The sequence below is a fragment of the Lutra lutra genome, chromosome 10 (assembly GCF_902655055.1).
Source record: "Lutra lutra chromosome 10, mLutLut1.2, whole genome shotgun sequence".
Lineage (NCBI taxonomy): Eukaryota > Metazoa > Chordata > Mammalia > Carnivora > Mustelidae > Lutra > Lutra lutra.
In genome coordinates this window covers 58,743,994-58,865,232 of record NC_062287.1, presented here as the reverse complement: position 1 = coordinate 58,865,232, position 121,239 = coordinate 58,743,994, and the positions used below count along the sequence as shown (strand labels likewise).

General features: G+C 40.8%; 6 protein-coding genes across 10 annotated transcripts; 2 read left to right on the top strand and 4 right to left on the bottom strand.

The window, feature by feature from the left end:
• The first annotated feature begins 3,898 nt into the window (after nt 1-3,898).
• Nucleotides 3,899-66,180, top strand: TRIM68 (tripartite motif containing 68). Of its 5 annotated transcripts, none has more exons than XM_047692031.1 (11): nt 3,900-3,967; nt 6,761-7,234; nt 8,857-8,952; nt 9,796-10,056; nt 10,445-10,467; nt 11,032-11,132; nt 11,330-11,522; nt 22,244-22,300; nt 41,947-41,969; nt 42,027-42,069; nt 65,368-66,180. In XM_047692031.1, exons 2-10 carry the CDS (start codon nt 6,809-6,811, stop codon nt 42,056-42,058), a joined length of 1,212 nt encoding a protein of 403 aa, XP_047547987.1. In that variant the 5' UTR covers nt 3,900-3,967; nt 6,761-6,808; the 3' UTR covers nt 42,059-42,069; nt 65,368-66,180. The 5 variants fall into 5 exon arrangements, with proteins under 5 accessions (XP_047547986.1, XP_047547987.1, XP_047547988.1 ...); XM_047692032.1 differs by lacking the exon at nt 65,368-66,180 and adding an exon at nt 61,570-62,167; XM_047692030.1 differs by lacking the exons at nt 41,947-41,969; nt 42,027-42,069; nt 65,368-66,180 and having other exon boundaries at nt 3,899-3,967; nt 22,244-22,949.
• Nucleotides 17,336-18,415, bottom strand: LOC125078830 (olfactory receptor 52I2-like). The gene has a single exon (XM_047692034.1). The coding sequence runs from the start codon at nt 18,308-18,310 to the stop codon at nt 17,336-17,338; it is 975 nt and encodes a 324-aa protein (XP_047547990.1). The 5' UTR covers nt 18,311-18,415.
• Nucleotides 65,341-66,408, bottom strand: LOC125078831 (olfactory receptor 52M1-like). The gene is given in 2 exon segments (XM_047692035.1): nt 65,341-66,239; nt 66,242-66,408. Coding segments are annotated over 2 exon segments (945 nt in total). The 5' UTR covers nt 66,288-66,408.
• Nucleotides 66,409-80,786: 14,378 nt separating this feature from the next.
• Nucleotides 80,787-81,740, top strand: LOC125079646 (olfactory receptor 52M1-like). Its single transcript, XM_047693448.1, has one exon. The coding sequence runs from the start codon at nt 80,787-80,789 to the stop codon at nt 81,738-81,740; it is 954 nt and encodes a 317-aa protein (XP_047549404.1).
• A 13,111-nt stretch (nt 81,741-94,851) lies between these two features.
• Nucleotides 94,852-95,796, bottom strand: LOC125079427 (olfactory receptor 52K1). The gene has a single exon (XM_047693021.1). It carries the CDS (start codon nt 95,794-95,796, stop codon nt 94,852-94,854), a length of 945 nt encoding a protein of 314 aa, XP_047548977.1.
• A 10,093-nt stretch (nt 95,797-105,889) lies between these two features.
• Nucleotides 105,890-106,840, bottom strand: LOC125079443 (olfactory receptor 52K1-like). Its single transcript, XM_047693046.1, has one exon. The coding sequence runs from the start codon at nt 106,838-106,840 to the stop codon at nt 105,890-105,892; it is 951 nt and encodes a 316-aa protein (XP_047549002.1).
• Between the last annotated feature and the right edge of the window lie 14,399 nt (nt 106,841-121,239).

Sequence of the window (121,239 nt, the reverse complement as noted above, 5' to 3'; positions counted from 1 at the left end):
TTGGGAGAAAAAAAAAGTAGTGGTAAGCACATACTATTAGAGATCATAATCAAGAAAAAGCCTAGAAATGGAGAAAAATAAAAGTTACTTTTAATTTAGGTTGCTGGACCTAATTTCAACCTCTGAAGGAGTGGGGGTCATTTTTCCACAGGAACAATCAATTCCCAGACATGAGCAGGGTGAGAATTCAACTCAATTCTGACACTGTCTACCCGAAAATAGCATCAGATCCACAGGTTAAGGGATCAGTCCTACAAGATTGCCCTCCCCCACCACATACACACAGGTTGTTACCTGTACTTCTACCTACTGGCTATAAACCACAGATTCCTCTTTGGGTTCAATTAATTTGCTAAAGCAGCTCACAAAACTTAGGGAACCATTACTAGATTACTGGTTTATTATTAAAGCATATAACTCAGGAACAGCCATGTGAAAGAGATGCAGAGGGCAAGGTACAGGAAGGGGTGCAGAGCACCGACAACCTCTCTAGGCATGCCACTCTCCCAGCACCTCCACAGTTACCAACCTAGAAGCTCTCCCAACCCTGTCCTCTTGGGTTTTTATGAAGGCTTCATTATGTAGGCATGACTGATCAAATCATTGGCCATTGGTGACTCATTCAACCTCCAACCCCTTTCTTCTCCCCTGGATATCAGAGGTAGTGGGGAGGGCATGACTAAAAGAGACAACCCTCTAATCATAACATGAGTTCTCCTGGCTACAAGCCCCCCCCCATCCTTCCGGTGAGGTCCAAAAGTCTTCTCATTAACATAACAAAAGACACCTTTAAGGCTCTCATTACACACAAAATTCCAAGGGTTTCAGGAGCTCTGTGCCAAATGCAGGAAAGATGACCAAATATATATTTCTTATTATAAACCACAATATCACAACTTTGTATAATTACACACTCATAAATTATGGAAACATTGACATTTTGAGGATAATAACTTACTAAAACAAATTAAAGTTGAAAGAAATCTAAATAAATACCAATACAATGAACATAAAGCTATTTCTTCTTTTTTGTAATCCGACACAACACTGATATCAAAACCAAGAACAGTATTTGTCTGGTTCGTTCTTCAGCCAACCATCCAAACACCTTGCCATTTGTATATATTGTTACATTAACAGTTGCCATTGTAATATATAGCTATATTCTTATATATAGACAACAAAGATATAAACATATTTCAGTAACTATAAATAAAAAATAGAAATACATATTTATTTTTGAGAACCTCTCACACACACATCCATACTCCTATATTCCCAGCCATGGCATCTCACACTGAAGTAGGTCTTCTTCATACTATTACTCCTTTCCTTTGCCTCTAGAGTTGCTCCCTTCTCTCTACTCCCTGTTCTCAGTATCTTGGGATAACTAATATACACTCTCAATCATTCCTCAGTCAGTTTCAGAGGCCTCCAGTGACTCAGGAGCACTTCCGAAAAGGCTCTCCATGTCCTCTAGACAGAATTCTAGGTTTTAGCTTCTAGGCTCTTTCCCTGCCTAAGTGAGAGTATTAACAAAGGTCTGCGGCTTTGCCACTCTGAGCTGGGACTTCTCTCTTAGCTTGGGCTAACATTGAGTGGATGGGGGAAGAGGCCCTAACTTCCCCTACTTGGGACTCTGAAGAAGTATCAGCCTTGCTTTCTGGAAACCAAAGACAATCTAGAATACTGGAAGAACAGGAGGCTTTATTCTATTATAAAAGGTCCAGAAAGAGACTTTCAAGGTAGAGTGGGACAACTAACCATTGTCTGAGGTGCACTCCTCTTAGCCTCCACCCCTCACAGGTTTTTCTTCTGACTGTTGTGCCAGTATCATGGGCAGCTCTCTTCTGAAGTTCAAGCCTAAACTTGTATGAAGCTTATTGAGACCCCAGGGTTTGCACTGGCTTCCTACCCCTTCCTTAGCCCCACTTCCTCAGCCCTACTTCCTCAGTGCCCTCACCTTCTTCCTTGCCCCCCAGTCAGTTCTCACTCTTCTTTTATGGTAACATTCCTCACCCACAGCACAGACACCATCTCACAGCTAGCCACTCACCTTGTTGTACTGGTCTGTGTTGGATTCAGGCAGAGGGTTGTGGTCTGCACTTACAGCCATGGAATGTCTCTGAAACAGAGCTTCGCCTGCATACACATGTCTGCCTTTCACAGCAAACAAGGCACCCTGAGTAAGGTTGGGAAGGACAGCTTCTCTGGAGGGATGATGGGCTGACAGGCCTTCAAAAGCTCTCTGTCCAGCCTTCCCTTGGTGAACACAAGCCCTCTCCCCCAGGAACCCTAAGGTGCCCTTTTGTCTGGGCCCTTGAGAGTCAGTCATGGTCATGGACAATTGCAAGTTACAAATGAAAATGATCTCCCCATTAGCTATTTTAACTTCACAGAATGTTCGAAATACAACCAACTTGATCTTGAGCTCCTGAAGAACAGAGACTATGTGGCTCATAGTTATAATACCAGCACCCAATACAAAATGTTACAAAAAGCTGGTGCTCAAAAAATGTTTAAAGTGGCTTGGTTAACTCAACCCACTGACTCTTCAGTTATGACAGCAATTTGTCCACATCCTGGTGAATAAGATGATCCAAATGAGACATCAGTTACCTCTTCTTTTTGTTTTTTTGCTCATGGCCCCATTTGTTTCAGGAATTTTCTGGTCCTCACTCTTCAGAGTTTTAACTATGGTCTGAGCCCAGACATTGGCATGAGGATCCAAGGAGTCCCAACAATGAAATCGTCTGGAACTGGGCTTCAGTTGCAGCATTTCCTGATTATATTCCATGTCCACAGGATATGCCTTTATTTGCTTATTCAGTCAACACCTAAATATCAGGTAAAGGACAAGATGCTGTAAGTGCAAAGAAAAACCCAAATCACTGCCTTAAGTAGCAGTTTGTGTGTGCACGTGACCGACTCTGTGTCTTTGGGTGAGGGGGGACAGTCACTTAAAATTTACAAAATAGTAATAATAATGACAATTTGTAACCAGGGATTCCACTTCGACTCTACCAGATCCCAGTATGTTTCTTTCTTTTTTTTTTTAAGTTTTTATTTCACTTCCAGTTAGCGTACAATGTTATTGCTTCAGGTGTAGTAGAGTGATTCAACCGTTCCATGCTTCAGGTGTAGTAGAGTGATTCAACCGTTCCATACATCACGGGATGCTCATCAGAAAAGTGCACTCCTTAACCCCCCATCTCTATTTCTAACTTTAAAGTGGATTGTGGCAATAAGAAGAAGCTGCCTGCTTAAGTATCAAAGGACAAGAGTTTGCCAGGAAAACATAGGAGGGCTTTGGGGTGGAGGTGGGGGGGGTGTTTTGTTTTGTTTTTCACTAAGAACCCAGTATCTGCAGTTGGAGCCAGGAGAGGTCGCTCATCTTACTGCACATGTAACTGCACATGAGTGCTCAGCCCCGCACTAAATTGGGTCACAGAACCAGACGCGACTGACCTCATAGGCTGCTAAGTTTAACAGAGAAAACTGGGAAAGGAGTAGCATTAGGTCTCCGGTGCTATTACCTGGAAGGAACAAGGCTCGCTCTGTCGTCAGAGCAGAAGCGTGAGACTGAGTGTGTCCCGTGGGTCTAGAGTCAGCGGGGCCTCTGTTAAGGCAGGGCTCCAGCAGCCTCGTTCTGGAGCCGACACCCCTCCCCCTAACGTGGGAATGACTCCTGAGCCCCTTCACAGTTTAAATGAGTGGAAGGAGCCAGAAGAAACGACGTAGCAGAGAAAAAAAAAAAACACCAGCACGCCGAGAGCCTATCTCCAATTGGCTAGAGTTGTCTGGATCCCTGTCTGTGATTGGCTGTTCCTACAAAGACGCCGGCGGCGTGCGATCCGGCAAACGGGCCCTGCCCGCCGCTCACTGGCTCCGGGCCTGTGGGCGGGGCCTGGGAGCCCTGCGGGAGCAGAGGAGCCGGGCGTTTTGGGGCCTTCAACTTCCACGGGTGGTAAGTGCTGCGGTGGCTTGAGCGGGCGCTTGTGCTGCCGGGAGTGCTTGGCGGTGGCAACCGGGAGTCTCCACGTTCGGTTTCCGCCGCGGGGCGCTAGACCCGGCTGAGAGGGAGGTGGGTGGACAGCTGTGCCTGTTCTGAAGTCGGAAGTCCTGCAGGTTCACTTTCTTCTGTCCGCACCCGTGGGCTGTCCGGCTGTCCGCTGGCCCTGCTCCGCCTGCTCGTGGCCGGGAGGTTACCATCCCCCTCTGCTCCAGAACTCCCCGGGGGTCACGGCCGCCCTCGCCCCTCTCTTCACTCTGGCCTCTCCTCCCCAGGCTTTTCCACGCTCTGGCCCCCGCCCTCAAATGTGTTTCCCACACTGGCTTCCCCACCCTGGTAAAGGCAAGGTCGAAGCAATTAAACGTTTAATAATTAAAATTTTGTCAAAGCAATTCATGTATAATAAAAAATAAATCAATAAAGCCGGTATTATATGGAAGAGCAAAAGTAGCTACGTGACCCTAAGTCCTTCTTGCGGAGGCCACCACTTTGAACTTTTTCACGTTTAAATTTTTATGACTCAGAAATCTAAAATATGCTTTTGCCTCATTTCTTGATGTATCGTTTTGATATTTCTTTACCTCACCTTCCTACTGCCACCATCTTCTCAATTTTCGATTTCTGTTGGTGTTCTGCTGTTGATCTTTGTGGCTTTGTTGATCTTTGTACCCTTAGGTGGTAGCTCTTAGTGCTCCACTGGATATTGATACTTCCACACCCAACCTACTATCAGACCTCAACGTTTACACTTAATTCTTTCATATTCAAAAAATGTTTGAGGCACTCTCCTTTATGTTGGGGATATAGTAGGGAACAAAGTAAGAGATCCCTATCCTTGTTAAGCTTCCGGTGTGGGAAGTAAGGTGATAAACGTGTGTGTATCAGATGATGATAAGAGTAGGATCATGGAGAAGTCATTTCAAGCTGTGAAAACAGCAGGGACCCAAGTGAGGTAGAATAAAGGGACATGGGGTCTGTAAGAAAGTGGAAGTTTCTCTCTTTCCTTAACTGGGCACAATTGCTGTTTCAGGGTTAAAGAGAGAGCTTCCCTATTGGACTGATGGTGGGGAACCAGGAGAGGACCTCCATAGGTTAGGGATTTCACAAAACTAGGTTTGAGGATACTGGGTCCTGCATTTTGGCAGTGATAGTCGGAGGTAGACGGTCAGGAGGCACAGAGGCCAATGAGAAGGCGTGGCCTGCTGCTAGCCTGTAACAGAGAGTCCTGCAAAATCTACATACTACTCCAGGTTCTTCAGGAAACCTACTGGACTACCCTAAATCACAGTGATTTCACTCTCTCTCTCTCTCTTTTTAAAAAAGATCTTATTACGAGAGAGAGAACGCACACAAGCAGGGAGGAGGGGGAGAAGGAGAAGCAGACTTCCTGCTAAACAGGGTGCCTGATGCAGGGCTTGATCCCTGAGGACCCTGAGGTGACATGAGCCAAAGGCTTAACCAGTTGAACCACCCCGGCACCCAGTTTCTCTCTCTTGAATTTTTATTCTACCTCGAAGCTAGAGAGGTTAAGTAATTTGCCCAAGATAGAATGGTGGACCCCAGGACCAAGCATCTGTAAAATGAAAACAATAGAATGTTTTGATTTAGGGTTGTGAAATAAACTGAGTTAATCTGTATAAAGGGCTCAGAATATTGCCTGGCACACAGTGTAAGTGCTTGAGGAGTGTTTGCTATTATTTTTACTGTATAATATGCTCTCAATTACCTAACAAATTATAAAAAGATTTTAGGTCTAGGAGCTATTTCCTGTCTGGCTAGTTTATTTATTCAACAAGAGCAGCATGGCAGGCACAGTTTAAGTGTGGAGGATATAGCCATGACTAAGCTACAGGGTTCTTCCCTTTATAGATTTTAGGCAGTAGCACAAACTTGGATAGTAAACAAAGAAATACTGTCTACTGAGCCAAGAGCCTGCCATTGATCATTCAAGTTCCATACTCATATCTGGTCCGGACAGAAATCTCAGGTTTCTTGCTGAGGTAGTGACTTCCATCAATATGGGTTTGACTATCATCAAATGAGCTGTGTTTTTATCTTCCAATGGGTATTATTTCATCTCTGCTTCTAAACATATCACTGAAGGTGAAGGAGCGTGTCTTGGCAACTTAGTGAATGCTAGTGCTAGAGAAATGGGCAGGGGTTTAGAGGCTGTGGAGAAATTTACATACATTTTATATTCTTTATACTCAAGTGTGCAACACAGGAGAACAAACTGAGCATATAGGCAATGGTCTTCCACCGTATTACCTTTTCTGCACCTTGAAATATATATACATATAAACATACTAGAGAGTAAGGCTAGGGGTATTTCTGGCCTTATTTTGAATACTAAAACACCACATTTTGTGGGACATTTCCCAAGCTCAAAAGAAACAATACTGATTTGGAGAGTGTGATTGAAGTAGGGTGGAAATGGTCTGGTGAGCAAACTCAGAGGAGATTCAGAGATGTCCAAATGAATGAAAACGGAAAACTCCCAATATCCACTCACTTAGGCATCCCCAGATGTCTCTACAGTGGTATGGGTAATGTGACCCAGTCAGAACTTCAGTTGGGAAGGCCACCAGTTACGTTAACCAAGGTCAATAAAGGACCCAAAGGAGGAAGTTGTTGGGTTGTTGGGTTGTTTTTTTTTCTCAGTCACTAATTCTCCCTTTTGCTGATCCCTATGCTCTTTAACAGAAGAACATTTTTATCTTACTTCTTTCTTCTTTTTCTTCTTCTCAGCCTTGACTACTTCTACCTGGCTGTCTGAGGACAGAGTGAGAAGGAGCCATGGATCCTGCAGCATTGGTAGAAGCCATGGTGGAAGAAGTTGCCTGTCCTATCTGCATGACCTTCCTGAGGGAGCCTGTGAGCATCGACTGTGGCCACAGCTTCTGCCATGGCTGTCTCTCTGGACTGTGGGAGGTCCCAGGAGAATCCCAGAACTGGGGTTACACCTGTCCCCTCTGCCGGGCTCCAGTCCAGCCAAGGAACCTGCGACCCAATTGGCAGCTGGCCAATGTTGTAGAAAAAGTTCGTCTGCTGGGGCTGCATCCAGGAATGGGACTGAAGGGTGATGTGTGTGAGCTCCATAAGGAACAGCTAAAGATGTTCTGCAAAGAGGATGGACTGATCGTTTGTGAGGCCTGCAGCCAGTCTCCTGAGCATGAGGCCCACAGTGTCGTACCCATGGAGAATGTCACCTGGGAATATAAGGTGGGAGATGGGAGGCCAACCATCCCAGTCTCTCCCTGCCCCATTCTTGGTTATCTCCAGATCTAGAACTTGACCAGGAGCCCCAGAGACTAAATGAAAGCTGATTCCTTTGGCTCCTCCCACCCACAGAGCCTGGGGCCCTGATGCAATTGAGCCACACCTTTCCTTACATGGGAACCTCCCATGTCTACACCCCTTCCCTGATCCCAGCATGGCTAATGCCTAATCCAGGCATGCTTTCAATACCGAGAGGCCAATTTGGGTTAGCTCCCCCAAGTGCCTTGGAGGAGTTTGGGCATGAGATAGTCAAGGCTGCAACATGCAGAACCCAGACTCCTCACACTGCCACCAATAGTCATTTGGCAGTCACTTCAATTCCCTCTTTTATAAACAAAACTGAGGCTTAGAAATTTGAGGCCATGATCATTGATTTTAGAGCTGGAAGGGACTGTGGCTGAATTATTTAGGATTGAATGGGAGTAATCTAACTTTATAAGATGTCTCTGACTTTCAGTTGAATTAAGTAAAGGAAGAACAAGGGACAGGACTCAGGTCTTGCTCTTCAGCCAGTGTTCTTTCTCCTCTCCCCACCCTTTCTTTTTTTGGGGGGCAGGGGTCATTTCTGTCACACCTGCTACTCCGTTTCTTTTGTTACCTTCATCAGCTTCCAGATGTCCATGCTGACATGTCTTTATCAGATTCATTATCCCAGTGACTGTGATCCATTGATCTAATACTGGTCTTAATTCTCTTTCTTGAAGTTAAGGTTAGAAGGTAAAAGCGTATGACAAATTCCCTGAATTAGGTGTTTTCCTATGTGTGAATAATTTCTAAAAAATTACAAGTATTTACTCATTTTACTTTGAGTTTTAAAACAGGGAGGCAATGAAATATAGGTGTAGCAGTTAGAGAACTGGGTTAAATCCCAGCCCAACCATTTATTAGCTGAATGACTTTGGGTAGTTCACTCACTAAGCCTCAGTTTTCTTATCTATAAAATAGAGATAATACTTACAGGGTCATGAGTACTAAATGTAGGTTTAGTGCTGAAGCCACATATGGCACCTGGTAAATCTTTAATAAAATGGTTAATATTTTTATCAGAACACATTATGGTTTCCAACAATATACTACTGTTGCAGTATTTTAGGATAGTGCTTCTTACCTATAATTTGCATACAATCCACCTGAAAATCTTGCTAGAATTCAGGTTCTAATTCAGTAGTCCTGGGGTGGGGCTCGGGTTCTGCATTTCTGGCAAACTCTGTGGTAATGTGGTTGCTGCTAAACCTCTTGGACCACACTTTGAATAACAAGGTTTTAAGATGCCTTGAGATAACAAGGCAGATATGGATAAAAATAAGCATGGATAGGAATGTCTAAGGTTGGAGATGGACCTTTACTTCTACTTCACAGAAACTTAGAAACTGTAGGAGTTGACATGATTGTGGGTTGGAAAACTGCCCTGGATGTCATCTGGGCAGGAATCACTCCCCCTGTGATATTCATTCTGGCCCATTGCCCAAGGGATGCTTGTTTTCCAATCACATGCCAATACTAGGAAGCCTCATCATCAACCTGGGCTGCCTGATGTGTCCTCACAAGGTGTTTCCTTCTTTCAGTGGAAACTCCACGAGGCTCTGGAGCATCTGAGGAAAGAGCAAGATGAGGCCTGGAAGCTGGAAGTTAGTGAGAGGAAACGAACTGCCACCTGGAAGGCAGGTTGCCACCTGGGGAAGGAAGGCTGGATGGTCACTGTGTTGTCCGGGAGCTGGCCTGTGGTCACTTCTTCCTTGTCTCTGTGAGGCAGAATGTGGTGTTGAAGTCAGAGAGCCTGGGGTTCTCCAACCAGCATGCTCTACCTTAGGCCATGTACCCTCCCAATTCCAGTTTCTTGGTAGTGATAAAGGGATAACCTCTGGGTTTATGTCTGCGTATGTGAGAAAGGAAAACCATGTGACTCAGGTATGTGTTGTTAGTTCACAGCAGTAAGAATTATATAATGCTTAGTAAAGCCTGGTTTCTGTTTCACTTTGCCCAGGTAGAGCATTTTTACTAAAAATTATTAAAATATTAGAAAATCATCCCTGTAATAAATTTGAGGATGAGAACATTTGATCCACAGAGGGTAACACTCAGCCTGCCTAAGAAAGCATAGTGAACTGATAAGGTATCAGTAAGGAGTGAAGTTCACAGTATAGTTAAGTTACACTGCCTTAGAGGCCTAAGTGCAATCCCTCTGGTCATTATTCTGAAAATGGAATATATTATTCTGAGACTAGAAAATAGCCTAGAGCATATAGTACCAAAATAATATTATAGGCCCTACTAGGCCCAGTAAGAGTAGTGATAGGGACCCAGAAGCATGTGCTGGCAGAGAGCTAGGCAAAACAGTCTCCTTTCTTGTGGCTTCTGCAGTGCCTGATGCATGGTACCCACACATTCCAGAGTGTGTGTGTGTGTGTGTGTGTGTGTGTGTGTGTGTGCATGTGCCAGTACCCTCAGTCCTGGGGGGTCCTATCAGAATCAGTGCTGATTTCTGGTCCTGCCTGGCCCTCCAGATACAGGTGGAAACCCGAAAGCAGAGTATCATGTGGGAGTTTGAGAAATACCGGCGATTACTAAAAAAAACACAGCCTCCAGGTCGGCGGCTGGAGGTGGAAGCAGCCGCAGCTCTGGCCAGTCTAGAGCAGGAAGAGGCAGAGACTGTGCAAAAACTGGAGCAGAATCATAATGAGCTCGTCCAGCAGAGCCAGGTGCTGTGGAGGATGATTGCAGAACTGGAAGAGCGGTCTCAGAGGCCTGTCCGCTGGATGCTGCAGGTGAGTGGCGGATTTTTCTGGGCACCCTAAAAGAGAGCTGAAGATGGTGTGGGACTCTAGGAGAAGATTAGCTAGTCTTCAGTGGGACCTGTCAGCACTGTGCCCACCAGGCGTGGATCCCATATACCACCCCCTCCACTATGCTGCTGCTCTACCCCTGGCATGGCCTCTTGTCGCCCGGTAGGTGGGACAGCACTTAGGCAGCTCTGGCATAATACCCGCCCCTACCCTCTGGCCTGGGAACCAAGGTGGAGCCTGAAGTTAAGAAGTCCAGCCTTGCTCTCTACCTCCCTTTCTTCAGAGAAACCCCCTCCCAGAGCTCATTACTGTCTGGTCCATCTGAGGAATAACACATACTCATATGCTGCTTTTTTTTTTCTCCTTCTAGGGTATTCAGGAAGTCTTAAACAGGTATGTTCCATCCTTGGAGCCCCTAAGCAGCCCTATAAGGGGATAATGGGCCTGGGCCAGAGGCAGAAGTGGGAAAGGAACATAGACCCAGCACCCACAGAAGAGTGGTGCATAAGCATCATCTTTCATTATATTTGCTAAAGAAGCTTTGTTCCTCATTCTTTTTCCTTTGTACCAGTCAAATTCATTTCAAGTGTTAAGAATTTCAGACAAAGTTATAAATTAAGCAGTCTCAGGTGATTGCCCAAAAAAGGAACAAAGACTGCAGATGTCTCCAGTTATGCTCCAGCCTGAGTATCCGCCTTCCTCTTTTGTGGCACACTGCTTCCTCTCCCAGTGCCAAATGTACATCTGCCCCTCCCCCCAGCATGGGGATGCCAGGGTTCTCTCTGTGCCACAAACCGTTCAGGCTCAGTCAAAAAATCACATCTCTGCTTTGCCTGGTGTTGCTGGGGAGGGGCACCCCACTGACTATCTCTGGCCAAGCCTGTCTTTCCTATAGTAAGGAAGGCCCATATAGCAAAGCAGGACTTCTGGCCCCAAAGTTTACCTCTTCTCTGCCAGGAGCAAGTCTTGGAGTCTGCAGAGGCCAGAACCAGTCTCCCTGGAGCTAAAGACAGATTGTCGTGTGCTGGGGCTAAGAGAGATTTTGAAGACATATGCAGGTAACGAATGCTAGGAGAGCTTATGGTGGGCAGTGGGAGGGACCCCTCCTAGAGAATGAAAATGGTTGAGTGCCTTCTGGATGTCCCCGCTCTCCTCCGTCCTGCTCGTCTCTGAGAAACCTGTGGCTGTGTTTATCAGACCATGCCCACACCCTCTGCTGCATGTCAGTGTCTCCAACCAGGATCTTTATTCCCAGCTGATGTGCGCCTGGATCCAGACACCGCTTATTCTCGCCTCATTGTGTCTGAGGACAGAAAATGCGTGCACTATGGAGACACCAAGCAGAAACTGCCTGACAATCCTGAGAGATTTTACCGCTACAATATCGTCCTGGGAAGCCAGTGCATCTCCTCAGGCCGGCACTACTGGGAGGTGGAAGTGGGAGACAGGTCGGAATGGGGCTTGGGAGTGTGTAAGGAAAATGTAGACCGGAAGGAGGTGGTCTATTTATCCCCCCACTATGGATTCTGGGTGATCAGGCTGCGGAAGGGAAATGAGTACCGAGCAGGCACCGATGAATACCCACTCCTGTCCTTGCCTGTCCCTCCCCGCCGGGTGGGGGTCTTCCTGGATTATGAGGCCCATGATATCTCTTTCTACAATGTGACTGACAATGGCTCCCATATTTTCACTTTCCCCCACTATCCCTTCCCCGGGCGTCTCCTGCCCTACTTTAGTCCTTGCTACAGCATTGGAGCGAACAACACGGCTCCTCTGGCCATCTGCTCCCTGGACGGGGAGGACTAAGAGGGCCACCATCCTAGCTAGAGGCCTTAGAGTGTCACCTGGCCCACACAGGTTTTGGAGGGCCCACCACCAACAAGGATCCCCTTGAACTATGCTGAGTCTAAGATCCAGGGAGCCCTCCGCCTGACCCAGTAGTCTGTTGCTACTGGGCCAAGGTCTCTCACTAACCTACTCATATGAAAAAGCTGAGGTGCAGTCAAATGAGCATGGCACCCCAGTGAGGGAAGCATGACAGGGCTAAGAGCAAGGATCTGAGCAGTTGTAAGGTAACGTGTTGCTGTGAGAGTCAGGACTCTGTCCTTTCTGTAGCTCATGCTCCTCTTCCCCAGTCCCTGTGGGTGCCATAATTAAGTCAGCAAGGATGATGAAGTAGATCCAACCTAGAGGAAACCCTTTGCATAGGGATTGCTAAAAAGCCAAAAGACACTTGTTCATGTCCAGAGCTGGTTGCTGTGCTGATACTAGTTGAGGATGTTTTGCCTGAGGTTTGCTGCTACTGAGCAACCCATATTTGACCCCAACTCTCTGACCCCCTGACTAGAGAAGTGCCTTGCAGCATTGCACAGGCCACCCCAATATGCATAACCCCTCTCTGAGCATAAGCCGGGAAAGTCACTCTATCTCAGACCTAAGGAGATCTGTGTCGCGGTCCTGCCTTTTCTCCCAAGCGTCAGGATCAGAAAACCTGTGAGCCTTGTTCTTGTGTTCATTTTGTGGATGAAAAAACTGAAGTGGCCTTAAATGCAGTAAATTACTTCTCACAAAACAGTTGAAAAAAGATCGTAAAGCTTATAAAGTATTTCCCACATTCAAACGAAACAAGATGGACAGACTTGCTTCTCGGGTCACCTGTCTGCATATCATTCATTATAGTTGGGTCTGAAACATCCCAGTGTTGGAAGGGTTTTAGGTGTCCTCAGTGGACAAGGGGGTATAGAAATTGCAGACCCTCCTACCTCACAGGATTGTTTTGAAGATCTCAGATCCATCCTGTATTTTTCCTTTCTCAGGCATGGAGAAAGGCAGGCCATGGATTTTGCCTGCAGTAGCCTTCCTGCCTTGCCTGCTTAGAGCCAGCATCCGTACAGCAGTGCCTTTGTTTCGTAGAGCCTCTCCTGATAATCTCAGCCCATTAGACAGAAAGGTCCCTTGCCAATGGCAGACTCTGGGCCACCGTGATATGTTGTGCATCTATTGTATGTGTTATTGTTTGGATCAGAATGGGGACTGTGACAGGGTAGAGAATGGAAATAATAAAAAGAAAAATTTAAAACAGATGCACTGGAAAGAAGGCTCACCCACAAGCTAGTTGGGCTAAAGTTTGGATCTTTTTGTCACCAAGGGACTCTTCATGGCTCTGGTAACTACATAATAGTCTGCCTTTCTCTTCTCTAAATCTATGACAGAAGAAGGAAAGGGCATGAAAAGCCAACTTAGGAGCCATACGTTATAATGAAAGGGAAGTAAAACTATGTATCTGGGCTGTTGACCTTAGAGTGATGGTTATATGTGCCAAAAATAATACATTACAGGGCTTAAGTGTATGATGTGGGAATGCTTGTGCCTGGAGATAAATTGCAAGACAAGCATGTGGAAACCATTGGCCTTGCCTATTGCAAGGGGCTCTGATGTGTACATCAACATTGTCGCCGTGGTGCTGTGGAACACAACTTCTGATGTAGTGGAAGCTTGAAAGAGTGACTGTTGAGTCAGGATTGGGCAGCAAAATAATTACCAGGTCAGGTATAGGGAGAAGCAAAGTAATTCCTGTAATAAAGAAGCGTAAATATTGTCTTTCTACTTTAACTGTGTTGGTTGTTCACATATGGAAGAGGTAAAACAGGCTAAAATGGAGAAATAAACTCATTCTGCCCACTATGCTTCCAAATCACTCCTCAAGCATTAGCAGAAGGGGAGAAGTTTCCATTCTCTGCTTGGAGAGGAATGAACTGGTAAGTCACAGACATGGTCTTGGCAAAGGATTGAGCTGACCTGCATTAAAGGGATCATATGTCTTTGTATAGGGGGACTTCCTGGGGAATTGTTTATAAACTTGAGAAATCAATTTTTAGGAAGTTCTTCCAGTTATGTCCATGGACGCTTACTGAAGAAGCTAGGAAACAAACCAGTGTTGTTCTTTTACTATGGTTTTATTAGGACTAATCCTGAAAGTTTCTTAGAAAAAGGATTTTTAGCTGATAAAATCATTTAAAAGTAGAGTGACTTGAATAGTGGAATGACTTCATTGTTAACATGCTGTTTTGGGAAGGGTTTTTTGGTTTTTTTTTTACTTTTATAAGCTGATTTGGGGGCTATGATTACCTGTGAGAAGTACAAGGTTAAACACATTGTTTATTTCATATTGTCTGATTTTTAAGACCAGGCAAGAATATTGACTCTTAAGTATATGAAAACCCTTTTCTCTAGGATAACTGCTTATACTTCCTTTCTAAGAATACCGTGAAGACAAGAACCTTATTTGTCTGGTTCACAATTTTAGCCCAGTCTAGCACTGTGTGTGTGTGTGTGTGTGTGTGTGTGTGTGTGTGTGTAAATATTTAAATGAGGGAACTTTCATTCATATGCCTAGAATCAAAACAAAAGTAAGCTTTTGTGTGATAGGGGTGTGAACAACTATATGGTATTTAATTATAATTCTGTTGAAAAAAAAACATGATTCAATAGATAATCACAAAAGTGGCCCAGAAAAGGAGGAAGCAGGGGGTCATGCAGAAAAGAGTGTCTGTGCCACTCCCTTGAATGTCTAGGATATCTCCTCCATCTAGGTGAGATCATTCACTACAAGGCAGGGATAAGCTTTGCCCATCCTTATTCTACTAGCAGAGAAACAAGGGGTGCAATGCCTGAGCCTTGAGGCAAAAGACTGAAAGGGGGAAATAGTCCTGCAGAGAGACAGGGAGAATTCTTGGACTCCCTACAGGAAATCCAGTCTCCCATTTTTCTTTTCTTTTTTTTTTTTTTTTATTTGACAGAGAGAGATCACAAGTAGACGGAGAGGTAGGCAGAGAGAGAGAGGGAAGCAGGCTTCTTGCTGAGCAGAGAGCCCGATGTGGGACTCGATCCCAGGACCCTGAGATCATGACCTGAGCCGAAGGCAGCGGCTTAACCCACTGAGCCACCCAGGCGCCCCAGTCTCCCATTTTTCAAGCAGGATGTATTTTAATCTCTCAAGATCCAAACACTGAGACTCTTTGTGGGTCCTAGGCACTAGTTAAATGGCATATATTGATTAGTGTGAGAGGACAGGGGTCATATCTGATCTATTAGGAGAAGCATGGGATTTTCTGTTTGGGGGTAGCCATGGCAGGAAACTAGTCCACTTTGGAAGTATGTAGTTCAATATCTGAGCACTAAGAGTGGGTCCCCGCTAGTTTCAGGGAATACCAGTGTGAATGAAACACAAAGCAGGGCAGACTTCTGAGGGAAGTGCTGGGGAGAAATTACTGTTTTGAGTGCAGGCTGAACTATGCCTTTGTTGCTCTACATCACATTCTTTACCATATCTAATATTCTTGTATTTGACGAACATAGTTGTTTGGGTTGCTTATAGGGAAACAACAGTTCTTTGGGTGCTTATAGGGAAACAACAGTGTGACTTTTCAAAATAGAAATCTTATCAAATGCATTTAACCACCTCATGATGTTGATTTGTTTTTACGTTGAGGAGGAGTTTCATTTTCATACTCTTTGGGAACTCAGTGCATCACTACCAGGTTTTTAGAAGCTGATTCCTACGTCACTGGTATTCAGAAATAGAATACATTCTAGGTAGGCAAGTAATTTAGTACTGGCAAAAGGGATGGATGCCAAGTTGTTAAGCATATTGTTTGGAACAGCTATCGCATGAGTGTTGACCTACACGGGAATACACTTTCAATAGTGCCTTGAACTGCTCCTTAAAAGTATGGAATTAGAAATCTATTTGGTGTATTTTAAGTACAGACAATATGTCAGATATTGTGTTATGTGGTTTCTAATAACTATTTCTTTAATCTTTAATGTCTTCTTTGAATTAACATTGTATCCTCCATCAATAGCAAGGAAATAGTAAGACTCAGATATAATAACTTGTTATCAACACTACTAGGAAATCATGTTTTATTAAGATTTTCAAATGTACCAGAGTCAAATATATGTATCTTTTACATTTGAAATCTTTTTCTTTCAATATACACTGGTTATTCACTTTAAGACTTTCCAAAAGGGAAAAATAAAAACAAAGACCAAATACATGTCTGGAATGTGGAAAAGAATAGGGACCTTTCAGCTTCGTTACTGATACTGTATTCTATTAACCGTCTCATCCCAGAGCATACTTCCATGGTGGTGTCCAGTTGAAAAAAGACCTATATTATATTTGATCCCTTTCTTTTATGCCTTGCAGTTAAGTTATACAGAATCAGACTGGGAAGCAAAGAGAAAGATGTCCACAATCAAACTCACATTACCTTAGCTTCTGTTACTTCAAAGCAAAAAGCTGGTGATTAGTATGCTGACTCCAACTAGCTTAACAATAGGGATAAATTGAAAGGATATAGAAGTATCTTATAGAATTTAATAACAGGGATGCACCTAGGTGCCCAAAATGAATTGGAATCAGAGAACAAGAGACTCCCATTTCTTCATCTCATCTTGCTAATCTGCTTATCTTGCTGTGGAACATGTTTCTCTTTGCAAGTTCACAGGTTAGAAAATGACCATAGCCGGTGATCCCAAGTTTATATCTCCTCAGATAAACTGGGACTCAGTTTGACTAGAGGACTGTGGTCCACGTATAAGCACATGACCCCAGTAGACCCAGATTGAGTGGATTCATCACTGGGCCAGATGGCAGGGTTACATATTAACAGTTGCATCCATAGTAATCACATGAGTAAATTAATAATCCTGATAAAAATCAGTCAGGTGTAAGGGGCCAAACAGTTGGTTCAACTGATACTCATTTGAAAATAAAGGTCAGAAGCTAAGGAAAGAAAAACCCCAAATCTATATTCTCTGCCCAGACTTACACATAGATACTAGTTGATTGAAATCATTAAAAATGTCAGAAAATTAGGGGCGCCTGGGTGGCTCAGTGGGTTAAAGCCGCTGCCTTCGGCTCAGGTCATGATCCTGGGGTCCTGGGATCGAGCCCCGCTTCCCTTCCTCTCTCTCTCTGCCTGCCTCTCTGCCTACTTGTGATCTCTGTCTGTCAAATAAATAAATAAAAATCTTTAAAAAAAAAAACTATTTGAAAAAAAATGTCAGAAAATTAATCATTTCATACACATTCTTCTAGAAGTCAGAAAATTGGACAAGAATACACTTTATAGCTTCATCTTAGAACTCTTTATAGTGCTAGGCACACCAAACCAGCTCTACAGATTTCTAAGACGTCTTTGAATGCTTGATCTTGAGTCATCTTGATTGCTCGAGATTTGAACAGAATGTGTGTTTATGAACCCAGTTTGGAGTGGTCAAAGAGGCAGTGCATCAGCAAGCTCCATGTTTGCTTCCGTATTTGTCTGGTCCTCAGGCCATAAATGATGGGGTTTAAGGTGGGTGGGATGACCAGGTACAAATCAGCTAACAGCACTTGAGTGTGGAGGGGCACTGTATCCTTCCCTAGCCAGGCCACGTAGATGGATGCCATCCCAGGTAGGTAGTACAGAGCCATAACCCCCACATGAGAGCCACATGTGCTTAATGCTTTCAGCTGAGCATTCTTTGAGGAGAGACCACATACTGCCTGGAGAATCAGGTGATAGGAGGCAGCAATGAAGGCCACATCGGAACCCACAATAATGGATGAACCAATCACACTGTAGAGACTACTGGGCATAGGGTCAGCACATGACAACTTGGCTACAGCTATGTGCTCACAGTAGGAATGGAGAACCACATTGGAGCCACAGAAAGGCAGATGACTTAACATCCAACTCAATGGAGTCATAAATATGACAGCTCTGACAGTGATGGCCACACTCATTACCAGCATCAATTGAGGTGTGAGAATTCTCTTGTAGTGTAGGGGCTTACATATGGCTATATAGCGGTCAAAAGCCATGGCCAGCAATAGCCCTGTCTCCACAGATGTGACTGCATGGACAATATACATCTGAGCGAAACAAGCACTAAAGCTGATGGAACCGTCTCCTGAGAAGAAGATGCTCACCATCTTGGGTACCACAGAGGAGGCCATAACAATGTCCACAGCAGCCAGAATATACAGAAAGCAATACATGGGCTCTTGTAGAGTAAAATCCATCCAGATTACAGTCATTATGAGTACGTTTCCTAACAGAGAGATGATATACATGGCACTCAATGAAATAGCCAGCCAAAGATGTGAAGACTGCAAACCTGGGATGCCCACAAGGAAGAAGGTGTCAGGGTTTTCTGTTGTGTGGTTATACGGTATCCCCAGCATCACAGATGAAACTGCTTTCCTGTTAACACATAAAACAATGTAAGAAATGGATGTAGTCCTGTAAGACTTGCTCCCCACTGTATAGTGCTAGGGACACCTGGTGGCATTTTCAACTCAGTGGACTACAAGATCAGAAAACTGAAATCTGACAATTTACCCTGTTCCTCTTTCCATCTTTCTTAGTATTCTTCACCTTCCTAATTTCTGTTTATTATTCAAGTATTGGCTCATGGCTTATCTCTTTGAGGAGTCTTCTCTACTTCATTCCCCATCCCATGCTGAGGCTAAATTAGGTATCTTTTTCTGAGCTTTCATGGAATCTCCCATGTTGACCTTTGAAGGACGTAAACTGAAGATCCTAATACTCTACCTGACTTTATTGTATTCAGTTAACTATGTGTGTCTTATTCATGGCCTTATACCAAGTGTGTGACCCATAGCTGTGATACACAAGTCTATTAAAAAAAAGATCATAGCAAACAGTTTCCATAGAATGAATGAGAAAACAGAGGAGTTTGTCTTCTAACTTTTTATGTTAAGTTTCTGATCCTTAATTATTGAATGAAACAATGAACTTCTTAAGATTGAACACATCACATTTGTGTCTTCGATACAGTGCCTTGACAATAGATAAATAAAGCATCCTTGAAGAAATAAATTGATGGATTCAGGAAGAGAACAATATTAGTGCTTTCTGTGGGAGATAATAAGCTGTCCAGAAATATTTATGATCCCCACTTTCCCTTTTAATTTTTCATCATGAGTATATCCCTAAATAATTGGTTATGTCAGATTGATGGAAAGGACTGCCCCAGGATCCCAGACTACAATAGACATGTTCTCTGTTAACCAAGCACTTAGACACTCTTCCTGTTTCCCAATCCTAACCATAGAACATACATTTACTCCTTCTATTTAGCCACTAGCACCAATTGACTTCACACCCAGATACCAACAGGCTTGATGGGAGTCCTCAGAAGTTTTCTAAAAATCCAAATTTCTAGGATGATTGCAAACTGGTCTTTATTGAAACCAACAAACCAGCACCACCACCACCACCAACAACAACAAAAATCCCTAACATAGAAATGCCTTATAATGGAACAGGTTGAATAAAGTACTGAGCTCTGCTTCATGGTCATATTAAAAGAACTTTGCTGTGTATAACCACTGGGTGAGACATTGTCAGTGATAGACAATGAGAAGACAATGGAAAGCTTTTTGAAGAATTATGGTAGTAAAGAATGGGGAAAAAAATAATTCATCATATCCTTAAGACTGTCATGTGTTTTTTGGATGCCACAAACTCAAGAGTTGACCCATCATTGCTTAAAGAGCTGAAGAGGAACCTGAGGGATGAGAATGCCTCCCCCACCATCCCACTCACCTCTGATCCAGGATTTTCCTCCTCTGGCACTGCCCTATATCCACCTTTCTTCTGAGGGCTGTCCCAGCTTTCCTTGCTCATCCCTCCTTTATCCAGCCCTGGCAACTTCTCGCTGGGCATACCTTTTATTCCCTTGAGGGTTTTTTGTCCTCATAAGTTTTACATCTCAACTAGAACAGTTGGAGGTTTATATATAATTTATTAGTCTTTTCAAATGACAGAACAGGTTAGTTGTCTTTTCATTTTTATCTTTTTTTAATTTATTTTCAGCATAACAGTATTCATTGTTTTTGTACCACACCCAGTGCTCCATGCAATCCGTGCCCTCTCTAATACCCACCACCTGGCTCCCCCAACCTCCCACCCCCCCACCTCTTCAAACCCTTCAGATTGTTTTTCAGAGTCCATAGTCTCTCATTGTTCACCTCCCCTTCCAATTTCCCCCAGCTGCCTTCTCCTAACTCCCCATGTCCTCCATGCTATTTGTTATGCTCCACAAATAAGTGAAACCATATGATAATTGACTCTCTCTGCTTGACTTATTTCACTCAGCATAATCTCTTCCAGTCCCGTCCATGTTGCTACAAAAGTTGGGTATTCATCCTTTCTGATGGAGGCATAATACATTTTTTATTGCTACTGAAAATTTTCTTGCTAAGATCAGTGGTGGTCCCCATCAATGATGTGTGGCTGATCTAGTAGTTTCTTTTCATCATTTATTTTACTTGCCCTATCCAAAACATTTAACATTACTGTTTGTTCCCAAGTTTGTTAACTTTTTGTTTGAAGTATAACATACATACTGTAAAGGGCACAGATTCAGGTGTACAGCTTGATAGATTTTTATAGTTAGCACATGAACACACCCACATAGCTACTACCTAGAGCAAAATGCAGATAAAATTGCTTCCTGATTGTTGAGGTGTACTGTTCAGAAAGCTATGGTCAAGCTCTTCTAAGACTTTTCCAGCCCAGAAACTGCCTCTTCCTCCAATCCTGTAGACATTTACGTGAAAACCTGGAGGGCCATCACTAAAGAAAAGTTCACACAAGTCAACTTCAGTAACTAAATCAGAAGATACATGGGGATTTTTCATTCCTATTTAAAGTGTTGGAAATACACAGTTCAAATCTAAATTGTCTTAAAGAAAAAAGCAATAATGTATAACTTACTTGAATGGAGCCTTTGTGTTTATAATAACCCTGTGCCTCCCCTCTACAACCAAATAAACGTGCTCCCAATCAGTCCTACTGCTCAGTTTCTTTTCTCAAAACTCCCCCTTGGACTCTGAAAACCGGCTCTCCCTTATCGAAAGTTTGGACTTACTCCTTCCTTTCTCAGCTTTGAAGCAAAGCAAAGTGTCCCCCGTTCCTTCTTTCTCCTTCCACCCTCTCACCATTTCCAAGTGGTGATCTTCATATCAGCACCACCCACCAGACCTGGCCAGCCCTTTACAGTGTGATGGAGGACTTATATCTTCCTTTCTAGGTTGATCTTGGCCTTTAAACTCCCATCAGCCCCACACCAAGTCCCCAGGTCAGTTACCCACATTGCTGTTGTATTCTCTATTCAGCTTCCTCTGATGTGTCCACATTTCTTTTCACTCAAAAGAAGAGGGATTTATTCAGTATCCTTCAGGAGGAGCAGGAAGAGCCACATAAAATCAAATTGAACAACAGAGTCACAATGAGGAGTGTTATCACTTTCAAAGATCTCCCACTGGAGTCCTCTTTTCCCCTTTAGAGTCTCTATCATCCTGCTTTCCACCTGGACACCCCTGCTTCTCTTAGCCTTTGCCAACAGCCAAATACTGCAACTCCTCCAGAGACTGGTTTTTTGTTTTTTGTTTTTTTTTCCCTCTGTGTTCTGGCCTCTGGGGCTTTCCAGATTACAGAAGGAAGCAGATGATTAGCGGATGAAGAGTCTTTGTTTTTTCAAGTGCTCAGAAGATACCTAAGAGAATATAGAGTGAATCCTGAAAAGAAAACAAAAGGCCCACAATGAGTTAGATTTATTAAAGCCTGCTTTGTGCCAAGTGCCCTGCTAACAACTTACAAAGGTGATCTCTTGTTGCATTTTCACAACCCTCTAAACGATCATCACATCAACATTTTATAGATGACACTGAAGTGCATAAAAGGTCATGAAGCTTCTAAGTCAGAGAATCAGGATTCAAATTCTAGTAGTCATAATTCATTTTACTTTGTTGTAGAATTCTTCATGCTGATAGTATACTTAATCTCTCAAAGTTCATTTCACTGTTCCTCAGTTCTGCCTGGGCTTTTAGGTTGGGCTAAATATATCTCACATCATTGTGTTATAAAGTCTTATTTGACAGAGAACGGAAAGAGTATAAGGTAGACCAAGGAAGATAAGCTTTTCAAGCTGGGGTAAGGGCATGGACCTCAGCACAAAAAGACAAAATATTCTCCAAGCAGAGAATAAACCAGAGAATATAGAATGCAGGGTACTTGAAAGAGAATGACAGTAGATGAGGCTAGAGGGTTGAATGGACCACATTTTAAAGGCTGTGACTTCTGCCTAGGCATCATGAGGCAGGAATGAGAAGAAAGAAGACAAAAAGAGAAGCCCAACCAGCACAAATTAAAATTCTCTCTTTTTTTAGTGGCAAAGGATATAGAGATATTGGAAATACAAAAAAATCAAGAGACAATGCTGCATGCTCCCAGTTCCCCAATTCCTCATCAGAGACAGAGTTCTCAGTGATGTGAATGGTGAAGGCATTCTGTTGCCTTTGACAGGAGGAAGGGTGCTTCATGTCTTTCTCAGCCTGACAGCATATTCCTAATGATGACACAGGGTGGTTTAAGTTCAATTTACTAGGTTTAGCATCTATTAGAAGGTCCAGTCTTCACACCTGCAAGAGAACTAGTCCCCAAAACTGCTGTGCTAAAAAATTTAAAACTTGTGGGTCCCTATTGTCTACAGGATAATTCAGAGAACAGGCCAGAATGTAAACCTAAACAACAATGTGGAAATCAGGTGGGAAAAGCAGGCAGGCAGTGAAATGCAGGAGACTAAAGGACTGCTAACCCAAGTAGCCCCAACGTGAGATGAGGCAGCTAAGCTGCAACAGTGCCCATCGGGACAGATGGACTGCTTTCCCCTGGGGTTCACCCTGGCCCCTGCAGAGACATAAGTGGCAGTGGTGGATTCTCACAAACAAGGGGTGGCTTTTAGGTCACCACACCCAGTCCCACGCAGAAGAGTTCCAAGAGGAAGAGGAGGCACTCCCAAAAGGGCAAAGACCCAAGGGAATAATGATAAAGGAAAGGTATTCTATGTAGAAGCAAGACTTTTCAGCATCTTTTTTTCTCCTTTCAGAATGTCATAGCCTGCATAATATGGAAGGATACCCAGCTTTTTATGCCACTAATTATTGGACAAAGCTATCACACATAGCCTGAAAAGGAATAAAGCAGAAAAATTGGTGTGGTACAAGAATTCTGCATTGCTGATAATAGAATTTTATATCAGTACTTGTAAGGAAGTTAGTCTTTAGTTTCCCTTTTTTTGTGCAGCTTTTATCAGGTATAGCCATCAATGTAATACTTTGTAAGGAAAAATATGAATGCTTTTCTTTCTCTACAATTTCTCTCTCTCTTTTTCTGTTAGTCTCCTATAAAATTGTCTGAATCTAGTGGGGTTTTGTGTTTTGTTTTTGTTTTGTGGAAATGAGAGCAGGGACTGGACTCTGGTCCTTTCAACCCTAACCACCAAGTCCAGCAATCCTTGGTAGCTGAAGCTGTATGTCCTTGGGTAATACACCTTCCAGGATAGTTAAAACTCCATGCTCTTACATAGTATATGTTTCAGGAATGTGGGGGCAGCATGCTTACTAAAAGGAGCAGGCTTACAGAAAGGAGAGACTAGACTACAAAGACTGGTGAAGACCCGACCAAATGAATCTGCCCCAAGATGGACCCCACTGCAGAACTTTCACCTATGTTTTCCCATCATTATAACACTAAACATCATGCCCAGGGGTGGAGATCTAACATATTAATTAGACATGCAGCACATGAGGAAGCATGACATTTAAGTGCATAGGTGCTAAGAAATACCCACCTCTCCAGACTTAACATCATCCTTTTACCACCCGTGTTTCTTGAAAAAACTCTCCCTTACCTCGCCTTGGGCAGTCAGTCTGAGGATTCTTTCCTTTGTGCTGCCACCCTTGTGTGCTAGCATAAACCCAAAAAAGCCTTGCCTGAAACTCCCATTTGGTCTCTTACCAATTTCCATTGTTTAGAGAGCCCAAGGGCCCAGTTCAGTATCAGGAGTAATTCTTAACTTATTATTTTTTTTTTTAGTGCAGATTTGTGCTTTCTACTGAGATCATTTTTTTAAGATTTTATTTATTTATTTGACATAGAGAGATCACAAGTAGGCAGAGAGGCAGGCAGAGAGAGAGAGAAGGAGGAAGCAGGCTCCCTGCCGAGCAGAGAGCCCAATACAGGCGGGGCTTGATCCCAGGACCCTGGGATCATGACCTGAGCCGAAGGCAGAGGCTTAACCCACTGAGCCACCCAGGCACCCCTACTGAGATCAATTTTGATAGAATGTACTGCATTATACTATGTCATTTTTATTTAGGTTTTCTAATTTATGTGCATAGAATTGTGCAAAATGTTCTCTAGTCATTTTATTTTCTTTAATCAGCTTCAGTGGTTATTTCCTCTTGTCCTTTTTTTATTTTATATTTGGGCTATCCCTTTTATCCTTGATTTGATTAGCTATGATGTGGACAGGCTGAGTCCAAGGACCCAGAGGGGGTCCCACAGAACCCGCTAGGAGAATCCTTGGCTATATACAGGGTAGAAATCAAACATGAGCCCAGAGGGAGTGAGAGCAGAGTTTACCGAAGATATAGAGAGAGTGTAGACCCAAACAGAGCACCTAAGAGACTCAGAAAGGAAAAAGTCTCATCTTTGCTTGGGGTCTGGGGGGTTTTTTTGAGGATGGTGGTCTGCTGTGTGTGTCCTCTCAGGCTTCCAGAAACCAGTTAAAGCAAGGACAATGGTCCAGGTGTCTTTCATAAGTCATTTATTTCCTTGGAGCCAGGGGGTCTGAACATCAAGATGTCTGGTGCCAGTGGTCTGGAATATGCATATGATGATCATCTTTGGATGTTATCTATTGTGCTGGAAGATTCCAAAGAAATCATTAACTGTTTGTCTCTTTCAAGGAGGATATACATTGCTTATATGTAGAAAGTAGGGGTGCAGGTCCTAGCAAGAACAGAAGCAGGAAAAGGAGAAAAACACAGACTTTTTAATGGAGTCCTTCAGTGTCCCTATTTCAGCTAGTTTATTCTGCTGTGTTCACTGTATTACATAACTAGGATTTTTATTTATTCTATTTATTATTGTTTCTAAACTATATGTACTTATTCACTAATCTTTATTCTTTTTGGTTTATTTTAGTTTAATTTGTTCTAACCTTGTAAATTTAGTTTTCTTATTTTATTAAAATAGGTATTTGGAGCATCTGGGCACCCTAGTTGATAAAGTGTCTGACTCTTGATTTCAGCTCAGGTCATGATCTCAAGGTTGTGAGATTGAGCCCTGTGTCAGGCTTTGCACTGGGTGTGGAGCCTGCTTAATATTCTCTCACTCTCCCTCTGCCCCTATCTCTTTCCCTTTGTCTCACTCTCTGTGTCTAAAGAAAATAAAAATTTTTTTAAAAAGTAAAGATTTTTCTTTGACTTCTGCTTTTATTTTATTACATATATTCTAATGTGAAGTATCTCCAGTATATACCATTTTTTTGAAATTCTACATTTAATTCTTCCTTTCCACCCAGAGTTGTTTAATAAGGAGTTTTTAAATTTCCGGGTAGAAGAGTCTTTATACTATAAGAAATTATCAGGGTCTATTAAACTCTTGCTACTCAAAGTCTGATCCTTACTCCAGTAGTACAATTACCTGGGAGCTTGTTAAAAATACAAAATTTTGTCTTCCACTTCAGACTCGTTTATTTATTTTATTTTTTAAGATTTTATTTATTTATTTGAGCATGAGAGCAGGATGAGAGACAGAGGGAGTAGCAGAGTTCTCACTGAGAAGGGAACCCAACATGGGACTCAATCCTGGGATTCCAGGATCATGACCTGAGCTGAAGTAGATGCTTAACCAACTAAGCCACACAGGCATCCTCACTTCAGACTCATTTAATCAGAGTCTTCATTTTAACAAGACCTTCCAGGTGATTTACATGCATATTGACATTTGAGAAGCTCTAGTATGGACCACTCCTTTTAAAAAATCTCATCAGGGTGCCTGGGTGGCTCAGTCAGTTTGGTGTCTGTCTTTGGCTTGGGTCATGATCTCAGGGGCCTGGGATGGAGCTCTGCATCTGGCTGTCTGCTCAGCGGAGTATCTGCTTCTCCCTCTCATTCTTCCTTTGTGCTCTGTCTCCCTCTCTCAAATAAATATATAAAATCTTTAAAAAATAAAAATCACATCAGGGGTATGGCTTTAAGTCCCAGAGTGCAGCCAGGAAGGAGAATGTAGAGGCTAATGCTCTAGCTAATAATTTTTAAAAATGGCTACAATCAAAAACCTAAGAAATACCAAGTGTTGGCAAGGTCGTAGGAAAAAGGGAACACTCATGCTCTGTTGGCGGGAGTGCAAATTATATAGCCACTGTGGAAAACAGTATGGAGTTTCCTCAGAATATTAAAAATAGCATTTCCATGTCATCCAGTAATATCACACTACTGGATATTTAACTAACAAAAATGAAATCATTAATTTAAAAAGATATATGAACCCCTATGTTTATTGTACCATTATTTACAATAGCCAAATTATGGAAGCAGCCCAAGTGTCCATCAGTAGATGAATGGATAAGGATGTGGTATATATACAATGGAGTAATACTCTATGGTCTTTTTAAAAATGAAAATCGGACACTTAACTGGCCTAGGACACATTATAAAATAAGAAAGTAGAATGTGAAAGGAAGAGAGGGTTTAGTCAACGGGTCGATGGATCTTAGGCAGTAGTGGGAATCTTCACTGACTGCAGGCATTGAACCTCAGAAGTTATGTTGGAGGAACTAGGAAATTTTGTCTATAGTTCATTAGGCCAAAGCTTTGTTTGGACATAAAACCTAGGCATAAGGGCAAGTGTCAGGTGTATATGTGCAGGAGTGTGTGTGTGTGCATACGTGTATACTGACAAATAAGTACTGATACACAATCCCATTTCAATCACACAGCCCTTTTTGCTGGAAATACTATTCATTAGGACCCTGTCGTATCTTTCAAGGGAGGAATTTCAGTTTGTGGCAGTAGGAGCCAGCCACAATACCACCTAATGAAGATTTCAGTTGTTTCTTCACCAAAACTGTCTCTTTGTATAGAAAATGAAGCAGAATTTTCCAAACAGCAAAATAATCCTCCTTAGAGTTGGATCAGTTTAATCAGTCTCTTGAGGTCAGGGTGCAGTTAGAGACATCAATTACTAAAGATCTTTGGCTCCTGCTATGAGAATCTGTTATTTCCAGCTCTCTATATGGATCCCTCCCTAACGTTTCCATTGCTAGAAAGTTAACCAATAGTTGACCACAGAGTGGAGGGTCTGTTTCTGGATTCTCGGTTCTGTTCCATTGAATTTTTGGTCAGCTGATCTTCAACAAAGCAGGAAAGAATATCCAATGGAAAAGAAGACAGTCTCTTCAATAAATGGGAAAATTGGTTCTGGGAAAATTGGACAGCCACATGCAGAAGAATGACACTGGACCATTCTTTTTTTAAAATTATTTTTATTAACATATAATGTATTATTTGCCCCAGGGGTACAGGTCTTTGAATCATCAGGCTTACACATTTCACAGCACTCACTGTAGCCCATACCCTCCACAATGTCCATAATCCAGCCACGCTATCCCTACCCCACAACCCCCAGCAACCCTGTTTGTTTTGTGAGATTAAGAGACTCATGGTTTATCTCCCTCCTGATCCCATCTTGTTTCATATTTTTCATTCTGTACCCACCACAAGCCCCTTCCCTGCCTCTCAAATTCCTATCAGAGAAATCATATGATAATTGTCTTTCCCTGGTTCACTTATTTCACTCAGCATAATACCCTCTAGTACCATCCATGTCATTGCAAATGGCAAGATTTCATTTCTTTTTTTTTTAATTGCTAATTTTTTAATTTTATTTTTAATAAACATATATTTTTATCCCCAGGGGTACAGGTCTGCGAATCGCCAGGTTTACACACTTCACAGCACTCACCACAGCACACACCCTCCCCAATATCCATAACCCCACCCCCCCTCCCAACCCCCTTCCCCCCACCAACCCTCAGTTTGTTTTGTGAGATTAAGAGTCACTTATGGTTTGTCTCCCTCCCAATCCCATCTTGTTACATTTATTCTTCTCCTACCCCCTCAACCCCCCATGTTGCATCTCCTCTCCCTCATATCAGGGAGATCATATGATAGTTGTCTTTCTCTGATTGACTTATTTCGCTAAGCATGATACCCTCTAGTTCCATCCACGTCATCGCAAATGGCAAGATTTCATTTCTTTTGATGGCTGCATAGTATTCCATTGTGTATATATACCACATCTTCTTTATCCATTCGTCTGTAGATGGACATCTAGGTTCTTTCCATAGTTTGGCTATTGTGGACATTGCTGCTATAAACATTCAGGTGCACGTGCTCCTTCGGAGCACTACCTTTGTATCTTTAGGGTAAATACCCAGCAGTGTAATTGCTGGGTCATAGGGTAGTTATATTTTCAAAATTTTGAGGAACCTCCATGCTGTTTTCCAGAGTGGTTGCACCAGCTTGCATTCCCACCAACAGTGTAGGAGGGTTCCCCTTTCTCCACATCCTCGCCAGCATCTGTCATTTCCTGACTTGTTAATTTTAGCCATTCTGACTGGTGTGAGGTGATATCTCATGGTGGTTTTGATTTGTATTTCCCTGATGCCGAGTGATATGGAGCACTTTTTCATGTGTCTGTTGGCCATCTGGATGTCTTCTTTGCAGAAATGTCTGTTCATGTCCTCTGCCCATTTCTTGATTGGATTATTTGTTCTTTGGGTGTTGAGTTTGCTAAGTTCTTTTTTTTTTTTTTTTTTTTTTTTTTTTTAATTTATTAGAGAGAATGCATGCAACATGAGGAGCAAGGGGAGGGAGAACAGGGAGCCAGGAGCCTGGCGCAGGGCCCAGGGCTTGATCCCAGAACGCTGGGATCATGACCCAAGCCAAAGGCAGACGCTTAACCTACTGAGTAAGGCACCCTTCACTTTTTAAACTGGTCCCCTGGTGGTAGCCAGTAGGTTGCTTTCAACCTCATTATTTTTTTTTATTTTTTTTTAATTTTTTAATTTTTTTCAGCATAACAGTATTCATTATTTTTGCACCACACCCAGTGCTCCATGCAATACGTGCCCTCTACAATACCCACCACCTGGTGCCCCCAACCTCCCACCCCCCACCCCTTCAAAATTCTCAGATCGTTTTTCAGAGTCCATAGTCTCTCATGGTTCACCTCCCCTTCCAATTTCCCTCAACTCCCTTCTCCTCTCCATCTCCCCTTGTCCTCCATGCTATTTCTTATGCTCCACAAATAAGTGAAACCATATGATAATTGACTCTCTCTGCTTGACTTATTTCATTCAGCATAATCTCTTCCAGTCCTGTCCATGTTGCTACAAAACTTGGGGATTCATCCTTTCTTTCTTTCTTTTTTTTTTTTTTTTTTACAGCTTTATAAACATATATTTTTATCCCCAGGGTACAGGTCTGCGAATCGCCAGGTTTACACACTTCACAACACTCACCATAGCACATACCCTCCCCGATATCCATAACCCCACCCCCTCTCCCAACCCCCTCCCCCCATCAACCCTCAGTTTGTTTTGTGAGATTAAGAGTCACTTATGGTTTGTCTCCCTCCCAATCCCATCTTGTTTCATTTACTCTTCTCCTACCCCCTCGACCCCCCATGTTGCATTTCCTCTCCCTCATATCAGGGAGATCATATGATAGTTGTCTTTCTCCGATTGACTTATTTCGCTAAGCATGATACCCTCTAGTTCCATCCACGTCGTCGCAAATGGCAAGATTTCATTTCTTTTGATGGCTGCATAGTATTCCATTGTGTATATATACCACATCTTCTTTATCCATTCGTCTGTAGATGGACATCTAGGTTCTTTCCATAGTTTGGCTATTGTAGACATTGCTGCTATAAACATTCGGGTGCATGTGCCCCTTCGGATCACTATGTTTGTATCTTAGGGTAAATACCCAGCAGTGCAATTGCAGGGTCATAGGGTAGTTCTATTTTCAACATTTTGAGGAACCTCCATGCTGTTTTCCAGAGTGGTTGCACCAGCTTGCATTCCCACCAACAGTGTAGGAGGGTTCCCCTTTCTCCACATCCTCGCCAGCATCTGTCATTTCCTGACTTGTTAATTTTAGCCATTCTGACTGGTGTGAGGTGATATCTCATGGTGGTTTTGATTTGTATTTCCCTGATGCCGAGTGATATGGAGCACTTTTTCATGTGTCTGTTGGCCATCTGGATGTCTTCTTTGCAGAAATGTCTGTTCATGTCCTCCGCCCATTTCTTGATTGGATTATTTGTTCTTTGGGTGTTGAGTTTGCTAAGTTCTTTATAGATTTTGGACACTAGCCCTTTATCTGATATGTCATTTGCAAATATCTTCTCCCATTCTGTCAGTTGTCTTTTGGTTTTGTTCACTGTATCCTTTGCTGTGCAAAAGCTTTTGATCTTGATAAAATCCCAAAAGTTCATTTTTGCCCTTGCTTCCCTTGCCTTTGGTGATGTTCCTAGGAAGATGTTGCTGCGGCTGAGGTCGAAGAGGTTGCTGCCTGTGTTCTCCTCGAGGATTTTGATGGATTCCTTTCTCACATTGAGATCCTTCATCCATTTTGAGTCTATTTTCGTGTGTGGTGTAAGGAAATGATCCAATTTCATTTTTCTGCATGTGGCTGTCCAATTTTCCCAACACCATTTATTGAAGAGGCTGTCTTTGTTCCATTGGACATTCTTTCCTGCTTTGTCGAAGATGAGTTGACCATAGAGTTGAGGGTCCATTTCTGGGCTCTCTATTCTGTTCCATTGATCTATGTGTCTGTTTTTGTGCCAGTACCATGCTGTCTTAATGATGACAGCTTTGTAATAGAGCTTGAAGTCCGGAATTGTGATGCCACCAACTTTGGCTTTCTTTTTCAATATTCCTTTGGCTATTCGAGGTCTTTTCAGGTTCCATATAAATTTTAGGATTATTTGTTCCATTTCTTTGAAAAAAATGGATGGTACTTTGATAGGAATTGCATTAAATGTGTAGATTGCTTTAGGTAGCATAGACATTTTCACAATATTTATTCTTGCAATCCAGGAGCATGGAACATTTTTCCATTTCTTTGTGTCTTCCTCAATTTCTTTCATGAGTACTTTATAGTTTTCAGGGTATAGATTCTTAGTCTCTTTGGTTAGGTTTATTCCTAGGTATCTTATAGTTTTGGGTGCAATTGTAAATGGGATGGACTCCTTAATTTCTCTTTCTTCTGTCTTGTTGTTGATGTAGGGAAATGCAACTGATTTCTGTGCATTGATTTTATATCCTGACACTTGACTGAATTCCTGTACAAGTTCTAGCAGTTTTGGAGTGGAGTCTTTTGGATTTTCCACATATAGTATCATATCATCTGCGAAGAGTGAGAGTTTGACTTCTTCTTTGCTGATTTGGATGCCTTTAATTTCCTTTTGTTGTCTGATTGCTGAGGCTAGGACTTCTAGTACTATGTTGAATAGCAGTGGTGATAACGGACATCCCTGCCGTGTTCCTGACCTTAGCGGAAAAGCTTTGTTTTTCTCCATTGAGAATGATATTTGCGGTGGGTTTTTCATAGATGGCTTTGATAATATTGAGGTATGTGCCCTCTATCCCTACACTTTGAAGAGTTTTGATCAGGAAGGGATGCTGTACTTTGTCAAATGCTTTATCAGCATCTATGGAGAGTATCATATGATTCTTGTTCTTTCTTTTATTAATGTGTTGTATCACATTGATCAATTTGCGGATGTTGAACCAAGCTTGCAGCCCTGGAATAAATCCCACTTGGTCGTGGTGAATAATCCTTTTAATGTACTGTTGAATCCTATTGGGTAGTATTTTGGTGAGAATTTTTGCATCTGTGTTCATCAAGGATATTGGTCTGTAGTTCTCTTTTTTGATGGGATCTTTGTCTGGTTTTGGGATCAAGGTGATGCTGGCCTCATAAAATGAGTTTGGAAGTTTTCCTTCCATTTCTATTTTTTGGAACATTTTTCAGGAGAATAGGAATTAGTTCTTCTTTAAATGTTTGGTAGAATTCCCCCGGGAAGCCATCTGGCCCTGGGCTTTTGTTTGTTTGGAGATTTTTGATGACTGTTTCAATCTCCTAACTGGTTATGGGTCTGTTCAGGCTTTCCATTTCTTCCTGGTTCAGTTGTGGTAGTTTATATGTCTCTAGGAATGCATCCATTTCTTCCAGATTGTCAAATTTGTTGGCGTAGAGTTGCTCATAGTATGTTCTTATAATTGTCTGTATTTCTTTGGTGTTTGTTGTGATCTCTCCTCTTTCATTCATGATTTTATTTATTTGGGTCCTTTCTCTTTTCTTTTTGATAAGTCTGGCCAGGGGTTCATCAATCTTATTAATTCTTTCAAAGAACCAGCTCCTAGTTTCGTTGATTTGTTCTATTGTTTTTTTTGGTTTCTATTTCATTGATTTCTGCTCTAATCTTTATGATTTCTCTTCTCCTGCTGGGTTTAGGGTTCTTTCTTGTTCTTTCTCCAGCTCCTTTAGGTGTAGGGTTAGGTTGTGTACCTGAGACCTTTCTTGTTTCTTGAGAAAGGCTTGTACCGCTATATATTTTCCTCTCAGGACTGCCTTTGTTGTGTCCCACAGATTCTGAACCGTTGTGTTTTCATTATTTGTTTCCATAATTTTTTTTCAATTCTTCTTTAATTTCCTGATTGACCCATTCATTCTTTAGAAGGATGCTGTTTAGTCTCCATGTATTTGGGTTCTTTCCAAATTTCCTCTTGTGATTGAGTTCTAGCTTCAGAGCATTGTGGTCTGAAAATATGCAGGGAATGATCCCAATCTTTTGATACCAGTTGAGACTTGACTTAGGACCTAGAATGTGATCTATTCTGGAGAATGTTCCATGTGCACTAAAGAAGAATGTGTATTCTGTTGCTTTGGGATGAAATGTTCTGAATATATCTGTGATGTCCATCTGGTCCAGTGTGTCATTTAAGGCCTTTATTTCCTTGTTGATCTTTTGCTTGGATGATCTGTCCATTTCAGTGAGGGGAGTGTTAAAATCCCCTACTATTATTGTATTCTTGTCGATGTGTTTCTTTGATTTTGTTATTAATTGGTTTATATAGTTGACTGCTCCCACGTTAGGGGCATAGATATTTAAAATTGTTAGATCTTCTTGTTGGACAGTTCCTTTGAGTATGATATAGTGTCCTTCCTCTCTCTTATTATAGTCTTTGGCTTAAAGTCTAATTGATCTGATATAAGGATTGCCACTCCTGCTTTCTTCTGATGTCCATTAGCATGGTAAATTATTTTCCACCCCCTCACTTTAAACCTGGAGGTGTCTTCGGGTATAAGATGAGTTTCTTGTAGGCAACATATAGATGGGTTTTGTTTTTTTATCCATTCTGATACCCTGTGTCTTTTGATTGGGGCATTTAGCCCATTAACATTCAGGGTAAGTATTGAGAAAATATGAATTTTAGTGCCATTGTATTGCCTGTAAGGTGACTGTTATTGTATATTGTCTCTGTTCTTTCTGATCTACTACCTTTAGGGTCCTCTTTGCTTAGAGGACCCCTTTCAATATTTCCTGTAGAGCTGGTTTGGTATTTGCAAATTCTTCAGTTTTTGTTTGTCCTGGAAGCTTTTAATCTCTCCGTCTATTTTCAATGATAGCCTAGCTGGATATAGTATTCTTGGCTGCATGTTTTTCTCATTTAGTACTCTGAATATATCATGCCAGCTCTTTCTGGCCTGCCAGGTCTCTGTGGATAAGTCTGCTGCCAATCTAATATTTTTACCATTGTAGGTTACAGACTTCTTTTTCCGGGCTGCTTTCAGGATCTTTTCTTTGTCACTAAGACTTGTAAATTTTACTATTAGGTGACGGGGTGTGGACCTATTCTTAATGATTTTGAGGGGGCTTCTCTGAACCTCCTGGATTTTGATGCTTGTTCCCTTTGCCATATTGGGGAAATTCTCTCCAATAATTCTCTCCAATATACCTTCTGCTCCCTCTCCGTTTCCTCTTCTTCTGGAATCCCAATTATTCTAATGTTGTTTCGTCTTATGGTGTCACTTATCTCTCGAACTCTCCCCTCGTGGTCCAGTAGCTGTTTGTCCCTCTTTTGCTCAGCTTCTTTATTCTCTGTCATTTGGTCTTCTAGATCGCTAATTCTTTCTTCTGCCTCATTTATCCTAGCAGTGAGAGCCTCCATTTTTGATTGCACCTCATTAATAGCTTTTTTTATTTCAACTTGGTTAGATTTTAGTTCTTTTATTTCTCCAGAAAGGGCTTTTATATCTCCTGAGAGGGTTGCTTTAATATCTTCCATGCCTTTTTCAAGCCCGGCTAGAACCTTGAGAATCGTCATTCTGACTCTATATCTGACATATTACCAATGTCTGTATTGATTAGGTCCTTAGCCTTTGGTACTGCTTCTTGTTCTTTTTTTTGTTGTGAATTTTTCCGCCTTGTCATTTTGTCCAGATAAGAGTATATGAAGGAGCAAGTAAAATACTAAAAGGGTGGCAACAACCCCAGGAAAATATGCTTTAGCCAAATCAGAAGAGATCCCAAATCGTGAGGGGGAGAAAGGGGATAAAAAGGGGTTCAGAAGAAGAAAAAAAAAAAGAAAAAAAAAGAAACTATTAAAAAAAGAAAGCCGATAAAAAATATAAAAAGGAAAAAATATATATATATATATTAGATAAACTATTTAAAAAACGTTAAAAAAAGAAAATGGTAAAAGTTTAAAAAATTTAGCAGAAGAGAAAAAAAATTGAAAAGAGAAAAAAAAATTAAATTAACTGCAAGGCTAAAGAATCATGGCGAGAAAGCCATGAGTTCCATGCTTTGCTTTCTTCTCCTCTGGAATTCTGCCGCTCTCCTTGGTATTGAAACTGCACTCCTTGGTAGGTGAACTTGGTCCTGGCTGGGTTTCTCGTTGATCTTCTGGGGGAGGGGCCTGTTGTAGTTATTCTCAAGCATCTTTGCCCCAGGTGGAGTTGCACCGCCCTTACCCGGGGCCGGGCTGAGTAATCCGCTCAGGTTTGCTGGGTTTGCTTTCGGGAGCTTTTGTTCCCTGAGCGCTTTCCGTAGAGTTCTGGAGGACGGGAATGAAGATGGCGGCCTCCCGGTCTCCGGCCCGGAGGAGCCGAGAACCCGGGGCCCCACTCCTCAGTGCGCCCTCAGAGAACAGCGCCCGGTGACTCCCGTCACCCTGGCCTCCAGCTGCGCTCCAAGCTGACCTAGCCTGCGACCGGTTCAAGGCAACCCCGAGTTTAGAGCTCATTCCTCAGCTCTGTCTCTGTAGCCGGCTTCCCTGTTCTAATACCGGTAAGCTCTGAGACACTCAGACTCCCCCGATCCTTCTGTGACCCTGTGGGACCTGAGGCCGCGCTGACCCCACCTGGGCTTCACCCCAGTTAAGCCTCTGGAGCGATGTCCCTCAGCGGAACAGACTTTTAAAAGTCCTGATTTTGTGCTCCGTTGCTCCGCCGCTCGCCGGGAGCCAGCCCCTCCCCCTGCGGTCTATCTTCCCGTCGCTTTGGATTCACTTCTCCGCCAGTCCTACCTTGCAGAAAGTGGTTGATTTTCTGTTTCTGGAATTGCTGTTCTTCTCTTCAATCTTCCGTTGGATTTATAGGTGTTTGCAATCTTTAGATAAGCTATTTAGCTGATCTCCCGCTACCTGAAGTAGTCTCAGCCTGCTACTTCTCCGCCATCTTGACTCCTCCAAGATTTCATTTCTTTTGATGGCTACATTATATATCTATATCTATATCTATATGTATATATATACATATATATGTATATAATACAGATATAATACATATATAATACATATGTAATACATATATATAGATATAGATATATATATAGATATATTGTATACCACATCTTCTTTATCCACTCAACTATTGATGGAAATAGAGGTTCATTCCATAGTTTGGCTATTGTGGACATTGCTGCTATAAACATTTGGGTGCACATAACCCTTTGGATCACTACATTTGTATCTTGAGTGTAAATACCCAGTAGTACGATTGCTGGGTCATAGGGTAGTTCTATTTTCAACTTTTTGAGGACCTCCATGCTGTTTTCTGGAGTGGCTGCACCAGCTTGCAATCCCACCAACAGTGTAGGAGGTTTCCCCTTTCTCTGCATCCTTGCCAACATCTGTCGTTTCCTGACTGGTTAATTTTAGTCATTCTGAATGGTGTGAGGTAGTATCTCTGTGGTTTTGATTTGTATTTCCCTGATGCCCAGTGATATTGAGCACTTTTTCATATGTCTGTTGGCCATTTGGATGTCTTCTTGGCAGAAATCTTAGTTCATGTCTGTTGGGATTGGTTGGATTATTGGTTGGGGTGTTGAGTTTGGTAAGTGCTTTCTAGATTTTGGATACTAGCCCTTTATCTGATATGTCATTTACAATTATCTTCTCCCATTCTGTCAGTTGCCTTTTGGTTTTGTTGGCTAAAATTAACAAGACAGGAAACAACAAATGTGAAATCCCAATAGTTCATCTTTGCCCTTGCTTCCCTTGCCTTTGGTGATGTTTCTAGGAAGAAGTTGCTGTGGCTGAGGTCAAGAAGGTTGCTGCCTGTATCCTCCTCAAGGATTTTGATGGATTCCTTTCTCACATTGAGGTATTTCATCCATTTTGAATCTATTTCTGTGTGTGGTGTAAGGAAATGGTCCAATTTCATTCTTCTGCATGTGGCTGTCCAATTTTCCCAACAGCATTTGCTGAAGAGACTTTCTTTTTTCCATTGGACATTCTTTCCTGCTTTGTTGAAGAAGAGTTGGCCATAGAGGTGAGGGTCTATTTCTGGGTTCTCTAGTCTGTTCCATTGATCTATGTGTCCATTTTTGTGCTGGTACCCTACTGTCTTGATGAGTACAGCTTTGTAACAAAGCTTGAAGTCTGAAATTGTGATGCTGCCAACTTTGGTTTTCTTTTTCAACATTCCTCTGGCTATTCGGGGTCTTTTCTGGTTCTATATACATTTTAGGATTATTTGTTCCATTTCTTTGAAAAAAAAAAAAAACTGATGGATGGGGCGCCTGGGTGGCTCAGTGGGTTAAGCCGCTGCCTTCGGCTCAGGTCATGATCTCAGGGTCCTGGGATCGAGTCCCACATCGGGCTCTCTGCTCAGCAAGAAGCCTGCTTCCCTCTCTCTCTCTCTCTGCCTGCCTCTCCATCTACTTGTGATCTCTCTCTGTCAAATAAATAAATAAAATCTTTAAAAAAAAAAGAAAAAAAACTGATGGTGTTTTGATAGGGATTGCATTAAATGTGTAGGTTGCTTTAGGTAGCATAGACATTTTCACGAGATTTGTTCTTCCAGTCCATGAGCATGGAATGTTTTTTCTATTTCTTTGTGTCTTCCTCAATTTCTTTCACGAGTACTTGATAGTTTTCTGAGTATAGATCCTTTACCTCTTTGGTTAGGTTTATTCCTAGGTATCTTATGTTTTGGGGTGCAATTTTAAATGGGATCCACTCCTTAATTTCTCTTTCTTCTGTCTTGTTATTGGTGTATAAGAAATACAACTGATTTCTGTGCATTGATTTTATATCCTGACACTTTACTGAATTCCTGTATGAGTTCTAGCAGTTTTGGAGTGGAGTCTTTTCAGTTTTCCACATAAAGTATCATATCATCTGCAAAGAGTGAGAGTTTGAATTCTTCTTTGCCAATTCGGATGCCTTTTATTTCTTTTTTTTGTCTAATTGCTGAGGCTAGGACTTCTTTTAGTGGTCAATTTTCTGTTCCTAGAATTGCTGCTCTTCTCTTTTATCTCCTGTTGAGTTTGTAGGTGTTCAGAATGGTTTGATATCTAGCTGAACTCCCAGGACATAATGCTATTTCAGTTTCCTACTCCTCCACCGTCTTGCTTCTGACTGGACCATTCTCTTATGCCATACACAAAGAAAAACTCAAAATGGATAAAAGACCTCAATGTGAGAAATCCATCAAAATCCTAGAGGAGAACACAGGCAGCAACCTCTTTAACCTCAGCTGCAGCAACTTCTTGGTAGAGACATCTCTAAAGGCAAGGAAACAAAAGCAAAAATGAACTGTTGCTTTATGTTGACTTCAGCAACATAAAAAGCTTATGCACAGCAAAGGAAACAGTCAACAAAACTAAAAGGCAACCTAAAGAATGGGAGAAGATATTTGCAAAGGATATATCAGATAAAGGGCTGGTACCCAACATCTATAAAGAACTTCTCAAACTCAATACCCCAAAATCAAACAATCCTGTCCAGAAATGGGCAAAAGACATGAACAAACGTTTTTATAAAGAAGACATACAAATGGCCAACAGACATATGAAGAAATGCTCAACGTCACTTGGCATCAGGGAAAAACAAATCAAAACCACAATGACATACCACCGCACTCCATTCAGAATGGCTAAAATTAACAAGACAGGAAGCAACAAATGTGGGCAAGGATGTGGAGAGAGGAGAGACCTCTTACACTGTTGGTGGGAATGCAAGTTGGTACATCCACTTTGGAAAACAGTTTGGAGGTTCCTCATAAAGTTAAAAATAGAGTTACCCTATGACCCAGGAATTGCACTACTTGGAATTTACCCCAAAGATACAGATGAGTGAGAAGAAGGGGCACCTGCACCCCTAGTTCATAACAACAATGTCCACAATAACCAAATTGTGGAAGAAGCCGACATGTCCTTCAAGACATGAATGAATAAAGATATGGTTTATATATACAGTAGAATATTATCAGCCATCAAAAAGGATGAATACCTACCCTTTACTTTGACATGGATGGAACTGGAGACTATTATACTGAATGAAATAACTCAATCAGAGAAAGACAATTATGATATGGTTTCACTTACATGGAATATAAGAAATGGTGCAGAGAATCATAGGGGAAAGGAGGGAAAACTAAATGGGAAGAAATTAGAGAGGGAGAAAAACCATGAAGGACTCTTGACTCTGGAAAAAGAGTTGTGGAAGGAGAGGTGGGTGGGGCATGGGGCAGCTGGGTGATGGCATTAAAGAGGTCATGTGATGTGATGAGTACTGGGTGAATTATACACTGATGAATTCTTGTGATGTGATGAGCACTGGGTGAATTATACACTGATGAATTCTTGAATACTACATCTGAAACTAATGATGTATGTTGGATAATTGAATTTATTTTTTGACAACATTTATTAATTTTAAGTGATTATCATACAAAATCTATTTTTTCAGTATTCCAAGATTCATTGTTTATGCACCACACCCAGTGCTCCATGCAATATATGCCCTCCTTAATACCCACCACCAAGCTCACCCAATCCCCTCTCTCCTCCCCTCCAAAACTCTCAGTTTATTTCTCAGAGCCCACAATCTCTCATTTAAATTAAAACAAAAGAAAGTTAACTAATAAATACAAAAGAAATTGTTTGATTTTATTTTCCGAACTTATGCGTTTCTCATATTTTAGTTGTAATAGTTATATCTCATTTATTTGTATCTAAAAAGTAACAATCAAAATTGAGGTGGATGTATTTTTGTTATAATGTCTGTTTACATTCTTTCTCTGGGATTTTTGTCTATTTGGTCTTAATATTATCTTTAAAAACTGTTTTCACTTTTAATGATATCTATTTCATGATTTCTTAACCAAGAAGAAATATGATATTAAGCACAGAAGCAACAGTAGAAGAGTCCATTCTCCAACCAGGAAAACTTTTTTTATTTTTTTTTTATTTTTTTTTTCAGCATAACAGTATTCATTGTTTTTGCACCACACCCAGTGCTCCATGCAATCCATGCCCTCTCCAATACCCACCACCTGGATCCCCCAACCTCCCACCCCCCGCCCTTCAAAACCCTCAGATTGTTTTTCAGAGTCCATAGTCTCTCATTGTTCACCTCCCCTTCCAATTTCCCTCAAATCCCTTCTCCTCTCCATCTCCCCTTGTCCTCCATGCTATTTGTTATGCTCCACAAATACGTGAAACCATATGATAATAGACTTTCTCTGCTTGACTTATTTCACTCAGCATAATCTCCTCTAGTCCTGTCCATGTTGCTACAAAAGTTGGGTATTCATCCTTTCTGATGGAGGCATAATACTCCATAGTGTATATGGACCACATCTTCCTTATCCATTCGTCCATTGAAGGGCATCTTGGTTCTTTCCACAGTTTGGCGACCATGGCCATTGCTGCTATAAACATTGGGGTACAGATGGCCCTTCTTTTCACTCCATCTGTATCTTTGGGGTAAATACCCAGTAGTGCAATGGCAGGGTCATAGGGAAGCTCTTTTGGGACTTCATCAAGATCAAAAGCTTCTGCACAGCAAAGGAAACAGTCAAAAAAACAAAGAGGCAACCCACCGAATGGGAGAAGATATTTGCAAATGACAGTACAGACAAAAGGTTGATATCCAGGATCTATAAAGAACTCCTCAAACTCAACACACACAAAACAGACAATCATATCAAAAAATGGGCAGAAGATATGAACAGACACTTCTCCAATGAAGACATACAAATGACTATCAGACACATGAAAAAATGTTCATCACTAGCCATCAAGGAGATTCAAATTAAAACCACATTGAGATACCACCTTACACCACTTAGAATGGCCAAAATTAGCAAGACAGGAAACAACATGTGTTGGAGAGGATGTGGAGAAAGGGGAACCCTCTTACACTGTTGGTGGGAATGCAAACTGGTGCAGCCACTTTGGAGAACAGCGTGGAGATTCCTCAAGAAATTAAAAATAGGGCAACCAGGAAAACTTTTAAGGGTTTATTTCCTCACCCACCTCCAACTCCCCTCAGAAGACCACTTAGTTATGAACATTCCCTAGTTCTAGACTGCAGAGCACCATACAGATCTCCTTGCAGAGTTGAAGCATTTCGCTCAGTAGCTAGGAGTGTTGACCACTGAAGGCTCACAGCTGCATTCCTTTCCAGGAATTACCTTCAGCCAGAGGATACTCCATCACCTTTATTATGCACCCTCCTAATGCAATGACTATATCCAATGTCTGCTTGATCCTAGGTATAAGGATTTGTCCCCCTTCCCCAATCAAGACAAGTGTACAGGGCTATCTCCACTCCAAACTACCTCATAGGATCAGCTGAGAAGTCTAGGGAAACTGTGTTGTAATTCACCTTCTCTCTCTGCATAGTTCACACCAGGTGTTCATCCTGAGCATATTCCATGATAAACTTTGGGCGTGAAAAACTCTGAGTCCAGGATGGTTGATGGCAAGAATAGCCATAGAAAGTAGATTCAACCAGGATTACAAACTGGCAGGCTGAAAACAAGGGCCACAGACTGCCCTCTCAGCTGCCCTGGGCACAATTCCAGTAGGAGCTCTTAATATATGGCACCATATGCTTCCCTTTTCTTCTTCTCTTGCTATATTAAAGGGTACTTTTTCTAAGAGTAGGAAAAGTTAATTAAAAATTAACTAATATGGGGGTGCCTGGGTGGCTCAGTTTGTTAAGCATCTGACTCTTAGCTCAGTTCAGGTCTTGATCTCAGGTTAATGAGTTCAAGTCCCTCAGTAGGCTCCATGCTGGGCATAGAACCTACTAAAAAAATAAATAAATAAATAAAAGTTAACTAATATGAGTTGTGTGTCTTTATTCTGAGTTGGTTTTAAATCTGATCATGGACATTAGGGTTTAAGCAGGAGGATGTGGTGGGCAGCCTCTAAAATGGGGGCCAGTGATCCCTACTCCCCTGGTATTCATGCTCTTGTGTAATTACTTCCCCTTGAGAGTGAAAATACCTAGTGACTTATTTCTAACAAGTAGAATGTGCCAAAAGCATTGAAATTCACTTCGAAGATGAGGTTACTGAAAGACTGATTTCCATCTTTCTGACCTTCTTATTTTCTCCCTCTCAGAGCTTCTTTTATGGAGAATCAAGTCAAAATTCCATGTTGTAAGAAGCCCTATGGAGATGTTCATGTGGCAAGAAACTGATGTCTTCAGCAAGCAGCCAGAGAGGACCTGAGGCTGAACCAGGTGAGTGAGCTTAGAAACGGATCCTCCCTTAGTTGAGCCTTGAGATGACTAAGGCCTAGATGACACCTTGACTGCAGACCATCCAGCTCAGTAATGTCCAGATTTCTGACTGCTGTGACATGATAAACATTTGTTTTAAGCTACTAAACCTACATTTTTAAAGCTTCATTGAGCTATAATTGACAAACAAAAATTCGCATCTATTTAATGTATACATTTTCATCAGTTTGGACATGTACATATACCTGTGATACCATCATCACAATCAAGATACTAAACATATCCACCACCTCCAGAAATTTCCCTATATCTGTTCTGTATGTTTGTCGTAAAAAACACTTAACATGGAATTGTTCTCTTAACATGCGTTAAAGGGACATATACTTCATTATTAACTATGAGTGTTATATTGTACAGCAAATTTCTAGAACTTTTTCATCATGTAGAACTGAAATTGTGTATCTATCCAGCACCAGTTCTCCATTTCTCCTCCCCCCAGCTCCTGGTAACCACCATTCTATTCTCTGCTTCTGTGAGTTTGCCTATTTTAGATACCTCATATAAGTGAAATTATGCAGTATTTATCCTTCCGTGCCTTCTCTTATTTCACTTGGCATAATGTTCTCTAGATTGATCCATGTTATCACAAATGGTAGTATTTCTTCTTTTTAAGGCAGAATAACATTCCATTCTATGTATATACATATTTTCTTCTTCCATTCAGCTGTTGATGGACATTAGGGTTGTTTCCATATCTTTACTATTGTGAATAGTGCTGCAGTGAGCAAAAGGGTGCTGATATATCTTGAAGATCTTGATTTCAATTCAGAATAAACATTATATTTAAATGGGGTAGTTAGTTATACAGCAATAGGTAACTAAAACAGAGGGTTGATACTTCTTACGGTATACTTTCCCCTAGCCCTATTAATATGAGACTTTCCAAATCAAGTGCTAAGCATAGAGCCCCAGAATCTAGTGATGAATTGCATGTTTGGAACCATATAAAAAGGACATGGCTTCAGGGTTAGGATAGTAGTGGATAACTGATACTGTATTTCCTCACAAGTTGACTTCAATGACATCTGTCTCTAAAAATAGTTTCATTCATTTAATTTTGAATGTTTTATGTATTTTTTATTAAGTTCAATTAGCCAACATATAGTACATTAACTTTTGATGTGGTGTTCAATGTTTCATTAGTATCCATTTTCAAACAAGCATGAAAGCAAAGTTGATGGAGTGGTAGGACAACTTTTTCAACTCCATAAAACATTTTAAATATGCATAATCATTGAAATAGTACAATGAATATCAGTAAACGCCCCACCTAGATTAAATTAACATTTTGCCATATTTGTTTTAAATGCACACATGGATAGGTGAATGAGTGTATTTATATATAAACCATATCTTACACATACACTTGATACACATATGAGGACAGTGTACCTTTACTCCAATGTGCATCTCCTAAGGACATTCTCCTACATAACTGTTGTATTCACTGTGGTAGAGGAGCTGGATATGATGGGGCATGGGTAGATCTATGCATGGTGCAAGGAGTGCAATATATCTAACCCTTTGTACACACCATTTTGGATCCTCTCATCATCAGCTGTCCCATGGAAATTTGTCTGCTTGTTCCCTTCCAGCCACAGCTGTAGCAGCTTCTCCATGTGGAGCCTGATCAAGTTCATGTGTGCACTAGCAGACTGTTCTTGCCCAAAAGAACCTATCTCACTTCTCATCTCCGGTTTTTCTTATTGACACTAAGTCATAAGATCCTATAAAATCTGCTTGGTGCTCATACAGGGACAATGCAGAAGCAGGACCTGTTAACTCCTAAAACAACCAACCTTTATTTGTGAACATTCCCTTTTAGGACACACATAAAATTAGTGCTTGTTACTTCTTAAACTTTTCTAAGATTTTATTTATTTATTTAACAGAGATCACAAGCAGGCAGAGAGGTAGGCAGAGAGAGACGGAGCAGCAGGCTCCCCGCTGAGCAGAGAGCCCAACCCTGGGATCACGACCTGAGCCAAAGGCAGAGGCTTTAACCCACTGAGCCAACCAGGTGCCCCTTTAAACTTTTCTTGAGTGGTGACATAATTCCCCAATCTAAGAGGGCAGGTGCAACAAGGTTTTAGCTTCCATATATGGGGAATTTTAAGTACTGCTAGTAGGATCCCTGGCAGCTGTGACCCCCGCCCATAGGAACCTTTTGAAATAGGATATATCTACCTCTTCTCTGGGTGGACACCTAACCTCTGATAACTTTCTGCAACCTAGGAAAAATAAGTCATGGATTTAAAATAACCATATAGTAACCACAGCTGAGATCTTTTTTCTTGTCTGAAACCTGCCAGGAATACTTAGAAAAATGAATTGCATGAATAAGTACAGATAATAATTGTACTCCTGCTGCCCTCCTTAGAGATTTCACCAATTTTCCTAAGTTCAGTCTGAAGACATGGATGTATTGTTGAGAAACAGTCTCAGACATGAAAAGTAGGTTTTGATATCAAGAGAAGCCATCTGCTTGAGACCACGAAGTGACTGGATGGCCACTACTTCCACATTCTTGTTTTGTCCAAATATGTTTCTGGAAGAAGAAGTTTAGTCTTCTTAGAAAAGACCTTAAAAAGGAGGTGTTGGCAGTGGTCTCTGTTTACACAGAAAGTTATAGGACTTGGATCATCTGTAGTAATAAGGAAAAAATATTTATTTTTCATGTGGAGTAGAGTCCTATCACTATTTGAGTTTATTTTCTTTACTACCAAATTTCAGATTCTAGCCTATTTCTGATAGTTGCAACATTTTTACCCCCCATCTGAATCCTGAGAATAAATGCTGGAGAGTTAATTATCATTCAGGTGTACACACTGAGGGGGCCTCCCAATTTAAAAAAAAAAAAAAAAAACCAGCACCTGTCCTGGGCTGCCACTTTACTTATGGTTAAAAAGACCCAGGGGGGCGCCTGGGTGGCTCGGTGAGTTAAAGCCTCTGCTTTTGGCTGGGGTCATGATCTCAGGGTCCTGGGATGGAGCCCCACATCAGGCTTTCTGCTCAGCAGGGAGCCTGCTTCCTCCTCCCTCTCTCTGCCTGCCGCTCTACTTATGATCTCTGTCTGTTGAATAGATAATAAAATCTTAAAAAAAAAAAAAGACCCAGGAAGCTCATTGGCTCCAGCCTAACCAATCATGTCCAGCTTCCAACTCTGACCAGTCATGTCCTTTCACTTTCTATTTAAGTGAGACTTCCAGAGTCCACTAGGGTCTTTGTGCTGCTAACTAAGGTGAGGGTTGAATGTGGGTGACTGGATCTATCAGTTAGTTTCTCTGTTAGTGTCTTTATCTCTGCTTTTCTCTTTCTGCCTTCTTTAAGAGACCGGGGATTTCCTGCGGCCTAGCTATGGGAATGAACGAGATGCCTAGACCTATTTCCCTTTATTTCACTAAATCACAAAATTTAGTTGAGACTTAAGCAGTAAACAGCACTTTATTTTCACTAACAGAGGAGCGAAATTTGGTATTGAGTTCAGAGAAGCGCTTTGAGCTGATCAAATACTAGAAACCAGTTTAGTCCAGGTGGAGCTCATTTTCCTATCCAGGCTTCCTTTGCTGTTGTGGGGTTGCTGGAAAACCTGGGACAGGGAACAGTGTCTAAAGAACATTGGAGGTTGATACTAGCTACCAGTTGGGATAAGAGAATTAACCCCCCTTTTTTTAGGAAGGGTATTTCTAACTCCTAGATTTACTGTGTTTTACAATGCAAGGTTGCAGGAAGGACTTTCTTTAGTTGTTTCAAGCTTTGGTTCTAAGTCTGGCATAATCTCTTAAAGCTACCCTCCCTCATTCTTGATAGTGTTACTGGCTGTTATCTTTCCTATTCTGACTTAAAATATCTCATGTCAAAAGAGCGCTTTGCCTGTAGCCCATTATCCTCCTGGTGCTTTCAGTAGGCTGGCTTTATAGCTACTTTCTGCCTCCAAGCCATCCTAGTCTTCTTTGAGGAATGATTCATAATGTCTAGAGAAATCTATAGGATATCTGCCTTGTCTGAGATCTTTTACAAACCCTTTCCTCAGGACTCCTGGACTGTTTGAATATTCCTTAATTCTATATTTCCTCTCAGGTAGCTTGAAACCAGAGAAACACTTTGGTGTTCACTTAAGTTCTGATTCATCTTGTTGGAATTTGAAAGGCAGGCTCTAAATGAATGGCTTTTACTGGGACCTAGTTCTATTTCTGTTCAGTTCTCCCTCTTTCTTTGAAGCTCCTGACTTGGTATTTATTTTGTCCTCATAAAAACATATGGTTCCTCTTGTGTATTTCCTGGACCCCCAGCTGTTCTAGTCCTTGAGATTTTTTTTTCCGTCTCAAGTGGCCTCGTTTCAATCTTTCCTGCCCTTGGGGTTTAGATGACTGTAGATCATAACAGTCCTTTTAAGTCCAGTCTTCAGTGTTTTTGTGGGATTCTAGACCCAAGAGTTCCCTTCCCTACTTCTTCATGTTGAACCTACAGATACTTCAAGAATCTCTGCCTGAAAACTCCATTTTCTCCTAGGATTTTGTATTCAGACATTGCTCAGTCTAAAGGGTATCCACTTAATACTGATTTAAGCAACAAGATCCCCAGAATGTTTTTGAGCTGTAGAGGGGATGGAACTGAACCAGGAGATGGGATTGTGATGCTGATCCTAAAACTTTGCTCATTCCCTCATGCTACTTCTGTACTCAGGGCATGAATCCTGATACCAGCAGAAGTAGCCATGAAATGCATGGAGAACCTATTGAAGTGTGAACTCTAAGGGCCCTTTCCTATAGGAGAAATCCTTTGTCCCTTATAGGGTATTTTAAGGTTATTTTTTCCTTGAAGTATATAAGCAGTTACTCTTGTCTGAGGAATGAGCTGTGTCCTTAATTCAGAAACTCAGATGCTGTTCATCACTCTAACAAGACAACCCAGCAGAGTTGGATCACCTCACTGTGGCTGCTTCCCCTGGAGAGCTTATGCGGATTCAGTGTAAAATGAAAATTCCTGTTGTGACTCATGATAGGAATATCTTAGGATCTGTTTCCTAGTAATTGTCAGAGGTTTGGATCTAAAGATATCCTACAGCAGACAAACTACCCCCTAACAATGGCAATTAGAGTGGTAGAAAGTGGAAGCTGACCTTTTGTGGGGAAGGAAGGTGGTAAAAATCTGGATCAAAGGTTGAAGGAGTTTGGAGCAGGGAAGACGAGAGTGGGGACAATTGAGGCCTGCTGGCTCCAGGAGGTGTTCCTGGTAGTGGGGCACCATGGCTGTCGGTGCCTCAAGGATTCCCCTGAGGAAGTGCAGCAGGGCTACTGGAGTTACTGCTCAACTTAACACACATCCTAGTGCTGACACTTAGAGACATTACATCCCAGTGGAGATCTTCCTGTTTCCGCACTGGTTCCCCGTATTGCTTTAGTCTTACCATAGGATTTTTTTTTCCCCCCTTGCAAACTGAAGGTTGATGGTCCAATTGGTGGTTCACTAGATTTCTGTACCTGAGTAATGTCTTCAACTGAAAGTTATTCCAGTCCCCTGAGAGTTTTTTGTTTATAGTTCTGACCTGATGGCTCCTGAGCTGGATTCAATTTAGGATGCTTTTTTAAAAATATTTATTTGACAGATCACAAGTAGGCAGAGAGGCAGGCAGAGAAAGACGGAGGAAGCAGGCTCCCTGCCGAACAGAGAACACGATGTGGGGCTCGATCCCAGGACCCTGAGATCATGACCTGAGCCAAAGGCCGAGGCTTTAACCCACTGAGCCACCCAGGTGACCCTAGGATGCTTTTTAAAGCACTCTTACACCTGGGCTGTTTGGTCTTATGACAACAGTCAAGATCAGGGCAAGGTGAATGGTCAGTTTCAGAAAACATGGCCATGGTGACTGCATCTTCAGCTCTCATTGCTGTGTTCTGTCACGGACAATCCCAAGTCCCATTCAAAGGCTCCCCAGGGTTTGCGTGTCCTGCATTTGTACTAAGGCTTCACTTGAGTAGATGGAGATAGGAAGCAGTCCTTCTGGAAACAAGAAGGCCCATATTCCATTCACAGACCTACACTAAAGGCCTTTCTGCAGTGGGATACCTGAATTTCCTGTAGCCCTTACTAATAACTGCAGTACATGTATCTTTAAACCCAGTCTTCTCACCTTCAAAAGTGTTTGATTGCAGGCTATATTCAACTAGCATAGGAGAAAAACTCATAATGCAAGTTATTTTTCTCCTCTCTGTTCCTAAAAGCAGACTTGTGATTACATGCTTTACTCCAAGTTTTTATAGAGCTAGTGGCATTAACAAACATGAAGGATGTGTTGGTGGGAACATATGGTTAATACAAATGTTGTACATTTTTTTCCTTCCAGCTGCTGTTACTTGTTGCTTTGTCATATTTGTAATCCTGCAATTACTTTAATAATGCATATTCTCTATCACTTTATCAAATCACAAGACACAAACACCCATTCTTTTAACAGTAGCTTTTATAAGCAGTCCTTTCATCACTGATGGATGTCTAATGTTCAAAATATTTCTTATCCTTGCCCACAAAAATCATCTTCAGACTTAATGGGGTTCTTTTAGAACTTTGCATGTGGTTCCTGAAATTGGAACTTTGCTTAACAGTCTCTAGTTTTCTGAATGCACAAACTCTCGTGTACTACGGGAATCCCATTCCTGCTTCCTCCACTGCTGGATCAATGAAAAGATGACCACTTAATCTCCATGTCCCTGAAGTCTGACCTCTACACCCCCATGAAGGGAGCAGCATTGGAAACCACCTGTAACTCCTCTCCACCACACTGGCCCTTTCATAAGGGATGCTTATCGATCCATCAGTTTCATGGAGATGGCAAAAGCCAAGTACTGGTCCACACTCTTCTAAGCCATTACATCTAATCCTGGTGCCATCTGTAGCCAGCAATAAAAGGGGACTTCTTCACGAAGTGGGCTAGTGTTTTGCTCAGCCTGCTAAACTATCCCCTTGGATTGAGAAGCAGACAGGTAGTGAATGGCTTTAGATCTTGTTCCCATACTCCAATTCAGTTGAATCCATCAAACCAATACTTCAGTTCCTATGGTGAGGCAATTGAGTGTTTGTTAGAAGCCTGGATTCTGGTGCCAGATTATCTGGGCTTGATTCACAATTCTTCTACTTAGGACTTGTGTATTCTCTGAAACTAACCTCTGCTCCTCAATGCCTGTGAAACAGGGTGATAGTACTTAGACTACAAGATGGTCATGAAAACCAAGGGAGTAAATGGATATAAAGAGCTTAGAGTATCTAAATGATAGCAGGCACTAAAATATTGGTTCACAGCTGTTAATTGTTTAAGCACCTATAGGAGAAGGAATGTAACTATCACTTGGGAACCCCAGCTCTTCTACAGTTTATCCACACCAACTCTGTTTCCTGGGAAATACCAAGCTCTGTCCTTCTCCATATCTTCACACTTCCAGTTTCTTCAGTCTGGAAGATTCCTTCTTAATAGGTGTAATTGTCTTCTATCACTTAGCCTTCAGCTATCGCTTGAAGGAATCTTGCTTGAAGCATTTTTTTTAGGCCCTTTCTCCTGCTAGACTAATACCTATTGTGAGATATGTTCACCTCTATATGACCAATAGCTGAAACCTTGTAGTGACGGAATATATTTCAATATATTGGCTGAGTGAAAACGAATGCAGGAGTATCTCACCGCAAGACCAGAAATGAGAGGTGAAGAATGATACCGTATTTAATGGGATAGTGGGGCAGCACAGAGTTTGGGATAGGAGGGGAAGGTCTGGGAAGGTCTGAGATACAACCACTCTGTCCCTTGGGGAAAGGGCTAAGTTATGCTGTTGAGAGTGTGATACAGTAGTTGAGGCTTAAAAGCCTATGTTTCCAAGAATTTTTTCTCCCTCAGGAAACAACTCAAACTACAACATCTGCAATTTAGTAGGGAGTCTGAACTCCCTTTAGTAGGAAAATCAAGCCACCTTGTACTGAACTAAACTAGTTAGCTAAAATTTATAGGGTGAATTGATGAGGAGAAATGAAATATTAAGGAATTTAGTTACACACCCAAATTGGCATCATGCTCTTCAGCCTTCCCATCTGATTATGGGTTCTCTCCTAGCAACAAGATCCCAAGTATTTTTCCTTGAAGCACATGAAAAGTTAATTCTTCCTGAATGTTTAAGGGTTTGAGGGGGTCCGTGATCAAAGGAGTGAGACTGATAGAAAGCGATCAAGCAAGGCTTTATTTTTCACCAGCACCAAGAATCAAACAGACCAGCCAGGGCGACCACCCCCAGCTTCACAGACTAGCTTTTTTGTTTGTTTGTTTGACAGATTACAAGTAGGCAGAGAGAGAGAGAGAGAGAGGAGGAAGCAGGCTCCCCACTGAGCAGGTAGCCCGACTCCGGAGCTCGATCCCAGGACCCTGGGATCATGACCTGAGCTGAAAGCAGAGGCTTTAACGCACTGAGCCACCCAAGTGCCCCCCTCCACCCACCCACAGACTAGCTTTTATAGAGCAAAGGCCATGTGGTTGAGCCTGGCCAATGAGATTGTCTCCACCTGGCCTGACCCGTGCTTGCATTCTGGTCTTTGTTATCTCCACCTGACCTGACCTGTCCTTGTATTTGGGCTCTGTTATCAGGGACTGGTCGACCATGTTTTACTGGTTTCTCAGACTTGCTTTTAAGTAAGTTCCTCTGGGGTAGGAGGGGCAGGGTCAGTTTAAGTTTTACTGCACAAACAACAAAATGGCTGTTTAACTGAGATGGAGTCACTCTGGCTAAGTAGGTCCCTACAGGTTGACCTAGGTCATCAGACTCAAATTCTGGAACAGATTCATAACTGTATTAAGAAATTCCAGAACCCCCTCATCCCTAAATACAGCAGCTCACTGTGGCTTTCTACACTTCTGGAGACTGTTGACCCAGCAGGGTTAGATTGTCCTCACCTATAGCTACTTTCCTTTGGCAAGCTTCTCTGGATCCAGAGTAACTCAAGTGAAATCTTCTGTGTCGGGCTGTGATGGCCCTTCATCAGGCATATCTAGGATCCTGTGATTCCTGCCACATAAGAATGGAGCAAAGCAGCCTCTTTGCCATTCTAAGCTCTCTGTGCTCCATAATCTGAAAGGAACAGATGAACTCAAACAGCTGAGCAGACTTCATGATGCTGCACAAAGTAACTCATTTCTCTAAACAGGTGGGAATAGAGGTTATCAGCCCTCCCAGAACACAAAACCTCTCCTTCCTGAGGTTGTCATTGACAATGGAATCGGCACAAGCAACCAGATCAGAATAGAGCATCAGCTTTATTAACCTACAATCAAATATTTTCCTCTTGGGAAGGAATAAGTCCAAGAAGGAACAAAAATGTTCATTTCTGGGAAAGAAACCCTCATGGGAGAAAGCACAAAAGACAGGCAACAGGGGTTTCTTCCTGCTCTCCTGACTAAAGCTATTTGTTTTTCCAACTACTGAGCTTAATAACAATTGTTGTTCCATTGTATTTCTCTCTAGAAGAGAACAGCTGGGTAATCGGATACTCCTATTTCTAACATGACTTACAACTACTTCCTAAACAACTATTTTTATATACTCAAACTAGTGATGTTCGATTCCTTTGTTCCTAAAAAGCCTCAAATCAATAAACAATTTGGGCCAATTAACATAATGCTGCCTACTTGTGCATAGCTCTAGAAACTTGGAGTCCCATACACCATTGATTTCTAGAGCACATGAAACTCAGTTGATTTTTTGTTTTGTTTAATGGTTAAACCATGAAAATGCAATCCTGGCTTTTAGGCTCCTATACTCTATGTAGAACTCAAGGCCCTAGGAAAGTAGGGCTGCCCATTCAATCCAAGGTCTGAAGAAGAGAGGATTCTGACCCCAGGATATGCTTTCTTCCTCCACACTCTCCATTACCCTACAAGGTAAGGGTAACTTCTTTAGCTTCATCCCCCATGAAGTTAAACAAGACACTTGAAGTACAGTCACTGAGTTTCTGGGGACAAAGCCAGGATATTCTGTTACCTAATGATGGTTCAGTGCTGTCCTCTAACCTAGAATTATAATTACATGCACAAGAGGCTATGCACAGAGCTTCCAGTTGCCCCCTCCAGTGGAGTGAGACAGCACTAACTTTCGTGGCAACAATGTGACTATACAGGGGTACTTCCCAGAAACTTGTGTCCAGAGATTTTATTAGAGCTTGGTCACATAGACTGACTGCTCATATGTCCAAATTCAGTCTCCTGTCCCTCTTGAGATCAAGATAAGTGTGATCCAAAACCCGACCCTAAGCCACATTATCTAGTGAGGTCCAAAATGTGTTCCCTCACCTGGTAAACAAAGACACAGGCATGGCTTGCCAAGAGCCCAGAGGAAAGGCAGGCCCTCAATCTGGGTAATCAATTCTTCACTCATGTCTTAGAATTTATTCTAAGAAATTAGAATAATGTCTTAGAATTATTCTAAAACGAGAGCTGTGAAATCCCATACTCAAAGATTCTCAAGTTAAATTTTTAGCCGAATTTGAAATCTAACTATTGTTAAACACATGTAGTAAGGTAAGTTTAAAATGATTATTTTGCTTTTTTTTTAGTCAACATGAAGGCCTCTGTGAGCTTTTTACTGAAGTGCATTTTAAAGATTTTATTTAGACGTGAGCAGAGGGAGAGGAAGCGGGGGGAGAATCTCCAGCAGGCACTGTGCTGAGTGTGGTCAGGGAGCTCAGTCTCAGGAAGGACCTGACATCAAGAGTCTGTTGCTTAACAGACTGAGCCACCCAGGCACCCCACTATTGAAATGCATTTAAAAGTAATTGGTATTTTTAAAGGGTCAAATATGGCTACTTTCTGAAAGTGGTTTTTACCTGAACTGTAAAAATATGTATCCCTCTTAGAAAATGCGTTTCGATTACCAAAAACTAGAACAGCTAGGCCAATATCACCTATGGCATCTATAGTAAACTTTGATTTTTCTCAACCCATGTAAGACTCCCCTAAGTGAGCTCAATAGGGCTCAACTTGTACTTTCAACAAGTTTACTGAGTATGTATAGTCCAGTCTGGGATCTGCTCCAAATGAAAAGGATACACTGACTTCTTCCTTGAAATGTTTACACAGCTATGATAAGCAACACAAGAGCTACAGTTAACTTGATATTCTAGGCTTTTGGTATTTTGGTTTTCTTATAAACAGAAGTTACACTTTAACAAGTGATATCTATTAACATCCAATGTTCAGAACTCCGCTTTTAACACAAACTCCTATAAAGAATGCAATTATGTGAAGTTCCTTATGGAGGTACAAAGTCTTCTAAAACTAGTTTTAAAAATTCTGATTTGACAAGAGATCAATTGAGCCCCAGGAGTCCCCTCTAAATATGGAATGTATCACTAACTTCTAGCTTTCTAGAAATAGAAACTTTAAGGATATGGAAAGTACTGTTTGTCTCCTAGAGTGGTGTTTGGGTGTATAATTAGGCAAAGCCATAATAATCTCCCTTCCAGGAGATGAAATAACAGGTTTGCATACTTCTAAACCTGCTTAACACAAAGAACCCCACTATATGTACTAGTGCATATATATTAACTAGTATGTGAGCTGAATCTTGACCAAAATACCAACTGCATAACTAGTCCTCCAAATGTGTATTTGCTAATTAACTGAACATACAGCTTTAACTATTTGGAATATAAGAATATCCTCTTAGTTCCTTCAGTTGGGTAACACTGACATGTGAAGTAAATGTGCATTGATTGCAATTGTCAATTCTGACAAGCTAGCTATCTGCTCTAGTCTGCAGAATTCATATTGGGTAAGACTTGGAACTCCTATGTAAACACATTGTGCTAAGGAACACAGATAAGGTATTTAAAATGTTGGGGTGCCTAGGTGTTTAAGTCACTTAAGCATCCAACTCCTGATTGCAGCTCAGGTCATGATCTCAGGGACCTCGGATCAAGTCCCACTTTGGGTTCCATACTCAGGGAACAGGAAGAAGCGTGCTTGAGGATTCTCTCTCCTGCTCTTTACCACACTTGCTCGTTCTACTTTTTTTTTTTTTAATGGCTTAAATCCTCCTGTGGGAGGCACTTTGTTCACACTTCCACAATCTCTAGGTAACCTTGGGGCAACTAGCATACAGGTCTTTGGAGTGCTTTAAGCTGCACTTGAATTTGTCCTCCATAGCGTTCTCAAAACTCTAGACTGTAATGAGGGTGGGAGTCAAGTTAAAACAAAACAAAACAAAAAACCTACTAAAACCAAGAAAGGTGGCATTTTGCCAAGAGCCTTAATGAAACATGGGTCTACTACATAATCAGGGGCTGGAAGTTAAGTGATTTAAATCAAACTTGTTCCAATGCAATATTCAGAGTACTTTACAAACTAATAACATTTATTATGGCAGGAGATGCTTGCTTAATTCTGTGAAAGAGGCTTTATGACCCTGAAACAAGTGATCCAATTACAATACCCATCTCCCAGAGCTCCTTGCAATCCAATATGAATAAAATGGGTCACTGCCAGATTGGATCAGAGCATTTCCTAATGTCAGATAACTTATCTTTCATGGATAACATTAAACCCATTCGAAACTGGGAAAGTCTTCCTATAACTAAACTTAGTCTGAGAGATTCTGGTTGAAGAATATGAGCTACCCATAAGAATCTGAGATACCCATAAATTTAGCATCCTACAGCTAGGATTCTGAAGCTTTATATTGTCTAGCTGCAACTTTGCTTTGAAGTCTCAGGAAAACTGAAACACAATGTCCTGGCAACAGAACCTCTCTACAAAGGTAGAAGAGAGAAGTTCTGAATAAATACTAGCATGTGATGCACATGACAAGCAACAGGCTAGAGATTACAAAGACAGAAATACTATACACTTAGCATGCACGTGATGGGGTATATCTACTTGGCTATCAAGACAGACAATAATGAAGAACTTAACACTTCTGGCCACCTCATCCTAAATTCACCTGGTGGTTGAGATAGCCACCTGTGCTTAATTGCCTTTATCCAAAGGAAAAATTTCTGTCTTCAGAATGGGAGGTAGATTAGCACCATGGAGACAAGTATTAGCTGAAGTTAGGCTCCTATCATCCCAAAGAAACCTAAAGACAAGAGTAGCACCACCCAATTTCAGATGGCTTGGAAAGCCAGTGAGTGGTGAAGATAAGATGCCTATGTAAAAACTAGTGGTACTCCTAAGTTGGTACTCTGCAAAGTTCATCTGTTTTTGTAGCAGCCCAAATGAATTGGGCTCAGACTTCAGAAGTAAATAGAAGAACCATGTTTTTCACTTACCTAAACACATGAAATTAGAACTTAGTCATTTTTTTACTCTGATGCTATGTAATCTTCACCTAATGTATTTGAAAGTTTCATCCATGTGTGTTGCTACAGTTCTTTGACTTCTGACATTCCACTATGTGATTATTAGCCTAAGCATGTTCTCATGATTGTTTGAGTTGTTTCTACGTCTTTGCTACTGGGAGAAATGCAGCCATAAGCACCTTTTTCATGTATTACCATACATGTTAGCCTCTTGGCACTCTTAGAAGTCAAGGTATAGAGTATACAAAATCAGTCTCGGGAGAAAATACCAAACCATCAGCCAAAGTCCTTGTATTAACTTACACCATAGGAGGAAACTCTGAACCAACATCTTCTCCAACTTTTAATTTTAGACCTTTAATTTTCAAAAACTAATTCACTATGATTTTGATGTATATTTCTCTGAGCATGAGTCACTTCTCATGTATTTAAAGATTTTCTTCTCTGTGAAATAACTTGTCATTTTTGTCTCTTGATATTGATTCTTCATGGTAGTTCTTTATAAGTCCTTTGTGTATATCCTGAGTTTCCATTTGTAACCTCTCAATTTAAGGCAGTTCTTGAGAATTTAGTCAGAAGTTCTAACTTTCTTGTAGATCTTTTTTGAAAAATTCATCGATCCCAAGGCCTGAAACTTAGCCATATTTCATTACCAAGAATTGAAATGTTATTTTCATATATAAATCCTTAATATGTGGAGCTTATTTTTACATATGGAATAAAGTAGTCATCCGACTTTCTATATGAATGATTTTTTTTCCCAGTTGGACTAATTGAATAGCCCTCCTCTCAGTAAGTGACCTTACTGAGTTAAGAGAATATTGTGTACAAAGAGCTGATGGTCTTCTTTAGGAGTCTGCTGTCTGTGAGACTATACCTGGACTTGGGGGCCTGGGAGACTGGTCTTGGACCTGTATAGCTGAAATAACAAGACTCTCATAGGAAATCTATGCTATGATCTATACCAAGATGGAATATAATGTTTCACCATCATCCTTAACAACTCTTCATACCCCTGTGGGGATGAGGGATCCAAGAAGCTTCAGATATAGAATGTACCAGTGGGATTGAGCATGGTGAGCTGCTTTATGCCAAGTTAAAACTTATTTTGCCTTTTGAAGATACTAATCCAAGTGTGTGTGACTGCTGCTGGTAATGGTTCATCTGCTCTAATCCTACTTCAGTGGGTTGTTTACCTACTGGATTAGTTGTTTCTTAAACATCTTCTGCCCTGTGAGTTCACTTCCCTGGTGGTATTGGCTACTACCAAACAATATGTAATTCACATGGCACTGCAGATTCCCAGCACCAATGAGCAGGTATATGAGCCCCAGAACAAGCGCCCAAGGTGCCAAATTTAGATAGTAAATCTTTTCCTTTCCCACAAAAATCTAAACCTTCTGTGTTCCCTAGGAAGAAGACTTAAAGGAGAAATCTCCTTGGGTAACTTGTCAATTTTGAGAATGTCAGAGGGTGGGAATGCAGGTACTTGAGGTTAGTTGTACCCTACCTGTTTATCATGGGACTTCATCAGCACAGAGCTGCTCTATGATGGGACTTCTGAGGACAACGGAGTCCACACAAGTGTTAACTAGACACTGCTTATTCCAAGGCAATGCAGGGGAAGAACAAGACCCAAGATCCTGCTGTGTGTCATTCATTGCATTTTCCCACAGCCATGCTTCGAGGTCTATCTTCTATCTCAGGCCAAAGTTACTATCCTGCAAACCTGCTGGTTATTTCTCATCCCAACCTCCCCCAGAGTTTCAATTTCTATCTTAGTTTCCCATATAGGGTACCTTTGAGATTGATCATGGAAAGCAGCCAGCAGTTATACTGGTCTACCATTTGAGATTAAGAACCCTGTGGATCTCACACTTGGAAAGACCTTCTCAGATGCTCAGGGGGCTCAGTCTTAATCTTTCACAATGACCCCTGTGATGCTAATTAGGCTAGCCTTGGACTTCATGTTGGAGGTACTTGTGTGAGATACTGTGCTGTAGAACTTTGAAAAATATTTTCAGGGGTGCCTGGGTGGCTCAGTGGGTTAAAGCCTCTGCCTTCAGCTCAGGTCATGATCCCAGGGTCCTGGGATTGAGCCCCGAATTGGGCTCTCTGCTCAGCAGGGAGCCTGGCTCCTCCTCTCTCTCTGCCTGCTTTTCTGCCTACTTGTGATCTCTGTCTCAAATAAATAAAATTTTAAAAAAATAAGAAATATTTTGATTTGTATATACACCTACTTATAATCATGCTGAAAACATATCCTTCAGTAGCACTCTGTGGATAGAGGTATAGTCTGAGTAGGAAGCTATTTTATCTTGTGTATGAAGCAAATCCCACTGTTTGTCGCAAAGGCTGTGCAATAATATAGCCATAAATGTTCTAATAGTAAATCCTTGGCTTGGGGCCGAAAATGTCCATTTTAGGTAACAAATAACAGATATTTTTTAAGAGTGGGCTTAGTAGAGCTGAGCAGAAGACTGCCTCATGGAACAGAGATGGAGAATGGGACCTCCATGCAAGAGATCCTAGCAACTCCGGTAGTACACACAATGAACATTTAGCTGAGTGGCTGAAGTTCCCCCAGGAGTATTCCTTTTTTTAACTTACTCTTAGAACCCAGAGCTGTTCAGAAATTTTGCCCTTGTAAGGGCCAGGCAGTTGATAATATATTCTTTGTATTCTCATCTATTCTAAGTCCAGGAGTTGGGAGGGAGAGAGAATTATCTTAGAGTAGAAACCTAAATTCCCTATCCATAAGTAAACTTCACATAAAAACAAGCTGCTACAAAGAAATTGAGGAAATGGAGTTGTGACAATAGCCTAGGACTGCTCTGGACTAATAGATATTCTTGTGCTCTCTCCCTTCCATAAAGTGCCACTGATTCTGAGGAGTGCCTATGGTAATATCAAGGAGTGGCTCTGCCTAAGGCTGCACTTTGAACTCAGTTGGTATAACACATGTTTGACACTAGGTCTTACAGATTTAGATCAGCACTAGAATGTCCCCCAGGTCTTCTGTTCTAGTGTAAGAAAGGCATTGTTGAGCTGCTCACTGAGGATTGTGATGATTATGTGACTTTTGTTCTCTTAAATGTCTGAGCAGTCCTTGGAAAGTCAGTCTTCATAAAAGGTTTTATATTCATAAGTGGTATTAGCTCTTCCCACAAGACTAACTTGTGAAAATGAATTGAAGATTTTTCAGTGTGATTCCCCATAATTGCATCAGAATAGGTTCTGCAAAGAGCGGATGCCAAGATGGAATGAGATGTGTCAGAGGTTTCTTCATTCAGGGGGAAATGCCCTTGAAGGAAGATACAAAGGGATCCTGAGGTGGGAAGAAATATGAGATTACAGTGCAGGTCTGATCTCTGGGAGGGAGGGAGGTTAAGGGAAGGAAGGTCTTAAACTCTGCATTTCTAAGAAAGCTTTGTCAAGGCCAGAGATTCCCTGTGCCAAAGGCATCCATAAGAGGAGTCCAGTTCCAGCATCCCTCAAGAATGGGTGTGCCTCTTAGTATTAAGCTCATTGATTTGGTTGGAAGCCACTAACTGGCTGTGGAACCTAGGCAGTGCCGTGGATTTCTGAGCATAGTGATAGAGGCTGTCAGTCAAACATGCTCTCTGCAGTCAGATCTGAGCAGCATGTTTGCATGGCGACTACAATCCATTCTTCCACTGTATAGTGGTCATTCAGATTTTGGTAGCAGCACCTCATAGTTTCCATGAGCACTTGCTAAGGGTAGATTAGATGAAGGTTGATGGGAGAATGGCAGCTCCAGTCTCAAACTCCTATCAGAACCACAGCTTTCACTTACTTCTCCTCCCATTGTCTATTTGAAGTTCCTTTCACCCTCTACTATCACCACTGCAATCCTGGTGGCTTACCTGATGGAGTAACATGATTCTTCATTTATGAGGAGGCCAAACGCTTGGTAATCATACTCTTCAAATGTGGGGGTTGTTGCAAATGTACACTCCTGCTTACAATGTGGCATGGGTACCAGAAAATGCCCAAATGGATCCCCCTGGCTTCTCCCTTACAAATTCTTCCCTGTTTCCATTGTTAAAAAGCAGCTGTCTTTTCAATTAGGTCAGTTACTTCTGCCAGTAAGGTAACTCCTTAGCTGTTGGTCCCTGAGCACTGGAGTCCAAAGTAGACTGATGGCAGCTATAAATTGTAGCTCAGTAGAACCCTTGCTGTATCCTAGGAGGATCCGGACTTCCAATATTGAAGAACTGAAGAGTTCCTGGGACAGGAAACCAAAGTCTCCTAGTAGATCATGGAGACTGTAGAATATTCCTGTGTCTACCTTTTGTTCTGGACTTCTGTGTCCTATTGGGTACCAAGCACCAGATAGAGATCTGATTTAATGCAAATGTGGCATCCTAAAGGAAGATACTCTATTCTTGTCAAGTGTTGCCTCTGAGCTGCATTTTTAGCTTTCAGAGGACTGCTCCAGCATTCTGAGGCCAACTGCTCCTGGTTAGTGTGAAGTAATATTAATTCTTGCAGTGGATTCCCATAGCCACGAACCCTATCCTGCATATCCTACTGTGAAGAATGCCCATTCTTTTGTTACTGTGTCATGTAGGACCTCTTGCCCATAAATCAGCTATTCAAAGCCCGAAAAGTACTGCTACCCAAGGCTCTGTGGACAAGAAAGGCAAATCCATATCCAGAAGTACATAGCACTGACAGTACAAACCTTCAGCATAGTTGACTTGCCATCGGGTGACCTTAAGGAACAGTATTACATCTGGGTTTCAGCATTGATCTCTATCGCTGAACTTCAGAGGCAGTAGTAGCTACTCAACCTTGGTCTTTGGGACTCCACTTGGATGGGCCCACATAGTCTCCTTTGCTGTTATGGCTGCCACTCTAATAATCCATCATACGAGTTCTGAGCTGATCGCTGATGAATGACAACTAGCACAATCACCTCAATGGCTTTGTTTAGAGCCCCTTTGGGTGTATGCTTTATACAGATGGAAAGATCTTCAATTTGGACCCAAGTCCCTTATGTCCATCTTTATACCTCAGACCTCTTTGCGTTAAATCACCTATCTCTTACTCTCTAGGCCTTTCCCCCAAAGACTTAAATTCTCTTGGACCATATGGCCATCCACACAGCAGGAATGACCTATTGTACCACTCGAAGTTGTGCCAGTTGGGAAGACTTCACATTCTCTACTCTTTCAAAGCCTCAAGCCCACTCCTGTGTGTAACTGTAATGCATCTGCCATCCATTTTAGGCCCAGCTGTTCTTATGGAAAGATGGTTTTGTGATTTGTCCCACATAACTGACCACCTGGATGTGGATGTAGATGTACACAGGCAGGCTAAGGAATGTCATTTGTGAGACTCCTGCTGTGTGAATAACCTTGGGAGCCTAATAGAAAATGTATTATCTGGCCTACAGGTCAGAACTGGCCCTTCTGTTCTGGATGCCAAGAGCTACAAATCATGTCCCCCACCCAGCTCCAGGCTGGATTGGGACCCCAGAATGGAATCCCAAAGGGGAGGCAGACACACATAGCCCAGGCTCCTTGAGAATCTGGAAACATGCTAACATAAAAATGCAGCTTGCTCCAGACTGCATGTAGGCAAGCAGATGTTTAGTTTCAAACCCTATTATTTGTCCTATAAATCCTAACCCTTATGGGGATGATCATTTGGATGTCTCCCTTGAGGTGAGGATGCTCCCCCCAGGCCTCTAAATCGGGACTCCAGCCTGGCTGTTTCCACTGGGCTTCCCCAGCTAAGGAGGTTGGCTGTTTTAAGTACCTGATTTGATGTAACTTGGCCTTATTCTCATTCATTGCCTGCTACTACCTTCACTTATGTGTAGATTCCTTTCTTCTATTACCTTTCTATGATAGCTTTCTTCCCTTTTCTAAGCCAAAACATGGCTACAAAATCTTGTGCAGAACACATGCCTCCCAACTCCTAATGGAAACCAGTCCTGATTTTTTTTTTCCTCTTTCTGTTGGTTTAACAGACCCTTCATACAGCCACTGATGTGATTTGGGGGAGAAGGACTGATGAAAATGCTGTGGAGGGCATGAGTCTAGGATACCTGCTCCTGCAACTTAAGCCCTCTGGTCTTTCTTGGTTTGATCCTGGATGAACCACTTCCATCTCTCGCTGCTGCTGGAGTTGTGATCCAACCAGATCCCCATTTTACCTTCTGCTTGCTCTGACCACTCTTGGTCCTCCAAGAAGTGAACCACATGATGGGATTACACATGTGAAATTTACCGGAAGCTATGCCTATGAGGGAATTGCAGAGGGAGCTAGATGCTGGGCAAGCTATCAGATCACAATGCTAGTCTGACATTTGTAGAAGACTGAAGAAGGCTAAGGAAGAAAAGGTCTCAGACTTCACTGTAAATATAAAAGCATCAGCAAGGCCATTCAGGAGTCCTGGAGCCATAGTTCCCTGTCAGAAGGAATGGGCCTACCTTACATCCCTATAATGCCTAGTCATTAGCTATGAGCTGCTTGTGAGAAAATGTAACCTTGGCAGAACACAGTGATGGATTTTTAGATGGCAACAGCTAAGGCTATCAGTGGATCACACTCCTACACTGATCTAGGAGGCATATTTAGAGGTTGCCATAATAATCTCCATGGTTTATTGTATGCTCTCTAAACCTTAGTCTTTCTGGCTAGGTAGCCAACTGAATGCCTCTTGGATACATGCAGGTTTCACAATATTTAGGTGAGCCTGGTGGTGGGTATTAAGGAGGGCACGTATTACATGGAGAACTGGATGTGGTGCATAAACAATGAATCTTGGAACACTGGAAAAAAAAAAACTTAGGGGCACCTGGGTAGCTTAGTAATTTAAGTGTCTGACTCTTTCTGCTCTGGTCATGATGTCTGGGTCATGGGATTGAGGCCTACATCAGGCTCTGTGCTCAGTGGTGGCTCTACTTGAGATTCTTGCCCTCCCCATTTGCATGTGCTCTCTATCTCAATAAATCTTAAAGAATACATTAAGACCGTAGAATTGAGGGACTGTGGTATTCCATAGCCAGTCTGACAAAATTCAGTCTTTGGAGTATAAAGGCAAATTCACATGCTAGGCTCAATTCCAAAGTATAGGTGCCATAAATTGGGTCCAAGCTTATGTCCAACTCCCTTGAGTATATTCTCCTTCAGAAAATTTAAATGTTCACTAAAGGAGAATAACAAGGTTTCTAACATTCCAATCTTAACCTGCTTAAATGCTAGAGCTTCATAGGTAATTCTGGGTCTTTGAGCCTTACCCTTTCTTGCACTCCAACAAGAGGGCCCTGAGAGCCAGTGAGCTGTATTTGGCTCTTAACTCTAAACCTCTTCCCTTGGTCCCCAACCATGGTGGGGATAGGCAAAATAGGATTATGACTGGATTGGTTTTCCATTCATATGGAGAATATTTGACTCTTCCCAAATTCAGACATAAGGTTCAGGAAAATGGAACACCATGATGGAAAGATGGGATAGAAGTTAGATATATTAGAAGAAATATGGATATAATCAGAACCCTAAATGATCACACATTTAGATACCCCAATCATGAGGCAATTAGTGAATAGCCAAAGCAAAATGAGAAGTCGTTTATTCAGGTTGTCCTGTAGTGATCTTTCCTTTGTACTTGACTGCTTCCCTTTATACTAAGCTCTGTGATCACTTGTATCTACTAGGCTTTGGGTATACAACATCTCCCTGCCTAGTTATACTTAGGAATTAGAAGGACCACATGGTCCTCTCAATTGATGCAGAAAAAGCATTTGACAAAATCCAGCATCCGTTCCTGATTAAAACGCTTCAAAGTATAGGTATAGAGGGAACGTACCTGAACTTCATCAAATCTATCTATGAAAAGACCCACGCAGGGGCGCCTGGGTGGCTCATTGGGTTAAGCCGCTGCCTTCGGCTCAGGTCATGATCCCAGGTCCTGGGTTCGAGCCCCACATCGGGCTTTCTGCTCAGCAGGGAGCCTGCTTCCTCCTCTCTCTCTGCCTGCCTCTCTGCTTACTTGTGATTTCTCTCTGTCAAATAAATAAATAAAATCTTTAAAAAAAAATAAAAAAAAAAGAAAAGACCCACAGCAAATATCATCCTCAATGGGAAAAAGCTTGCAGCCTTCCCGTTGAGATCAGGAACACAAGGATGCCCACTCTCATCACTCTTGTTCAACATAGTATTAGAAGTCCTAGCAATAGCAATCAGACAACAAAGAGAAATAAAAGCTATTCAAACTGGCAATGAAGAAGTCAAACTCTCTCTCTTCGCAGATGACATTCTTTATATGGAAAACCCAAAAGACTCCACCCCCAAACTACTAGAACTCATACAGCAATTCAGTAACGTGGCAGGATACCAAGTCAATGTACAGAAATCAGTGGCTTTCTTATACACTAACAATGTAATCAAACTTGGATTGAATCCAGCTCTACCCTTGTGAGAGGAGACTGAGCTGGGCATTCCGAGGTGGGAGTAAGGAGTATAATGTCTGCTGTATAAGGAACATTAAATATACAACCATTTAGTCCTTGGGGAAGAGGCTTGTCAGCTTTTCCACGGCTGAGTAAAATGCAGGTTAGAAGGATTAGAAGCTTTGGAGTTTTTAAACTGCCAAATTCCTAATTTTAACTCTGAGTAACCTTGGACAATCCTATCAGTTCTGGGAATGTCAATTTTTCTCCTCTGCAAACCAGAGATAATTTCTGCCTGTACAGTGAGGTTGTAAGGATTACATTAGTAACTTTCAGCATCTACTTAACTAGCAAAGTGCTTTATAGTCACCTTGTAGATATTGAACTAATAGTTTAGAAGGTAAGATTAATGTTCCTAGACATGCTAGAATTCATAACTTCACCTTATTCTGTGATTGATTCAAAAGAACAGACCTATGATCAGGGATCCTACAGATAGACCCACGGAGACTTCCTGTGCATATAGGAGGCTCTCCTCCTCATGGACCTTTCCCATGCTTCAGGCTACTTGACGGGAGTGGGCCTGCAGGGGAAGTACAAGTGTTGTGTTGAGACCTGGTGGTCTTGTCTCATTACGCTGACATTTTCCCAGGCCATGTTCTTTTAGAACACTCCATGCTTTCTTAGTGCAAGCTGTTTTAGTAGCATCTGCTAAAGGCTTAAATCAAAACTGCTTTGCTTGTTGCTAAGGCCACTTAAATGATTCCAGGTTTTTAGGATTTATTTAAAACATACATAAAAACAGACTGAGTAGAGTAGAATATATTATATAATAGTGTTATCAACCAAAGCACTTGATCTATGCATTTTTTAAAATATTTTATTTATTTGACAGAGATCACAAGTAGGCAGAGAGGCAGACAGACAGAGAGAGGGAAGCAGGCTCCCCGCCAAGCAGAGAGCCCAATGTGGAGCTTGATCCCAGGACCCTGGAATCATGACCTGAGCTGAAGGCAGAGGCTTTAACCCATTGAGCCACCCAGGTGCCCCTTGATCTATGCATCTTAGAAACTTCATATTCAGTTTATAAAGTAAGAGTATTCTTTCCTGTTTCCAATGTGTAAAATGTGAACAAAACTAGCTACCTCCTAAAGATGTTGGGATATCTTTAAGACTTACATAAGTGGTGACTGGACACTAACCGCTATTTATATTACTGATGTCATCATGATTTCACCTTGAAAGCTCAAATACCCTTTAGTCTTTAAAAAAAAAAAAATAAGTAAAAACAACTACCCTTAGAATTTAGAGTTGTCCTGTCTTGGCATTCCTTTGGAATCACACAAACTAGAGAACACTGGGCCCAACATCTCAGACTGGTTGTAATTCCCATTTGGCAAGCTACCTACCATATTTCAATTCCTTCTCTATGTGCTTACTTGAAAGAAAAGAAAGTAAGTCATTTAATCTTAGTTTCTGTCTTTAGGATTTGAAGAAGCCGCTCACGGATCTGCTTGGTACGGACAGCGTAGACAATGGGATTAAGGATTGGAGGAATGAGGAGGTAGAAGTTGGCCAGTAGAGTGTGGATTGGAGGAGGCACTTGGTGACCAAATCGGTAAATGAGAGAAGAAATAGCAATAGGAACATAAAAGATCAGAATGGCACAGATATGAGAACCACATGTCCCCAGGGTTTTAAGCCGGGCCTCAGGTGTGGCCAGCCCCATCACAGCCCGGAAAATCATCACATAAGAGGCAGCGATGGCCATGGAATCCAGGATCAGGACCAGAAAGCCAATGCTCAGCCCATAGACATTGTTTACCCTGCTGTCACCACATGCCAAGGTGACCACCGCCATGTGCTCACAGTAGGAGTGGGAGATGACACGAGCTTTATAAAGGGGTAGCCGCAGGCGGATCATCAAAGGCAGAGGTCCGATGTATAGTACACCATGGAGGAGGGCAGCCAGCCCCAAATGTCCCACCACATTATGAGTGAGCACTGTAGTGTGACGGAGTGGGTTGCAAATAGCCACATATCGGTCAAAAGCCATGGCAAGGAAGATGCCTGACTCGACTGTGGCAAAGCAGTGGATGAGGAACATTTGAGCCAGGCAGGCATCCAGGCCAATATCCCCAGCACCAAACCAGAAGATTCCCAGCAGTTTGGGCATAGTAGAAGTGGACAGAACCAGGTCGATGACAGCCAACATACACAGGAAGAAGTACATGGGTTGGTGCAGGCTATGTTCTACCTTTACCATAGCCAGAATGGTGACATTCCCCACCACAGCAACCAAGTACATGGAGGCAAAGGGGATGGAAAGCCACATATGCAGGGGCTCCAGCCCTGGGTGAGCTGGAAGGAGCTGGGTATTGAACAGACATTGTGAGAAGGGAGCATGATTCATAAATGAACCTTCTCACCTGTGGCCCAAAATGCAGTAGAAACTTTTTCTAGAAATAAAAAACAAGAATATCTTATTAAGTTCTATAATAAAGAATAAGATTGTTGATGCTACAGACTTTCTTAGAAGAAACTATAGAACAATGTCCTAGTTTAAGTGTCATGTTCATGCTTTCATAGTATTGAAAAAAAAATTGCCAAGTAAAAGCTAAACACATTCAAATGAACGTAGGAGTATTTATTTATAATAGGACTCGGAGTAATGTGCTTACATCAATAAATAAAATTACATGAGACAGACTAGTACTAGTTTTTAGTCTTTTAACTCTGCAGGTAGGCTATGTGACATCTCCCAGGATTATATTAGGATTATATTAGAAGGTCTCAAAATACAAGCTCCTTGAAAAGAAGAAATAGTTGATGCTGAAAGATACAGTGAGAGACTCCTGGGACTGTCTAGGTTGTATAGTAAATTTGAAGTTTAAGGTAGAGGCCAGCATTTGCTAATACATGAGTTGAAACATTTAGCCTGCAGGCCAAAAATCACAAAGCAGAGACATGGGTCAATAAAGGACTTCAGAGGATGGAAACAAAAGTATTCCTGAAAGGTGAAAGCTGCTGAATGTAGCGCAGTTTGTGCTTCTGCCCAAAGGCAGGTCCTTGTAAGGGCCTTCTCCCTTCATGGAGGCTGAATAGAGAAGATTGAAGAAGAGAAGAGGGTCATCCCTAGGAAGAAAGAAAACACATTAAGCTCTAGTGGCAAGCCTAGAGGATGAGTATTTGGCCAGAGAAGAAATACCATACTCAGAGTCCAGGGCAACCGGCTTCAGAGAGATTAGTATGAAAAAAATACGTGGGAACCGTTTCGGGGTTTTGTTTTCTAGGATCTAAAGGATCATACTGGAATGTTTCCTATCCTATTAGAGGAATGTCAAGGACATGGAAAAGCATATAAGAAGCTTTGTCTCCTAGATCTTGAGTGTTGTAAGGTTGAGTATAGCAGGGTAGTTAGTAGTCTGGGCTTTGGGATTTTCCAGGTCTGGTTGTGGCAGTAGGAGCTGACACAAGTGCTATTACCCTATCAGTTACATGAATGACTTCATATGACAACAAACTTAAACAGTTGTGGCCTAGAGGAGGCATGAGGATTAAAGGAGAATGCAATGTGTGACATATTAACACTAAGCATTATTAGCTCTTTCTAGATGTTGAGAATAATGTTCAAAACCAAAAATACATCCAATAAAGCTCAAACTTTGGAATGCCTGTCTCTGTAAGGAGCCATGGAACAGGGAGGATGACAACCATACTAGTGACTTTATCCCACAAAATTCTTCATGAGCTGGGTTTCCTCTCCAACTCAAGATTCTCCTAGGTCAGTACAAATTGGAACAGTGTTGGCAATAGACATAAAAAGGCAAGGTAAGAAGGCTAAGTCAGTGGGGCTGGGCAAGATGAGCACACAGGAATCAGTCGATGATTGAAGAAACCAGGTGAGCTCAGGTAAAGGGAGCCTCTCTTGGTCTTCTCACCCTGTGTGCTAGTTATTCTCCATTTGTCCATCCGAAGCTCTGTCCTAGGTCCCTAGAAACTGATATTTATGGATTGCATCACTCAGGTTCCCTTCTCTTGTGGTTTCTGGGTGGGCTCACCAAAATGAAGTCACTAGGAGATAGGAAAGTGAGACAAGAGATCAGGAATTTGTTCCCCCAGTTCCCTTCCTGCCAAATACGGCACTGACATGGTGTTCTACCAAATGCAATAGTGTCTTCCCTTTTGTCATCAGGCCTGAGTTAGGTAATGCTGTGCAAAGTTTGTTCTGGTGCTTCACCATCACTTATTCAGTTTCCTTAACTATTCCCAGGCCTCAGCGAACAGTCCCTTCATTTGCTCCCTTCACCAGGCCACTAGTTTGGGTCAGACCAGACCCCAATAGTACACAATCTTTACTCAGTATTGTCTTTGCAAAGCAGTCTGCGTCCTCAGCAGGACACATAATCTAAAAGTTGTCAACTTTACTGAATTGGTTCTAAAGGCAAAACAATTTCCTGGTAGTCAAGGGCTAAATGACCTCTACCAGGACTTCTAAACTGAAAATAAGAGCGGACTTGGCTCCTTCACCCCTGCCTCTACTTGACTGGCCTTCATAACCTGATGTTATACTAAGCAAAGTTGTATTCAAGTGGACAGTAAGCTTTACTCCAGAAAGGGAAAGTCTTTGAATGGAAAAGATGGTAGGACTTGCCAAGCGAATTTGTCTTCTCGTCCCATGCTCCTCCCCCATCATAGCAGTTACCCTTTTCCTGTGTTAGTGCAGAAGTGGTTTCAGCAGTCTTATTGCTTTGATGCCATTTGAGTCCCAGCACTACTGAGTCACACCCTGGATCAACAGTTTTCTTCTGAGTTTGGGCAGGATCCTCCTGTTGTAGGAGGATCTCACAACCCAAGGTACATACAAGGCTAAATATACCAAGGGAACTCTAGAAATGGGGAGAAATTTCTCTTGAAAGCCAGCAAGCCAGCCTCTACTACATCATAGACCTTCTTAGAGCCAACCCACAAGTCTTCATTCCTCTGGACTAGTTTCAAGCCCTGAAGGTGGATTTGGTTTCTTTCCCTTATCCTATACCTGACGACATACAGATCTGTTTCCCCAATGGCAGCTTCCTCTTCCTATCCATCTCCAGGAGCACCCCATCACAATGAAGAAGCTACCCATGACTGGAGAGATGCACTTCCACTGTGGAATGGGGTTGGGCTGAGCCTTGGTTAACTCTGCCAACCCCCATTTGATCCCTAAGATCCTAACTTTCCTTAGCTTATGCCTCCCTAGTCAGAAGCAACCTTCACACTTTAAATACAATAGAAAAGGGCTACTGCTGCTCCTGCTCAGAATGATTGTGAAGGGTATGAGTCACAACGTGCCACCTGAGCTCTATGCAAAAACACCAGCCATGGCTCTTACTGTTCTTCACCCTGCCCACAATCTTCCAACAAGGCTGAATTTTTCCACTTCCCAACTGTAACATGTTCTTTTGCCTGAGAATTACCCATGTTTTCTCCTGGTGTTGTGATGGTATACTCCTCTTCCTCACCTAGCTAATCCTTATGATTGCTCCTTGCCATAGCCTAGATGTCCCCTTAAACCTGTTCTAACCCTCCCTCCGTGCTCAGTGCCTATCTTTGTACTATATACACAGTGTTCTGAGCTGCCTGCTCCCATGCATGATTCCTCAAACAGAATCTATATTTAATAGAGTAGAGAGCATGCCTATCTTATTCTCTAGTGTAATCCCTGTGAGAGCCCAGCACTGGATATGTCAAATAAGAATAACCTATTGCCTATTTAAAGCACCTGGAGGTGTTTTGGAGGGCCTTGTATTGGCATTGAACTAGAGGCTGCTTCAGACTTCCTGAGTGGGACTCTGCAAATTCCACACTTCACATCCCCTTGCAAGAGAATTCCTTCCCCTGGAGTCTGGTCTTGGAGAGTTCAACAGGAATATAATCAGAAGTAGAATGCCTAAGGGTCCCAAGGCTGCTCATCCTAAAAGGCTTGGAACCCTTCCTGATTACCTCTGTCCTTTTGGATTCCCTTTTATAAGATGCTCTTACCTGGGCTAGGTAGTGTCAGAGCAAGAGCCTGGGGCTCTGCAAATGTCTCTGAGGCCTGGCACTTATAAGCATTCTGTTTCGGGGCCAAGGGAATTCCATCTGGACTGGTAACCTTACCACTTCCCTCAGTGGACATGGGAAATAGCAGGCTTTTTCCCAGAAGAATGAATGTAAAATCTAAACTTAAGCACAGCTATGCTTAATATGTCAGAGTTCGTCCAGAGAGGTCTAGGGAATATAGACTTTCTAACTGAGTCATGATCCCTTGGGTAGTGTCCAAGTCCTGCTCTTGCTGGTTGTATCTGGCCTCCCTGGAGTCTGCAGGTATTTTGAGGACCCTGAATAGAAATCAGAAAGGCCTTTCTAGAGAAAGGATGAGGAATCTCCTTTAAAATTAGAGCTCAGCCTGGCTGTAAATCTCTAAGGAAGTTTGATATCTTACAGTATTTGGAGGGGATGATAATTTCTCAAACTAACTTTAAGACAAATGAATGCCTATTCCCTCAAAATTAGATATTGTGCAAATTTCTCTCCCCACTCACATTGTGAGAGGTATGCCTATGGGCTGTATAAAAACATTAAAGGTATTAACTTCCCCTATAATTTAATATCTTAAATCTATGTTAAATGTGTCCAGTGTCTATTCAGCCTTGGAAGCAGAGGTGAATCAAAAATAAACATGGTCCCTGTTGATTCTAGCACTGTACAGGAGAGGGCATCCTGGCCCAAGGATGAGATACCATGACAGTCTAAGCTCCACAACACAAAGGAAAACTTCAAGCTTTATTAGATACCTTAATCCTTCATTTGAATGTGCTGACTTGGCTTCTCTTAGAGCCTGAAGCAACTATGGATGTACAGCTGGATGAGGGAATCCCCTTCAGATCTGTGTCCTCATAGACAATGGGATTACTCTAGGTACCACATGAAACCTCTGTTCATTCAGGTGTCAGAATGACTTGACAAATGATAGGTTGTATTATACTAATGAGAATTAGAAGCTCTTTTAATGTTTAACTCATTAAATGAAATTGCTATGCCAGTATCAAGTACTGCTCTTCTGTCATGTTCTCATCCCGTTACTATATTGTGCTGCTATACTTTGGGTCCTCTGGCTATCATTTCCCAAATTCTTCTTCTTTTCACCTAAACAACACTCTGAGATATGAGCTCTTAGAGTCCTCACTTCTCAGATCAAGATACTGAGGGCACAAAGAAGCTAACTAATTTGCCTGAAACTTACATAGGTAGCAATGAAAAACAAAAGTTTGGGTAGGCTTAAATTTTACATTTTTAATCCTAGTTTGCTAATAGTTTATGAATGCCAGATTCTTTTTCTGCATCTATTGATAACATGATTTTTTCTTTAGACAGTTGAGATAAATTACAACAATTTTCTGAAATGTTGAGTCAGCCATGCATACACAATAAATCCGTTGGTCACAGAGCATATGCTTCTGCATTGTCAGATTTGGTTTGCTAGCCTTTTGCAGAGGATTTTTTGTTTCTGAGACATTTCCCAGGGAACCCATCTGGACCAGGTGTCTCATTATGGAAGGTTATTAATTACTTTCCTTATTTGAGTTTGGTAGCCTGTCTTTCAAGGAACTGGTCTGTTTCATTAGGTTACCGAATGTATGAGCATAGAGTGGTTCAAAATACTATTAATCCTACATGGGATCAGTGGCTGTGGTCCTTCTTCTATTTCTGTTATTAGTAATTTTTCTTTCTTCCTTGACCTGGTTATAGGTTTATCGCTTGTACTGATTCTTTAAAAGAACCAGTTCTTGGTTTTGTTGATGTTCTCCATTGACTTCCTGATTTCAACTTCATTGATTTCTTTTAATTATTTAAATTCAATTAGCCAACATATAGTACATCACTAGTTTCAGATGTAGTGTTCAATAATTCATCAATTGCATATAACAGTCAGTGCTCACATCACATGCCCTCCTTAATGCCCATCACCCAGTCACACCATCCCCATACCCACCTCCCCTTCAGCAACCTTCAGTTTCCCATAGTAGAGAGTCTCACATGGTTTGTCTCCCTCTGATTAATTCCCATTAAGTTTTCCCCCCCATTCCCTTATGATCCTCTGTGCTACTTCTTATATTCTACAGTGAGTGAAACCACATAATTTTCTTTCTCTGATTTCACTTAGCATAATAGCCTCCAGTTCCATCCACCTTGATGTAAGAGGTAGGTCTTCAACCTTTCTAATGACTGAGTAATATTCTGTATATAAAAACCATATCTTCTTTTTCCATTCATCTGTTGAAGGACATATCTGTTCCTTCCACAGTTTGGCTATTGTGGGCATTGTTGCTGTGGATGTTGGGGTACAGGTGCCCCTTCTTTTCATTACATCTGTATCTTTTGGGTAAATACCAAGTAGTGCAACTGCTGGGTCATATGATAGTTCTATTTTCAACATCTTGAGGAACCTCCATACAGTTTTCCAAAGTGGCTGTATACCTTGCATTCCCACTAACAGTGCAAGAGTGTTCCCCTTTCTCCACATCCTCTCCAACATTTGTTGTTTCCTGTCTTGTTAATTTTTGCCATTCTAACTGGTGGTATCTCAGTGTGATTTTTGATTTGAATTTCCTTGATGCCAAGTGATGTTGAGCATTTTTCATGTGTCTGTTAGCCAAATATATGTCTTTGGAGAAGTGTCTGTTCATGTCTTCTGCCCATTTTTTTGACTGGATTATTTGTTTTTTGGGATGTTGAGTTGGAGAAGTTCTTTATAGATCTTGGATACCAACCCTTTATCTGTACTCTCATTTGTAAATATCTTCTCCCATTCCATAGGTTGTGTCTTAGTTTTGTTGACTGTTTCCTTTGCTGTGCAGAAGCTTTTTATCTTGAAGTCCCAAAAGTTCATTTTTGTCTTTGTTTCCCTTGCCTTTAGAGATATATCTTGAAAGAAGTTGCTGTGGCCAATGTCCAAGAGGTTACTGCCTATGTTCTTCTCTAGGATTTTGGTAGATTCCTGTCTGACATTGAGGTCTTTCTTCCATTTTGAGTTTCCTTTGTGTATGATGTAAGGAAATGGTCCAGTTTCATTCTGTATGTAGCTGTCCAGTTTTCCCAGCACCATATACTAGAGTGCCTTTTTTCCCATTGGATATTTTTTCATGATTTGTCAAAGATTGACCATAGAGTTGAGAGTCCATTTCTGGAAATTCTGTTCTGTTCCATTGATTTATGTGTCTGTTTTTGTGCCAATACCATGCTGTCTTGTGATCATAGCTTTGTAATATAGCTTGAAATCAGGCAGTGTGATGCCCCAGCTTTGTTTTTCTTTTTCAGTATTCCCTTAGTGACTCAGGGTCTTTTCTGGTTCCATATAAATTTTAGGATTATTCGTTCCAGCTCTTTGGAAAATGTCAATGGTATTTTAATAGGGATGGCATTGAAAGTGTTGATTGCTCTGGGCAGTATAGACATCTTAACAATGTTTATTCTTCCAATCCATGAGAGTGGAATGTTTTTCCATCTTTTTGTGTCTTCCTCAATTTCTTTCATAAGTGTTCTCTTGTTTCTAAAGTATAGATCCTTTACCTCTTTTGTTGGGTTTACTCCTGGGCATGTTACGGTTTTTGGTGCTATTGTAAATGGAATCAATTCCCTAGCTTCTTTCTATAGTTACATTGTTAATGTATAGCAAAGCAACTGATTTCAGTGCATTGATTTTTGTATCCTGCCACATTGCTGAATGCTTAATGAGTTCTAGTAATTTGGGGGTGGAGACATAGTGTGTCATTTGCAAAGAGTTTGACTTCTTTGCCAGTTTGAATGCCTTATATTTCTTTTTGTTGTCTGATTGCTGATGCTAGGACTTCTAGTACTATGTTGAACAACAGTGAGACTGGGCATCCCTGTTGTGTTCCTGACCTTAAGGGAGAAGCTCTGTTTTTCCCCATTGAGAATATTTGCTGTGGGCTTTTCACAGATGGCTTTTATGAGGTGGAGCTGAGCACTGAGGCCTAGAGCTAACACCAGGAGACTGAGAAAATGCGAACAAATGCTACCACTTGGATACTGGGATGGCAGGTTTACTCCCATTGCATGTAGACTCCAAGGTCTGACCCACAGAAAAGAGCAATCACAGAGCTCTTCAAAGACACTGGGGTTCCCCTGACAAACTCATTTGTCACAGTTGTGGTGAAAGGTATATTCTCTGGACCCTGTAAAGGTGGGCAAACAGACCTTAAATGACAAATCTACCTTAACTTTCCATTCCAGTCTCTGAATTCCTTTCTGTAAAGTTTTCCAAGGCAGATTTGGCATTTCAAGTTAATTTATTGTGGGCCATGTTTTGGTCCATGTTTTAGCCAATAAACCATACTGTTAAGACCTTTTCTAACTCCTCGAGTTGCAACATTAAATCTGGAATCTCTGCTTATTGGACTCCCCTCAATAAACTTAACCAGATCCCATTTTACCTTCCTTCCACTATTACCCAACACACTTAGTGTCCATTCCCACACATATTCTCTGGATTTGTCTGTATGAATTAGAAAAGTCGAGTTCTTCTGGAGTATAGTGCTTTTTCTCCTAGGTGACACTTTATACCCCATCTTTAGAGCTCTTTCTGGAATTTGAGCATAGTAATAGACCTAAAAGTAAAGTGGAAGTGGATCCCAAGGAGAGCCTGCATTATCCTGTATGACAACTGCCTTAGGGGAAGTCACTACAGGTTCCTCAGCCAATTTAGGATTAATCCCCTTCAGACAGGCCACTTTCACTGGCAAAGAAGATTCGTCAGAATGAAAGGGCTCAATGTCCCAGCCTTATCAGGTTCTTCTCCTATATCCCCATTCCAACTTTCAGGATCCCATTTCTTCCCAGTCAAGAACCTCACTTTCTTAGAGACCCTGCAAGACTGAGTTCAACTTGCACTGTAATTGAGCCAGTCCCAGGATAATCTGTGGTCATTTCTATTTGTTTTTCCCCCAGCAGTCTCAGGCCTGTGGCCACAGGGAACACATAGACAATTTCAAGTCATTTATATAGTTCTTGAACTGGAAATTCAAATGTCAGAGCTCATCTTTTTTCCCCCCACTTTGTTCAGCAACATTAGGAATAACTAGCCAATTCCATTCTACTTGTTAACTTGACAAATGTTTGATGCTGTCCTACAGGGACTTATAACCTTGCCTCCTAAAAGTATTAAGTATTCGATTACAAGTATCCGTGGTAATACTTCATGTATCTCTATTGCCCTATCATGCCATGAACTGTTCATTCTTTACTGCTGGAAATAATGGTGTTTTTAAATATAATCAGATCAGAGAACCAATTCTAGACACTAGAATCAATTTAGAAAACTCACTTTTACAAGTCTGTTCTTCTAGTTTCCAAGCTGAGTTTAGGGATTTCTAGAAAAACAGAACCAGAAGGGTTGTGTGTGTGTGTGTGTGTGTGTGTGTGTGTGTGTGTGTGTAGGAGTAATCTTAAGGAAGGTGGCAAATCCAAAATTTGAGGAGTAGGCCAGATTCTTCCTCCCATGAATAAAGTTAGGGTAAGGAAGACTTACTAGGTGAAAGCACAAAAAGGGAGAAATCTATAGTAAAAAAAAAAAAGAGCAATGTAAAATGTTGGATAATGTGAGTAGGGATCAAAGTGTTCTCTGCTGACTTTAATTGTAGTTGATTTTTAGATGCTATATCCCAAGTAACTTCTGCCAGCCATAAACCACACCAAACTGAACATACGACCTATAGAAACAAAACCACTCTTCCTGCCTCACTACTCCAGTCTACTATTGACTTTGAAAACCAGTATCATGACCAGGGTCTCTGTCTCTTAATAACAAGGGTGTGGAGTCAGTGCATTCCTTCAGAACACTGATTTGTGTAGAGATCATAATTCAACATAACTTCTGTAATTGTTAACCAAAGTGGTCCTTAGAAACTGATAGACTGCCAACTTCAATTTGGGCTTTAAAGGAGTTAAACTGTTACTAAAATGCAAAACCAGAGTGCAGAGAAATGGGAGCACTGTGATTACTCAGTATCTGAGGCAATCCCGAAGTTTCTCTCCATCCACCACTAATTAGGAATTGCACTGAGGCCATATGCCTCCAGGAGGGGACTCCTTTCAGGATCATTGTTAGGGATGGCATTGAAATAAAAAGTTCACAAACAGGGGCGCCTGGGTGGCTCAGTGGGTTAAGCCGCTGCCTTCGGCTCAGGTCATGATCTCAGGGTCCTGGGATCGAGTCCCGCATCGGGCTCTTTGCTCAGCAGGGAGCCTGCTTCCCTCTCTCTCTGCCTGCCTCTCCATCTACTTGTGATCTCTCTCTGTCAAATAAATAAATAAAATCTTTAAAAAAAAAAAGTTCATAAACAATCCTGGAACAGTGAAAAAATAATTAAATTTCATTTAAAAAAAGACAAAGTTCAAGGATAGATCTCCCAGTGTATGCAATCTTTCAACTAATTGATAAATGACTTTCCAGGTAATAGAATGAGTTATTTGATCAGGTAAATGGGCAAAAAGTCTTGTGGGCATCCATGGAGTAACTTGTGGATTGAATGTGTGTTTCCCCACCATCCCCCACCCCACCCCAAATATCATAAAGCCCCAGTATGGCTACTTGGACATGGGTCCTCTAAGAATTGATTATGGTTAAGTGAGGTTATAAGGGTAGGGCCCTGGTCTCATAGAATTAAACACTAGAGAGCTCTCACTTTCTCTTCATGTATGCACAACCAAGGAAAGGCCATATGAGGACATAGCAAAGAACTGGTGGACTACGATCCAGGAGAGCCCTTACTGTAGATCAACCATGCTAATACCATGATCAACTTCCAGCCTACAGAACTGAGAATTTAAGATTTTATTTATTTGACAGAGAAGGCAGATGTTTAACCCACTAAGCCACCCAGGTGCCCCCTAGAACTAAATTTTAATTTTTTTTATTAACATATAATGTATTATTTGCCCCAGGGGTGCAGGTCTGTGAATCGCCAGGTTTACACACTTCACAGCACTCACCATAGCACACACCCTCCCCAGTGTCCATAACCCAACCACCCTCTCGCTACCCCCTCCCCCCAGCAATCTTTAGTTTGTTTAGTAAGATTAAGAGTCTCTTATGGTTTGTCTCCCTCCCAATCCCTTCTTGTTTAGAACTGAATTTTTATTAAACTAACCAATCTGCAGTATTTTGCTTTAGCAGCCTAAGAAGACTGATTCATCTTATTTCTGGCTGTCAGTGGTCATTTGATAACCTCCTCTACTCCAAATTATAACTTCCCCTTTCATTGCAGTTATCTTGTACTTTCTTCACCGTTTGTCTTTAGATGTGTGGATGATGGATAAAGTTCAACATTTGTGGGTTCCTGAGGAGCTATACTCAGTTCTAGAGAGAACAGTGGGATTGAAGGGAAATAGAATGATTTTCTTGGTGGGGGAGGTTCTAAGGTACTTGTTATTTATTTATTTTATTTCTTTTTTTTTAATTTTTTATTTCTTTTCAGCATAATAGTATTCCTTGTTTTTGCACCACACCCAGTGCTCCATGCAATCCGTGCCCTCTCTAATACCCACCACCTGGTTCCCCCAACTTCCCACCTCCTGCCCCTTCAAAACCCTCAGATTATTTTTCAGAGTCCATGGGCTCTCATGGTTCACCTCCCCTTTCAATTTCCCTCAACTCCCTTCTCCAAATCTTGTTTTTAATCAAACGTGCTTTTTCTTTAATATTTTATCCATTTATTGACAGTGAGATAGCACAAGTAGGCAGAGCTGGCAGGCAGAGGGAGAAGAAGCAGCAGGCTCTCCACTGAGCAGGGAGCCCAACATGGGGCTCGATCCCAGGACCCATGACCCATGATGAAGGCAGAGGCTTAACCAACTGAGCCACCCAGGTGCCCCAAACATGCTTTTTTAAAAAGAAGGGAAATTCACAATGTTGGTGAAATATACATAGTATATAAAGTAAACCTAGGCCATACCTTATATTTTTTTTAAAATAACATAAACAATAACTAAAGTATCCATAGGGATTATATAAACAGCTGGTATTTTTTCACCCTTCTCTTGTGAACTTTCTCCCAGTATCCCCTTTGGAGTCCTTAAAATACCTCCGTCTTGAGGGTTGGGTAGTCAGAAACCTGGAGCCAGTCAAGAACCCCAGCCAGGGGAATAGAGGTTAAGTCTATAATGTAGTGAAACGGGATTAGGAGTTGAAGACTGCTCCCAAGGCAGGGTGACTGAAGGTCCAGGGGAAAGTGTTTTGGTTTCTTTGTGTTTCTTGGGAAAGAACTGGCTATTTTCAGCACCTGGATTAAGAGGACACAGGACAAAATAGTGAAGAGATCCGGACTATGCCCTTCCCTTGACTCTAAACTAAATTTGTCCAAGCACACAGACAAGAGGTGACCCCTGTCAGTAACACAGCGTAGGGCTCTGTGGACAGCACTCCCAATGGGTAAGTACATTTCAGACAGGGGGACAAAGTCATTGGGCACAAATTCCAAGTTCCAGAAACATTTGTCTTCTGGTTCAGCCAGGGCTTGTCTTTTTCCTGCGTCTAGTCAAAAGTAGAATAAAGAGAGTACAATTTGGCCTGAGTTATGAAGAAAAAGGAGAAACCCCAAGTCAGGAACCTCATTGCCTAGTACTGTCCATCAGAACACAAGAGGAAAAATTGGACTATTCTAACCTTATCGGGCTTCTGCTCTCTTCCCCCACAGTTAGACAAACTTCTCTCCTGAGTTGATCCTTATACCACCAGCAGGTCTCTTCAACTGACTATACCCATGTTAAAAGAGCTATTCATATAGTTAGGAAAGAAGGATATGGAGTCACCAAGGTCCTATGGAAATAGTACTATGTGTCTGTGTTCTGTGGAAGAGGGCAAATAACAGAGGGAAGGAGTAGATAAGGAGGGAACACAGTGCCTATTCCGGGGGGCAGGCTTCCTAACACTTGACCTTCTGCATGCTCACACAAACTCACACATTTATAGACAGTTGATTTAATACATGAAGAAACTCTACAGTAGCTATTTCCTTCACTTTACCGACTAGGAAACAGGACTGAAAGCAGAGGCAAAGTATACACTCCCTCAATCAGAGCCAGAAACAGCAGTTAGTAGTTGAACCTAAGTTTATCTTGCGGCTAATCCATTATGTATTTTGCCATAACAAAACCTCTTTCTCAGAAGGCTCAGACCTACCAAGATGCTTCTATTAGGACTTGGAGACAGTGTCCATGTGGGGAAGCCTTTATGTGGGCTGACACAGAAACTGTTTCTCTCGAATGTTCTAAGTAACACAATTCCAGGGCTGCAATCTAGTTCAGACCACCCCATAAGATGCCAGTTATCAACTTGGTAGATTTTACTTTTATAAATATTCATATTCTCCTTGTCCTAGCACAAAATTTGGGTTTGGCACAAATCAGAAATCTGGGTTTAAGTCCATCCTATAACATTAATTCCTTTTTTCATAAGTAACCTCCCTTACATTGAGTAATCAGGCCTCTTTCTGCTTTGGATTGGGGGTCTATCACGATATTTTTAGACAACACTTCATTCTCCTTGGTGTGAGATAAAATTGTATAATTATTATTATTCCACTTAAATCCCTGTCCCATCTCTGTAATTCCTAGATTTTTTGAGACCTCCTCAGATGTCCCATGTAACAGAGAAAAAGGAACTATTCCAAATTGCAGAATCTAAAGTTCTGATCTGTTCCCCATAGTGAACAGTAAGAATTCAGGGAGAGAAAGTTGCTGCCATGTGCCAAGAACCTCATACTAATTTTCATTTGTTCCTTATAATTATCCTTTATAGTAGATATTCTCTCCATATTTTATATGGGAAAAAATGAACTGTCAAGAGTTTAGGCTACCTGCCCAGAAACAGTAAAATAAAGGTCTGGGATGGGAAATCTGGTTTATTAGATGGCAAAGCTTGTGCCCTGTGGTGCAGCCTCCAGATGCCTTTCCCTTTCCTGTCCAATAAATCCACAGAAGCTCACAATTGAGTTCTGAAGAAAAGACTTCACTTGTTATCACTTAATGGCATATTAAAGTACTTAATTCAAAGAATTGCTGAAGTTGGTGAGATAATATAACAAGAACACTTGTGGAATATTTTAAAGTTCATAAAACTCCTTTTTCTTTTCAGCAATCAATGGCTGACCAAGAATTAAGCAACCTTGTAAAAACTTATGTTGGAGCTAGAATTAGGAATCCCTGAGGTTACATAGGGCCATTTTTATGCTTATTTGCCATGGAAATACCTAAAATATAAAAAACAGTTAAAAGAATATTTGAAATGTGCATGGGCTTGTTTGAATTTAGTGACTACTCACCCACTCTGGTATAGACTACAGATCCCAAAGAAGGCTTTGTAGAGAAGAAATGATCTGGGATGGGCCTTGAAATATGTGGGGAATTTGCCTGGGTAAAGACCAAAAAGGTGGTGAAACCTCTCAGCACAAACATGGCTGTGTGAAGAAAGTCACTCTGGAGAGGATGGGAAATCTGAGACTTAATATTGCTGAGAATCTGATGGGAAACAGCAGGATGGCAACCCTAACCAGGACAGGACCCAAATTAAACTCTGTGCTTTGGGGTGCCTGGGTGGTTAAACATCTACCTTAGGCTCAGTCCAGGGATCATGACCTGAGCCGAAGGCAGATGTTTAACCTACTGAGCCACTCAGGCGCCCCATGTAGTTTCTTTAATAAAATCTGTAACATACCAAGGAGATATTCAGAATTCTTTATTATAGGCTCCACCAATTGCACAGGATGAAAGTAAGAATCTAGTCTACAGTTTCCAGAAATAGTATCTCTCATAAGAGTAAAAATCTAAGTGCTCCTGACTCCTGGATACTCCACTGCCTGAAACATGTTCATGTCTAATAATGCCTGCTTGGTGCCTAGTTCTTTCTGGCTTACTGGCATTCCAGGGCTGCAATCCCTCCACATCTGGCTCTCCATCCCCTTCAGCTCTATGTACCTGGTGGCTGTAGTGGGGAATGTGACCATCTTGGCAGTGATAAAGGTGGAACGCAGCCTGCACCAACCCATGTACTTCTTCCTGTGTATGTTGGCTATCATTGACTTGGTCCTATCAACCTCTACCATGCCCAAACTGCTAGCCATCTTCTGGTTTGGGGCCCACAGCATTGACCTGGATGCCTGCTTGACCCAGATGTTCTTCATCCATTGCTTTGCCACTGTTGAGTCAGGAATCTTCCTTGCCATGGCTTTTGACCGCTATGTGGCCATCTGTGATCCATTACGCCACACCTCTGTGCTCACTCATGCAGCAGTGAGTCGTTTGGGCCTGGTTGCCCTCCTTCGTGGAGTACTCTACATTGGACCCCTGCCTCTGATGATTCGCCTGAGGCTGCCTCTTTACCGGACGCAAATCATTGCCCATTCCTATTGTGAGCACATGGCCATAGTTACCTTGGCATGTGGTGACACAACAGTCAACAACTTATATGGAATGGGAATTGGCTTCCTGGTATTGATCCTGGATTCATTAGCCATCACTGCCTCCTATGTGATGATTTTCAGGGCTGTAATGGGGTTGGCCACCCCTGAGGCTAGGCTTAAAACCCTAGGGACATGTAGTTCTCACATTTGTGCCATTCTTGTCTTCTATATCCCTATTGCTGTTTCTTCTCTCACTCACCGCTTTGGCCATCATGTGCCTCCCCATATCCATATCCTTTTAGCCAACTTTTACCTTCTCATCCCACCCATCCTCAACCCAGTTGTTTATGCTCTCCGCACCAAACAGATTCGAGAGAGACTTCTCCATGTTCTCAAGGCAGGCACTCAACCCAAGTGACCATTCTGCATCTGTGGGGCATACTGATAAAGATAGCAGGAAATGATTCTGACTGGGAAAGCCGGTACAATAATACCCATGAAGATCGGGCTTACCTGAGATGTGGCCATAAAGGTCTAAGAAAAATGTTAGGATATATTCCACTTGACTGTGGATTTTCTCAAAGTGGAGAGAGGAATACCTGGGGAAATCAAGGTATGAGTTTTTATACAGTATCCCTTTTCATATTTGACATAAAATTAGTTGCAAGGCCACAGAAATAGGTTTATTTGACATTTTTTATCAACGATTTCTAGTTTCTCTTTGAAGAATGTTTTGCACAATTTGTAGAAGATAAAATTCTACTCTAACACCTTCTTGAAGAGCATTTACAAATTTTTAGTAAAGACTTGTAAAAATTCAACTGCATTGGCTAGTTTTCCAATCTTTTTGGCTTGCCCCAGAAAAGACCTTTCATTGAGGATGAATGGAAATATGACTGTGAGAAATCCTTGTCTAATAGGACTTAGATTGGGACCTTCCTGCCCATAGACGTTAAAGTTTTCAAGCCACGTTATTCCCCCATTTAAATAAATGGAAATGCACTATTCCACATTTCCTCTTAATAATTAACTGGCAATAGGGAGGAAAAAAACAGAAGGACACTAGGAGATTTTGTTTTGGTGGTCCTGAAATGGTCTTGAAGTACAGTAGCCACACTGAAATAATAAAATGACAAAGAGGGAAGAAAGTAACAGTGGGATTACTGACATGAAAGAAGTTGGGTAGAGAATGGAGTAAAAATGATTAAGTGGTAGATACAAACCTTGAAATAACTTCAGATCTTTTAAGAAAATTCTTGGTTCATACTTATTTTGTTATGATTTGACCCTTTTATTGATCATAGAAGTTCTGTAACAAGATGATTACTTCAGGTTAGAAACCTACAAGAATCTTATGGTAATACATGAAAAATAAAGCAACTACTCCCAATTCTAGTGATTCAGAATTATGGTGTGTCTATTTTAGTTCTAAATCAAAATGTTCATTTAACTTCATTTTACAAACCATTACAAAAGCTAAGGTGAATTACCTTAGGTTAAAAATCTTAGTGTTTTGAAAGCATAATCTAAAGAAGCCAGTGATTAAGCGAGAATAGTATTCAAACCTCATGTCATCCAAAAAAAAAATGCTTAAAGGCAAACAAACTTGGAACTAGCTAGGGGTTTAAGCTAAACTTTAGAAAAGAGTTTGTGATGTTTTATTTGTTCAGAATCCTATGCCTAACACTAAGGTTAGTTGGGGCATATTAATTTTTCTCTGTTGTTTTGGGATGAGGGGTGTTCATTCCCCATCTCCTTATCAAGGACTGTGGAGTCCAGTGCCAGACCCAAGTTCACTTATTTTAGAAAGGTTGTGTTCTATGAATATAAATTTTGGTGCTAAATATAACCTACCTACTTATATTTTTGTTTTTATTTTTGTTCTTAATTAGGAGTTGGTGAAAAGATAGAAGCCCCAGAGCTCAAAGTTTGTTTTACAGAATTATCTCCTAACCACAGCCCTGGACTTCAGAGAAAATAAAGAAAAATGTTCAAACCCAACAGAAAATAAAGAAAAATGTTCAAACCCAACAAACCTTTAGCACCAATGCTAAAGGGAATGATAAGGAACTTTTGTCATGGGATAGTTCTTTGGCATATTGCCTTAAGTCTGTGATTTATACTACATAAGGCAGAGAGTGTGTATGGATTTCCAAGGCTTTTATTCTCAGCTTAAATTGCATTTAGTAGGGTTACTACTAAGAACTTTTTAGCCAAATGATCTCAGAAATATGCCATATGGTGTTTCTAGATGATCTTCTGTGTCTACTACAGACCAAAACTAAATACCATCTCCAGCTTCATCCCCCTATGACATTGAACGATTGGGAGTAAAGAGGAGAAATACTAGGCAAACGTGTACTCCCATTCTATCCAGGGACAACCACCCATGACAACACCCAGACCTATGAGACTCCAGGTGTAAGCTTAGTTATAATAGGGCATTTAATCCCATTGTCAACCATAGTCCTGTATGGGCTCTTTCATAACTTTTATGAAGGGGCTAAGCTCAGAAGAGTATGGAAGGGAATGTACCCCAGTGAATGTAGTATGGGGACATGACAAGTCCAATAACTGAACATCTTATTCAAATCCAGTATTTCATTTCTCCTTCACACAAATATGGCTATTTTAATTTTTATTTAAATTCAATTTAACATATAGTGTATTATTAGTTTCAGAGGTAGAATTCAGTGATTCATCAGTTGCATACAACACCCAGTGCTCATTACTTCAAGTGCCCTCCTCAATGCCCATCACCCAGTTACTCCATCTTCCCTCCCACTCCCTTTCCAGCAACCCTCAGTTTGTTCCCTATAGTTAAGAGTCTCTTATGGTTTGCCTCCATCTCTGTTTTCCCCTTATTTTTCCTTCCCTTCCCCTATGTTCATCTGTTTTGTTTCATAAATTCCACATATGAGTGAAATTATACAATATTTATTTCTGACTTATTTCACTTAGTATAATAAGCAAAACCCTCTAGTCCCATATAATATATAGTTATATAAAACCTCCCCTTCTTTATCCATTTATCTGTTGATGGACATTTAGACTCTGCATATTTTGGCAATTGTGGGCATTACTGCTATAAACATTAGGGTGCATGTGCCTCTTCAAGTCTCTGTTCTTTTTCTATCACCCACACTGAAGATGGGAATAAAAGATACTCAGCACCTCTTGGGTCTGCAAGTAAGTCTTGATGGAAGAAGTGAAGATTGGGGTAAAGTTGAGGGAGGGGACATCCTTGCAGTTATTTGTAAATGGTCATGTGACACAGGTGAGTAAGAACTTGGGCTCTGGATTTAGATAAAAGGCAGAGATGGATCTGAACCAATAACTATCAGGCTTTGGATGTATTCACAATCTAAGCCCCAGTTTTCTTTTCTTAAAAATGAAAGTAGCGATAGTAGCTTCTCTTGAGTTTATTATAAGGATATAATGAGATAATCTAAAATGCCTGCATAATTCCTCACATAAAGAAAAAAAAACTTGCCTTTTAATAATAATAGTATTTTATTGTGCACTGAGAGACCCAGGAGAGGAATAACTAAAGCAAGTTCCTGGAAAAGCAATAAAATATCTGTAGTTGTTTCTCATTCATGAATATATCAACCTCAGCTCTAGGAAACTCTGTTCTTTGCTTCTCTGCAGAAAGTCCTATCATAGAGCCAGCTTTCCTCTGGTCTCCTTAGCTGTCCCAGCACCCATTCATACATCTGAGGATTTTCAACTAGTGACACCCATTTATTTAGTCTTGGGATGGTAAGAGACCAAATACTTCTAAACATCTCCTGTATAACCAGTGAAAAAGATCCAAAGTCACAGGCTCAGTTGTACAAAATGTCACTTCAGGTTTTTTCCTGCATCATCCACAATAGGGCTTAAAATTAAAATCGAGTAAAATTAAAATCAAATTGAGCTATAAAACTTAATTCCAATTTGTAGTTTAGTCTGATACAGGTTTTAAAAGTCCCCTAGAAGTTTTTCTGTCACCTTCTTCTTTGTGTTAAACTTAAAAATGCAGTAAAGGATGGGTATGTTCCTATAAGATTTCCACCATGGCAGTCACATAGGAGAGGACTATCTCCTTCCTTATTCCTCACCTGGCCTCTGACCCCAAATACATCCTTATGCTATATTTATGATACTTCTTCACATTGTGACCACGGGAAATGACCATCTCTTACTAGATTCTCTAGTACTGTTGATCCACTGATACTGCAATCATGTCCCCACAGGATCCTCACAGGGATGGTCTCCTCTATAACCTTCTAATTCTCATTCCTTCACCCCGCACACAGCAGTAGAGCTGTGTACAAACTGGCCAGACTGATAACTCTTACTTTCTTTCACCCAACCTTTGTCTCACTTACCTCAGGAGTGCTTAGGATCCACTTCCACACCACTCGGAGCCTTGGGAGTCTCCACTAACAGAGTAGGAAAAATAGTTCTAACTAATATCCTTTCTCCTGCCTGGCACACAGGGTCTTTGTACCTAACTTTACCTGTGCCTAATCTAAACCCAGAAAGAAAAACCAGTTCTGCCAGATCAGATGCCCTTATAAGTCTTTCATCTTTCTGGATCAAGGCTTTTGCATTGAGATATTTCCTATACTTGAGAAATTACAAGGCTACCACTAGAGCGAAGCAGTGGCATATCACTTAGAGTAGGATTTATTGTCATCACACCTATAATTTATTAAACATCTTTTTTTTTTTTGCCAGATACAAACCTGAGTATATAGGTTACTTTCTATAGGTTAACTAATTAAATCTGCAAACCCTCCAGTATAGATATTACACTATTTTGAAAGTGAGGCAGCTGGCTTTGGAGAGGTCATTTAATTTCATGAAGGCTCATTGACCTGGATTTGAAACTTGGTTCCACCAATGTGTCTGTGATCTGCTTTCACCACCGTGCTATCACTATACTTCCACTCCCTCTGCTGTGCCATCTTCTGTTGAGGTGAACAAATATCCAAGAAAGAAGAATGATCCAATGGAGTGATTTTCTTTAATCAGAGGTCCTACTGGCTGCTGTAGTTTAAGGCAAGTGCCTCAAAGTAGATCAGGCTCGCTTACTACTGTATCTCACTGTCACTCACTTACATCTGTTTCTAGACCGTTCAGCTTCAAATAATTCTATCCCAAATCATGGATCAACGGAAAAGATACTATTCCTGTTTCTGTCTTAACTCTCCTCAGAAGTTCTTCCTAGCGCTAAATGATAGATTTATGAACATTAGCTTATTTTAAGCCTTCTAGGCCCAAACCAAGAAACTAATGGTACAGGTAATTCTTCCACATTTTCTTATTTGGGCATAACTTCTGTTGAGTGCCTCATTATCTCTTAAGGCCCTTTCTGGGTTAACAATATAGTCTTACATAAGAGAAATATCTTCTTGACTGGCAGGTTTCCCCAATCTGAATCTTTCCAAGCTTCCCTAAACTTCTAGGTTCCTGGGTTAACTTTGTGTGAAAATCAAGCTATACTATTTTATGGCTATTTTAAAAACACATAGAGGACCAATGACTTTATTATCTTGAATGAGATTTTTCCCTACTAATTTGGGAATTTTGTCAGCATCTATAAAATAAGATTTTAGAAGACGACACCTAAGCTCTTTTACTAGATCCTAAATTGAAAAAGTCTGTTTACCAAGGGAAGACAGGAATGGAACCTTTTACATGCCTGTGAGCACTAGCTATGGGAGGGAGCAGTATTCCATTAAGAATCTTTCAGAAGACTCCACTTCCTGTGCTTTCTATCTCCCATTAAATATGGATAGAAACCTCCATTTCTCATGATTCAGGATCCAAACATCTTCCTTCCATTTATATAAGTACACACTCCCTTTCCTGCGGGTGATATTCCTGATAATGGCAGAAGCTTACAAGAAGGTGAACCAAAGTCAGGAGACAGGAAGAAACAAGGTGTCAGTCATCAAGTAGACTGTACTTAGACTCCAAACTAATTCTTGGGCAAAACTTTGAGCAGTCAACAAAAAACCAAACTATAAAAACCAATGATGTACTATAAGTTGGCTAACTGAACATAATCTTAAAAAATAAGCTTTAAGCAGATGATAAAACAGCATTAAGGCAGAATGGGCTGTTACAAATTTGGGTGCTGAAGAGACAGTGGTTCTAGCTCCTAGCATTCAAGTTTCTTTGATATGATTCTGTCACACTGTTCTATTCTGATCCTGTAATTCATGAGTACAAAAATGCCACCCATACATATTTAAGGCATCAACAAATGTTTGGATATATGGATAAATGAATGAATTTATGAATGCATGAATTTCTTTAACTTCAGATGGATGAGATGATCAAATATCATCCAGGTATTTTATAACTCGATACAATTAAGATGTTGCAGTCTTAAGTCTTCAGGAAAAAAACCTTTGGGTCATAGACAGCTGTTTGTTATAGCCCAAGCCAAGTGCTAACAATGGACTTAGCAATCAGTATTAAGGATCAAATATTTTCATATTTATCTATAAGCTGACATTGCCATGCACATATTAGTTCCTCAGCTAGTGTGTAATATCATTAGGGATTGAGACTGGTATCACAATCAGAATACAGTCCTGAAGCATAAGCTAAGGTATTTGATTTGCATTTCGAGAATGAAAATAGGCCCATCCAAATTCTGCCCATTTTGGAAGTCTCAAGTCAAACTCTAGGGTCTACATATGTGCTTTAAAGAAGAGATTCTCTAACTTCTTGTAAGTGAACTCCTTAGCTGCATAAAGAGATACATAATTTTTCAAAATCAAGTTAACATCTAGAATTTTTGTCCTCTAGTTCAAATATATAATTCCTGGATTGCATTAAATATTGGCATTGTAAAATAAAACTGCTATACCAAACTTTTAAATGGATTCAGGGTTATAAAAATATTTTGATAACCATCTGTTTAAAATAAGGATAAGACCTCCTTTAACAGTCAAACTTTACATCATCCTTCTTTCTCTGTAAATTATCGCACTTGTCTTGAAAAGTGTTTTTTACATTGCCAGTGTCACAAAAAGCTTCAGAACTAAGGAGGTACCAAAAGAAAAAAGAGAGAGAGAGAGCGAGAACTAAGGAGGGATACAAAGCCAGGACCAGCCAACCACATTCTCAGAGGGCAGTCTCAGCATTATAGGAACTCATTAACTAAAAGTGACGGGACACCTCCCAAACTGGAATCTAACCCAAAGGAGAGGTCCTCAGATCCCTGGACTTTAGTCATGTCATTTGTGGAGATGAAACTATAGTGAGGGTAGCATCGAGGACCATTCTTCAGTCTGGTCCTGGTAAGTTTGGTCTCTCTGTCTTTAACTCACTTCCCAAACAGAGGCAGGCAAGAATCTCTTCAAAGAGTGGTGATAGAAATATTTTAGAATTCAATTCTACTTGATGTCAATAGTATCTGAAACATAGACCAAGTGCCATTCCTGGGAAGAGGGAGGGATTTAATGCCAAGATTAGAACAGAAAACAGAACATGCTTCCCCAAGAAAGAGGTACAAATGGCTGGAGTAGATCTAGGAAATCCAAGTCAGTAAAGTATAAATTCGATCATTTACATATTAGACACATTGATTATTGTATTTCTATAATTGTACATAACCTATAAATATGTACTTAACCATCACATACCATTATATTTTATATTAGGAAACCTACAATGATATAAATATTAAAAGGCTAAAGAAAATAGCAACAAATGAATTCTAAGATTTTTCTCTACCTGAGCAGGCCATTTTCTGCTCCTATTTTGCAATCCATCCTTTTTAGACAATTAGGGAGTTTGGAATCTACAAAATGATATATGTACAACTTCAACATCTTCTGTAGTTTATGGATGTTCTATCACTTCATGACTCCTCCGGTCTTTTATCCAACTTTGTATTTAAAGTTCTGAGGACCATTCCTGTTTGCATGTCATTCTTTTTTTTTATTTTGAAAAACAGCTTTATTGAGGAATATAATTCACATGCCATACAATTCACACAAAAAAGTATATAATTCAATGGATTTTAGTATATTCACAGATAAATACAAACACAAACAACAATCAATTTTAGAACATTTCATCACTTTAAAAAAAAAGCCATCACATCCCCTAGCCCTGCATTCCCCCAGGAGTCCTGTGCAACCATGAATCTACTTTGTGTATCTCTAGATTTGCATATTTTGGACATTTTATATAAAAATCATATAGTATGTAGACATTTGTGACTGATTTCTTTCACTTGATGTAACATGTTCAAGGTTTATCCATGTTGTGGCATGTATCAGTATTTCATTCTATTTTATGGTCAAATAATATTCCATTGTATGAACTTAACACATTTTAAAAATCCATTCATCAGTTTTTATCTTCTGGCTATTTTGAATAATGCTGCTGTAGACATTTGTGGATAAGTTTTTATGAATGAAAATGTATGTTTTCATTTCTCTTGGGTGGACCTAGGTCATATGGTAACTGCAATTTTTTATTAACATATAATATATTATTTGCTTCAGGGGTACAGGTATATGAACCCTGTCTTACACAATTCACAGCACTCACCATAGCACATACCCTCTCCAATGTCCATGAGCCAACCACCCATCCCTCTCCTCCCTCCCCCAGCAAACCTCAGTTTGTTTCCTAAGAGTTTCTTATGATTTGTCCCATCTTGTTTCTTTTTTTCCCCCTCCCTTCCCCCCACAACCCCCCTTGCCCTGCCTTTCAGGGTATTATGCTAGGTAAAATAAGTCAATCAGAGAAACATAGTTATTATATTATCTCTCTAATATGAGGAATTTCATGTCATTCTTGACTTTTGTTCTATTCCATGGCAGTAGAAATGCCAGGATCCAGGCACACCTGGGTGGCTCTGTTGGTTGAGCAACCAACTCTTGGTTTTGATTCAGGTCATGAGAGTGGGCCCCATGTTGAGCTGCATGCTAAGCATGGAGCCAGCTTATGATTCTCTCTCTTTCTCTTTCTGCCCCTCCCTGCCCTGCTCACTCTTGCTCTCAAGACAAATAATTTTTTTTTTAATACCAGGCCAGGATCTAGCTAAGTCCTTGGATTGTTCTATCTACATAGGTGAACACATACTCTTAAAAAATCTGACTTCTGATTTCACATATGTGGCACCCCAAATAATATATCAAACATAAATGTCCAAAGGAGCTAGAGGTCATAGGTTGGAATACCAGAGAAGAGAGAAAAAGCATTAGAGATCTGCAGTCCATCATCTGAGTACCATTCAGTGATTACTTGGGAGGAAATTACCCAAAATGCAAAACCACCCCTGAATATTAGAGGAAAAAATCTCCAGTTTTCACACTGGACTGGGAATAGTTCTTGTTCCCACAAGCCAGAGTGGAAATCCTCATGAGTCATCAGATTTTTTTTTTTTCCAAAAATGCTTTTACTCAATAGTGGTAACAAATTAAGCCTAAACTAAAGCTGCTCTGGCCCTGACTAACAAAGCCTAAAAACTAAAGGATGAAGTGGTTTCCAACAACTTAATGATGACCTAGAATAAATCTCAAGAATATATGTATATAATACAGAAGTATCCAGTTCCCAAAAGTAAAATTTAACATATCTGGCATTCAATCAAAAATTATCAGGAAATACAATGGAATACTATGCAGCCATCAAAAGAAATGAAATCTTGCCATTTGCGACGACGTGGATGGAACTAGAGGGTATCATGCTTAGCGAAATAAGTCAATCGGAGAAAAACAACTATCATATGATCTCCCTGATATGAGGGATATGCATGAGGGATATGAGGAGATGCAACATGGGGGGTTGAGGGGGTAGGAGAAGAGTAAATGAAACAAGATGGGATTGGGAGGGAGACAAACCATAAGTGACTCTTAATCTCACAAAACAAACTGAGGGTTGATGGGGGGAGGGGGTTGGGAGAGGGGGGTGGGGTTATGGATATTGGGGAGGGTATGTGCTATGGTGAGTGCTGTGAAGTGTATAAACCTGGTGATTCGCAGACCTGTACCCCTGGGGATAAAAATATATGTTTATAAAGCTGTAAAAAAAGAAAAAAGAAAGGGTGAATACCCAAGTTTTGTAGCAACATGGACGGGACTGGAAGAGATTATGCTGAGTGAAATAAGTCAAGCAGAGAGAGTCAATTATCATATGGTTTCACTTATTTGTGGAGCATAACAAATAGCATGGAGGACAAGGGGAGATGGAGAGGAGAAGGGAGTTGAGGGAAATTGGAAGGGGAGGTGAACCATGAGAGACTATGGACTCTGAAAAACGATCTGAGAATTTTGAAGGGGTTGGGGGTGGGAGGTTGGGGGCACTAGGTGGTAGGTATTGTAGAGGGCACGGATTGCATGGAGCACTGGGTGTGGTGCAAAAATAATGAATACTGTTATGCTGAAAAAATAAAAAATTTAAAAAAAAATTATCAGGAAATACACATAAGAAAAACAAAAACAAAATTTTAAAAAGGTACAGATAATAAAATTAGTAAATAAGGAGGTTGAATTACAGTAAACATTTCTAACTGTTTAAGAGGCTAGAGGAAAGATTGAGCATGTTTAGAGACATCAAAGATATAAAAAAAAATACCTAAATCAAACTTTCAAAAAGGAAATTACAATATCTGAAAATATATATACACTTACCTACTAATTATAATATCAGATGAAATGTACAATATCAGATTAAAAAATACAATAAACGGATATAACAGACACAACAGTAATAGGGAAGCATCCTGACAAAACACTACTTGAAATTATATTCAAGGAATTGTGCTTCTTTCTAACATTGCTTATTAAAATATTGGGTGAAGCTTGTCTTCTTTGTGTTCGTTTGCATTCCAACTCTGTCAGTTGGCCATTCTAAGCTATCAATGGGTTTGGGGCTACCATAGCTAAAACTGATGTTGGGTCAGTCAAGGGTCCATGAAGAAGCATTGTTGGGGCAACTTACAGATAATTACTCAGGCTCCAAAAAGCCAGAGCTAGGGTGCAAGAATTGTTGCAAGTGTTATGATTAAGTTTGAATTAGTACACATTTTCCATATCCTCTTGATTGTTTATGTAACTGTAAAAACTTCAACTCTAAAAATAGCATGCATGTATTCTCATACTGCTATGTTCCATCTATGCACATAGTATTAATATATGATGATAACTCACCTTTGACTATTGTGAATAAAACTAGTCATGCAGAACATTGTTTATTACATAGTAATTGATTTCATATATTACTAGACTTATATGTTGGACAAAATCACTCTCTGTGGAGGGTAGGAGTATCACCTGAAAGGCAGGTTCATTTCTGTACCAAACCATAAAGACAAATCAGATCTTGAAGCCTGGAAATACTTATTTAGTCCATTTACTATATTCAGTTTATTAAATAACAATGACAGATAATTAGTTTCCTGAATGTACTGTGGAAGAAAATATCCACAGACTCTGTGGCTTATGACAATAAAAATGTATCTCTCATATATCTGGAGATTGGCTGAGATGACTCTGCTGGTATCAGCTGGATTTGCTTATCCATGCACAAGTCAGCTGGGGAATCTGCTGATCCAAGGTGGGTTTGGTTGTTAAGGCTCCACTTCAAGCTGCAAGCTGATCAGGCAGTTCTACTCCACTTTTTCCCCTTATCATTGGATAAATGGGCTAACCAGGGTATATCCTTATGGTGCAGCAAAGTCAGAAGATGACAAGCCCCATTGCACAAGCAAATTTCAAGTTTCTGGTTGTACCACATCTACTAATGCCCCATTGATGCCTCATTGATAATGAGTCAATGATAATGCCTCATTGATAATGACCAAAGTGGTGCAAACAGCCAATCCCATAGTCAGTGAGGTTTTACACCCTGAGAGAGTAAGTTTTTTTTTTTTTTAATAGTAATCTAATCTATCACGCACAATGCCCCATCTCTACTGAAGAAAACCAAGCAAGAGTTTGGGTAGGGTCAGGGAACAGTCAAAGGTTCTTGGTCTAGGTTGAAGGAAAAATTCTGTCCTGGGACATGCCCATTCTTTTAACACACGCAAAAAGCAAGACAGACTAGACCAAGCTACAGGGACACATTTTGAAGTTTGTAATTATCATGGAATATTTTAAGACCACTCAAACTCCAGTGCCTGAAGAAAGTCATATATCAATATTTAACATTCCAAGAGTGAGAAAATTCCCCTTCCATGGTAGAGAGATGGGAGAGTAAATATCTGTGAACAATAATACAGCCTATCACAACTATATATTTTAACTTCTTTAGCTTCAGAAGTCTCAACTTCAAGAGGAAAGGGTATTAATCTTTGTTTCCATAATACAGCTCAAAGATGGTATTCATCTCTTCATTCAGTAAATATTACTAAGTGGTTTGAGAAAAAAATACATATGCACATGAAAAGTTATGTGATATAAATTTACATAGAGGAATGTCAGAAGCCTCCTTTTCCAAATGTTCAACAAAGGAATTGCCTATTAGTTCCTGGACTTCTTTTCTGACTCCTACTGATTTAATAGAAGAAATAAGTCTGCTTAGAAGTGTAGCTGTTGGGACGCCTGGGTGGCTCAGTTGGTTAAGCCGCTGCCTTCGGCTCAGGTCATGATCCCAGCGTCCTGGGATCGAGTCCCACATCAGGCCCCTTGTTCTGTGGGGGGCCTGCTTCTCCCTCTGCCTCTGCCTGCCACTCTGTCTGCCTGTGCTTGCTCTCTCTCTCTCTCTCTCTCTCTCTCTGACAAATAAATAAATAAAATCTTTAAAAAAAAAAAAAAGTGTAGCTGTTCAGGGGCTCCTGGGTGGCACAGTCGGTTAAGTATCCAGCTCTTGGTTTCAGTTCAGGTCATGGTCTTGGGGTCTTGGGATTATGGGATAGAGCCCAGCATTCGGATCTATGCTGAGCCTGCTTGGGACTCCCTCTTCCTCTGTGCCTCACCTCTCCTCTCTCTCTCTCTCTCTCTTTCTCTCTATCTCTGTTTCTTTCTCTCTCTCAAGTAAATCTTTTTTTTTTTTTTTTAAGTGGACCTATCCAAATGTAGACCCAATAACATTGGGTGGTAGTAAGCTAATAGAGTGGCAGAGGCATGAATGCCATTTAACAAAGATATGGAAGCAGTTTTAGTACTTGAAGTGTTGTTGGCCTTTGGGTCACAAAATGTGTGGTTCAATTCCTCATTCATAGTCTAGATGAAAAGTTCACCAAAACCTCAAATTCTTGTGCCAGCCTCAGCCAATATTCCTCTTGTCTTTCACCTATTGTGCTCCAAACCTGGAAATAGCATTTTGGAATATGACAATAGCATTTTGGAAGCTTCTTTGTTTTCTGTAGTCATGTGATGAGCTTATGAGAATAGGAGGGTCAAATCTCTGCTATCAGATAGGCTAAAGTTTGATCTAACTGCATCTGTGAGGAATGAAACCTCATTTTCCTTGTCATACTAAAGAACTGCCAAACATGGAGATTACAGTTTTTCTGCTTAAGATATTTCCCTACCACCTCAATCCAACATCCATCCACTCAATAGCATCTACGCATTCTTTCTCCAGAATAGACTGAGCACATGATCACGAATCTGCTTGGTCTTGACACCATAGATGATGGGGTTAATCATGGGTGGAAAAAGAAGATAGAAAATAGCAAGAAGTATATGGACATGAGGAGCAGCCCGGCGAGCCACACGGTGCATGACTGAGGAGATGACCACAGGTGTGTAGGTGGACAAGATTGCACCTATGTGAGAGACACAAGTCCCAAAGGCCTTGTAGCGGGCCTCCTGAGAGGCAAGCTGTAGGACTGCCCGAAGGATGAAGATGTAAGACAAGATAACAAACAGCAGGTCCAACACCACTATAAACATGGCCACAGCAATGCCATAGATATTGTTGAAGCGAGTATCCCCACAGGCCAGCCTTACCACGGCCATGTGCTCACAGTAGCAGTGGGCAATCATGGGGCCTCGGCAGTAGTGGAAGCGTTTGAGCAGAAAAGGGAGTGGAGTCATTAGTGTCACAGCCCGAGCCACAGCAGCCATGCCAATCTTGATGATAAGGGGCCCAGTCAGCACTGTGGTGTAGTGCAGGGGCTTACAGATAGCCACGTAGCGGTCAAAGGCCATGGCCAGCAGCACTGCTGACTCCATGATAGAGAAGGAATGGAGAAAGAACATCTGGACCAGACAGCCATAGAAGCTGATCTCCCGATCTCTGAACCAAAAAACAGCTAACATTTTGGGAAGTGTTGTAGAAGAGAGGACCAGATCAATGGTTGCCAACATGGCCAGAAAGAGGTACATGGGCTCATGGAGGGCTGCATCAGCCTGAATAATGAAGAGGAGGGTACAGTTGCCTAGCAGGGCCAGAGTATAGGCGAAGCAGAATGGAATGGAGATCCAGACATGCAGGTGCTCCAAACCTGGAATTCCTACCAGCAAGAAGAAAGCTGGATGGGTTGTGGTAATATTGGAAGTTGTCATGGTTTATAGAAGTTTTCTTTGTCCGTTTTTACAGGGTCCCTTCACCTTCTATATATACCTTCTTAGGAGAATTAGCTCTTGTTCCCATTCCTATAACTTAAGCAAAATTAGTTAGTAGTCCTCATAGACTTGGATAGGCATGATCCATATTTCCTACCCGCAAGAAACTTTGAATCTCATTGAGTAGGTAGAACATTAAACATCATTAGAATTGATATCACAAGGCACTTACAGAAAGGAATGGAGAAAAGGTAGTATTTTTCTGTGCTCATGGTAACACCAGGAATACCCTGATTTAAAAAAAAAGTGAAAATGTTTAAATCAATTCATTTCTTTAGAATGTGTTGGTACTATTCTACATGATAAGCTCACAATCACAGAAACCAATTTTCTGTCATGAAATCTTAGGCCTTGCATATCTATATAAGTCAAAGAAAGCTTGCAATTTCTAATTTCCCTATTAATCACAATATCTGTTTCCTCTAACACTATTCTATTGGATATGGTTGCCACTAGCCACATGACTGTTTAAATTTGTTCAAAATTTTGTTTAAAGTTATCCAGTATCTCAGTCACAATACTTTTTTTAATCATTTTTTAATTTATTTTCAGCATAACAGTATTCATTTTTTTTGTACCACACCCAGTGCTCCATGCAATCCGTGCCCTCTCTAATACCCACCACCTGGCTCCCCCAACCTCCCACCCCCCCCACTTCTTCAAACCCTTCAGATTGTTTTTCAGAGTCCATAGTCTCTCATTGTTCACCTCCCCTTCCAATTTCCCCCAACTCCCTTCTCCTAACTCCCCATGTCCTCCATGCTATTTGTTATGCTCCACAAATAAGTGAAACCATATGATAATTGACTCTCTCTGCTTGACTTATTTCACTCAGCAATACTTTTTAAGTGCTCAATAGCCACCATGATTAGTGACTACCATATTGGACTATTCAGATACAGAATAGTTCCATCATTGCATAAAGTTCTACTTGAGAGAACTTCTCTGGAATATGTCTTTCTGGTCCTTTCCACATCCACAAATCTCTAAGCATAGCCCAGGTTATTGAGAAAATAAGGAGCTGCACCTTATGGTTCTCCATCTAAATTTATGTTAAAATCCCTATTTATGTGAGTTTCCCTCCACTCATCTCCCAGCTTCTTCATTTTCATCACAGAAGAACTCTTATCTTTAGCGAGACTGATATCTGGCTTCTATAACAAATGCCCTTTATTCTTAACAATTTTTTATCTTTCCCTTTAGTTCACTTTTCTTTTTTCAAATCATTAAACATTAGAATTGCCCTGTTTTTATGCAATCTCTTTTCTCTTATAGGATCCAGGTAATTTTTGTAAGCATTGAGATAATACTTAAAACATTTCCAATATAACAGAACAAAGCAAGTTCTAAAAAAACTTGGTCTCTTTTCAATCTTAAATCAATTTCAAAAACTTAATATGTCTAAGATATCATAGTTAATAAGCAACTGAGTTTGAGTTCTAGCTTTCTCCAATTCCAGTGTCCTAAATAACTAGGCTGTCTTGCTCCTATCTGAATGCCTAATAAGTAACACACACTCAGCATATCCAAATTGAAAACTAATTTCTTTCCATGCAGTACAGAAAATTTTTAAAACCTTAAGTTTTGGGATCAAGTGACTGCATGACCTTGCATAAATCCCTTATTTCCAAGCCCCTGTTTCCCCCTCTATAAATGAGGAATAGCAATCCCCTGCTTTTATGTGAGAATTGTAGGGGGGGTAGTAAGTGGGAATATGTATAAAATCCTTTTGTTCAATTAGTGTTTGCTGAGCCTTATTTGTCATTTAAGTATATATTTCTCTTCCTCCATAGAACCATACTTTAAAAAATATTCTCCCTTCTTTAATCTTATATCCTCCTATGAAAATCTCTGCCTCTCTTCACAGAAAACATATAGAAAATGCTTATACTCTGTCTCGACATTCTCTCAAATATCATCTTGGCAATCAAACCCTCCAATATGTATTCCATTCTCATTACTTTCCTGAAACTGCTCTCATCTGGACCACCAAAGACCTCTAGAATGATGGTACCATTGTAACTTACCTGCTTCCAAGCAACTTGACTTCTCAGCAACTTTTATCTGAATTGACAACGGTCTCTTTTTTAAAACCCTCTTTACTGTAGGGTACATTGATGCTACTATTTTCATCTCCCTTAGCTTGTCATTTCAGTCTCCAGTTTCTAATTACCTCTGAGTATTTCTTCAGGGCTCAGTATCAAACTCCATTCAATTTTTTTTGTGGGTTTTGCCTTTATTTATTTTTTTAATTTCTTATTTTTTATTAACATATTCCATTCAATTTTATATTCAGAAAACATTTAGTAAATATATTCAAGTTTTGGGGAGGGTAAATATTTTTACTAAATTGGTTAAGGATAAATCTAAGACCAAAACATGCTGATGCCTTCATAGAACACATTTACTAAAGTTTTGAAAAGAATAATAACCTAATTAGTAAGTTACATAGTATAATAGAAGGTATTATTTTAAAAAGGAGGGTGAGAAGAAGTCCTGAGGCTGGAGAGAGAGAGAAGGTAGCAATTTTAAATAAAGAGATCAGGATAGGCCTCATTGGGAAGGGAACTTGAGCAACGATTGAATGGGGTAAGAAAATAACTTAGTATCTAGTCTCTTTTTAAAAGGCAGAACATGGGGTTCCATACAGGTAATTTTGTGGGGAAAATGATGGGGAGCAAGAATAAGATGAAAGAATGAAACAGGAAATCACAGAATCCTAACCAAGCATGCATTACCGAGCTGGGTCATGTTGATCTATGTGTCCAGTCCCACAGGAAGAACCACATAGAAGGCACCTCCGAATTGTCTATTGGAGACATGGAAGAGGGGTATATTTATCCACTGGTTTCCACCCCACCCAGGGCAAGGGTTCACCCAGAGAGTGTTAATTTCTTCATGCTTCCAGGTTCACATATGTACCAGGGTAGCTGAGCAGTCTCCTGCAGGTGCCCCATGTAATGGAGCAGAGAAGCCCAGAGGCAGGATGCAGCTGAAGTCAGGCTATACCTGTGCTAAGGCTATAACTGTGGTTGTCACAGCAAAACAAAACAAAAGGTGACCAAAACAAAAAGGTGAATGAGAGGAAGTGAGGCATAAGAGATGAAAAATATAAAGAAATAGCCCCCAGTGACAAACTCTAAGCAAAAGGAACAGTCAGAACAAATGTTCTAAGACAGAAATATGCCTAATGTTCAAAGCTGAGCTACCAGGCCAGTGTAGCTAGATGATGTGAATGAGTGAGAGAGCTATAGAGGCCATAAAGATAGGGTCAGACCACACAGGGCCTTGTAGCCCTTTGTAGAACTTGGCAAATGTTCATTTCTCTCAAAGATATCTTTAGAGCAAAGAAATGGCATCTGTGACAAATTTTAAGTTTCTTCTAGCCTCTATGATAAGAATTGCATGAAAGTGTAAGGGTGTAAGCAGAAAAGACTGTGGCTATTCCAGAGATTAGGGAAGGGAGGATGTTAGTTAAGAACCAGGATGGCCCTGTTTGTGGTGAGAAGCAACCCAATTTTGGATATATTTGAGAAAAGAACCATGGAATCTAACAGACTGAATGTAGGTCATGCGAGAAAAGGGAGTCAAAGATGTCAGGGAGAGATTTGGCTTGAACACCAATAAAAGGAATTTTCTCAACTGAGGTGGGGGAAGGTTGTGGAGGAGGGGATCAAGATGTTAACTGTGTATATGTTGTTTGAGAGGTCAATCAGAAATCTAAGTGAATACGTTGACACATTTGTATACTTGAGACTGGAGTTTGAGAGATTTTTGCCTGCTGATAAAAACTTGGTATCACTGGGAACAGATAATATCTATAAGACTGAAATCTCTGAGACAGTAAGTGTTCATGAAGAACAGAGAACCAAGGGCTCAATCCCAACAGTAAGAACTAGGGTGGAAAGAATTTGGGGTATGGAGTTGAGGAAGAGTCAGCAAAAGAGACTGAAAATGGCATCTTGTCAACATTTCCAGAACATCTGTTTCTTGATAGGCTATTGAATGTAATGAATGCATCAAGGAGGAGGGAACTATTACCATGTTTAATGCTACTAGTGAGTCAGATAATTCCAAAACAGAACTGGCCTTATGTTTAGAAATGCAATGGTTAGATACCTTGGTAAGAACTTTTTCTAGAATAGAGGGAGACAATGCCTGTTTTGATTACATTAGATGGGGGAGAAGGAGTGTGGGAAGGAACTAAAGTCGGTTAATATGGCTCCCTCTTTTGAGGAGGTTTGCTGCAAAGACCAAAAGTAAAAGGGATACTGTACTTCACAGGGAAGTACAGTAAAGGGAAGGCTGTTTGTGCATATGCATGTTTGTATGCATGTCTGTGGGTTGTGTGAGTACTCAATTGTTTTTAAGAAAGAAGGGGGAAATGGCATGTTTTTAAATGGAACAGAATTATCCCGTGGCAAGGGGCCTTAAAATATAGGACAGAAATGAAAATATTGCTTTGTAACAGTCTTTTAACATAATCCTTTTTCCAGGTATTCTACTTACTTACCATGAACTTGGTTATCAGATCCTAAAACCTTGAATATAAATTTCCCTATCTTCCTCTTTAAGCAGCAGGCTAATCTATCCAACAATTTGATATATCCCATTGTAGCAGTCACAGATATCTCAATTCACTCTCAAGGCATTACTCTTCATATGCATTCCACATCTCAGGACATTATATCCTCTCCAACCAGTTGCTCAACCTAAAATCAAGTCATCCTTGATTTAGTCTGTCAGCAGCTCTAATTGGGTCGACCTCCACAGTTAGTTGGAAAGTTGCTTACTCCAGTTAATGTTCACACTATTCAAGCACTATTATCTCTCACGACTGGAAAAAAAGATGCCTAACAAGTATACAGATTTCTGTTTTTGTCCTTCAGTTTCTATCCTTCTCCAAATACCATCCATATTACAGAGTGAAGGGACTATGCCTTATTCACTTCTATAACCTCAGCCTCTTGCATACCTGGTAAGTGTTAACTATTTCATCAAATGAAGCATGAACAACCAGACTACTGGAAAATAGGTCTTCTCACCCTGTTCAGACCTTCCTATGCTATCCAAGCCCAGAATATTTGGTTATATTCTAATTTAATGTTGAATCAGGAAAGAAATTCTAAGAAAGCTACACCAGCCTTGGTTACATGCATCAGAATAAAATCCAAATCCCATTGGAGAGGGTTTTTCCGTGTGTTTTTAATTTCGGCACTTTGCCAGGTTGAGCTCTTGGCTTTGTAGGAAACAAACTTAAGACAGCAGGAACTTTTTTCATTTTTCACTAGCATATGTTCAGAAGTGCCAAGAATAGTGCCTGCTACATAACACACTCTATAAATGATTAATGTTCCAACATACCTGTTGCATCTTAACCCTCAGTAAATATGCAAAACCTAACATAATTGACTTTACCTCTCAGTCTCTACATTCTTCTGGCTTATTGTCTACCTTCTGAACATAACTGATGACCCTGTGACCTGACCACACTTCCTCACACAATGAAAGTTACCTGTTCTTTGCTATTTCTTCCCCCAAACACAGGGTGTCCAACAGTGCATGAACACTATTTCTGCTGAAGCTCATAAAAAATATACCTCTCTCAGAATCAGAATCTCAGTATAGGAGAATGAATGGAGCCAATCATCTTCCCCTACTATCCAGAATCTAGGAACCTGTAGTGAATATTTTATACTGTCTGTACAGTTTCAAGAGCCAAAATGTCAACACTAAACCACAGAACTTGTCTATTTTTTTCTCCCAAAAGTGCTTAGATAAGTCTCTGTACACAGAAAGTACTCAGTTATGCTTGCAATAAATATGACATGGGGAGTTAGGAGAAGGGAGTTGAGGGAAATTGGAAGGGGAGGTGAACAATGAGACACTATGGACTCTGAAAAACAATCTGAAGGGTTTGAAGAGGTGGGGGGGGTGGGAGGTTGGGGGAACCAGGTGGTGGGTATTAGAGAGGGCACGGATTGCATGGAGCACTAGGTGTGGTACAAAAACAATGAATACTGTTATGCTGAAAATAAATTTTTTAAAAATGATTTTAAAAACAAGGTATCCAAATGATGAATTTGAAAGACTAAGACCCAGAGACAGGAAGATAGTCACTGACCTAAGGTCCCTTAAGGATGTGTCTTGTGGGAGAAGAACCTATAAGAAATGTATCCCATTGTACCATTCAAAAGGTGCCAGAATGATTAGCCCATCAGCAACTCTAGAAGAACTTGGAACTCCAAAAAATGGAGGGAAAAAATAAAATTTTACAAAGTATCTGTCTGCCTGCTCTAGGAATAGTAAAAGATTTTGAAGATTACGGATATTTTTATCTATGGAGTTTGAAGGGTATGGACTCAAATTTATAAATGTGAGATGCTTACATATTTTGTTTGTGAGATTTAAAAATTTATTTCCAAGTATAAATACTGAAGTATAAAATGATTGAACTCATAGGGGATATAGCAAAATGTGAGTTTTTATTGGAGAGGGGCATGAAGTGATTACCACTAGAAAGTCTTTGCTGATAATGATTAAGCAAGAGTCAAAGTTTGCACTGTTGTGACAATTTGTGCACACTTCTAAAACCAGTCTCTATTGTATCAATCTCTACTGTACAGTCTCTATCATAATACTCAAGTGGGTCTGTTTCAAAGAGTAGAGGAGAATCACATTTGTTTTCTCTTATTTCTTTGATTTAGAATCTTGAATTTCTAAGACCATATTCTTACTACAAAGATTATTTGGGCTCCATATATTTGAAATGGCATTGTAAAATGATTTCCTGTAGAGCTTACAGTGTGGCAGAGGTTGTTCTAAAGACTATTTTGAAGAATAATGCCAAAATAAATGGCTCTAATCTTTTCCCTTAATACACATTTCCAAAAAAAAAAAAAAATTTAAAAAGCACTAATTTCCTAGAAAGAGACAATTAGACTGTGGTGGAACTAGCATGTTTCAATAAACATGTCATTATTCAAAAATACATATTTTTGACCTCTCCCTGTATCTTTTTAGTTCAGTCCTCATTTTCTCTCTTGACTAATGCAGAAGCCTTCTAACTGGAACAGGGATACTGGCAAATTTGGGAAAAGAAATTATCAGTGAGAAGTGACGGGATCCATTTAGAAATAATCAGCCAAACTTCTTGGAGGTGAACGAGTGTCTGGCATAGAAAAGAAACAGTCATCCTCTGTAGTGGAGGGAGTTTCTGGAGCTTGTAGACAAAATATTTGGGTTGGACTGTTAGGACTTCTACCTCTTCAGTTGAAGAGCCAAAATACTTGTAGAACATAAGGAATAACAATGGAGAACATTAGGAGAAGGAAAGGAAAAGTGAACTGGGGGAAATCGGAGGGGGAGACAAACCATGAGACTGTGGACTCTGAGAAACAGAGGGTTTTGGAGGGGTAGTGTGGGGGTTGGGAGAACCTGGTGGTGGGTTTTAAGGAGGGCACATATTCCACGGAGTACTGGGTGTGGTACATAATGAATCTTGGAACACTGAAAAAATAAAATTTTTAAAAAGAGCCAAAATAGAGGCAATAAAGGAATTGGGAAAAGCGAGCAGGGAGCTGATACCGAGACTAGCTGTAGGAGGAGATTGAGAGTGCCCTTATCCTTTCTCACTCTCCACACCTGTTACCTCTTTCTTGTTTCCCGTAGTCCAGCTCTGTTCGCAGTGCTTTGTCTGAAGTAGAATCCTTGGCCAGTCCATTAGCTTCATGCAGCTTTAGTGGAAGGAGTTTGAGAAGGAGGGAGCTGGGAAGGGAGCCACTGGCTTTATCTTTGCAAACCTCTGATCTCCTCTGAAAAGTTTGTAGAAGCACAAACTGCTGCACTTCAGGAGGGTTTTCAGGGGCTCATGGAAGGCTCCACCTCTTCTCTAGGGATTAACACAAGGGGACTCCCCTGACCCAGGGCTCCTACCCCTGGAGTTTCCTGAAGCCCGAACCCCTTACTCCTTTGTGGTACATATCCTACCTCCCAGGGGTCATGCTTAACTCTCCAGACACCAAGCACTTCAGGTAGATCCATGTACCTTGGTCTTTAATTTGCTTCTGCTTACCTCTACCCGCTCCTTGCAGTATCTTCTAATAAAGAGAGCCTCATTAAAACATAAACTTCACCCAATTCCTATCTGACTGTGACCCGCAAGGGGAGGATCTCCACCCTAACCAAGCAAAATTATCTGATCTTATTTTGCATACATTTTATATATTGGCTGAAGCTAAGCAGATTTCTAGCTTGTAACTTTAGAATGACACTTCCCTGATCTCAGATCTGTTTCCTTTCTCTAAAATGGAAATAATTCCAATTGTTCCTAAATCACAGAAAGAATAGATGACTAACTATATGATCAAGAAGCCAGTGTGATGTTGATGATGATGTGATTACTTATTAATAATTCAGGTATTTATAAATAAGAGTGATAGTCTACCTACAACTGACTTTCATGCTATTTTTCAAAGAAGGAAACTAGTTAATACCAGGGTCTGCCATGGACTTTGCCCACTACAGTTTTCCATAACTTTAATTTTGAAAGATGCTTTTTTAATTATCTTTATTATGTCTTATTGTGATAAGAGGATAGCTCTCATATTAAGTGTTCTTAACAAATTTTTAGTGTATAATACATTATTGACTATAGATACAGTTTTTGTACAGAGTCATGGTTTTTTTGTTTACAAATTTGAGAAGGAGTAAACCAACAAATTTTGTTTATTTACAAATTTACAAAATTGAGAAGGAGTTAGTTATTTAAATATTTGGTAGAATTCACCAATGCAACCCTCTTGTTTCTGGGTTTTTCTTTAATGGGAAGTTTTGATTACTGATTTAATCTTCACCCAAGTTATGCTTAGGGTTTCTATTTCTGCATGATTTAGTTTTGGTAGGTTATGTTTTAAAAGCAATCTCAAAGATCTATGCCCCAGCTATACATATTCCCTTTTGACAGAAGTATGCTGGATCCTACTTTATCTTTCCTAACTTTGGCCTTGGTGTAATGTGGACTCAGTACTCTCCCATGATAGATGATCACCTAGGATATTGAGACAAAGTGAGATTTCCACATGACACCTTCATTTTTTAAAGATTTATTTATTTATTTTAGGGAGCGTGCCTGAGCAGGGAGTGTGATGCAGAGGGAGACAGAGAGATAGGAGAAAAATCTCAAGCAGACTTCTCTCTCTTTGGACATAGACATAAGTACAGCATGCCCATCTTAAATATATATATATTCCCAGTACCCAGCGTAGATTTGGTACTCAATGTTTTGTGACTGGATTATCAAGTAAATGAAGAATTCACATTCTTGGTGAAAACATAAGCTACATCTATTTGCAAAGAAAGTGTTGTATGATGTATAACGAAATGTCAGAGGACATGTTTTACTCAAAATGTTTAATGAAAGGGATTGGCCATGAGAATACAGAGGTCAAAAGAAGTCAAAGACTACATAAGCTGATTCAATTGAAGAAATAAATTTTAACAAGCAAAACTGACTTAGAACCTGTAGTGCTGGAAGATCATGAGGTCCCCCAAACTGGTAGTATTTAGCCAGAGACTGGACATCAACTTTCAGATTATTACAGTTACTCTTGCCTCAGATGAAATTTTGGTCCTTCTCAGGTCCTAATCCCAGTGACTCTGGAGAGAAACCCAGGTTCTCAAAGTCTTAGTAAATGAAATTGAAAGCATCTTTGTGTCTTTAGATGACATTACCAAGGATAGAGTGAGTTAAGCCTTTGTCATGCCTCCTGATAGAGTGGGCTCTTTGGGAAGAAATCAAAGTCAGCAGTTTGAATCCAAAGGCTACCAAAGGATATTGCACCATGAATCCTGATCAGACTGATGACTGAGTTTTAGGGCATCAATTAATTTTTTATCATTATACCAGGACATCATTTAGTTTTCTTCCTTGTACATGTAAACTCTGGCATCCTTCTATTTCCTCTCATACCCCTGCCCTGATTCCAGCATTCAGTCTGTCCCACTCTTTCTCCACCTGCCTCTCACTCTACACTTATACATTCTTTCTTGGGAATAGTCCTAAGACTCTCTCACGAATCTGCTTGGTCTTGACGCCATAGATGATGGGATTGATCATGGGTGGGAAGAGCAGATAGAAACTAGCAAAGAGTATGTGGACATGAGGAGCAGCCTGGCGAGCCACACGGTGCATGACTGAGGAGATGACCACAGGTGTGTAAAAAGCTAAGATTGCACCTATGTGAGAGACACAAGTCCCAAAGGCCTTGTAGCGGGCCTCCTGAGAGGCAAGCTGTAGGACTGCCCGAAGGATGAAGATGTAAGACAAGATAACAAACAGCAGGTCCAACACCACTATAAACATGGCCACAGCAATGCCATAGATATTGTTGAAGCGAGTATCCCCACAGGCCAGCCTTACCACGGCCATGTGCTCACAGTAGCAGTGGGCAATCATGGGGCCTCGGCAGTAGTGGAAGCGTTTGAGCAGAAAAGGGAGTGGAGTCATTAGTGTCACAGCCCGAGCCACAGCAGCCATGCCAATCTTGATGATAAGGGGCCCAGTCAGCACTGTGGTGTAGTGCAGGGGCTTACAGATAGCCACGTAGCGGTCAAAGGCCATGGCCAGCAGCACTGCTGACTCCATGATAGAGAAGGAATGGAGAAAGAACATCTGGACCAGACAGCCATAGAAGCTGATCTCCCGATCTCTGAACCAAAAAACAGCTAACATTTTGGGAAGTGTTGTAGAAGAGAGGACCAGATCAATGGTTGCCAACATGGCCAGAAAGAGGTACATGGGCTCATGGAGGGCTGCATCAGCCTGAATAATGAAGAGGAGGGTACAGTTGCCTAGCAGGGCTAAAGTATAGGCTGAGCAAAAGGGAATGGAAATCCAATTATGTAAGTGCTCCAAGCCTGGGATTCCCATTAACACAAAGACTGCCGGATGGATTGAGGTGATATTGGAAGCTGATGTGGCCATTGGGAATTTTCTCCTTATCGTCCACTTCCACAGGGCTCTTCCAGAAGGTATCCAGTATCAGCAGAATTATAGCATTCAATATCAAACTCTGACCATTCACATGGAAGAATTAGCTCTTGATCTCCTTTCTAGTCCTTCAATTAGAAAATAATCCTAATATACATTATGAGAAATACATGATATCTGCCCTCAGCATGTTTAAAAATCATTGGGTAAGGGGCACCTGAATGGCTCAGTGGGTTAAAGCTTCTGCCTTCGGCTCAGGTCACGATCCCAGGGTCCTGGGATCAAGCCCGACATTTGGCTTTCTGTTCAGCAGGGAGCCTGCTCCCCCCCGCCACTCCTGCCTTTCACTCTGCTTACTTGTGATCTGTCTGTCAAATAAATAAATAAATAAATAAATTATATATATATATTTTTTTAATCATTGGGTAATCAACATTCAATACCAATTGAGCGAATATCACAAGGCACTCTTCATTAAGGAATTGAGTGGAAAAGAGCTTTCTGTGGTCTTTGTGTGGCCCAGAACCACTTTGTAAAAGATGAAGATCCCTGCTATGTTCAAATCTTACCCAAGACATTCACTGTCTTCCAGTTGGCTCCAAACTCAGGCTGCATCTCTAATTATGAAAGGAGTGTCTCTGTCCTTCAGATGTCTATCTTGGCTGTATGAATAATAATTAAGACTAGCACCTTCTAATATTTCACTTTCCTCCATGTTCTATAAATTTTTCTCTAGCAAGGGTTCCATAGGTCTTTATTTTTTTTTAAGATTTTATTTATTTATTTGACAGAGAGAGATCACAAGTAGACAGAGAGGCAGGCAGAGAGAGAGAGAGAGGGAAGGAGGCTCCCTGCTGAGCAGAGAGCCCGATGCGGGACTAGATCCCAGGACCCTGAGATCATGACCTGAGCCGAAGGCAGCAGCTTAACCCACTGAGCCACCCAGGCACCCCTCCATAGGTCTTTATTTAATGCTCAGCTATCTCACCAACTAAAGGCGTATTTGCAGCCAACTTGAGAACATGAAAAGACCTATCATTGTTTTCCTTCACCTAACTTTAACTTCCATTTCTACATGCTTCTACCTTCACCCACTTTTCTTTCTAACATCCAAGACATTCAAAGGAAGAGATGCTCCACTCCTACCTTTTTGGAAGACTGAACTTTACACCATTCTTTTTCCTTCTGGGATCCTTTATCTTTCTATCTCCTTTTTATCCCTTTTATCATTCTCTTTGAAAAAGCTTAAACATTTGTTTCCCAGAAATTTGATCTGAGCTTCCTTCTCTTTTTTCTCATTTTATATTTTAAAGGTTTATTCTGAGAATGGAGATATCATTAAACAATTAGCCCAATGGATAAATGGATAAAGAAAATGTGATACACACAGGAATATTATTCAGCCATAAAGAAGGAAATCTTACCATTTGTAGTAGCATAGATGGAATTTGAGAGCATTATTCTAAGTGAAATAAGTCAGATAAAAAATACTGTACAATTTCAGGGTGCCTGGGTGGCTCAGTGGGTTAAGGCCTCTGACTTCAGCTCAGGTCATGGTCTCAGGGTCCTGGGATCAAGCCCCGCATAGGGCTCTCTGCTCAGCGGGGAGCCTGCTTCCCCCCCCACCCCCACCTGCTTCTCTACCTGCTTGTGATCTCTGTCAAATAAATAAATAATATCTTTAAAAAATAAATCTTAAAAAAAATACTGTACAATCTCACTTTTGTGTATAATCTTTAAAAAATGAATAGATAGAAAAAGGAAACCTCATGCAGTGTTGGTGGGAATGCAAATTGGTGCAGTCCCTCTGGAAAACAGTATAGAAATTCGTTAAAATTTGGAAATAGACCCTATGATCCTATAGTTATAGTACTGGGTATTTACATAAAGAATACAAAAACACTTCAATACAAAATACAAAATTCAATACAATGCAAAAACAATTCAAAGGGATACATGCACCTCTGTTTATTGCAACATTATTTATAGTAGCTAAATTAGGGAAGCAGCCCAAGTGTCCTTCAATAGACAAAAGGATATGGAAGATATGGTATATATACACAATAGAATATTATTCAGCCATAAAAAAATGAAATCTTGCCATTTACAAAAACATGGATGGATCTAGGGAGTATAATGTTATGTGAAATAAGCCACTCAGAGAAAGAAAAACACTATATGATTTCATTCATATGTGGAATTTAAGAAACAAAACAAATGAACAAAGGGGGGAAAAAAGACAAACCAAAGACTCTCAACTATAGTGAGCAAAGGGTTGCCAGAGGGGAGGTAGGTGGGGAATGGGTGAAATAGATGAAGGGGATTGGGAATATCTTGATGAGCACTGAGTAATATATGGAATTGTTGAATCACTATGTTGTACACCTGAAACTAATAGAATACATGTTATTTACACTGAAATTAAGATTTTTTAAAAATGAGCTCAGGAACAAAACAGATTTATGGCTACTAGGGGTGGGAGAAATAGGTGAAGGTAGACAAATGGTACAAACTTCCAGGTATAAGTTCTGGGGATGTTCTGTACAGCCTGGTGACTATAGTTAATACTATAACATATATTTGAAAGTTGCAAAGAAAGTAGATCTTAGAAGTTCTCACCATCAGAAAAATATTGTAGCTATGTGATGTGATGAATGCTAACTCGACTTATTGTAGCAACCATTTTATAATATACCAAATCATTGTTGAACACCTCAAACTAATATAATTCTATGTCAATTATATCTTAAAGCTGGAAAATTTTCATTTTAAAAATAAAAACCATTAGCACAAATCCAGAATACCAAACTGTGGAAAGAACCAAGATGCCCTTCAACGGACGAATGGATAAGGAAGATGTGGTCCATATACACTATGGAGTATTATGCCTCCATCAGAAAGGATGAATACCCAACTTTTGTAGCAACATGGACGGGACTGGAAGAGATTATGCTGAGTGAAATAAGTCAAGCAGAGAGAGTCAGTTATCATATGGTTTCACTTATTTGTGGAACATAACAAATAGCATGGAGGACATGGGGAGTTAGGAGAAGGGAGTTGGGGGAAATTGGAAGGGGAGGTGAACAGTGAGAGACTATGGACTCTGAAAAACAATCTGAAGGGTTTGAAGAGGTGGGGGGGGGTGGGAGGTTGGGGGAGCCAGGTGGTGGGTGTTGGAGAGGGCACGGATTGCCTGAAGCACTGGGTGTGGTACAAAAAGCAATGAATACTGTTATGTTGAAAATAAATTTAAAAAAATGATTAAAATTAAAAAAATTAATTAATTTTAAAAATGTGCTTAGTAAATATGGGCATTTTTTTGAATTGCAGAAACTAAAAGTTAAGTTACTGACAATCACATATTTAGAAAATGTCAAATATTAAACCTGAACTTTGAGAACTCTTGTTTCCTGCCTTCAAATCCAATGTCTCAGGTTGCTATATTTCTTCCTCTACCTTGTTGTTCCACAGACAGTTCAAATTCAGCATGTCCAAGTGAAAGAAATAAAACTCTAACTCCTCACCATGGTATAGGGAAAAGTTTTAGAATTCTAAAGCCTTAGGTATGAGTAATGATTGTGTCATCAGTCTACCAGCAGAAACTAACATTAATCTCTGATATTTTTAAAGTTTTAGCTTCTCAACCTATAACTGAAGGCAATAACCATATTTCCCACAACATACTTCCCACAACCATCTCACCAAGTTTTATGGTGAGGAAAGACGAAAACATGTGAGAATAGACCTTGCAAACTGTGATCCATTGTGCACATGCTATTTGTCCTTACTGTCTGTCCCCCTTTCTACAATGTTTATTTTTATTAATATCAGCAACATCATGTATTCTTTGGCTTTGTCTCTTCCATCTAATCACCCCTTAACTTGATTCCCCTTCACAAATTTTATAAAAACTTGATTGTATTTCACCTCTACTTCCTCATCTCTCATTTAATTTCCAATCCTTTCCAAGCCACCTTCCATCTCCACTCCTTCCCTTATATATTTTCCCCTCACTCTCTCCTTCTCCTTTTCTTTCTTCTTTTATTCCCTCTTTTATTTTCATATTACCTTACTAGGCGCTCGCTTTTGTTCCACTTGGCTTTTTGTTTTTGTTTTGTTTTTGTTTTTGTTTTACCATCTACATTCAGGGGATTGTCAAATGCATAGCTTCTACTCTGAGTTCCAGACACGTGTATCCTACTGCCTATTGGACCTCTCCACTTAGATGTTCCACACTCATATCAAACAATACAGCCAAAATGGAAATCTTTTTATCTCCCCACAAACTATTTCCTCCCTTTGCATTGTCCATCTCAGCACATATTCTGGCCATCTATCCTGTAGCAAGGTCAGAAACCCAAGGATAATCCTTGATTTAATCCTTTTCCCCTTCCTTAGTATGCAGTTCATTAGCAAATCCTATCAATCTGAAAAAATGTAATTTACTCCCTACTCTTTTCATTATCCCCTGACAGCATTCTCATTTAATTTACCATCTTTCATCTAGACCACAAAGGCCTTATAACTGGTCTCTGTGGTCTGAATCTTGGGCGCTTCACACCCCATTCTCTATACTATAGCCAAATAATCCATTTAAACAGGCAAATTATACTGGGCCAGGGCTTGTCTCAAGACCTTCATGGAATTACCATTGCACTGAGGATGAAATCCACACTCCTCACTCTGGTTTACAAGTCTCTGCATGGTCTGGCCACTGTTCACTATTCAGCTTTATCCCCTCTCACCTCTCCCTTCATTATGCTCCAGTCATAGACTCCTACCAGATGCCAAAGCTCCTGGAGCTCTTTCTAAGTCAGTGATGCCCCTTGATCCTGCCCCGAAATTGTCTCCCATGCTGCTTTTCTCCTCTCAAAGACTTTTGTCTTCCCAGATTCATATCACTGGCCTGTGTCACTATAATGACTAACCCTTTAAATAAGTTAAAGATGACACAAAGAAATTCCATTCTCATGGGTTAGAAGAATGAATTATTATTAAAATGTCAACACTATCCAAAGCACAAAACAATCTACAGATTCAATGCAATTGAGGTATCACAATCCTAGATTTCGAGATATTCTACAAACCTGTAGTAACCAAAACAGTATGGTACTGGCACAAAAATAGACACATAGATCTGTAGAACCAAATAGCTCTCCACTGGCAAGGGAGACAAAAGCAAAATTAAACCATTGGGACCACACCAAAATGAAAAGCTTTTGCACAGTGAAGGAAAGTATCAACAGAAAAAGGCAAGCTACTGAATGGGAGAATATATTCAACACCAAAAAAAAGCAATCAGGGGGCTTCTGTGTGGCTCAGTGGGTTAAGCGTCTGCCTTCGGCTCGGGTCATAATCCCAGGGTCCTGGGATCGAGCCCTGCATCGGGCTCTCTGCTCAGCAGGGAGCCTGCTTCCTCCTCTCTCTGCCTGCCTCTCTGCCTACTTGTGATCTCTGTCTGTCAAATAAATAAACAAAATCTTAAAAAAAAGCAATCTGATTAAAACATGGATAGACATTTTTCCTATTCAGGATAGACCTGAATAGACATTTTTCCAAGACATACAGATGATCAACAGACACATGATTGGTGATGTTGAACATCTATTCACCAGAGAAATGTGAATAAAAACCAGGATGATTTGAATCTCCCTGATGGCTAATGAATCTTGGAACACTGAAAAAATAAAATTATATAAAAAAAAAACCAGGATGAGCTACCCCTTTATACTTGTCATAGTGGCTAAAATTAAGAAGAAACACACAAATATTGGTGAAAATGTGGAAAAAAAGGAAACCTTGTGCACTGTTGCTTGAATACAAGTTGGTATAGCCACTCTGGAAAACTGTGGAAGTTCCTTAAAAAATTAGAATTACCATAAAACCCAGTAATTCCACTACTGGATATTCACTGGAAGAAAATGAAAACACTAATTCAAAGAGATATGCAGCCCTAGTTTATTGCAAGATTATTTACAGTAGCCAAGACATGGAAGCAACCCAAATGTCCATCCATAGATGAATAGGTAAAGAAGATGTGATATGTACACATATACCACACAATATATGGAATATTTCTCCGCCATAAATAATGATATCTTGCCATTTGCAATAACATGAATGGACCTAGAAAGTACAATGCTAAGTGAAATAAGTCTGAAAGACACATATCATGTGATTTCACTCATATATGGAATTTAAGAAACAAAACAAACAAAAAGTCTTAAAGGCAGAGAACAGACTGGTGGTTGCCAGAAGGTAGGTGGGTGGGGAGATGGGAAGAGTAAAGGGGATTAGGAGTACACTTATGAGTGCTGAATAATGTATAGAATTATTGAGTCATTCTGCTGTAGACCTGAAACTAAAATAACACCAAATTAATTATATCTGAATAAAAAACCTCCTCTTCAGTCTTCTACCCCTACTCAATCTACCACTACGATGTGACAGACTACATGTTCTATCCCTACTGAAAACTGCTTATAAGAACTTACTGCTGGGGCGCCTGGGTGGCTCAGTGGGTTAAGCCTCTGCCTTCAGCTCAGGTCATGATCTCAGGGTCCTGGGGTCGAGCCCCACATCAGGCTCTCTGCTGAACGGGGAGTCTGCTTCCCTCTCTCTCTCTGCCTGCCTCTCTGCCTACTTGTGATCTTTCTCTCTGTCAAATAAATAAAATCTTAAAAAAAAAAAAAGAACTTACTGCTACAAGGAAAATTAAAAACTACTCAACATGCTTATTAATTTGTTCCTGCCTAAATTACTAACCTCACTTCTTCACCATTCCCTAAAACATTCATCCTGGTTTCAGCCACACTGGATTATCTGTCACTTCCTGAAAAGCATGCTTAAAGCTCATACTATTTATCTGGAATGCTTTCCTCTGCCCCTTTCCATACCTGGCCAAGATCCTGCCACCTTCTTAGTAAAGTCTTCTCAGACTTCTCCAGGCAGATTTTTCTCAGTGTTATCAATGAGGACTCATTAATACCCTGAATTAAATAACATAAGGAGAGTATCATCCTTGTTGCCAGTGCAAATGTCTGTCCATTTGATTGAGTACTGCTAATACAAGGGCTGTGACTTATTTCTATATTCACAGACTCTACTAAACATTATTGATAATAAGTGCTATTTAAATAAATGTATGAATGACTCTCTGGAGAAAGTTTCTCCTCTCCTGCTGGTGTATTATATACTACCATCTAATTCGAATTGAAATTTACTGAGTATCACCCAGTTTTGAGCACATCCACAGATAGAAATTCTGTGAAATCCTCACCAATTTTAGTTATGTAGGTCAGATTTCAAACAGGTCCCTCCTCTTCCCTGAGTGCCCGTCTCTTACTTTCTGTATGCTCCTGTTGCCCATATCTGGCCCTCAGGTTTATTTGCCCATATACCTCATTCTCACAGCTTGCCTATTCTGTTTAAATGCCTTAATAATTCATCAAGCTTCCTTCTTTCCAAGTTTAAATGAAACCTAGCTCTAATTCTGTTCACAAGCCAACCCTGCTTATCCAGTCTCCTCCGACCCCACCACTCTTAACCTGCTTGGTGTAAGTGTTTTATCCTTACATGTCATTGTACTATGCTTCCTGTTTGCATAGTCAAGACATCAGCAAATGACAAAAGGGAGTCTGGGTCACTTGTTTCTTTGTCTCCCCCAAAAGTGCATGTGGCTCTGTACCTAAAATATTCAGTCAGTATTATAAACTGGCTACCCCTTTGACTTGAGAGGACTTTAGAAAGATGTAATTGGGAAACTGAGTCCCCAAATGGTCATGGAGGAAGTAAGTAGCAGAGATAGAACTAGATTCCACAACTTCTGACCCTCATGCCAGAATTCTGTTTACAGGACCATGCTGCAATGGTACAGCTAGTTGTTGCTAACGCCTTTAATAAGCAAGTATAACCAACCTGGTCCTTCCATCTCCCTATTTCAGATTTTTCCTTTTTGTCCCAGGACTATCACATCAGCTCTGACTGTGGTGAGGCCAGAATGTGAAGTAGGAGGAAAGCAAGTGGTACTAATAAGGGATTAACTAACCTGGTATGGGTTATTTAGTTAAGGCTTTCTTGAAGTGGTCCCTAATGCACCATACAGAAGGAGCACAGCCCTGGGAAGCAGAAAGGGATTTCTTCAAATGGCGACATGGCAGGATCTGAAATTTGTAGAAGATAAAGCCTTCAGGAGGATAGAAAGCAGGTCCTCTGTTCGATAGACAGACATACAGGATGAGAATGCTAGAAGACAAGAGAATCAGGAGGTGAGATAATGCCTGAGACAAGGATAAATTGTTTGGGCATGAGAGGTACTGAGGAAGGGACTCTGCCTGTACACTCCACTCACCTTCCCATACATACTAACCTAGTCTCTTCCCCTCAAACATTACACACACTTCTAGTGGTTCTCCACTTAGCCTTTGGGTATTCCTTCTAGTCATTACTATTTTCAGCCTGATTTCTGCCATTATCCTGGTTATTCTAATTTTCTCTGTCAGCCTAGCTCATATGACTGCTTATGTCCTCCAGGTACCCTGTTCCAGCCCTCTAGGAGCTGACCTAACATAAGTGCCCCTCCTCTGTCTGCTTGCTCCTCACCCCATTTACACTACCTCCCTGACTATGCTTTGTGTACACCTGGTCTTCCTTGCCACCAATAACCTGGTATGCTCTCACCCCCCAGCTGGAGGCTCAGTTCTTTTACTGCTGGTTTTAGGAAAACCTGATACAGTTTTCCTTAGTGAGAGAAGGCTGGGAAAGAGAGAGTTGGAAAGGAGAGGCCTGGCTATATCCTCATAATCACCTACTCTTTCCCCAAAAGAAAAGAAACAGCAGGCCCAATCCCTGAGGAACATCCTGAAAGGGACCCAAGATGGGCATGGTGTCTTCCCTGGAGGTCACTCTAGAGACTTCTATCCCAGTCTCTGATCTTCAGGGGTTCCTGCTCCTGGCTTCCTACAAACCTACTCTCTCACCACTCTGTGGCATTCAGTGCCTCCCTTGGGGCACAGTGTAGTCTGGCTTCACAATCACTGGGCCTCTTTCCACCCTCACCTTCCTGCCCTGCAGTGCCTACTGAGAAATAGAGCCACCTCAGAATATGCAAATGGATGCCTGCTGTGTGTACTTGGATTGTGACTTAGAAAGCTGGGGTTCAGCTTTAACTAGGTCAAGGTTATCTGTTTTTGTTTTTGTTTTTTAATTTGGTTTGGAGTTTTGAAGTTTTGTTTCATTTTGTGGACGGAACTGTGAGTTGAGGTTATGAGTGGGAGATTAGGTTTAAAGCCTAGTTTGTGACCTTGATGAGGCATTTAACTTCTGTTTCTTGGATTGTTTCCTTATCCAACGTATGGGGACAATTATCCTAGTCCTGCCTACCTCTCACAATTTGGGATCCAGTGAGATCACTGAGCTATACTCATCCATGTTTTTATTACTCAGTTAACTATCAACCATTAATAACAATACCAAAGATAATGCCTTCCTCCTATGACTGGTCTCAGCATCTGCTATTCTGCCATAGTCCTGAGAGGGGAATTTGATTTTCACAGGGGCTTCTCTGTCATTTAACCTGAACTAATTCTCCATGAGACAGCCCAACAGCTCCTACTGAGACTATATACTTCTGGCTTCCCATCTCATCTGACAGAAACATCCAGAGTCTATATTAGATGTTCTAAGTCTTGTCCTTCAGGAACAAGCACTGAATTGTCTTCACCTAGAGTCTTCAGAACACATTGGTTTTAGGCAAGCCTTCTACACAGAGCTTGTGTTGAAGTCTGAGTTAAACTGCAGAGACGGAGACAGGTGGTGATCCTGATTTGAGGTTCACAAGCTCATTTGGGAGCAGTCAGAGAGGAAGTACCCAGGTTGAATTAGGGAAAGATCAAGGTAGTTTTATGTTTAATATTTTATGAGGAACTACCTACCATCCCATTTTCCACACCAGCTGTACAATTTTGCATTCCCATCAACAAGGTACAGGATTCCTGTTTCAACACCTCATTAACACTTATTAGTATTGTCTGTTTTTTTATAATAACCATCCTAATGGATATGAAGTAGCACCTCATGGTGTTTTTATTTGCTTTCCCCTAATTAGTGAGGTTGAGCACCTTTTCTTGAGCTAATTGGTCATTTGCATATCTTCTTTGGAGAAATATCTATTCAAGTCCTGTGCCCTTCAGATCACTACATTTGTATCTTTAGGGTAAATACCCAATAGTGCAATTGCTAGGTCATAGGATAGCTCTATTTTCAACTTTTTGAGGAACCTCCATACTGTTTTCCAGAGTGGCTGCACCAGCTTGCATTCCCACCAACAATGTAGGAGGGTTTGCCTTTCTCCACATCCTTGCCAACACCTGTTGTTTCTTGTGTGATTAATTTTAACCATTCTGACAGGTGTGAGGTGATATCTTTGTAGTTTTGATTTGCATTTGCAAGAATCTTTTCTAGTCTTTGTATCTCTAAGACAATGTCAGAAAAAAATTGATTCATCAGTAGGTTTGTTGACTTATTGTCTGAAGTCAAGCTTCATGTCTGCCTGCCCTACATTTAATTAGAATCCCATCTGTTCATTCAACAGTGTTCTCTCTATACCCTGCATCATTACTATCTTCTTTTGAGTACTATCAAAGACTAATTCACCCTGGTATCTGCCTTCACAAAACCCACTGTGTGGGAAGATGACTGAAAGATAATAATGTAATGATCATAACAACAATAATCAGTGAAGATTTTTCATGTCACATGAACTGTATTAAACCTCTTATATGTACTATCTCATGATAACCCTACCCATTTTTACAAATGGGGAACAAGAGGCTAAGAGCTGTTATTTGACTAAGGTTACACCAATAAAATTTAAAGTGACAGTATCATACACAATAGCATTTGATAAAGTGTTGTGAGGATGAAAGGAAAGAAAGGATACTCACTATAGCTCAGATTATCTTTGATTTGCATTTTCCTGATTAGTGATGATGAGCATATTTCCATGTGTCTGGTCATCTATATTTCTTCTTTAGAAAAATACCTACTCAGTTTCTTTGCCCATTTTTTAATTGAATTTTTTTTGGTGTTGTATAATTTCTTCATATATTTTGGAAATTAACCCCCTTTTAAAATTTTATGCTCATGATTCCCTGAAAACACACTATCTAATATTTACTAATATCTTAATGTCTTCTCCCTTGTATATGTACATATACATATACACACATTTACACACACACACACATCCATACACAATGGTGTATTATCACATTCAATTCTTGTTTTGGATTCAAAGTTAACTTTTCCACAATGACTTCAACAATAAAAAAGTTAAGAATGTCTATGAAAAGGGGCGCCTGGGTGGCTCAGTGGGTTAAAGCCTCTGCCTTCAGCTCAGGTCATGATCCCAGCGTCCTAGGATCGAGCCCCGCATCGGGCTCTGCTCAGCAGGGAGCCTGCTTCCCTTCTTCTCTCTCTGCCTGCCTCTCTGCCTACTGTGATCTCTGTCTGTCAAATAAATAAATAAAATCCTTAAAAGAATGTCTATGGACAAACCATAAGTGACTCTTAATCTCACAAAACAAACTGAGGGTTGATGGGGGGAGGGGGTTGGGAGAGGGGGGTGGGGTTATGGATATTGGGGAGGGTATGTGCTATGGTGAGTGCTGTGAAGTGTGTAAACCTGGCGATTCGCAGACCTGTACCCCTGGGGATAAAAATATATGTTTATAAAGCTGTAAAAAAAAAAAAAAGAAAAGAAAAAAGAAAGGATGAATACCCAAGTTTTGTAGCAACATGGACGGGACTGGAAGAGATTATGCTGAGTGAAATAAGTCAAGCAGAGAGAGTCAATTATCATATGGTTTCACTTATTTGTGGAGCATAACAAATAGCTTGGAGGACAAGGGGAGATGGAGAGGAGAAGGGAGTTGAGGGAAATTGGAAGGGGAGGTGAACCATGAGAGACTATGGACTCTGAAAAACGATCTGAGAATTTTGAAGGGGTGGGGGGTGGGAGGTTGGGGGCACCAGGTGGTGGGTATTGTAGAGGGCACGGATTGCATGGAGCACTGGGTGTGGTGCAAAAATAATGAATACTGTTATGCTGAAAAAATAAAAAAACTAAAAATGAAAAAAAAAAAAGAATGTCTATGGAAAAAAAAATTTTATGTTAGTCACCATACAGTACATCATTAGTTTTTGATGTAGTGTTCCATGATTCATTATTCGTATATTATTGGACATGTCATTTGCAAATATCTTCTCCTATTTAGTATGTTGCTTTTTGTTTTTATAATGATTTCTTTCACTGTGCAAAAGTTTATTTTGAGGTAGTCTCAATATTTTATTTTTGCTTTTGTTTCCCTTGTCTTTTCCCTTCTCCTTTGACATTGACACTCAATGTCAAAGAAATTACTGCCTGTGTTCTCTTCTAGGATTTTTACCATTTCAAGTCTTAGATTTAGGTCTTTAAACCATTTTGAGGTTTTTTGTGTGTCTGGTGTTAGAAAGCAATCCAGTTTCATTCCTTTGCATGTTGCTGTCCATGTTTTTCCAGCACCATTTATTGAAGAGACTGTCTTTTCCCCATTGTACATTCTTGTCTCCTTTGTAGATTAATTGGTCATGTAGGCAAGAGTTCATTTCTGGGTTCTCTGTTCTATTGGGTTGGGGTGTGGGGACGGGCAAAATGGATGAAGGGGAGTGGGAGATTCAGGCTTAAATAAGTCACAGGATTAAAGCAGAGCATAGGGAATATAGTCAATGATATTTTAATAGTGCTGTGTGGTGAAAGATGGTACTTGTGTTGAGCATAGCATAATGTATAGAGATGTTGAAATACTATGTTGTACACCTGAAATTAATGTAACGTGTGTGGCAACTATAGTCAAATAAAATTTTTAAAAATGTTAACCTTGAACTGGGCTTCACTGGTTGCCAGAAAATGCCTATTATCCTTTGTGTGCCATGTTTTACACCTGCTGCCTCTCTCCTTCATGTGCACCTTCCTCCAAGCCTACCTTCTACTTCTGAATATTTGACTGTTTTACAGCACTAATTGTTTACTGCTAAATGAGCCTGTGCCTTTTTTTATATCTATAGGTCTCATTAAATTATAACTAATTTTTTATGTCTGCCCATCCCAAACCAGACTATGAACAAAAAGGTGTGATCCTTCAACTCTATGCCCTCACATCTAGCATAATTCTTTCCATATAGTAGATGCTCAATGATCATTGTGTTAGATAATGAAATAATTTTTTACCAAGTGTTTGGCCCAGACCAGGCAAAATAAGTCTTGCATATGTCATCTCATTTAATATTCATTGCCTCTCCATTTTGCAGTGAAAACTGACAGAGAAGCTAAGTAGTTTAGCCAAAAGAAACATTGAGAGGTAAATATCTAGAACACATGGAAGGGGCCAGGAGAAAAAGTGAAATTTCTTAAACTGTGTTCCTATGCCAGAAAGCCTTTATTATTATTTGTGTGCAGGTGTCTGTCCACCCCTTTCCTATCTACTCCAAGCTTTCAGGATAAATATGTATTACCCTTTTTCCCCCCTCCCTTAGCTAAATATCCTAATTTTAATTTTCCGGTTCTTTCTGAATCCCAAAGGTCTTTTTAAATGTTTTCATCCCTAGGGAATTTTTGCTCTCAGTTAGGGCCTTAATAGGATAAATATTCCAGCCTTTTTGCTCCCCACACACTGATCCCTACAGGACCTGAGACTTCACTACCACTCCCTGCCCCAGACTTGGTAAGTCTGTCTGTGTATTCAACCCCATAATATGCACACTAATAGCAGGCCAAAGACCTGGCTGCACTAAGATCATTTTCTCACTGAGGTGGTCTTTGCTTCAGATAAAAGGGACTTACAAATAAATCACACTTCTTGATCACTGCTGTGCACCATGTAGTGCTCTTCAGATGAATGTCCTCTATCAGGACTCGTCACAGTAACCTCTGAAGTAGGAATCAACCTCTCCAGGTCGCAGATGAGGAAGCAGTTTGACAAAGGTTGGGTGACTTGACTGCGACCACACAGTTGTTGAATTAGGAAAGCTGAGATTTGCATTGAGCAATGGATGTTACATGCAAACAATGAGTCATGAAACACTACATCAAAAACTGATGATGTACTGTGTGGTGACTAACAAAACATAATTTAAAAAGGAGAGCTGAGATTTGAAGTGGGCTGCTCTTAACTCTTCCACTAATAAAAATTGCATCCTTGGCAAGTAGTCTTCCACATACTCATAAGCACTTCCAGCAATGAACAACTTGTTCCTTTCCTCAGGAGGCAGCTTTGTTGCTGTACTTGAGCTCCTGTTCTAACATATTTTAGGTAAAGCCTTTTTTAATACAAAATGCTAAGACAATTCAGAACAAT

Excerpts from the sequence above, each read along its gene's own strand:
- TRIM68 (XM_047692029.1), top strand. The coding sequence starts at position 6,809 with ATGGATCCTGCAGCATTGGTAGAAGCCATGGTGGAAGAAGTTGCCTGT. Across the intron at positions 10,057-10,444 it reads CTGTCCGCTGGATGCTGCAG|GGTATTCAGGAAGTCTTAAA; the intron begins GTGAGTGGCGGA and ends TTCTCCTTCTAG. Across the intron at positions 11,133-11,329 it reads GATTTTGAAGACATATGCAG|CTGATGTGCGCCTGGATCCA; the intron begins GTAACGAATGCT and ends CTTTATTCCCAG.
- LOC125078830 (XM_047692034.1), bottom strand. The coding sequence starts at position 18,310 with ATGCTGGGGATACCGTATAACCACACAACAGAAAACCCTGACACCTTC.
- LOC125079646 (XM_047693448.1), top strand. The coding sequence starts at position 80,787 with ATGTTCATGTCTAATAATGCCTGCTTGGTGCCTAGTTCTTTCTGGCTT.
- LOC125079427 (XM_047693021.1), bottom strand. The coding sequence starts at position 95,796 with ATGACAACTTCCAATATTACCACAACCCATCCAGCTTTCTTCTTGCTG.
- LOC125079443 (XM_047693046.1), bottom strand. The coding sequence starts at position 106,840 with ATGGCCACATCAGCTTCCAATATCACCTCAATCCATCCGGCAGTCTTT.